Source organism: Onychostoma macrolepis, chromosome 04 (genome assembly GCF_012432095.1).
Source record: "Onychostoma macrolepis isolate SWU-2019 chromosome 04, ASM1243209v1, whole genome shotgun sequence".
NCBI lineage: Eukaryota > Metazoa > Chordata > Actinopteri > Cypriniformes > Cyprinidae > Onychostoma > Onychostoma macrolepis.
Window position 1 is genome coordinate 13,908,484 of NC_081158.1, and position 144,179 is coordinate 14,052,662.

The 144,179-nt window shown below is 37.3% G+C and overlaps 2 protein-coding genes, 2 long non-coding RNA genes and 1 other non-coding gene across 5 annotated transcripts in view; 3 read left to right on the forward strand and 2 right to left on the reverse strand.

Annotated features, from left to right (window-relative positions):
* Positions 1-44,175: 44,175 nt before the first annotated feature.
* LOC131538960 (deleted in malignant brain tumors 1 protein-like) lies at positions 44,176-98,711 on the forward strand. The gene is given in 14 exon segments (XM_058773176.1): positions 44,176-44,239; positions 44,356-44,382; positions 71,519-71,824; positions 73,706-73,936; positions 73,939-74,010; positions 79,656-79,961; positions 85,587-85,892; positions 86,243-86,275; positions 91,460-91,504; positions 91,618-91,922; positions 92,276-92,308; positions 97,535-97,579; positions 97,693-97,998; positions 98,350-98,711. Coding segments are annotated over 10 exon segments (1,521 nt in total). The 5' UTR covers positions 44,176-44,190; the 3' UTR covers positions 91,764-91,922; positions 92,276-92,308; positions 97,535-97,579; positions 97,693-97,998; positions 98,350-98,711.
* On the forward strand, positions 59,933-63,798 carry LOC131538992 (uncharacterized). Its single transcript, XR_009270759.1, has 5 exons — positions 59,933-61,151; positions 61,248-61,307; positions 61,401-61,468; positions 61,669-61,788; positions 62,243-63,798. It is a non-coding gene; the product is annotated as an uncharacterized LOC131538992 (long non-coding RNA).
* LOC131538504 (scavenger receptor cysteine-rich domain-containing group B protein-like) lies at positions 97,521-117,174 on the forward strand. The gene is made up of 14 exons (XM_058772378.1): positions 97,521-97,572; positions 97,693-97,998; positions 107,711-107,755; positions 107,870-108,175; positions 109,471-109,503; positions 112,001-112,045; positions 112,163-112,468; positions 113,018-113,137; positions 113,254-113,438; positions 113,714-113,874; positions 114,102-114,347; positions 114,629-114,791; positions 116,562-116,664; positions 116,779-117,174. Exons 1-13 carry the CDS (start codon positions 97,521-97,523, stop codon positions 116,661-116,663), a joined length of 2,070 nt encoding a protein of 689 aa, XP_058628361.1. The 3' UTR covers position 116,664; positions 116,779-117,174.
* Positions 117,175-123,325: 6,151 nt separating this feature from the next.
* On the reverse strand, positions 123,326-123,400 carry trnaa-agc (transfer RNA alanine (anticodon AGC)). The gene has a single exon. It is a non-coding gene; the product is annotated as a tRNA-Ala (tRNA).
* A 19,686-nt stretch (positions 123,401-143,086) lies between these two features.
* The window catches only part of LOC131538993 (uncharacterized), a 3,624-nt gene continuing 2,531 nt past the window's right edge, over positions 143,087-144,179 (reverse strand). The window contains exon 3 of the long non-coding RNA XR_009270760.1: positions 143,087-144,179. This exon is cut by the window's right edge and continues 62 nt beyond it. This is a non-coding gene — a long non-coding RNA (uncharacterized LOC131538993).

Sequence of the window (144,179 nt, forward strand, 5' to 3'; positions counted from 1 at the left end):
ATTCTGGAAATACAGAAAGAGATGCACCCAGATCAACAACTCTTAGAACTTGCGCGAAATGGTGACTTTATCAATGACTACATGCACTGCTGCACATCAAATAAAGCAACACGTTCTCATTTCCAACGCGTCACATATTGACGCTTGGTCAGAACCCCTTGGCGTCAATTTTGGCACTCAAGGTACCCTTTTAGTGTAATTTTTCAATTTGCAGGGTCCTTCATTGTTTTGAGTTGTTTGTCTTAATTTAATGGGGAAAATGAAGTCACATGAAATCAATCAAGCTTATGATAGCAACAGTCAAAAGTCTTCCAGTCTTTTGTGCAAATATGTGCAATAGTGCGAATCACTGAGGTACTCTAGTTGTAGAAAAAAAATCTAACATTCAAACAAGTGCTGCAGTGGTCTCTTTTGAGAGGTTTTTCTTTAAAAAAATCAACTGATCAACATGTTCAGGAGAGAGGACACTGCGTTCTGCATGGACAATATCACCTGCAGTGCTAAACACATGCTCGGATGGTACACTGGTACCAGGAATGCACATGTAAGTTTTGGCAAGGTTTGCCAGGAGGGGAAACTCAGTTTTATGACTTTTCCACCACTCCAACACCTTATCCCCCAAGTTCAAAGACGCAGTGTCTCTGTACTTAACAACTTCAGTATGGGCCAGCTCTTTAGGGGTCTTGACAGTCTGGCCAGGGTCCATAGTGCAGAAGGTGTCACCAAAGAGATCCTCTAATGGTTTTGACTTCTTGGAAGAAGGGACATAATCTAAAATGAAAAAGAATCCAAGGCTTAGTTATGTCAGAGAACAAAATATCATGCCTTTAACGGTTGTTACTAAGCACAAATCACTTTTGCAGCCAGTTACAAGAATGAAAGAAAAGGCAAATTTTAACTACTGTTTGTACACACCTGGGACACTGGCATCAACTCAGGGTCATCATCAGAAGTTTTGTCAGCAGATGAGTGAGCTGTTGCATTCTCAGCCTGTGACACTGTGTCATTCTGTAGAGCAAAACAGACATACATTCTAGCAAATGGAAGGGCAGTAAAATATATATACATGTATAAATGGCATTTTATTGAAATGGAATTGTAATTAATTAATAAAACATTGATAAAACTAAAAAATATGTTCTTACTTCCTGGATCATAAGTTCTGCATCTCTCTCCTCTTCACTTAAAAAAGTTCTCTATATAGAACTTGTCTCACATATCGATGTTCATGATCCTGCCATTGCCTGCTTCATCTCTGTAATCACACTGGCGTCTTTAGCTGTGACAGTGAAATGTTCCAACAGTTTGGCTTGAAGAGGTGCAATGACAGATACAGTTGGTTGCTCTTCTTCGCACATTATGGTGGTGGCGGTTTTCACTGGTGCGAGTAGTTTAACCATATCTTCAGCTACAGTAATGTCATTTTCATTGAGAGTATGCCGTCATTTGAGGGTTTCCTTAGTTTTTTTGTCCAGCAGTGAAGCACACACTGCAGCTTGTTGCTCCAAAAATCACTCCAGCATATCAGAGGAGCTGTTCCAGCGTGTGCAGGGCCACATTAACCATTGGGCTAGGCAGGGCTGAAGCCCCAGGGCCCGAGCAAGGAGGGGGCCCGTGATTGGCTGTGGAGTAGATTGACTGGTCATTGGTAGCGCCGATCGCCAAAGCCCCACCATGCCTCCCACTTATTAGCGCTATTATTTAGTGGAGCTTTTCCATAAATTTCAGTGCAGTACCATTAGAGATTGAAACTTCACGTTTGCATTTATTTTACCAATCAAATGCATTTATTTTATATATTGCTTTTGAACGACCTGTGTAGCCTATCTATCAGGTGACCGCTGCGTCCGCACTCATCTCTCTTCGCTTCGTTCTGGCGTAATCTGGAAATGGTCATGCAAAGAACAATCTTCGAAAAGAAAAAATGTCTACCATTCAAAAAATAAAAATAAAATGTGAGAGAGGGGCTATTCTAAAAAAAATAAAAATAAGGAGAGAGGGAAAAACATGACTTAGTCAGTAAAATTCCCAGCTATCATGTTATTTTACTAAAGCTGATGATGGAGTGGAAGTTGTGGAATAGCAAGTGGACCGGACACATGGAGTAGATAAGAACATAGCGTCATTGTCGCCACAGATTTTAGGTTAGTTTGATTATTAACTTGATGGATGTATATTGCTTGTTGTATTTGAACAACCTCTATAGGCCTATATTCGCTTTTGGGTTGAGAAATAATCCGGTAGAAATATGTCAATTGTTTAGCGCGTCATGATGTTAGCTTATCATTTAAACTCATTTTAAACATTGTGGTTTAAAAACAAATTTAACAGTTCAGGGACAATAAGAAGCGGGGCAGAATTTATTTTGGCAAATGCACGCGTTACAGCCTAAAAACGTGCGGCGCGTTAAGCACCTTCCTAAACTTGAGTTATTTTTCGCGCCTTGAGCTTAAACGTTCAAATATGGTTAGGCCTATGTGTCAAAATGCGAGTATCCTCGTAAACAGTCATTTGTGTCTTACATGAACATTATAGTTAAAGATAAAGCATGCATATGAAGTGTAGGCTATATATAAATGGATAGATCACCCAAAAATTAAAATACTGTCATCATTTACTCAGCCTCGATTTATTCTGAACCTGTATGAATTTCTTTGTTCACCTCAACATAAAAGAAAATATTTTGAAGAATGTTCATAACAAGAAGATTTCTGGGCCCCATTGACTCCAATAGTGTATTTTTATTTCTGTCTTTTTTTTTTTCATACTATGAAAGTCATGCAGCAGCTGTTTGGTTACCAGCATTGTTTCCAATATATTCTTTTGCGTTCAACAGCAGAAGGAAACTCATTCAGGTTAAGAAAAACAACAGAATTTAAATTTTTGGGTGAACTATTCCTCAAAAGCAGCCTGATATAGCTGCTGTTGCCATTTGTGTCAATAATGTGAATCAAACATCAGAAAGAAAATCACTCCATGTCCTTGACTGAATCACTTTTGTAAAATAAGTGATTAATCTACATTGAATTTATACAGTGAAGACTATTCAGTCTATTTGTACATTTACTTTATACAATATAATGTTTTTTATTCAGTGTTTTAAGTTAAATTTACCTACCAAGTAGGTTGATTTATGTATCTTTGTTCTCTTGTCATTCATGACTGTTTACTTGTCTTAAGTAAGCTTGGTTTTACTTAGGCTAGTATTATTTTTTGTGATATTGTAATTAGTAACAAGAATTATGAAATTTCAGTGCATCAAAAATGTTGATAGGATAAAAATCCTATTTAAAGCTATATATATAATTATTGTGATGGGGGGCCCTGCAGTAAGTCATAGCCCCGGGGCCCAGTGAGGTCTTAATGTGGCCCTGAGCGTGTGATCACGTCTTGTTTAAGCTTGTGTTCTGGAATTCCGAGCAACCTCTGCTTCTCTTTCAAAACAGCAGTACCAGTCGTGCTGCGGTGAAAAAATGACACGATTCGTCTCACTCTTCCCAAAAGACGTGTTGCACCAGCACATTTCAGTCCTTTCTGTGTCGCCAAGTTAATGGTATGCACAAAGCATTTAATGTGAGGTGACAGATTTGCCTCTTCTACAGATATTGCCATGTTGCTGGCATTATCGGTGACAAGTGCAGGTTTTTGTCAAGTATACACCACTATTCACATGCTTCTCTCAAGACTTTACCCAGATTTACCCCGGTGTGTGAGTCATTCAAAAGTGTGTCTGCAGAACATAATTCTTCGTTTGCCAGTCAGTGTCAATATGATGACAGGTCACAGTTACATAAGCTTCGGTTGTACAGGATGTCCATCCATCAGTTGTGATTGCAACTCGTTCTGCATCAGTTAGTGTATTCTGTATATTATCTTTAACTTGCCTGTACAGCTTTGGAATGCAACTTTCATTGAAGTGCTGCCTTGATGGCATGCTGTACTTCGGTTCCAGAGTATGTAGTAGGTGACAAAAGCCTTTGTTTTCAACTACACTGTAGGGTCTCATATCCTTGCATAAAAAAGAGATCGCGGAAGTAATACTCATTGCTCTTTTGAGTTTTGGACCAATTTCATGGCAAAAAAGTTCATCATGGAGGGTGAGGGTGACCATGAAAGAGGTGGTTTTTCGTCAGCCAAAATACTTTTTGTTGTATTGTATGAAGTTTGTTGTATTCCCACAGTGTTTCAGCTGGTACTGGCAAAGCTTGCAAACAACAAGGGTTTTCTTTGTCTGCCCATCTGTTTTCCCAAATACAAAATATTTCCAAACCCATGATTTGCATCCAGCAGCAGGCACAACGTTTCCTGCATCTGTCTTTTCGCTGCTAGAACCGCTTTGTTAAATCTCATTCTCATTCTTTCTGACACATGCAGACAGTGCGGGGAATAAACGAAAATGCGAGCTTTAGCGAAAATGTGTAGACGGACATTGCGTGGAATTAAGGATGTGGAGAGTGTAAAAATAAAGGTACTGCATATAGATATTTTACGTGTGACATCGATGCATCGTTTCGTTAGAAATTTAATCGATGATTCAATCTATATCGATGTATCGTTAAACCCCTAATCCCTACCATAAACCTACCCACGGTAACACATGTAACAGGTGTATAAAACATGTAACAGGAAAATATAAGTTCAGTCACAGGTATTTATTGCAAAAACTTACCATAAAAAAGCAGTACGAAAGCATTACAACAAGTCATGTTGCATTCCAAGTCTTCTGAAGCCATACGATATCTTTATGCGAAGATGAGAGTAAAACATAAGGTTTTAATCGTTGAAAATGATCCCACTCTGTTAATGTGCTCACATCTCATTCAAAAAGATACTCCCGTAGCATGACGCAATCGTCACAAGACACAAAAGAGCCAATAGCATTTCACAACCAAATCTGACTAAAGGCTTCTTCTGGTGGCATTTTTTGAATTTACACACAAACAGCAGCACACAGGATGGACGGAGACAGCGATCGCGTCTATTCCTCTCACAAATCAATCATTTTGCCTCAGAAGACTTGGAATAATAATACTTTTTGAATAAATCATGACTGTAGTTGTATCTGCCTGTTACATTGATACGAATTAAAATAAAAAATATAGACTTCCGTTTATGGAGTGGTACTGAGAAGACGCGAGTTAACGACCCTCCTATAATTTTGAATATAAATCCTTCAAGCTCACTTAAAATTTTTATACATCCTTTGTTATTTAATGCACAAAACTAACAACCGAAATGGCACCAAAAAAGAAGAACAGAACTCAAGAAAAAGTGAATAACGAGGCTCAAGAGATGACGCAGGATTCTGACTACGCAGATGTACTAAAGGAGGTAGAGGAAGATGATGACAGCGAATCTACTAAAGGAACCGAGTTGAACCCCAGCAATGCAGATGTGTTACAAGCCATTAAAGAAATGGACAAACGAGTTAAGAGTAAAATTGGCAATGTTATGTCAGCAGTCAAAGGTATGTCAGCAGGTAAAGGAACGCGTGAAGGAGGCCGAGGAACGCATTTCTGGAGCAGAAGATGAAATCGTTCAACTTAGTGCTCGTGCAAACTCCCAATTTTTGAAGTTAAAAAACTGACAGAAAAGGTTGATGACATGGTAAACAGAAACAGACGGAACAACCTGAGGCTGGTGGGTTTACCAGAAAAAGAAGAAGGAAGCGATGCGTGTGCGTTTTTAGAGGCCTGGATTCCAAAAATATTGAAAATGGATTCAATCGGTAGTTTTGGAACGCGCACATAGAGTGGGCCCACAACGAAATAAGGATGCTCGGAACACAAGACGGGATGCCAGTGCACCACCAAGAACACTAATAATGAAGTTCCTAAACTTCAAACAAAAAGAACAGGTGCTTAGAGTGGCCAGGTCCAAGGGGGTTATTTTATACAAGGAACACACTCTTCGCTTTCACCCAGATGTTTCGGCTGAAGTTCACAGGAAACAAAGAGCTTACGATGGAGTGAGACAGAAGCTGCGAGAGAGAGGAATCGGTAAACACAGGATCATATACCCCGCTCGTCTGCTTCTTACTCACCAGGAGAAATCAAGGGTGTTTGACACACCGGAGGTGGTCGAAAGCTTCATTGAAGGATTAGAGACAGAATAAAGGTGGGCTCAATCCAGCTGTACCATTAAAATCCTGAATGTAGGTTTAAAATAACCATAAACTATCCCTTTTGTTGTGGAAACTCGATAGTGAATCGAGACTAATTTGAAAATAAGTATGTTCAGATATTATTGTTCTCTGAAAATGTGAAAAAGTGTGTTTATAGTTTAATATAATATGTGTCAGTAATGTTACAAATAGGGTTGTGATGATAAATATAGACGCAGAAGTACCTGATAGGTCCTCACGGGTGTGTGGACCAATCAGCGCCATATACGTAGTGAAAGGGGTGGGGGATCAAACGCAGTAGTATGGACGCTACTGGGGAAATTGGGGCTGTTGTTGAATGTTCTTTAAGTGTGTTGTTCATGATTGTCTATAGTTTTATTTTTTGCTTCTCAGTATTTAAGATAGTTGAGTTTGTAAAAGGCAAAATACCTCTTAATAGGAAATGTAAAAGATCATGGGGGAAACAGGGAATGTGAAATTTGTAACCTGGAATTGCAGAGGATTGGGCAATATTAAAAAAATAAAGCAGGTAATGGATAGGATCAAACAATTACAAGCACAAGTAGTTTTTCTTCAGGAAACCCACATGGTAAAAAGTGAGACAATTAGGATTCGTCAGAGATGGCAAGGGCTAGTTTTTGCTGCTTGTCACACTTCAAATGCGAGAGGAGTAATGACTTTAATTCATAAATCAATCCCAATACAGGTTCAGAAAGTAACTAAGGATACACTAGGAAGATACATTGTCTTACAATGTACCTTTTTTTCAGAAAAGATAAATTTAATTAACATTTATGGTCCAAATGATGACAATCCCACATTTTTTAATGATTTATTTTTGTTAATTGCTAATTTGCCTGATCTTATGGCAGAGGATATGAATTGTGTGTTAGATCCTACTAAAGATCGTTCAACAGGGATTGATAAAACACATACTAAAGCCAGGAAGGTGATACAGGAATTTATGAAAGATCTTAATTTATTAGATGTTTGGAGGGATCTTAATCCTGCAGCGATATCATATTCCTGTTATTCTGGTATGCATCAAACATACTCGCGTATTGATTATTACCTAATTTCTGCACAATTGCTTAACAATATAACGGATAGTAGTTATCTGTAACAGGGCTGACAAGACGTGAGACGTGCGGATCCAAGTGCAAGCTTTTATTTACAGGCATGGTCATAAATACAGGCAGGGTCGAGCAATGGCAAACAGGTATGGCAGGGACAAGACAAAGAGTAATCCTAGGGCAAGCGAAGGTCGACGATGGGCGAACAGTTTCCAAAAGGGCAAGGCAGAGAGATAATCCAGGGAACACAGGCTATAATCCAGGCAAGGGAATAAACAGAGTCCGAACAGATAGACAGGGGTAAATACTGGGAACACAGACTAGAAAATAACAAACGTTCCGTAAAGCAGCTGACACTAGGGGAGTGAAAAACGCAGGACAATACAGGAACTGAACAGAAACACGGAATGGCATGGAAAGGGTTAATCCAGGAAACACGGGCTCTGTAGAGTTGCTACGGCTAGGGGAGCGGTAAACGCATACAATACTCGGCAACGAGGGAGAGAAAGTCCAGGGTTTAAATAGTGTGTGATTAGTGATGCTGTGTGATCAGTGCCTACAGCTGTGTGTGCAATCAGTGCCATGAATGATGGGAAATGGAGTCCATTGTGAAGTGTGGTGTGAAAGTCCATGTGGTGAGCGAGTGACCTCTGGTGGTGAATGAACGGAAGTGCACAGACTGGATTCATGACATTATCACAGTATAGTCATCTCTGACCATGCAGCGGTATCTTTATCATACAAAACTACAAAATTCATAAAAAATCCCCCTAAATGGCGTTTTCAGATAGGATGGCTTCATGACCCAGAGTTTGTAGAATATGTGGGCAAACAAATTGATTTGTTTTTTGAAATTAATAAATCTGAAACATCTGCTTGTATTAGATGGGAAGCATTCAAAGCTTTTATTCAAGGATATATAATTGGGTTTTGCAGTTCAAAAGCTAGGAAGTCTAAGCAAGAAATGAAACAATTAGAAGATCAAATAAAAAAAATAGAAAATAATATTTTCCAGAAAACTACAGATATAATGGAAGCAAAAGAGAAATTATTATTACTCAGGTCTCGATATAATGAATTGTCAGCAAGTAGAGCAGCTTCAAAAGTTTTAAGGTTGAAACAAAATTTTTATGAATATGGAGACAAAACAGGACGGTTGCTTGCTTGGCAAATTCGACAACAACAAACGGAGCGTACTATCACAATAATTGAGAGTTCAACTGGAAATATAGTTGACCCAGTAGAGATCAATGAAACATTTAGAACTTATTATGAAAAACTCTATAGCTCAGAGTGCTCACTAAATGTAGATATCCAGATGCAATTTTTAGATAGTCTAAATATACCTCAGATTTCAACTGAAGAAAAGAACAAATTAGATGAAGACCTAACATTACAAGAAATTGGAGAAGCCATTGACTCTAAGAAATCAGGAAAAGCTGCGGGCCCAGATGGGCTTCCTATAGAAATCTATAAAACATTTAAAGAAAAGCTGCAAACTCCTTTTATGGAAATGATAGTAGAGGCGTATCATCAAGATCTTTTACCTGCATCAATGAGAGGAGCTTTAATTACATTATTACCAAAACCAGGAAAAACTAACACAAAGTGTGAAAATATGCGGCCAATTAGCTTGTTAAATTCAGACACAAAAATATTAAGTAAAGTTATGGCTAAGAGGTTAGAAGGTACATGATCAAATTTAATAGGAGAGGATCAAAATGGTTTTATACAATGTAGGCAAGGATTTCACAATGTTCGAAGAGTCCTAAATATTCTTTATGAACAGAGGGGTGAACAAGATACTGCTCTACTATCATTGGACGCCGAAAAGGCCTTCGATCGGGTTGAATGGTCTTATTTGTTTGATTTATTGGTCAGATTTGGTTTTGGTGAAAAGTACTGTAGGTGGGTTAGATTACTTTATAATAGTTCTACAGCAGAAGTGTTGACAAGTATTATTGTTTCAAAACCATTTAGCGTATCAAGAGGGTGTAGGCAAGGTTCTCCCTTTTCTCCTCTTCTCTTTGCCATCTCCATCGAGCCTTTTGCAATAGCAGTAAAAAGACATGTGGAATTAACAGGCATTAAGATTGGACAGATAGAACATAAAATTGCGTTATTCGCTGATGATGTCATTCTTTTCCTAAAGCATCTTGATACATCAATGCCTGCTTTATTAGATCTTATCGGTACATTAACAATTGTAAAAGTTCTATTCTATATCTAAATTAGATTGACAGACAGCAACCAAGTAATTGTGTTGCAACCTTCAATATAGTTGACCATTTTACATACTTTTTTACAATATAGTTGACCATTTTACAAACTAGGAGATGTTATGCAAGTAAACTATGATCCACTTCTTGAGAATGTCAGTACCTCTATTGAAAGATGGATGTCCTTACCCATATCTTTAATTGGTAGAATAAATATTTTAAATATTTGCCAAACTTCTTATATTTATTCCAGAACATTCCTCTGCCTCCCCCTAAACATCTATTTCAACGACTTAAAAAAATGTTCACTAAATTCATTTGGAATAACAGATGTTCCAGACTCCGTCTAACACTTCTATATTTACCATATGATAGAGGAGGTCTACAGTGTCCTAATTTTCATTGGTATTATTGGGCTGTGCAACTTAGAACAATTATGTTTTATTTTTTATCTCAGGACTGCCCATCTTGGGTGGATATGGAATCGGCTGCCATTAATTCTAGCCTGCCTTTAAATTGGTGTTTATATTCCTCAGAATTGAAAGATCTTAAAAAAAAATGTTTCCAATCCTATAGTTATAAATATGATAGCTGTATGGTTTGATGTGAAAAAATATCTAGGTGCCTTCTACCCTTTATCTTGTTTTAGTCCCATTTGGGGCAATGAAAAATTTAAACCAGGCAGATTAGATGCAGGTTTCAAGATTTGGGCTGACAAGGGCATTCGAAAGATAGCAGATCTAGTTGTTAACAATACTCTTATGTCATTTGAGGAAATAGTTAAAACATTTCTTTAAGTATTTACAAATAAGAAATTTTATCCCGAAATCACAAAATAATTACCTCAATATGCCACCATTGTCTATTTTGGAAAAAGAAGTGACAAGAAATTGTTTTAGTAAAGGTTTAATTTCTTCATTATATAATATGCTGGTGTCAGGATCAAAGGATTCTTCAAACAGTAAATTGGAAGCTTGGAGATCGGATCTTAAGGATGATATTCAAATGGAGGACTGGATGGAAGCATGCAAGGAAGCTCAATCACTAACAATGAACACACGAATGAAACTGCTACAATATAAATGGCTGATGAGGATTTATATAACTCCAGTTGTATTGCATAAATATAATGAAAATATCCCAGATACTTGCTTAAGATGCAGCAATTTTAAAGGAACGCTATATCACTGTATATGGGAGTGTGAAGAAGTTAGAATTTTTGGAAAGAAGTGAAAGGAATGATAGAAAAGACCCTTGATGTTAGCATACCACTGTCACCTTTAATCTTTTTATTTCATTTATATCCTAAGGAGATCAAGTTAAAAAAGATGGAGTATATATTTATAAATATATGTATTCTTCAAGCGAAATGGCTTATTTCTTTAAACTGGAAAAGTATATATGCACCAAACATAGGACGATGGCTGAAAGAAATGGTATCAAATATGTTCATGGGAAAGATAACTTATATATTAAGAGATAAATACACAATTTTTGATGGAGTTTGGGGACCTTTCAAAATGTTTTTAAAATGTGGTGGAGTTGGAAAAAAAGAGGTGAAAAAAAGAGGTGATATTGTATATTAATGTAAAATACTGAGAAGGTTTTTTTTTGTGTATGTTTTCTCTGTTACATGGAAATTTATACGTACATGTGTACTGTTAAAATGCAATAAAAAAAATAAATAAAAAAATAAATAAAAAAAAATAAATAAAAAAATGGATAATAAATACACCTTTCGTATGGAATTAAATAGCAAGCACTATGAGTGTCTTGTTCATCACATTTATATTCATATAAAAGCAACAGGGACTGGCTCTTCATCAAGGAACGTGACTGGAGGATCCTGAAGCGGGTGACTTTAAAAGGGCGGCGCTACCAAAACATGGTGAGCTCACTTTGGCGTTTGCTGTTGTGGCGTGAAGAGCTCTGGATTCTGCCTCCATCAATAGATCACCAACGGCTTAGTGGTTATTGTTTGTGGCTGTTTCACTTCGTGATTTATTCTGTTTATACTAAGAAAATTCTCTGGAGCGTAGAAGAGGACTGCTATTTATTTTGAACTGATTTTGTGATGTGTTTTTGTTTAGGGAGTTAGGGAAGACTATTTGTATTTTCTTTTCTTTGTACTTAGGTTATTTACATTCTGTAATGAGTCCACTGAAGGCGAGCGTAGTGAAGAACCCAAGTGCAGTTTATTTACAAATGTGAAATCCAAGATACAAACAAAATCCAAACAAAGACAGACTTTACTTGAACAGACTTGAAACAGACTTGACCAGAGACAGACTTGGCTTGGCATGGCATGAACGGACTAGACTCACCAACAGCAGGTAACAACATTAATACACGACAAGGAACAAAGGCAATGACTTGGCTACTTATAACAAACAATGAGGGTCACATGACATGAACAAACAAATGAGAGACAAGACACATGACAAAAGCAACCAATGAAAACATGACACAATGTACAAGGGAACCAATAGCATCAAGACATGAGGGAAAGGGAAGCATGAAACAACCAGGAACCATGACTAAACTTCAAAATAAAAGACATGAAGACAAGAACATGAAACAGAACCCAAACCAGACCTAACATACCTTTATTTTATTTAGTTATTTTGTTTGTTATTTTGGCCTTGGGCCTCTCTGAAGCTAATGCTCCTTATATTCCTTACACTCTTCTTTAATAAATCATTTAAATTTATGTGTTGTTTTGGTGATCTGTTGGCTGTGGCTGGAATCCTGTTAACATCACTCGTTCGCGTCTCAATCTATTAAAATGGGCTGTAACACTTGTTTTGAAATTTTATGTCAACCAGCCCAGCTCAAGAACAGATATGCTGCATTGTTATGCCCACCGTAGCAAATCAGATCTTTCTTTTATTTTGTTTGTGGATTGAAGACTTGTGGATGGTTGATGGAGTGGTACTGTAGCTGTCCAGGGTACTGTATTGATATGATTTAACTGTATAGATGCACCAAAACATATAAATAAATAAGCCAAAATAAATGAATAAATAAAACAAATATGGATTCTTAAATCTCAGTATCTTTTTTGCTGAGCGGGTCTGCCCCGGAGGTACCACAAGCTCCGGACCAGATCCGTTCCAGACCCTACCGTATCCACTAATAAAGCTGTTCATCTGGCCCGGATCTGATCCGGACCCATTCATGAAGCAACTCATCCGGTGCTGGACACGTTCATTAGTGGATCATTCGGTCTGGATACCCTTCATTCAAAACTACTAATCTGGCCAAAACTAGCTACAGAAATATTTAAAATCTAACAGACCAAACATTAAATATACTAGATTGCTCTATAAAAGCTTGAATATTTAAAATGTCTGCCTTTATTAATATTAATAAAACATTACATCATGTAAAACTTGAAAATCTAAATTCATCCTTTTAGCCAGTTACAACAGAACTATAAAAATAGTTAATTACAGACTGTAAATATATTCACAGTAATTACCTATTTTCATAGTTTTATTATGTATACACTGAATAGGTATTACAGAAAAATAAAATGCAACGAAAAATTGTAGCAAGAACATTGATTTATTTAATAAAAACATTTTACTAAATGAAAAAGAATAAAAACAAAAACATAAATATTTAAAGATTCTTTGCTGAATAGAATGTTACAATTTTAAATGAACATCTTAAACAGGCTACTGTTGAGTCAAGATGCGGACAGTGGGACGGCTCCTTGAGCTTCCCCTATCTGCTGCCAGGCTCAACCACCGTATCACGTTTAACAATGTTGTCCTCAGTGGCGACACGGGAGACTTGGTTCTTTCTCTCAGCCCCTGTAATACACAAGCAGATTTTCATTTAAAAGTTTCATGAAATATCGTTGAAGCTACCATTTTTTTAAAGGACACACTTAACCACTACCTTTAAAACAAATGTGTACAATCTGACATTTATACAGGTAGGTACGCTATGTAACTTTTGGTACCCTAGCGGTTAATAAACAAAACTGCATGAATCTTGTGGAAGAACATTGTAGCCAGGGCTACTTCTCCCTTTTTATGTGTAAGACGACCATCTTTTCACCCCCGTCCGGAGTTGTGGAAACTGTGGGTGTGACCCCTGAGGGGGCACAACTCATATGGCACAACTCATATCTTTCAGTCTCTCAACTGAGGCTGTTGAGACCGTACTCCAGTCCAGAGCTCCCTCAACGAGGAAACTGTCCTTGAAATAGATTGTGTTCACTTCATGGTGCGGAAATAGTCAGTTGGTCCCAGTTAACTGCCCGGTTGGTTGAGATCTGGAGTTCCTGCAGGAACGATTCTCCACAGGTTGGACCCCCTCCACCTTTAGAGTGTTCGTGGCAGCCATAGCTGCTTACCATGTCCCTTTGGGTGGTCAGTCATTAGGGGTGATACCTTCACACGCCTTCAACACCTCCGTGAAGCTGTAGTTCTACAGTAAATTATTATCATTGATCCTATTCAAAACGGACAATAGACCGTTCCACCGAATATCCAGCAGTCTGCCATAATATCAAAGTAGGTGTGCACCATTGTTCTCGCTAAAATATTTTCTCATAACATGAGATCTGCATTTTAATTTAAAGATGAATTATTGTGCACATAGCAGTCCTCGCTGTCATTAAAACATAGCATGCCACAGGAAAAGGATTTCATGCAATGTAATTAAGCAAATCTACTATAAATAAAATACAGAGATCAACACTTTTCATTCATTTTACTTTACACATTTCACTTGACAGTCGATCTAGCTTACCAGTACTATTACTTAAATGACATCTAATGTATACCTGTGGAATCGTTGACAGACAGCACACACGGTGTTCAACTAATAAAAAACCTCATCGCAGGCCAAGAGTAGAATTTGCAGATTTGGCTTCAACTGACTGTAGATCTTTATGTTCTCCGTTCGTAAATTACCCGGTACAAATGAGAAACCACTTCAGATGATTCAGTACTTGCAGGGAACTGAACAAATCAATCAAAGTGATTTGCGAACCAATTCAGACTGTTTTGCAGGCTTGTTTGTTCAAGGCCTTTAACAAAATCGACTCAAAAGAGTGATTCATTCGCGAATGGGGCATCGTTCATGCCCCAGATAAAAGAGACAGCGCGCTTTGAATAAACTATGTGTTTCTTAACATATAGCATAAAAATCATAATTTAAAAATCCAATGCCACTCACTGTAGTGAAGTAAAAGTACATTTTTTTCATTAGAAATGTACTCGAATTATAGTAAAATTACCCATCTTTAAATCTACTCTTAAAAGTAAAATTTTTCCAAAAATTTACTCAAGAAAATGTAACAGAGTAAATGTATTCCATTACTACCCACCTCTGTTAACCAGGCAGTATTTATTACATTTACTTACACAGGAGAAACTTCCTGAACTCCACACTGTAAACAAATGCAACAGCACATTTTCCAGTTTATGAAACCTTTTGAGTCTCAAATACAAAAAAAAAGAAACTACATAAAAACCCTTGTCAGACCAACAAAATTACCCCGAATGTTGTCCCAACTAGTCAAACACAGTTGTCTGAACAAAGAATTTCATACTGTTGAAATTAAGGCTTTGTGAGTTCCCAGCATGCATTGCAGCATGAATAAATTATGCAGTTACTATTATAGGATTATTGTTTTGCTGTTTGCTGACTTAATTTAAACTTTTTTGTTGTTGTTATTGTCATTATTGTTAGTTATTTTTTGTACTGTGATGTAAAGAGCTCATCTTTTTCAACATTTGTTGGTTGTCACCGTTCTTGAGGTTAGTGTGTCTAGTTTTGAGGCCTATATCATGTTCAGCCTCTTATATCCATTTCCTGGATATCTTAGTCTTATAATTTGTTTTACAAGCAAAGACAACATTTTTTACATATAATTAAGGTTATCTATTAAGGTTTGTCATTTGTAAATAAATATAAAATCAGTAATGCGTTGACTTTTTAAACATTCTTTTTTTTTTTCATCCAGGAAATAGAAAAAAAAATATTACCTCAACGACATTAAACAAATTTACATTGGCTCAACAAAGTATCTTTACTGGGCAGAACTAAAAAACTATTGTTTCAAATATTTTTTATTTATTTTATTTTTGAAAATTTTATTTCAAATGAATTAAAAACAATAAAAGGTGTTCCACAGGGTTCGATTTTAGCCCCAGTTTTATTTTCTATTTATATTTATGACCTTGCTCCCTCAGCTAGGATTCATTTATATGCTGATGACAATTATATACACAGTAGCACATTCGGTGAATCAAGCCATTGAGCTCTTGCAAGAATCTTTTCAGTTATTGCAATTATCATTATCCAACTTGAAACTGGTTTTAAACTCAAAGAAAACAAAATACATGCTTTTCACTCGTTGTCGTACTGAAACAGATCATCCTAGTTTAACTTTACAAGGAGAATTTATTGAAAGAGTACATTGTTATAAATACTTGGGTATATGGTTGGATGACAAACTAGGATTTCAGATACATATCGAAAAACTTTAAAAAAAGCTTAGATTAAAGTTGGGTTTTTTTTTCATCTAAAGAAATGTTTTCCTTTTAAAGCAAGAAAGAGAATTATACAGAGTTGTTTCCTTTCAGTATTAGATTACGGCGATGTGATCTATATGCATGCAAGTTTATCTTCACTTAAAAAGTTGGACTATGTATACCATGCTGCTTTACGTGTGCCTCTTCATGCACCATCACTGTATATTGTATGAATTGGTGGGATGGTCCTCTTTGTTTCAAAGAAGGAAAGTGCACATGTTGCTGTTTATTGTTAAGGCATTGTTGGGAAAATTACCTACTTATATCTGCAGTCTTTTATCTTTTTACACTTGTAATTATCGTACTAGATCTTCTGCTAAACTTCTTTTACATGTTCCAAGAATACATTCTGAGTTAGGCAAAACTGCCTTCTCTTTTTTTGCTCCTTCGTTATGGAACGAGTTGCAGAGTATTATTATGCTGGAAACACTCCCTTCTGTAAATATTTTTAAAAACCTTTCATGGTCTACTTTGAAGGAAACATGTACTTGCTATGAGTAAATTACACATTGTAATCATCTGGATGTAGGGTAGGGTAAATGATTTTGTTTGTTTTGTTTTAACTGTTTTATTGTGTAACTTATTGTGCTGCCATTTTGGCCAGGACTCCCTGGAAGAAGAGATTTTGTATCTCAATGGGACTATCCTGGTAAAATAAAGGATAAATAAAATAAAAATAAATTGTTGAGAGAACTCAAAAGTCTTACTGCATCAAGTTGCCTTTTTTTTTTTTTTACAGTGCATCTCTTTGAAGGATTTTTTCCCCATTCATGCCCTTCCAGTTGATCTTCCTCCCAACATAATCATGGAAGATGCGGGAAAGGATGTTCCATGTGACACGTTTTGTGTCATGGCCCCCAATAGTTGCCTGGGATGAAATCTAAAATTTAACAAAAATATTGTCAATTTCTTATAATTAACAGAAGCAAATACATGTCCAGTGTTAATTACATTTTTTTCTTCTAATTTATGACCAAGTAACTATATATTTAATAGATCTTGACATTTTTAGGAAAACTACACTCAAAAATATATTTGGCAAGATTTGGTTACGCCGTACTACATAGAGCTACGACGTAACTTATGGCGTAGGTTCGACACAGAAGCATAAATTGGGCTTTAGTGACATCAGGACAACAGTTTTTCTTTGTCTCTTCAGTGGCGGGAATTTCAACGGCTGAGGTGAGAAAGACATCTTTGTAGAGTTGGCCTAGTTTTCTCCCATGGGATTACAAATATTGAAGTCCATGTATTATGCTGCAAAGGAACATGATTCTACTGTGGTTAAGTCATTACTAAAGAGACTTCCAGTTCAGTTACTGGAGTTCATGTAAGTGTAATTGTGTTGTTCATTTTGTTGACTACTCTGTGTATCACCACCAACGAGTGCTAATTTAAATGAGATAAATACAGTAGCCATATTAAAAGAACAACACAAAATTTGAAAAGCAAATGTTCAAGAAGACATGTCAACTGAGTTTATGTGAAATGCTTGTACAATGAATTGTACAAAGCAAGATCAGCTGACAGCAAAAATATCTCCTCAAAAAGATCATGCCCCAGACATGGTGGGAGGCTAGGCTGGCATACATGAAAGTCTCAAACAACTGAAAACAAAATCCTGTTCGGTCATGTTCTGAGTCTGAGTGGCGACGAAAGTGGGAAGAAAGGAGTTGTATCCATTTCACACTCTTAAACTCAAAGCACTGGTGAACGATGAACTCCTAAACACCAAGAAGGTCCTTGGTCTGGAACATGCAGCTAAAGGCTGGAAAACACTACATGATTTTTGCCCCTATTTTCCACCAATTTACTATCTGGAGAAGTTGACACTAGTTGCTGAAATTCAGAGCCAGTTTGTAGATTTGAGTTGACAGATTTCATAGAAAATTGTGTAGTGTATGATGGTCACAGTCTCTGATTTTTTAGCTTCAGACTCTTGATTCCATCCAGAAAGAGGATATTAAACATGATAATGTCATCCAGGTCATTTTCAACTCCTGACAACCCAGTCAGGATGATGTTCATCTTCTGAAATGCCACAGATAAGGATTATGACAAAAAACGGAACAGTCCATTGTGAGTTATAAAGGCAATGAACCCATGGCTGTCCTTAGTAGTAAGCATTAAGCCAGGTCAATAGAAGTGAAAACAGTAGAACCCTTTAGAGCAGATAGTAGTTCATCCATGTGTGGCAATGCATAAGAGTTCATGATAACTGCTTTATTTGGCTGTCTGGGGTCAACACACATCCTGATTTTACCTGACTTTTTCTGTGTAACAACAACTGGTGACACCCATGCAGAGGCGTCAAAGCATTCTGTTAACCCAGCTGCAGTCGTTTGAATAATTACTGTTGATGTAATTTACCTCCACTTAGGGCAAATTCAAAGAATTCTTCTTGTATGACAATAGCGCTAGTTCCTGTAATAAAAGGAGAGAAATGATGGGTAGAACAGAGGGTGCATTTAATGGGATGCCAGACAGCTTAGTCATTCAAGATGATGAATGACTAAGTTCATTCATTCTGTTAACTGTCAGTTCCACTTTTTGAGCATAGTCCTGAAAATGATATTTCCAACTTAAATTGTTTAAATGCTTTGGAGTACAGGTTGGTCTCTTTTTAAAGAAGACACTTGCCAGATTATTGAAGAAGTGAAAAAGTTATAAAAATATATATTATAAAAAAAAAGTAGTGGAAGTTTAAGTTTATGAAAGTAAAAAATTAAAAAATTTAAATATTCATATTTTATTTAAAATATTTAAAACTGCTAGAAAATCAAGATCTGGACAAGTTGTGTTCCAAATATGAGGGGTATATCTAAAAAAAAAAGAGCTTTCAGTTAGATTTTATGGTAACACTTTACAATAAGTTTCATTAGTTAACAACATTAGTAAACATGAACTAAGAATGAACAATACTTTTACAACATTTATTAATCTTAGTTAATGTTCATTTCAGCATTTTATTAATGCATTATTAAAATCACAAGTTGTGTTTGTTAACATTAGTTAATGCACTGTGAACTAACATGAATAAACAATGAGCAACTGTATTTTCATTAACAAAGATTAATAAATAGTGTAATAAATGCATTGGTCATTGTTTGTTCATGTTAGTTAATACATTAACTAATGTTAACAAATGACACCTTTGTCACGGTGTACACAGCAGGGAGGAACGAGGAACACGGAGACGAGGAGTAACTTCAAAATATTAGTCTTTAATGATAACATCAGGGCAAGACAGGGCAGGGCTGACACACACAGGAACACCGGGGAGTAAAGAGTAGACCAGACCCACACTAACTGAACAGACAGGACCTTATATACACAAGACAATCATAGATAATAACACACACCTGAACTGAATAAACGAATAATCACACAGAACAAGGACAGGAACAAGACCAAATATGGACACAAGAGGCAGGAACACATGACACACACGACAGAGGACTGACAACCTTATTGTAAAGTGTTACCGATTTTATTTAGGCAGAGTACTAAAGTTTTCCACTGGATGACCATCAAAACCCATTAGTAACCATATAAGGGCTCCATATATAGGGCTCCATTTCCATATATGGTTTGAGTGATCTAAAATATGTGTTTCCATACTTTTCACAATATTTATGAAGTAGACATCACATTCAGAAGTATTATGGGCAGTATGGTAGTATTTGATTTAAATTCAGTCTCTAACAAACACATAAAAGACATGCGATAAGAACCCTGGACGTGTTTTAGGTCATGCTGCATAAAAAAAAAAAAAATGGAGAATCGATTGCTTTTTCTTTATTTTCAAAACACTTTTAGACCTTTTTCTCAAAAACATACAATGGATGTTATCTTTTGAACACTTCACATGAAAATTAATGGAGGTTTTTATTAATTTTACATGTGCATCACTTTTAAATTAAACGTCAGAACTCACTCTCTGACTCTGAGTACTCTTATTGCAAATTGATAAATTACAGTTGCTCTGTAAAATACATCCAAAATCAGTCCCACAAAAGATTTGTTATATACTATCTGTTTTATACTATGTATGTAATATTTTTATTGCATGTTTTATTACCTTAGACACATATCAACAGGCCTATTATGAATAGCAGGGATTCAAAATGGTCAAAATATCAATTCTTTCAGTTTCACATGAAAGTAATAAGGCTGCTTTTCATTAAAAGTGAATAAACATAAACATTTATGATCACTCAAGTAACTAATGGGCTCAAAACAATCTTCCAGCTGGGAGCTCTGAGAGAGTACATCACTGTGGTCCTTCCTGAGGGAGGTTCAAGTTTGTTCTAGCCTAAGAACCAATGGATATGATCAGCTACTTACTGTCTTCGAACTGGATCACAGAGGAGTGTCTTTCAGTCTCTACCAATGGCATTTTGTCACGTTTTGGTGCTTTCACTGTGACTGACACAGTTTAAACTTGAAATAATACACATAAAACTAATAAGAAATTTTCCCTGCATTGGGATGGAGAATAAAATTTACATAATGTTTACTGTTAAAATGTACACTTTCCCTTCATTATATTTATATCTTTTGTACATAAGACAGGAAAGTGGAAGGAGATAGAGGGGAAATGGGAGTGGAACATAAGCTCTTTATGTAATAAGCAACATATTACTCTTCATGCCACAGCTCTGGCCAAAGGTTAATGATGAACTAATCATTTACAAAACAAGACTATGTGTTCATAAATTATTATTAAATAATATGCTAACGATTTACAAATCTGTTGTAAGTTGTCTTTAAAAAAATAGCATACCATGAAGTAATCTAACAGATCCTTAGTAAATGGTTAATAAATTACTACTTAATATATTATTAATCACTTATAAATCATTGAAATGTCAACATTGTACTATTTTCTCAATAAACATTTGTAGTAAATGATCGGTATATAACTTATATATGTTTCGTTAAAGTTGTAAGCTGGTCTGTTAAAAAGCACAAAAATGCAATTATGTTAAAACAATTTTTTTTTTTTAAAGAATAATAAATTATTTGCTGTCAAGTGAATAAACATGTAAATGACTTCCAGTCACAGTCAGGGGATTCCAATGGGTTGTGTTAAACCCTTTCTCTCACCAGCAAAGACTTGTGTTGTGTTCAGAGACATGGAGTGTTCTGTGTGGAGTGTGTGGGATCTAGTGATAATGTGAACCGGCTTTACCCTCCACTGAAGATCACATTAGGTGCACAGTGTTAAAATACTCCACGTGTGTCAGAGAAGACATCTGTCTACACCCTCACCAGTCAGCCCTTACATTGCAGTACACACTACAAAGTGTTCAAAACCTGTTGTGTAAACACATGAATAAATCATTTACAAAGCTTTCTGCATCCCCTAATCTAAAGTGTAAACTACTCATCAGTTGTAAATGTGTCACACATCATTTGTAGATCTTTCTTACCTGTTACAAATGATCTGTAGCTGTATACAAGGCATTTAAAACACTTTCTGCACCCCCTATTCTGAAGTGTAAACTACTCATCAGTTGTAAATGTTTTACAAACCTTATGGTTTCCGGTTGTGTGTACGCAAATATATACACACACACAAACAACCTGTAACCGGAAGGTTTGTAAAACATTTACAACTGATGAGTAGTTTACACTTTAGATTAGGGGATGCAGAAAGCTTTGTAAATGATTTATAATGTTTATTGAGATAATAGTACAATGTTGACATTTCAATGATTTATAAGTGATTAATAATATATTAACTAGTAACATAACTAGTAACTTTTAACCATTTATTAAGGATCTGTTATTTTTTAAAGATAACTTGTGACACATTTGTAAATCGTTAGCATATTACTTAATCATTTGTGAATGTATAGTCATGTCTTGTAAATGATTAGTTTATCATTAACTTACTTGTAAATAACTTGTAAATTAATTAACAAAACATACACAAATTGTTAGCATATAATGGTAACACTTTATTTTATGGTCTCTTAATTAGTTGCTTATTAGCATGCATATTACTAGAATATTAGCCATTTATTAGTATTAATTAAGCACATATTAATGCCTTATTCTACATCCCTAATCCTACACAATACCTAAACTTAACAACTACCTTACTAACTATTAATATTGAGGGAAAAATCCTGGTTAATAGTGAATTAGTGTTCCCTATTCTAAACTGTTACCCATATAACTTAATCCATGCTATTAATTACAAGGAAGGATTGTGTTTCTGTTTTTGTGTTTCTTTTTTCCTTCAAACCGTTGCCAAACTTGTTGTTGAGGAGGGTTAAACTCCACTAAATGCAATAATAAAAATGTGCCTAATACGCCTAATATGCTAAATACTCATACATTTGTTAATAAAACATGTACATCAATAGTATTATGCAAGAAAAAATACATAATTAAGTGGGAGATTTATGAATTTTGAAAGTCTTATTCTCAAGATGAATTGATTCCTTTAGCACCAGTACTTAATTCATGCAGCACAAAGAGAAGACAACACATTGATTCAGAACATATATAAGGTCATAAATATTTTTTCAGGATTTTTACATTTTAAGGGACTTTGCTTAAGGTTTAAAATAACCTTCTGGTTTTACACCACAACATACTTCCATCAAAACTCAACAACAGACTTTTTTAATTACAGGTATTACAGGTTGGTCTAGTTTTGCAGGAAGTCTTCTCTAATAAAGTGTATTACACAAAGCAAAAATTTCCAGAACTAGTAATTAATTTGCTAGGCTTAGTGAGTGGCTAGTGAATAGTTAATGCTTTCTGATTTACATGGAAAGCAAGGCTACTTGAACAAGGCTATAGACCCTTATCAGTGATTTCTTGTTCTTAAGCTATTCCCAAAATTTCTACAAGTGTGGTTCTTCAGAGTGCTCCAAATGTGTACTTCCCCGATATGCTTACCTGTCCTCCATTCCAGCACTGCCATTAATGAGGTGTGTGCTCCATTCCTACCATTCACTCCACCAGCACCTGTAAGAAGGACATTTCAGTTATCCCTGCATTCACTGTCTGGTTTTGTTTTAAATACTCATCTGTCTGGCTGTCTCAATCAAGATTGTTTGGATTCACTTACTTCTTTGGTCAGCATGTGTTTATCCTGACAGTTGGTGTAGTATTGCAGGAATGCTTCTCCAATGAAGTATTTATTGAGCTGCAAGCCAGCAGCTTCTAGTCACTGTAAGACCACTTCAAGTGCTTTGTCATGCATTGACATGTCGCATCCATGGATGATAATGTCGTCCAGGTAATTTTCAACCCAATCAGGATGATGGTCATCTTCTGAAATGCCACAACAGTAGAACCTTTTAAAGCAGAGAGTAGTTCATGATCACTGCTTTATTTGGCTCTCTGGGGTCAATACACATCCTAATTTTACCTGACTTTTTCTGTGTAACAACAACTAGTAACACCCATGCAAAGGCATCAATGCATTCTATTAACCCAGCTGCAGTCGTTTGAATGATAACTGTTGATGTAATTTACCTTCACTTAGGTTAGATTTAAAGAATGTTGCTCTTCTTGTATGACAATAGTGCTAGGTAAATTTTCCTCTTGTCAATGCTGAATACTCATATATTTGTGAATAAAAATCAATGGGGACCAACAACTGTTTGGTTCTACAAAATATCTTCTTTTGTGTTCAATATAAGAATACAGGTTTCAGACTACATGAGGGTGAGTAAATGACTATAACATTTTAATTTTTGGGTGAACTATTCCTTTAAGATGATTTGGTTTCACTTTATTTTGATGGTCCCTTTAACGCATTCTATTGACTATAAGTAATGTTGCACCTACATTTCTACTAACTCTCATTAGATTAGTTGACTGGTAGGGTTAGGGTTAGATTAAGTTGACACGTTCTTACAAAGTTACTTATAATCAGTAGAATATCTGTTGGGAGACCAACACAATAAGGAGTTAGTAGATATGAAGCAGACAGTCTACTAATACTCTTATGAGAGTTTGTTGAGATGTAGTTGCAACATTACTTAGTGTCAACAGAATGTTCAAAAGGGACCATCAAAATAAAGTGTTACCGATGATTTGATTCCTTTAGCACCAGTACTTAATTAGCATGATAAATAGCCAAGCCAAGGTTTAGCAAAGTTTGCAGCGGGAGAGAGCGGTCGGAGAGTCCAAAATGACATTCACCTGTGTCTCCTTGCAGTGATTGGAGTGGAGAGACTGTTAAAGGCCACTGGGAAACGGGAAGCAGCATAGAGGGAGACAGACTGGGGACTCGTCGCTGTTGTTACCGGGTTGCACGGTGTAAAGAATTACCAAAGTGCTGTGGATTTACGTTTACTTTAAAGGGGTCATCGGATGCTGCATGCACTTTTACAAGTTGTTTGAACTGAAATGTGTGTTAGCAGTGTGTGTACACAACCAACCTATAATGATAGAAATCTACCCAGTGTTTTCTTTTTCTTTTTTAATCTGGTTAAATCCTTTCCCCTTTCTCAAATCGAGCCGATCTCAGATGCCTGTCTGTGTGACGTCTCATACATACATACCCATTACCCATTTTCAGGCAATTACATGTAATTGGACAAATAAATATAATCATAAATAAAATGTTTATTTTTAATATTTTTTTGAGTATCCTTTGCAGGCAATGACTGCCTTAAGTCTGGAACTCATGAACATCACCAAAGCCTGGATTTTCTCCTTTGTGATGCTTTGCTACGTCTTTACTGCAGCTGACTTCAGTTGTTGTTTGTTTGTGGGTCTTTCTGCTTTTAGTTTTGTTTTCAGCAAGTGAAATGCCTGCTCAATTAGGTTGAGATCGGAAGATTGACTTGGCCATTGCAGAATAATCCACTTTTTTTTACCTTCAAAAACTCCTGGGTTGCTTTTGTTGTATGTTTTAGGTCATTGTCCATTTGTACTATGAAGTGCTGTCCAATCAATTTTGCTGTATTTGGCTGAATCTGGCCAGGCAGTATATCCCTATACACTTCAGAATTAATCTGGCTGCTTCTGTCCTCTGTCACATCATCACTTAACACCAATGACCCAGTGCCACTGAAAGCTCTGTATGCTCATGCCATCACACTGCTCTGCCATGTTTCACAGATGATGTTGTATGCTTTGGATCATGAGCTGTTCCAAGCCTTCTACATACTTTTTTCTTCCTGTCATTCTGGTACAGTTTGATCTTAAATAGGTTATTTAAATTAATTTTACCTGTGCAGCTCCTACTTGATTTCTAAAAGGTGTCATCAGCCATGAACGACAAGAATAGCCACCGTCCACCAAAAGTAAGCCCCTGTGTGTTCCATTCTCAAAACTGCAATAAATGTTACTTTCAGACAGCACATGTGCATCATTGGAACTGCCGGGCCACTCAGCAGTAACATTTGTTATTTTGCTGTCTGGGTCACATATGAGCTGGACATTTATGGCATGGAAGTTTTTGCATTTAACAAATTAATCTTCATATTGGTGAGGAGCTTGAATTCAAATGTGTGTTCCATCTATCACTCCGCAAATGAGAGGGAATCCACAACTGCAAAAAAAGAAAAAGAAAAAAAATGCTCCGCTAATATGTCCTGGAAGGAAATTTCACATATGTGTCAATTCAGTGACACAGGGCTAAGGCCACTCGATGGACAGCTCTGCAGACAGTGGATTTGTGTACTCTGAAGACGTTGCCAATGACAGACTGAAAAGTACCGCAAGCAAAAACCTCAAAGCAATCAAAATTGAAGCAGTGTTGGGAGTGTACAACCTTGTTGGGTTTGGTGCTCAAGGTCAGACTCGAGTGTCTCGTGAGATGAAGGATTGACTGACGGTCAAACCTATATTCCCTCAATAATTGCACATCATTCAGAGTCTCCAGTGGTTTATTTTGATCCTCCAGTGGTTTATTAAATGATCCTCTGCAATGATCATGAAATCAGCCATCATTCTTGAGTAGATGATGACTTAAGGGAGCTGTTTTGGTCCCTTAATTTTTTAAAGGTGAAACTATTACTAAGAATTTTGTAGCAATTGTGTTTGGACCAATCAGACACACAACTATTTGTTATATTTAACAAATAATCCCTAACATGCCCACACTCCGCCAACAAGGCAACTATGAGGGTCTGTGGACCCTTCCCCCTTCCCTCCACAAAAAGGTAGAACAGGCCTCTGGTTCCATGGCAACCAAACACAAATCATCTGATAACACTAGTTTTATTGCTCAAAAGAATGCGGGCAGAGCAACTCTCACTACATTTCCCCTTAGGAAAGACGTGTAATGCCCATAAAAATGGACTCTTCTATCATAGAAAAACCTTTCTGTGAATGAACACACATATCCTCGAGTCATTGTGTATACCATTACTGTTCTTGTATACCCTGATAGCAAGCAACCATTGAATCAATGTTAAAAATTGTTGATTTGTCAATGTTAAGTGCATTGAATCAACATCACTTTTGCACCTGCAATTAATGTTGAAAAAATGTTGAAATTTCGGTAACACTTTATTTTGATAGTCCACTTTAGACATTCTACTAGCAGTAAGTAACTTTGCAACTACATGTCAACTAGCAGTCATTAGAGTATTAGCAGACTGCTTAATATCTTCTAATGCTTTATTTTGATGGGTCCGCAACATACAACATTCTGACTATGAGAAACTTTGCAAGTATATATGAGGTGCCACGTAGGATTTAAATCAAACTTCGCTTATCAATACATACATAAAACACATGCATATACACCTATAAATTATTCACATATACATGTATACTATTGGATGTTCAAAATATATACAGTGAGGAAAATAAGTATTTGAACACCCTGCTATTTTGCAAGTTCTCCCACTTAGTAATCATGGAGGGGTCTGAAATTGTCATCGTAGGTGCATGTCCACTGTGAGAGACATAATCTAAAAAAAAAAAATCCAGAAATCACAATGTATGATTTTTTAACTATTTATTTGTATGCTACAGCTGCAAATAAGTATTTGAACACCTGAGAAAATCAATGTTAATATTTGGTACAGTAGCCTTTGTTTGCAATTACAGAGGTCAAACGTTTCCTGTAGTTTTTCACCAGGTTTGCACACACTGCAGGAGGGATTTTGGCCCACCTCCACACAGATCTTCTCTAGATCAGTCAGGTTTCTGGCCTGTCGCTGAGAAACACGGAGTTTGAGCTCCTCCAAAGATTCTCTATTGGGTTTAGGTCTGGAGACTGGCTAGGCCACGCCAGAACCTTGATATGCTTCTTACAGAGCCACTCCTTGGTTATCCTGGCTGTGTGCTTGGTCATTGTCATGTTGGAAGACCCAGCCTCGACCCATCTTCAATGCTCTAACTGAGGGAAGGAGGTTGTTCCCCAAAATCTCGCAATACATGGCCCCGGTCATCCTCTCCTTAATACAGTGCAGTCGCCCTGTCCCATGTGCAGAAAAACACCCCAAAGCATGATGCTACCACCCCATGCTTCACAGTAGGGATGGTGTTCTTGGGATGGTACTCATCATTCTTCTTCCTCCAAACACATTTAGTGGAATTATGACCAAAAGTTCTATTTTGGTCTCATCTGACCACATGACTTTCTCCCAGGACTCCCTGGATCATCCAAATGGTCATTGGCAAACTTAAGTCGGGCCTGGACATGTGCTGGTTTAAGCAGGGGAACCTTCCGTGCCATGCATGATTTCAAACCATGACGTCTTAGTGTATTACCAACAGTAACCTTGGAAACGGTGGTCCCAGCTCTTTTCAGGTCATTGACCAGCTCCTCCCGTGTAGTTCTGGGCTGATTTCTCACCTTTCTTAGGATCATTGAGACCCCACGGTGAGATCTTGCATGGAGCCCCAGTCCGAGGAGATTGACAGTCATGTTTAGCTTCTTCCATTTTCTAATGATTGCTCCAACAGTGGACCTTTTTCACCAAGCTGCTTGGCAATTTCCCGTAGCCCTTTCCAGCCTTGTGGAGGTGTACAATTTTGTCTCTAGTGTCTTTGGACAGCTCTTTGGTCTTGGCCATGTTAGTAGTTGGATTCTTACTGATTGTATGGGGTGGACAGGTGTATTTATGCAGCTAACGACCTCAAACAGGTGCATCTAATTTAGGATAATAAATGGAGTGGAGGTAGACATTTTAAAGGCAGACTAACAGGTCTTTGAGGGTCAGAATTCTAGCTGATAGACAGGTGTTCAAATACTTATTTGCAGCTGTATCATACAAATAAATAGTTAAAAAATCATACATTGTGATTTCTGGATTTTTTTTTTTAGATTATGTCTCTCACAGTGGACATGCACCTACGATGACAATTTCAGACCCCTCCATGATTTCTAAGTGGGAGAACTTGCAAAATAGCAGGGTGTTCAAATACTTATTTTCCTCACTGTATATGAAATACACGTGCACACTAATATGAAATCCATACCAATGCATATTATGTTAGTAATTAATGCATATACACTTGTGAATAACATGCGTATACTGTTGTGTTTCTATACTGGTTTAAAGGTCCAAAAACTCATAATTCACATCTTCATAATCCATAAGTACATTATAAATAGCGAATGCATAATTACCTCTTATCTGGATGGATGTTGTTAGAAGTTCTGGATGCTTTCCAGCCGGTGACCGTCCTGGCTCAGTCAAGTCCGGACCACTTGGGGCTCGATGAGGTTGTGTTCAGGTTCAGATAACTAGTTATTATTAATTAATCACTCAGAGACTTGTTTAAAAAGTTAACGAATCACCAAAGCATTGGTTTCGTTTTATTAAAAAAACAAATAACTCATAAGCAAATAACAAAAATAACAGCGAGTAGTCTTCACCACGAAATGTCGGCCCTGACAAATAGTCTAACAAGCATTTATATAGTTCTTGAATATCATTTGCATTAATCTCATTAAAACCTCCCATAACTATTCTATCTCTGTCACTGCTTGTGACTGCCTCCCCCCTTTCAGGCAGGAAGCATGACCTTTTGTCTCAGAGTCTGCACCAGTCAATGTCAAAAGTTCAAAAGGAAAAATTACAACATCTCTAGATAGCAAGCGTGTCTGGATATATTTTAAACTATAGGAAAAAATTGTGACACCTTTTTAAAACATAAGCAATACATAAGCCTATATGTCTAAACCACAATATAACACCTCTAGCAGGTGTTAAGAGCATCTTATGCCACGGTTAGCTAGAAGTTCCATTTTGCATAGGCTTGCAAAATGCATCCCCTTGCTTTTAACCGTTATGTTACAAAACAAGCAAAGCAACTATATAGCAGTTAGACCTACAAAGTTATCATTGTCTGCGATTTCAACATAGGATACATTTTTACACAGCTTTCAACACTCATATTTTTATAACAGGAGTCTGGAGTTTCACTGTCTCTAAATCATTTGTTAATTTTTGTAATTCAGCTGAAAAATCACATAATTCAATCATCTCTCTTATCAATTTCATTATCCTCTTATTCGTCGATTCTTACTTTCTCATCAACCTCAAGCCTTTTCCTCCCATAATACGATTAACCTGGCTTAATGCCTTAAGACAGTGTTTTTAAAATGCCAAACTCAGTAAACACATTATTAATAAAATCAAACTATGTACAGTATAGTATGATTTATTAATAATGTGTGTATTGAGTTTGGCGGTTTTGGAAAAAAATAATAATATCATGAAAAAATATTTATTTTATTTGCCAATACATCCCTTCATAGATGTACAGTACACAATCATTTAAATAATAAATGTAAGTCCAATTTTTCATGTAAAATTATTGTGTACTGTACGTACAGTAAGGGAAATATTGGAAGTATTGTCTAAGGTGAGATATTGGCAAAATATATTCAAATATATTCAAATATATACTCCAGATGCCGGGACATTTTAAAACTCGTAAAGTGGCTTAATGCATTAAAACAGTGTTTTTAAAATACCAAACGCAATAACATAGTACATAGTTTGATTTTATTAATAATGTGTTTATGGGCGTTGGAACCATTGTATGTGGGTGGTCTTCAAAACCCACTTTTGAAGACCGATATTGGTCCCACCCACTTTTACCGTCTCTAATTCAGCGAATATGTCTGTGCACTTTTCAGAGGCCGTCAGTCAAATCCATTCCACGTGACATGACAAATGCCCTAATAAATTAAACTTAATTTAGCTACAGCCTTGAACACTGCTGCTTCCTCAAATCTATTGCACTTGGCTCATTCAGAGTCCATATAAATGAAACTCCATTCCGTGTTTTCACTGGTTACTCGCGCCTGCCCGATACTTTATTTAAACTTTTAGATTATTTCCTTCATTTTTATTTTTATTGAAAACCAATGGTATAAGAGATGTGAAAAGGGAGAAGAACGATTTTGGTAAAAGGCGGACGCGAACTCGGGTTTCTCGCGTCAGTGTGGTACATGCTTTACCACTTACTGGAATTGCATAGAAATAGCTGTCTTTTGTAATATTGTTACGATAGTGAGCAGAGGTAAATAACCCCTGCCGACAAGGCGGTCTATTTGCACTTTGTGTAAACAGACACTCCGTTATTTAAAAGGCACCAGACTACAGAAAATGGCATATACTGCAGTAATTTTTTTTTCTGGGGGAGGACCCACCCACATTTATTTTGCTTCCGAGGCCCATAAATTGACGCCTTAAACCAGGTTAAGTGTATAATGGGAGGAAAAGGCTTTACGTGTAATTAAACGCATTACGTTCTTATTCTGGACTCATCTGCTTGTCATCGTATGATTTATTAATAACGTGTTTATTGAGTTTGGTCTTTTAAAAACACTGTTTTAACGCATTAAGCCACGCTAAGCATTTTCAAATGTCCGGAAGTGCCGCTGCTTCCTTTTACACTGAAATGCCTTCCGTTTGCACTGAAAAGTTCACGCACATCCACATATGAAATCACTTGCATATACGTATATACACAAGTAAAGCATACGTCTTTCTTATCGGAATTGTGTACGTTTATGAATTTTATTTTGTATGTTTGCGCGAGTGTTTTATGGGTGTGTGTGCACGCATCGAGTTTATATGTATGTGCGAGTGTTTATAGGTGTATATGCATGGATCAAGTATGTATATGCGAGTATGTATAGGTGTGTGTGCATGCAGCGAGTTTATATGTATGTGCATGTGTCGTTGTGGGTGTATATGCATGGATCGAGTTTATATGTATATGCAAGTATGTATAGGCTAGGTGTGTCTGCATGCAGCGAGTTTATATGTATGTGCATGTTGTGTTGTAGGTGTATATGCATGGATCGAGTTTATATGTATAAGCGAGTGTCTATAGGTGTATGCATGCGTCAAGTTTATATGTATATGCAAGTTATTCACAAGTGTATATGCATTCATTACTAACATAATATGTATTGGTATGGATTTCATATTAGTGTGCACGTGTATTTCATATATATATTTTGAACATCCAATAGTATACATGTATATGTGAGTAATTTATAGGTGTATATGCATGTGCTTCATGTATGTATTGATAAGCGAAGTTTGATTTAAATCCTACGTGGCGCCTCATAAGTATATGTCAACTTATTCTACCCTAAACCTACCCTAACAGTCTACTTTGAGAGTTAGTAGACATGTAGTTGCAAAATAATGAGAATTAGCTAATTTAACTAATTTAACATGTAGTTGAAAAGTTACTTATAGTTAGTAGAATTTCTAAAGTGGACTATCAAAATTAAGTGTAACCAAAATTTCAACAAACCACCATTATTGTGATCAGCGTTTGCTTTAGTTGGGCTCTTGACTCTTTGTACTTTAATGTTAGGTTTTCATTGTCATTTGTAACAATGTGTTAAAATACATTTGTTGAGGCAATGAAAAGTAAGATCCATTGGGATCAGATGATGGTGACTGTAATCACTGTGAGGTTATTTAAATTATTGCTGTGTTTTTTATTTGAGAATAATGTGTGATACTACAGTGTGAGATTAAAGCAGTGGTATGGCTATCATACTCCTATGAATTAACAGAAAAAAAAAAAAAAAAAAAACTAAAATAGCTCGTAAATTGCTGAATCAATTAGGCATCAAGAATCAGCATATGAAATTCAACAATGGTGACAATCAACAAAAGAAAATTGTATGCTGAAATGCATGCTGGGTATCAACATAGCAAAAAACTCATTCATGACTCCCAGCATGCATTGCAGTTGATCTGTTTATCTGAATTCGTTTGATGATTGTCACCATTGTTTAAGTTTGTATGAGTGTTGATGTCTAAATCTTTCTGTATGTTTTGCCACAGTTTTTTTGTATTTGTGAAGCAGAGCATTTACATCAGTAATGAAAGATCAACTCTTTTTAATATTAGTTCTCAACTTTATTACAGCTTGACACCCATCACAAAAAATAGTTTACTCCAACTTAACTTTAAAACATCTCTTTCTTTATACAGTAGGTAGTCAACCAGAATGCCTATTACCGCTGTAATGCCACAAATCACTTAGATGTGAAAATCGTTCGCGAAATCACCACCAGGTGGTGCAAAGGGACGGTTGACACGCTTGCTCAATAAAGTGGAAATGCGAAGTAGAAGTCTACGCGGGACTGTTTTTTTGTCTCTCACCCACCCGCTCCCGCTATTCACTCTTTGTTCACCTGCTGTCCGCTTAATTAAAATAATTTTCTTCCCGACCCAACCATTCTTGCTAAATTTAGATCTCGTTTCCAGAATCTCACATTTAAATTTCCGCTACTGAAAGAGAGCTAGGCTAACAAATAAAAGTGTAGTCTGCACAAAATTGTATTTGTTATTTTATTCATCTTGTCAAGTCTTGAATTTGTTGACTTTGACTTGACTTTGAGGGAAAACAGTGTCACAGAGAAAGTAAAAATGTTGTACAAAAAATTTATTTATTTTTATTCATCTTGTCATTTGTTTAACATTTACAACACAATAGGAAAAAGTGTCGCAGAGAGAGAAAAAAGTAAGTTGTACAAAAATAGCCTTTTAGCTATTTTTATTCCTCTTGTCAAAATACTAAATTTGTTTGACATTTTTCTGTTAACACAGTAGGAAAAGTGTTGCAGAGAAAAGTAAATAAATAGGACATCTGTCATTTAAAATTATATGCTAAGCAAAATATAAACAAAACCGAGTAGATCGTCCTTCAAGGACAGCGCATCATCCGCACTTTGCTCCACACTTACTCCCCATATCTCCTCATTGGACGCGCCTTTAGAGAGAAATGCATCTTTATGGACTACATAGGCTAATGAAAGAGTTTTTAATTTTTGATTTGTATTATTTCGTTGTAAAGTAGTATTTTATAGCATTCTATAAATATATTTATTATGTCAGTGAGGCAAGTATTTGCTGAGTTTCGGTTCAGTTTTTGTGAAGTGTTCCTGCTCAAGATCAAGACCCTGTTTATTTTCTTTATTTTAAAAAGCAAAACATTTTGTTGATATTGTGAGTGCACACAAATAAAACTATTTGCGGCTTTGAATGATGTATACTCTTACCTTTATGAGGAAAAATTACGGCGTATTTTAATTTTCCACTCTTAAGAAAAAAAATGCAAGTGATCTCGCTAGCGCCTCCATGTTCTTCAAAGCGCGCTTCAGCTTCCACTTTTAATACAAATGATTTTATATTTATCACACATTTATCTTACATTTTTAAATGTATATTGTGAAATGCATGAAGTTTTTTTTTTTATGTCCCATATCGTGGTTTATTTGAGAAGGCTAAACTGATCAAACATATGCTCAACTCACTGTCTGGCGCTGGCCACTTGGTATTTAAAAAAATAATGAATGCAACTTGAAATGAACAAACATAAAATGTTCCAATCATGTTTCTAAATTAACTTAATGAAGAAACTAAACGAAATATAATCACTTTGCCATTAAAAACCAAAACTGAACTTTTTTAATGGCTGCAACAGCAGCTGTGTAAAGGGGAAGAGAGAGAGAGAAAGTTTAGGCTTGTTTGAGATGCGCCTCGCTTCACCTGAAATGTAGGCAAGAGTAGGCGGCTGCAGTGAGGGGAGGAGTGAAATAAGCGCAGTCAAGACGGACAGTTCTGCCCTCTCGAAGTGGAACAGATACCAACGAGATCAAAGGCAGATATCGCATTATTCTCACTCATATGCTGTGCTGCTGATAAACATGATATAATTTCAGTTCTGTTGCTTTTATATGAATATAAAAAATGATGAACAAGACACTCAAAGTGCTTGCTATTTAATTCCATACGAAAGGTGTATTTCCATTTTTATTTTCAAACAATTCAAACATGTATTTTAGATTTTTATAGAAACTATGACAACAATCACATATCTCACACAGAGATCGCACTGTCATAGTGTTTGGGAATATTCATGCACAATTTAGATACATAATAGCATGGAATTACATTAAAAAAATAAAACATTTTAGAAGAGAACGCAGCATCACGGTTGTCTGAACCAATGAGCATTAAGCTGTGTCGTCAGTCAGTCGTTTCCCATCATGCTTTTGATCAGCGCAGTCGGTGGAGAGCAACTGCGCGCGACTGCTCAATCCGACACAGCCGCCTCGCCGTCGCAAGAGTTTTTTGGCACACGTCAGCATGACATCAGAGCAAGGCGGACGTAACTCGGACACTTTTCTAACCGGCATGCACCTCGCGGTGATCACCAGTGATCAGTTCTGCGTTGATTTTGCTCATCTCAAACAAGCTTTTTGTCTCGGGTAGCACTCGGCATTTTATAGACCTGCTCCAACACACCGGTCTGTAATTATCAAGCACTGAACACCTTGGATTAGCTGGTTCAGGTGTTTGATCGGGGCTGAAAAATGTTATTTGTGCATTTCAACTTTTGTTTTATCAGTCTACAGCGCTTCGCTATTTCCAGAGCTGCAAACATATCCAAGTCACTGTATTTTCCCCATCCTTGGAAACGAAAATATATTATAAATTAAATGTTACTTTTACTTTTATATTTTTATTTCCGAAATGCTTCTTACAAGTACAAAAATGTGTACAATATTGAAAACTGTATAATTCAATTTGTATTATGTTGTCCATGGGTGTTTTCACTTACAATATTAGTTCACCTTTTGATTATTAATGTTGCCTCTAGTAATTCTGTGTCTGTTTTTAAATTACCAACCTACAGTATTTTTGGTTCATTTTAAGCCAGCAATAGTCATTTTCAATCAATATTTGAGTTAATTTATTATTAGTATAAAATGCTGTTTTTATTTATTTATTTATATTTTTTTAACCCAAGCTGGGTTCAGCCTGCTGGGTCATTTAATTGCGTTTTTTACTCATGCTGGGTATAGTTTTTTGTTAACTACCCAGCAAACACATTAATTTGGGGCCCACATGGGTTTCACATGGGCTACAGGGGTACAGAGTGGGCATGAGCTCAAAATAGGCATCTTATCTGGGGCCCACATGGGTGAACCCATGAACAACTTTCTCGCGAGATCCCATCCCCCACAACATTAATCTACCACGAGATGCAGCCCTGCCTCGAGCTGCACGCAGGGTGGATCCCGCGAGATTTCATTCAGCATTTCCCATCCCCCACGCACTGCATCGCACTGACGCCATTACTACTCACTGACTTGTCACATTTCATTTAATCTATTCGTAAACAATGACATGTGCAAACAGAGTGTGCTCAGTGCGCTGACGTCCAGGTGCGGGTTAAACATAAATTACACGTTGATTTAATGTTATACACAGTAATTGTTATGGTTACATATATGCATAAACTAAATTTTTTGAGGTGCATCATGCCTTCATGCCTTTATTATTATGAAGTGAAATTAATGACTAACCATTCTCTTGCTTTGCGGACACAAAGACCAAAGTTAATTCGTAGTCCAGTTGTGGTCAGCAGGATCACTGGCACGGAAAAACTTGAAATATTAGATCTTTATCAGAAATGTGTGTGTATTCTGCAGCTGAAAACACACTGCTTAATGTTACACATTATAATTATTTTTGTTTTAAATAGAACATGTCTATATTACGTTAAGCAAAAAATAAAAATAAAAAATAGCCTCCAGCAGTGTGACTGAATTTTCATTGGGGTTTGGGAAAGTTGAGCTCCAAAGTAGGGGTCTGCATTCCCGTGGGAACTACGGGACCCGACCGGATTTCTTGCACCGCGGGAATAATGCGGTAGCGGTCGGTAACATAACATGTATTTTGTTTGCAGGATCTTTGCGCAGCGATGCTCAGAGCAGGCTGTACTGATGGTGATATACGGCCCTCAGACAGAACAGGCAGGTTGTCGATCAGTGACAGAGCAGAATAAGGGTGGAGCAAAGTGTGGATGATGTGCTGTCCTTGAAGGACGATCAACTCAGTTTTGTTTATATTTTGCTTAACCTATATTTTTAAATGACAGATGCCCTATTTATTTAGGTTAGGGTTTTCTCTGCAACACTTTTCCTACTGTGTTAACAGAAAAATGTCACATGAATTTAGTATTTTGACAAGATGAATAAAAATAGCTAATAGGCTTTTTTATACAACTTTTTTTCTCTCTCTGCGACACTTTTTCCTATTGTGTTGTAAATGTTAAACGACGAATGTAACCTGACGAATAAAAATTAATACAATTTAGTACCCCTTTATTAGTTTTTATATTACAAATACTATTTCGTTATATAATGTATTTGTTGAATAATGAAAGAACTTGTGAGTTTAAACTTACAGACGTTTTTTTAACTCTCTGGGGTCGACGGTATCGCCAGCGACACCAGATCGTTTTTTTTAAGATCAGTGCAAAAGACACTAAAAGTACTCTGTTGATTTTGGTCACACAAATAAGTGTTATACATCAATCAAAACTGTTAAGTATCTACTTTTATTTGTGTACACTCAAAATAACAACACAACTTTGTGCTTTTGGAAAAATAAGAAAACAAACAGGGTGCGCTCTCTGTCTTCTCAGTCTCCGCGAACTGCTTTTATAAACGTGTCACTAACATAAACTGTAACTCAGCAAATTCTCAGCACAGAGACATGGGAGTCATATCTATAGAAAGCTTGAAGTGTCTACTTTTAAATGAAGAAAACAATCATTCTGTGATGAAGTAATCCGTATGAAACCAACACGATGTTCAGTCTTTCCCGTCTGACTCATTATCTCTAATGCGATCCCGCCCCTGCGTGGCTCGCGCCGTTCATATGTAAATAGCCACGTGGGACGTGTGCACGTGCAAACGCCCAACACAAACAAAGAGCGAGGAGATCCTCATCCTCATACTGTTCGTTTCTGGAAGACGCGCTGAGTAAAGGCAGGATTTCCCTCTAAAGAAAAACACGATTTCATCCAGTAGAGGAGATCAATCTGATGAGTAAGTAATGTTTCTTTTTTGCATTATTTAACGTTTTATTGTGACATAAACTTGAACATATTTACTAGTTGGGTTGTTCCCAATCGACAATATGATGAATGCTACGCATCTAAGAATGTTTAGATCATGTTTATTATTAATACTCTGTTCACAAATAGATTTTAATGGCATGCTAAACAATAATAATTAGTTTCTCAGATATAAAATATACTTTTTTATAGTACAAAGTACATCCTTTTATTGTACAAAGCATGCTTGAGTCTGTGGCTACAGAATCATATCATAGGCTACTATAAAATCATACATACTAGACTATATGACTACAAAATCATAGTTGGGTTTTTTCCCAAACTATAATTCCTGACTACAATGTTTGAAATCGTGTAAAACATTTTGAATATGATTCATTGTATTTAAATTTCTTATGGCATGATGATGTTTTCATGCTGTATATAAAACAATAAAAGTAATATGAGTGTACACTGTAACATGATGAATGCTACGAGTCTAAGTATGTTTAGTACATGTTTATTATTAATGGCTTACTCTGTTCATAAATAGATTTTAATAACGTGCTAAACAATAATAATTAGTTTCTCAGATATAAGATTTCTTTTTTTTTATGATAGTACAAAGCATAGATAGTGTGAGTCTATGGCTACGAAACCTATATATATATATATATATATATATATATATATATATATATATATATATATACAGATGTTCCTGATATTAACATGCTCACAAATGGTTTTTTTTTTTTTGGTTGTTTGTATTTTATTGAATCAGATATGGTGCACCACAGATGAATCCTGATGTCTCTTCAAACTGTTTTCCTCTGAGAGCGCTGTACCAACATCAGATGTTCAACTACACTGATATTCTATGTTAAAACAATCTCCTTTTCTACTGATTATGTTTTTTTCTTCTTGAATCCATGGAAAGAAGTAGAAACACTTAAATAACACACGTAAATATCAGGTATGATTTACTTGTTTCACTTGTTGGACAGAATCTATTGCAGGAATGACTCAAAGTCTGTTCACATCTCTGTGGTTAGATCAGTGTGCACAATAATGTGTCTTTGACCTTCATTATGTATGTTTTGATTATACTGTGTTGTAAATAAAATTAAAATAATTAAAAAAAACTTTTTTTAATCTCCTCACATTCTCTCTTACCTGCCTCAAAGTCACAGTCACACTGATGGGCCATTAGAGGCCATTAGGGGAGGGCCCTTTGTCTCTCAGGTGAGACTCACTTGATATTCAAGGCCATTGCCACTCCCTCGCATATAGTCTTTCGATCACAAAACATGTATTGAAAAATTTAAATCAATATATTGTTTTCTATGAATGAGTAAGCAGAATGATTTTCACATAATTTTGAAGTAAATATTCTAGCCTACAAGACTGATTACTCAAAAGTCTTATTCAGAACTATTTAGTGTGGGTTTTAAGTGTGGGCCTTATTTCAGCTACATTTTTTCCCCAAAACTTACTAACCACGCATAATATATAATAATTTTTCTAAAAAATGCAAACATGTACATCCATCTTGGTCACATATTATTGTAGCACAGTTTGTACTGAATACAAAAAAAATTACATATTGGTCAATAGTATGTTTTAAGTAGCTGAAATAAGCACAAATATCAGGGCATGTCAAAACATCTCAAGGGCCCCAAAATGACCTCAGACCCCAGAGGGTTAATTATTTTGGCTAAATTGTGACCAGGTTTTTATTTTTATTTCGTTTCTTGTTTAATAATGGGAATTAAATAATACAATGTGCTCACATGTTCACTAAAATTAATGAAGGAATTAATAAAAAAAATATAAAATTCAACGATTTCTTAATTGGGCATGTCATGTGCAGGAGTTGTCTGATGTAGTTCCTGTTAAATAAGGACAGATAACAAAGTACGTCCCTGACATTTAGAAATTGTAACGTTTATTGTAGGAATTATTAAATGTAAATTTCAAACATTTGTATTTGTGACAAATATTAAGTAATGTGACACTGCCTTTAGCATATCCACACTGAATATGCTTCCACTTTTAATGCTCCAATACAAAGTAAACTACCTTTTGTTTATTTTATGGTAATGTAACATATCATTCAGTAATATAAATAATACTGCACACCTGTTAAATTTGTAAATTTAAAATACAGTGTAGTGTGTAACGCAGTAAAATGTAAGCACAGGCTCACTGTCATTTACTATGCTGCTTGAGTTCATTCTGAATAACAAACACACTAAAGTACTAAATTTGCTTCTGTGAATATGAATTATTTAAACTAGTTTATCTTAGATTATAGACCAACTGCAACCAATTACGGCAATGCAAAATGCGAGGGAATGTGCTCCAACGCGTTCATATTCTTACTTTTCAAAGTCTGTGGTTAAAGCACCACTTAGTGGTAAAAGGCAGCAAATACACTTTTTTAATGTTGCCGCCACGGCAACGGCGGCGGTAGAAGTATTATTCTGGATGAGTACCATCTGTAAATGCACAAGTGTTTATATTGAAACACTATTGTAAGCTTTCCTGTAGCTCAAATAGTAGAGCATGGCGCTAGCAACGCTAAGATCATGGGTTCGATTCCCAGGGAAAGCAAGAGCTGATAAAATGTAAAAACTGTAACTTGAATGCAATGTAAGTCGCTTTGGATAAAAGCGTCTGCTAAATGCATAAATGTAAATGTAAATGTAACTAAAGCAAACACTGATCACAATAATGGTGGTTTATTGAAATTTCAACATTTTTTCAACATTAATTGCGGTTGCAAAAGTTATATTAATTCAGCGTCATTAACATTGACAAATCAACTATTTCTAACATTGATTCAATGGCTTTCACCTGCTCTCTTGCTATCTGGGTATTGTATACTACTTGTTGCATGTTTATGATAGAACCACTCGTTCACATAACCTTACCTATACCATGTTTAGTCTCTATGAATTCATCTTCAGATGATCTAATTGAGAGTTTATATTATATGTTTATACCTATGCAACATATTAGTGTTCTAAGAATCTTTAGTAGTCTTTGCATCAGCATCCAATCCAGTTACATATGAACGTGATCGCAAGTCCAAACCTTGAAACCATCAAGACTTTCATCCGAGACTGCATCCGGACACTCAACAATCAAGGCAATGCAAGTATCACACATAGTTATGTGTGTTAGTGCTTAGCTAATAAACTTTTGTGCACAGATTACACAAGTTTCTGATTCTGTCACTGCATGTGAATAATGTCCCTTTACGATTGTGATCTTGCTACATGCTCTAATGCGTTAATACTGTAGGAAAGATATTTTCTGTGGTCATGAAAGTATCCTTTCTTAGAGTTGATATGAACTTACTCTGAATGTTCGCTGGACGAACAGATTAGTTAATGGCAATTTAACACTAGAACCGCCACGGGGTAAATTTTACCCGTAGCTGTTTTTCAAATGTACATAACAGATTTTCAACAAAACATAAGTCTCCCAGTCAATGACTTTTACTAAAATTATGTAATTTACAACCCAATATTGTTAAAAATTATTTAGATAAAACCAGATCAAAAAACGGAGCATTTATACCTACAGTATAAGCGCAGCGCGGGTCAAATTTATCTAAAAATCCGATCTATGATGTAATGAATATATATATATATTTTTTTTGATTACCCGAAGTTTATTGTTGTTGTTCTCTTATTCAAATTATAAATCATATAACTAAACATATTAATAATTGGGCCTAGGTGAAGATGTGTTAAAAAGTCTTAAACATAAAACAACAGGGTAAAAATATAGTTGACGACTAGACATAATCATTTCATGACTCTAGGCACTTCTTTGTGAAGAGAGTGGCATAATACAGTTAAATAATATGTTCTTTAGCCATATAAAAACAGTTGCCATGTGTGCGGGTAAAATTTACCCACTGGCGCTTTTAGGTATACAGCAACCTCTGGCGGTTATAGTGTTAATTCTGCTACAGTTACTACTGGCAGTGATATAAATAATTGTAATTAATCATAATTAATTGTAATTAATTATATTGTAAGGATGAAAGAACCTCAGATACTTTGATCTCCTGAGAAACAGATTGTACAAACATGCACGGGCATCTTCGAGACACCCCACAGAGTGGAGGTGCAGGAAACTTCCATTTGTTTCTTCTTAAATCCCTTCACCCATCCTTCCTTCTACTCAGTCTGCTCAAAATGATCAATAGTAGATTGTAATGTTCTACATGAATGCAAGTGATATTTACAGTCATGTTTGGTATCATTTGAATTGTCTCAGGGCGACTGGTACAATGGTCTCATTCTTATAAGTAAACTAAAAGGTAATACAGAGTTTAGAGATATTTTTCACACTGTAGAAGTGTAGTCAGTTCCCAGTGTCTTTCATGCAAATTACCTTCTGTCCCAAAAGGTGTTAACTCGTCAATGCAAATTCCAATTGTTAGTTCCTGTCTCCATCTCGGGGGATGTTGGTCTTGGTCTGAGGTACTTAAGGAAATGTTGCAAAAGGATCAGGGCTTTCTGTAGCCGAAATGAGCCCATAGGAAGAAGTGTTATGTATTTTTCTCAAGTCAGGTATGCTTTGCTTACTCTTAGATTCATCTTTGAGATTTTGATGTTTTGCATTGAATTGATACTTTTGAATTGGCTGTATAATTGGTATAATACACATTTACCTGACTGATAATAAATTGTTACATTTGAATTTATTCTGACTTACTCTGAAATTATTTTCTCAAGTTGATTAAGTGAAGGCGTATATTCCCGCCAATCTGCATCCAGGGTTAGTACATACTGAATCTCAGGTTAGATGGAGCATGGGGCACATCAGGTGAGATTGTAGATTTCTGACTAACTGCTTGACTTTAGTTACGTTGTTATACAGTTGCATCTACTATGGGGGGCTAGGTAAAATACTATCGAAATTCTAGCATGGTTCAGGCATATTTCATAGTACTAGCCATAACCTCTGGTTATTGTCTAAGCTCTATTCAAGTTGTTATATAGTTAGACTAACTATTGGGGGCTAGATAAAACATTATTGAATTATCATAGTGCTAGCCATAACCTCTGAGTATTGTTTGAGCTTTAACTAAGTTGTTACATGGATGACTGTAGGGGGCTAAACAGAACCACTATTTAAATAATGGTAAGCATGGGCGACCTATTAAATAGTTAGTCATAACCTCTGACTAATGATCAGACTGGAGAGTTTGTGATCATGGGGTACATGTAACTTAATAACTTTGCGCGCTGAAAAGAACGAACACGCAGGAAACTTTCATCCACGATTGGATACCGTCCTTGGACCAAATTCGTGGACCTTACAATATACATTTCCCTTTTGAGCTACTTTGCTAAACAATGCATAACAGGGAACACTTAAGCCAGGGGTCGGCAAGTAACTTTAGCATCGGGCCAAAAAAAAATTTCGCCACTAGATGGCGGGCCAGAACATAGTCAAAGGATAATTTAAGAAATTAATTGATGAAAATGAAAAATGCAACTAGAATTGCCTGTGACAGACTGTTACAGTGTCTTTTGTAACTGGTAGTGAGCTGTTACTCTGTGATAAATCCTGTAGGAGGACGGTCATTAACAAAAAGCCACATTTGTGTGGCGGTGTCCGGCAGAGTATGTGAGCGGAGTGGAGCGTCAACAATTTCCCCTCCGCACTCTGAGCATTTAATAATCACTCCGCTTCAGCTCTGCTCCAGGTTCACCATTTCCCGCTCCCGCTCCACTCCTCGCTCGCTGATATCAGAAACAACACTCTGCCTTCGCTCTTTTATTTATTTTTTTTACCAGTGGACTGGTAAATGAGCCCATGCTGAAATGCGATTATTTTTATAATACTGAAGAACTGTAAAACAACTGATCGTTTACAATGAGGAATATGAGAATCGGATCATACAATGACAATAAGTGTGTAAGTGAGAACAGTATTCAGTTTATTCAGTATTAAATCCATCTTCATGCACGTCTGTTCAAGAATAAAGTGAAAGCACTTCTGCCTAAATGGCAGCAATACAACAAAACACTGAATGAATGATACCAATCTATAATCTGACTTGTGATGCAGCCTGGAATCATAACAACGCCATGTTGGTTCATTTGGCCAGAGGAAAACTCAGCTGATTTATAACTGATTTGAACTCATTTCATATTTGGTGATCTTTACAGTTATTGAAAGAAACTAATCACTGAACTGACCTCTGCTGAACAATGATAGTATTTTCTTTTTAGAACTGCTTTACATCTCTGATTGCATAATTGAATCATTATTTTCCTGTTTATTCCTGTAAAGCTGCTTTGAAACAACCTCTTTTGTATAACATGCTATATAAATAAAGGAGACTAATGGGGACACGGATTAAATGACAAACACAATAGTTGTGGAATGTAAAACTGGTTTTAAGGTATTGTTAAGTGATATCTTTAGTTTTAGTCATGGTCTGCCCACATTTATAAATAAAGGCACTGATCATATTCTGACACCTCCAGTTCAACAGCAGCGTATTCTGGTAAAGCTGCTGAAGAGAGAATCTCCTTGAGTTTGTTCTTCTCTGCATTTGTCTCTGGTAAAATAACTTTCTTTATTTCATCCCTTCTGCTTATATTAGATTTTTAAAAATAGTAATTCTCTTTGTGAAAATACATAAATACTTTTCCCGAAGATTGTATTTTCACAAAAATGTGTGTGTGTACATTGTGTGTACATCATGTTTTACGTTTTTAATAATGTTTATTTTATACTATGTTTGCTTCTTAATTGACTTTATTTTTAATTTTTAAACGCATTTAAAATGTGTATGTTTGTCTGTTTGCATTCATATAAATGTTCAGGTGCAGGAGGTCCAGTTTCTCATAATGAGGTTTTTAATCTCATTGTGTGTGTCTCTACTGCTGCTGATTAATGGTGAGGGGTTTACAGCTCTGGCAATACAGAAGTGCGACCAAGAATCTAATGTTATTATATTTAAATAAGTAAACTAACTATGCTTTCCAATAATGGATTTATTTTGTATTTCACAGGAGGAATAATCAATGGACAGCTACCAGGTAATTTGTCCATTCTATCTATTACTATCTTCCTCCCATGTCTGGAACTACATATCTCCAGCAATTCCTAAAAAAAATAATCTTATTGCTCCCAGAGTGTGTTCAGTCAATTAAAACTTCAGCATTACCACCGGAATTGTTCAGGAGGAATGATCCCTTTTTATAAGAATGTTCAAGATTCAGTACAAATTAAGTTCAGTTGACAGCATTGTGGTATGAATCAAATTAAATGACTTTGTCATTTCCATCAACATTGAAACATTCAATAAACATATATATAACAGTCATATATATTTACATTTGCATATACAGCAGGTAAAATAAGTACTGAACACATCACCATTTTTCCTGGTAAATATATTTTAAATGTGCTGCTGACATGAAATTTTCTGTATATTTACTGAGAAAAATGGTGACGTGTTCAATACTTATTTTACCTGCTGTATATAATTTTCTTTTTCTTTTACATGTTTACAATTACATGGCAAAGTTTTTTTTTTTTTTTACAATTATATATACATTTACATTTAATCATTTAGCAACAGAAACAATCAAAACCAACAAAAGAGCAATAATTTGTAAGTGATATGACAAGTTTTGGTTAGTCTAACATAGTACACGTAGCAAGTTTTTTTTTTATAATAAATAAAAATAAAACAAGTAGTGTAGGGTATCAGAGCGAATCAGACAATTTAAAGGGGTTATCGGATGCAAAATTTACTTTTCAAGTTGTTTGAACATAAATGTTTGTTGGAAGTGTGTGTACACATCCATCCTATAATAGTAAAAATCCACCAAGCGTTTTTTTTTAAGATCCCTATTTTAAAATCCCCTTTCTCAAATCAGGCTGTTCTGAGATCCCTGTCAGAATGACGTAGTTCTGTACAGGCCCTTCCCACGATAGTTGATTGACAAGACCATCTTACCTTAGACCCGCCCTGAGTGAGCTGAGTGAACTGAGTGAGCTGTAAACAGTCCAACCACCATTGTGTTGACTCCAGTGCAGGGGAAGACAAGATGTCTCAGATTAAGTGATCGAGGTGTGTTGTTGTTGGATGTAATAATGAATAAAGCAGTCGTCATTTACTCCTGACATCTGAACCGCTGAAGACGCAGAGGATTAACCTTACTTTCGCTTTGAAGAGAATGCGCTATGCCTAAATGCGTCTATGTTCGCGCGAATCATTCATGATCCAACTTCATCTACAGAAGAAGTGAGTATAACGGTTTTTATGAATCTTTGCAAATCGCCTTTCCTAATAACGTGCTAGTTAACCAGTTTTGCGGCTAAAGTAAGCAGCATATATATGCATGTCTATGGTAAATAGTACTGCTAGTCACTAGGGGTGTCAAAATTAATCGTTGCATCGATGCATCTTCTGCATTGATGCAGTAAGTAAGGAATAATTGACTTTGGTCCGTTGGATTATTAGAAAAATAATGCACACCCGAGGTGTAACGGCCACTCCGCTTCGCGTCGTGACCGCATCACCACCTCGGGTGTGCATTATTTTTCTAATAATTCAACGGACCAAAGTCAATTATTCCGCTTATACTACGGTTGCCACACCTCAAGACATCGATCAGATGATGTATTTCAAGGCATTCGTCCAGTATTTCTACTTAAATCGCTATTGTGAGTAGGATTATTTCTTCCGCATTTCATCCAACGTCTCCTTTGCTAATTCCGAAACGTCATTTTAAACCTAGTAACGGAGGTTTGAGCCGTTGATAACAGATTAATGCAGTTAATACAGTTAATAACTAAGTTATGAGAGAGAGGGAGAGTAAAAAAAATAATAAATTACCTCTGTGCATCTCTCAATAGTGTTCGGCAGCAATGTCTCTAGTTATAGTGAAACTTAGTTACTTTTGTTCACGAACAGCGCCGTTGTTGTTACCTCGCTTGTGAGAAATCATGTAGTTTTCAAGCTGTTTACTGATAAAATCGTCAGAGTAGCGCTAACAACATTAGCGCGATGTATGCTAGTGTGTGTGCAAACTGTAACTGTTATGTGTGTGCGGTATGAGGGAGAGAGAGCGGGAGAGATAGAGTATGTACTTTCCGTACATAATAAAGCGAAATTTTGTGGCAAAAACATGGACATGATCTGCCATTTTTATCATATTGTTTACTATATTTATTTATTTGGCCAGTGTCGTTGTGGGTCTTGGTTATTTTGCTGTTGTAAGACCTTTGAAATAACAGAAATCATTTGGCGAAGTGATATGGTCATGTAATGTGGTCAAGAGCTGCCTGGAACTACGTTCGCCGTGCGGTTCCCTGAAAATAATTGCACACCTTAGAACGTTCATCAGCCAATCAGATTCAAGCATTCAACGGCCCCGTAGTATAATGGACCATAATCGATTATAACTTATGACGTCATTCGCATATGGGCTTGTCAGGCGAGTATTAAAAATGCACTCTATTTAAAAATCTGAGCTTGGCTTGTTCCCGCAAATGGCATGTGTGTTCTAGAGACAATCGCGGCAGGCTTCATTGCACAGAAAATGCGCTATGAGATTGCTTGTGCTTCCAACTTCCTGTTATTTTAGTCTTTTACTTTAGATATGCTTTCATTTCTGCCATTTGGAATGCAGTACGTATTAGAAACTCGCGTACTACTGACAGACTTCCTCGTGGTCTTTGTGTTTGTTTGTCAATCGCGGCTGCATTTAAATGCACTGCATTACTATTATGATATGAAATTGATGTAAACAATCAGTTTTCAGAACAGGACAAAACATCTGATATGTGGAAATAGATTTGTGCATTAGTGTGAATGCAGTCTATTAAAGCTGCCAGTGTCTATGATCTCATCAGTAATAATCAAATGGCAATAATGCTGAGGAATCTGTAAACTTTCGATACTTAAAGTCCCAGATAGGCTACTGAAAGTGTTTTTTGTTCATCACTTGTAATCGTCTTTTCCCCCTTTATTACTTTATATTTGCTTGTATGTTTTGAAGCTATATTTACTTTTAATTCTTAACAATAATTAATTAATTAATTAATTATATATATTAATTAATTAAAGTAGCCTGCTTATATAATTTAATAAAAATGCACAAAATAAATTTTATATAATCGTGATGCATTGTGATATCGAATTGAATCGAATCGTTGACATGATAATCGTAATCGAATTGAATCGTGAAACCAGTGCCGATTCACACCCCTACTAGTCACCCCACGGAAGAGAGGGGAGAGGTCAGCAGAGTCATTAGCATTTAAAGCAGCATGGACCAAAAACAGCTTGCTGAAAACAGAGCTGATTTTGACAGGGTAAAAAAGGTGTTTTTTACACTACCATTGAGAAATTTTAACCAAAGTATGTTATAGGCTTTTAATTAAGACCCTAAAGAATCATGTCAACTTGTGCAAAATGGGCATCCGATGACCCCTTTAAGATTCAATCAGAGCATTGAAACACAAGGAGCCGAATTCCACAAAGAAGCCCAAGACAACAGGATGTTCGTAAATCAGATCCTAGCGCCAGCCAGTCTGAAGCAAGCCTAACCAACCGACTCTTTCACAAAACAGCTTGCAACATTAACACAAAAGAACACTTATTGATAATCCCAACTCAGGAAGGAGTTTGTCAAATTTGGGGCAAGTAACCAAGATTGATGGTCAAAGAGATGCACAGCATGACCATAACATGTAAATCCATGATAGTAATCACTATCACAAGCTCTTTGGATTGACTTCCCCCCACCTAGAGGACAAGAACCAGACTGAGATTCCTTATGAGACCTTTTAACCTCTTTGGTCTTCACAGAACACATTCACTTCACAGAATGGCACAGAAACTGCCTTTCTATGTAGATGCATCTAAAATCATCTTAAAATGACTTATAAACGAATATCAGTCCATTGCTTAACTTCCTATTATGTATGTAACCCACAAATTTGACTATCATGTCCTAATCACACATTATGCATGTCTTTTGAATTCAATTCAAATTTATTTGTATAGCGCTTTTCACTATACAAATCGTTGCAAAGCAGCTTTACAGGAAATTAAGTTTCTACAATATATTTAGTAATAGCTTATCAGTGGTGACTATGCCAAATTGATGTAAATATGGCAAAAATGTACGGTAAAAATCAGTTAATGATGTAATAAAACATGAACACTATTAATAGCAATGATTATATGTTGCGATCAAACTTATAGCAAAATTTGGTAGTTCTGTGTTGTTTCAGGGTTAGCATCATCTGAGGTCCTCTGAGGGGTTGGCATCATCTCTTCTCAGGTGTGCGATCCAGACTGAAGCTTCCTAGTTACATCCCGTGGCAGAAACAGAGAAACAAATAGAGACATAATTAGTGTAGCTGCTATTCCAACCAAGCAAAAATTATTTGTTCAACCCAAGCTAAAGAATTGTAAGGTGCATTTGATCAGATTTAACTGCAGTGCAAGATTATGAGATTAATTATATGAATGCTTGGCTAAAGAGATGTCTTTAATCTAGATTTAAACAGAGAGAGTGTGTCTGAACCCCGAACGTTATCAGGAAGGCTATTCCAGAGTTTGGGAGCCAAATGCGAAAAAGCTCTACCTCCTTTAGTGGACTTTGCTATCCTACACTGATTAAAAAAAAAAATTGATGGTGAAGTAAATACTACAGAAAAACAAATGTTATTTCTACATTAAATAACTTAGTTCAGGCAAGAATTTAAATAAAAGAGTAAATTCAATATTAGTACTCAATTTAAGCTTGTAGAATTTAAAGTTTGAACTTATAAGTATATTTTACTTGGAATTGTTTATTTTTACAAATATTGTTTAAGTAAATATCAACATCATGATCCCGTTGTTCCCATCATGCACTTGGGCATGAATAATTAATAAGGTAATTTTTTTGTTGTTTCTGTTTTCCAGATGTATTTACACTGTTTTGTGGTTGCTTTTGTTGTTAGGTTAAGTAACTTGCTGTTTTGTGACATCTGGAGTTAATTTTTTACTCAAAATGACCCATTCATACTCAAACACTATTCACTGATTGTCACCGTCATTGTGTATCATGTGCCAAGTATTCAGGTCATTCAGTTAATAACTATATTGAGTCAACATATTACCTTAAAATGAATAACGAGCAGTTTACTTGCTTACATACGTGCTTGTAACTTAACCACATGCTTTATAGGCATTTTTTTTCAGTGCTATGTTGTTTGAGTAAAGTTTACAAACTGTGACTGAGTGAAATGTACTTGAGTATTGTAGGGTAAACTTAAAATAATTAAGTAGAAATTACTCATTAAACTCTACCTGGCCACGTTAAATTTTACTAATTTCCTTTACTAATTTTAGATAACTTAGTTAAGCAGATTTTACTTATTTCCGTATTTAAATTTTACTTTAAAAATATGCGTGCAAAAACTTGCAAAATAAAAATGAAGTAAACTTAACTTCTTATTTTTTTCAGTGTAGGTACTACCAAAAGTCCAGAGTTTTGCGACCTTAGGGAGCGTGATAGATTGTAGCAAGCTAGAAGACTAGTTAGGTACGCAAATTGAAATATGACCAAAAAACACATACTGGACATTTGTGACCCTGGGGGCGTATTACAGAAAGATCCTAACTTTAAAATCTTATCTTATCTGTTTGGTAACCATGGTAATTTCAGTTAGGACCACATTTAGGACAAAAGCTATTACAGAACAGCATTTCCTAAGTGCATTATCCTATCTTAACTACAGATAGGAAGGGGGTATTACAAAAACTTGACAAAAAATCCTAAAAACTGTCTTAACCTTAGGACAACCCCACAGCTGTCCTAACTTCAAAATTATCTGAAAGATAACGGGAAAAACCGCTATCCAACAATGCTATTACATTTATTAATAATTGAAAATGAAGAACGAAGATGTTTAATGGTAGAAAAGCTTAAGGATGTCAAGGATGACAAAACACTTATAAGTACAGACTGCCGCGCAACATATTACAGTTAGCACAGGAACTGCAACCAGAGCAGCGTCACAGAGCACCCAGCACGATAACTGTAAAGATATAGTTCTAAAAATCGTTTTCAATATTAAAGAACAGCAGAGTCCACACCACAGCTATAACGATAAAGGCACAGAGAAACGATATCGTTGGAATCACTTTCAGAACGATTTTTTTCCAGCTGATGAACGATGCAAACACTGACGCCCAATCAGAATCAATTCTGCTATAAGGAGCTCCAGAATTTAAAGCGGCAGATGAGCATGTGCTTAAAATAAACAGATGATATTTGCTGGTGTGGACGCTAATATCGTTACCTTTACAGTTATCATCCTTTGTGAGAACGGGCCTTAATGCCTTACGTTTTTTTTTGTGTTTTTTTTGCAAAAGGCGATTTTCAAACAGTGAAGTATCCTCTATTATTTTGTTTACCTCATCAGCAGCTGCACAGTGTTGGTTGCTTGGTAACAGACCTGAGAGTGGATTGTTGAACTTGATGGTGCAATTTAAAATTTCCTAACTAGAAATAAGATACGATTTTCTAAGATAGGATAAGAATCCCAAATCAAGTTAAGATTTGCTTCTGTAATACGAATTTGCAAAAAATCCTAATTCAACACATCATATCTTAAGTTAAGACCTAAGATAAGAAACTTTCTGTAATATGCCCCCAGGACCACAAAACCAGTCTTAAGTCGCTGGGGTATATTTGTAGCAATAGCCAAAAATATATTGTATGGGTCAAAATTATCGATTTTTCTTTTATGCCAAAAATCATTAGGATATTAAGTAAAGATCATGTTCCATGAAGATATTTAGTAAATTTCTTACCGTAATTGTATCAAAACTTAACTTAATTTTTGATTAGTAATATGCATTGCGAATAACTTCATTTGGACAACTTTAAAGGTTATTTTTCTCAATATTTAGATTTTTTTGCACCCTCCAGAGTCCAGATTTTCAAATAGTTGTATCTCAGGCAAATATTGTCCGATCCTAACAAACCATACATCAATGGAAAGCTTATTTATTCAGCCTTCAGGTGATGTATAAATCTCAATTTCGAAAAATTGACACTTAAGACTGGTTTTGTCGTCCAGGGTCACATTTGTTCACTAGACTCTTGACTACTACATGTGGTAGACTATAGTTTTTGCTACAGAATGGTGTGAAAATCACCTTGCAGACTCATTCACAGAAAACAATATATTGATTTAACTTTTTCAAGACACGTTTTGTGTTAGCAAGGCTGTATACAAGGTTGATTGAAGTGTTGATTGTCATGAATATTGATATGATTCACACCTGAGAGACAAAGACCCTCTACCAATGGGCCCATCAATGTAGAAAGAACCTAAGGAGATTAGGTGAATGGATTTTTGTTTGTTTTAGTTTATTTGCAACATAATGCACAATATATACAAAACATAATTAATTACGGTCAAAGGCATTTTTGAGCATACTATTTGAACACAGTTTGAGTTTTAAATAGTCATGCACCTTTGTGCCACTCCTGGAAACTGTTCCTGTTCACCTGTAGACACAAGTGAACCAAACCATTTCTAAGGTGGTTGCAGCTTTTTTTTTTGAAGAACAAACTGCCCTGCCATCAGTAGTCAGTGATGGATCTCACCTTCACCATGTTCATGTATATTATCAGTCCAGTGTAGTTGTGCAGCTTGCTGATCATGACATCTGTCCATTTGTATTTGTGACCCTTCGCAAAAACCCACCCTCCATAGTTACTGTTGCTATGCTCAACAAGCCATGCCACTCTCACAGTACACATCTTGTTCTCACGCAGTGAAATATACATTGCGGAGCCGACAAACAAGGCAGAGCAGTTACTTCTGGAATGAAACAAAGTCTCGGCTTTCAAATTTTGTCATTTTGTAAGAAAAAAAATCTTTAATGTGTTTTGCCTCTGTGAACTGATTGTCTTTTCATATTTACTTAAAGCATGAAATAAACATGAATGAACAATAAAATGTATTTAATTTTAACTGAACAAAGATGTGAATACACTATTTTTTTTTTGTTTAAGTCCACCGAAGTTAACCTATACCTGGCTGTCTGATGTTCTCCGTGAACATCGCTTTAGACTCAAGGCTGCAGAGAGGAAATGGCACAAATTTCCTCTCTACCAACCTTAGTGTGTGTCTGTCACTCCTCTCTTCCTTCTCTGCAAATGTCTCCACTGCTAAAATGACATACTACCACAACAAAATTAACAAGTATTCTTACTCTTGCGCACTTTTTCTCTTCTCTGTCCTCCTCCCCCTCCTTCTTCATCAACTCTTACAGCTGGTGACTTTGCAATATTCTTCATTAATAAAACAAGAAACATCAGCGACCAATTCCCCACGCCACAAACCGATGATAACTTAATAATAACAAATACACACTCTCTCTCCTCCTTCTCTCCACTCTCGGAGATGGACGTTTCCAAACTTATCCTTTCTAATAATCCTACTACCTGTTCACTTGATCCTATCCCCACTCACCTCCTTCAGGCCATTTCTTCTTCAGTCATCCCTGTGCTTACTCACATTATCAAAACCTCTCTTCACACTGATACATTTCCCACAGCAATTAAGCAGGCTCGGATAACCCCACTGCTTAAGAAACCCTTTTCAAATCCAGCACTTATAGAAAACTACAGACCTACTATCCCTTCTTCCATTCATTTGCAAAGACACTTGAGTTGTGTTCAACCAACTCTCTATGTTCCATGCACAGAACAACCTCCTGGAAAACAACCAATCTGGCTTCAAAAGCAGCCACTCAACTGAGACTGCCCTGCTCTCGGTTACTGAAGCCCTGAGACTGGCAAGAGCAGCTTCCCAATCCTCAGTACTCATCTTGCCTGATCTGTCTGCTGCTTTTGACACCGTTAACCACCAGATCCTCCTGTACACCCTTATGTAGTAACTTTAAGCTTTTTTCAGCTTTTGAGGAATCGATTGTTAAAGATTCGATAAATTTGATTAAATTGATCTTAATTCAAAACTTATAATTTATACATTATTAACGGTTCGTCCAGTGAACGTTAAAATCAGTATATCTTAAAAATTTTGATACTTAATATTATGCCCTTGGCCAAAGGTCACAATAACTGTTAATAATAGCTTCTTAGGCTGAGCTGTAACGCAAGATCTTGGCAAATGTTTAGACTTGAAAATTACACAACACAAGGATTCTTTATCGATGAAACAGAGTTTATTTGCTATCTACGATACAGTAAACTAAACTAAAACACACACACACACACATTCAGGAAATGACTTATTCGGTCGGAAGAAAGTTTTAAGTCCAGCACTCTTTGCAAGTTCGTAAATTCACCTGAGGAAGATCACAAGCAGGGATTTGGCTATCTTTGACTGTATACAGATCAATTCACCAGTTTCCAGCAAAATGGAGATTTGTTTGTTTACTTGCATTCAAGTAGAGTTGACAGCTGGCTCGTTCCCTAGATGGCTGCTTGAGGGAACCCCCAGGCTGCTGATTGGCTGCTGATATGTCATTGACAACGAGAATTAGAAGGAAGTAATTACATATTTGGGTGGTGTAATATTATAATTAATCATATATATACTACTAAAATAGCCTATAGACAATAATGAACATTAATAATTCACCACACTGCATAGGATGTATGATGCGATGATAAATTCAAGCGCACAGCTTCACCTAATTAATTATTAATTTGTTTAGTTAGATGATTTATAATTTGAATAAGATAACAACACTAGTAAACTTCAGGTAATCAAAAATTGGTTTCATTCAGTACATCGTAGATCGGATTTTTTTTTTTTTCAGGAAACGGGTAGACTAGAATAAATAGCAACACAATAGTGAACAATAAACAATTGAAATGGCAAAAAACATTAAATAATTAATAAATAATTAGATAAGTAATCAAAAGTTTGAACATTTATGAGTAGGCTAAAACATCTTCATTTGAACATGTGCTGTGAGACTATTTCCAGTAGGTCTACACGTTGCTCAAACACAGTTTGGGCAAACATTCATCACTCTGACTGTGCATTTCCCACAGACAACATTCCAACACTTCAGGCACTTGGTAAACATTTTATTCTGTTTGCATTGTGCCTGCACGTCATTCTCCTCAGCTGATCTGTACTGTCCAGGGGAATGATCACGTTCGGTGCCACTTTGGATGCCATCCACTCAGCACACAACTCCTGGGCCAGCTGAAGCATGAAGTCCCTTCTGGGGGAGCCTGTCCTCCAACAAAAAACGACCCTATTGGTCGTTTGTGCAAGCCCTTATTACGACCTATATTTACGTTTTAAAGTTAAGTGCCCTCTAGCGCACATAAAAATAATGACAGTCTCGTGTTGCATCTGTCGTCATGAAATGACGTATGACTGTCATTACCAATCAAAATGCGTGTTTATTTAAATGCAATGTGTGGACTTTTTACACCGATCTCACAGTGTTCGTACATATTTTACTAGGTGGCTAATTCGTACGTGTCACGAATCTGGTCTGCACTCCCGTTCATTCACCACTAGAGGTCACACCACACATCACATGGACTGCATTTCCCATCACTCACACGCACACCTGATCACACAGCATCACACACACTATTTCAACCCTGGACATTATCGCTGCCCTACAGAGCTCCGTTAGTTTCCCTAGTCTTGTCTTGTCTTGCCTCGCCTCGCCTCGCCTAGCCCTGCCTTTGTTGGATTGTGTTTTCCCCTGCCAGGACTATCGCTGACGTTTTGACTACCTCTCCTGTCTCGCCCCTTTGGATACTGTTCGCCGATCATCGACCCACGCTTGTCTTTGTCTACTCTTTGTCTCGTCCATGTTATACCTGTTTGCCATTGTTTGACCCTGCCTGTACGACCACGTCTCTGCCTAATAAAAGCCTGCGAATGGATCCGCACGCCTCTCGTCTCGTCAGCCCCGTAACAGTACGAATGACCACATCTAACCCTACCCCTAAACCTACCCCTTACAGGGGGTAGTGCAAAATCATGATTTTTAGTGCACATTTTATGAGCGCGTGCGTTCTCTGGGATCAAACCCATGATCGCATGATCACGTAATTATATATCATCTCATAACGCAATGCTCTACCAACCGAGCTACACGAAATCCGAACTATAACGCAAATAAAAGAGTACAAAACATTAATACGAAAATGTCCTGTTGCCGATAGGGGCGCAATTGTAGTATACGCTCTGATGGGTCGTATTTCAGGGATTTGGACAAACGACCTATACGGGCGTATTGGTTGGAGGACAGGTTGAAAATACAGCAACGGGCCACCTACGGGTGCCACCTTGAGACAGACACAGAGAGCGACAGAGAGGAAGAGTGAACATTATGGCATTATTTAGTCCATTATAATACTACTATGACAATGTAATAGTAATAATAATAATAACAATAATTTTAATAATAATAGTACTAATAATAACCTTTCACTGAGTATTGGCGAGCCATCTGGTCGAGCACATTAACCCTAACTTTGGCTCCTGTTGTAGTAGGTCACCCTCTCAGGCTTTCTCTTATTGTCTGTGGAGATGGCTACATGCTGGTGTTGAGTGCTCAGGATGGTGACATTTCTTCAGGGCTTGCACAGATAAACAGTCAGTGTGATTTTATCACTTTTCAGCACCTTGGTGCTGAACAGCTCCCCTCTCCCCTGCACAGAAGGTGGGAGCCCCCGCTTATTCTTGTTGATGGTCCTCACCATGCTTGTATTTTTGTGGAGAAGCGTGTTGGCAAGCGGGATGGAGGTGAAGAAATTATCGGTGGTGACATTCCTTCCCTTACCAACAAATGGCTCCACCAGCTTCAACACCACACTCTCACCAAGGCATTGTGTGACTGGTCTGCTGTCATCTTTGCCCAGGTATGGAAAGCCGTTCAACATGTATTTGGAATCAACATCTGCTGCCAGCCAAAATTTGATTCCAAATTTATCTGGCTTGTTGGGCATGTATTGCGCGAATCTGCATCTTGCCTTTGTGGGGAACAGTTGCTCATCAACAGTAATATCTGGCCCTGGTCGGTAGCATGCAATGCAGTTCTGTGTGAATTTCTGCCACATCTCAGTCATGAGTGCAAACCTGTCGGTGGTCAAACGGCAGCACCGGGTTTCCTTCCGATCAAAGCCCAGGTAGCGCATGATTTCCCTAAACCGGTTCCTTGACATAGTGTTGCCCCATTCCTCAGACCAGAAACTTTCAATGTTAATGTTTTTCCCACAGTATGCACCCCTGACATAAAGTAGTGCAATGAATGCCTTCAGCTCAGCAAGGGACATTTCCCAGGCTGTGACCTCAGTGGCTCTGTGCACTCTTCAGCCACTGTGCACTCTCGGATGTGCTGCAACATCATTCAATCACACAAGCACAAAAAAGCTGTCATCTTATCTTGAATGTTGCACCTTGCGTGTGGTGTGGGGCCAGCGGAATCAGTGAGAATATTTCGGGTTTGCTGCCTCCCAGTGCCTTCACCAGATTTGAGATCAGTCTATACTGTGCCATCTTTCCCGATTTCTTGGACTGGTGCTGGTGGCTCCGTGACACACACTAAAATTAGACAGGGGTTCAACGATCATTTATAATATTAGCCCACAGGCTATTTTAGCTGCTAGGAAAATATGTCTTTATAGTTAAGGGTGAAACTATAGACCACCTATGGCAGTCAGAAAAGTTACAAGCCAAAAGGCATAATAATAAGGCAGTGACTATAGTGAAAATAGGAGTATTTTTAGCAAAATGCTATTTACACTAAGTGAAAATATCCATATATAATATTTACATATAAAAAAAATACTTTATTTGCAGTAGTTAGATGCTATTTATACCTAGTGGAAATAGTGTCAGACACTTGCACCTCAGTATTGTAGTAGGAAAAATTATTTTAAAAGTATGCAATAATAATACTAATCGCAAAAGAGTGTATTTTCAAATTTATCAAATTGATGCTACTTTGTTGGGAAAATTTGAATTGTGTTTTACTGAAAATAAACACCTTTCCAATCTGCGATGTGATGAGAAAAAAAGAGAATAACAAACTAGGTAAAAGGTTGATTCGCACTCCAGTCATTTGCGTCAAAAATCCTCCTGCTATGCGTCTTATACCACTGTACCACTGAGTTTATGTTATTTATTTATTTAATTTTTTTGGGTGGCATTAGTGTAAATAGCCTCTGCCAATAGGGCACTCTCTACAACAATAATAATAACTGTGGGAGATGACTGACTAAAGAATATTATTTTACATCCAAAGTTTATTGATGCTCTGTAACTATAGTAGCAATCCTGTCCTGAAGAACAGACTCAGTCAGTCAAATTTTTCTCGGAGGCTCTGGACCGCTGTCAGATGCTGAGCTGACCCAGGACGCATCACTGATCTCACCACCATCAGACTCTCCATCACTCATGGTATTTAGGGTTTCTAATACCTCTTCGGCATCCATAAATCACCTTCTTTTACTCATTGTGACTTTATTTATGAAACCGATAACCGCTAATTCAGTGAAAGGTGTTGCCTAGCAATGTACAATGTTTAAATATTAGAGGTGCGAAAATGACAGCGCGAAAATACATGCATTTTATAGCGGGTAAATTTGAGCCGTGCAACGCTTATAGGTATAAATGCCCCGTTTTTTTAATCTGTTTTTTTCTAAACAATTTTTAACAGCAGGGGATTGTAAATTACACAATTTTAGTAAAAGTCAATGACTGGAAGACTTGAGTGTTTTATTGAAAACCTGTTGTACATTTGAAAAACAGCAATGTAGGTTCTAGTGTTAAATGATTTTAAATTATTGTCCTTTTGAAATCATTTATTCGAAACTTGTTCTGTTTGTTGTTGAAGACCGAGCTGAACACGTAGGAGTCATGCGACAGTCATGTTACAGATCCCGTGTTTGCAGGCCTGAGGGCAGTCAGTTAATTTAATCACCGTTTCCTGTTGGATAGATACAGCAATTCATGATCCATACATCGCGATCACGAGTCTTATCGGGTTGCAAAAGGATGCTTTCAGTCCAGGAAAAACAAAAGATCTTTGTTTTTCCTGATTGAGTTAGTCATTATCACCATTCTGAGTAGAGAAAATAAGGCGCTGACAGGAAACCACTCAGAATATTGACGTCAGTGCCAGTAGATGATTAACGTGGACCTTGTGATTAGTTTAGTTTAGTTCTTCAGAAATATGTTCAATATCTCACGTGGTGGCCTGCTCGAATCACAGAGATCCGGAACCGCACTCCTGTGGTTTAAGTCTTACCTCTCAGGTAGGTCTTTCAGGGTGTCTTGGAGGGGTGAGGTCTTTAAGTCACAACTTCTTGCTTCTGGGGTTCCTTAAGGCTCAATGCTTGGACCTCTTCTCCATCTACATGTCATCATTAGGATCTGTCATTCAGAAGCATGGCTTTTCTTATCACTGCTATGCTGATTACACTCAACTCTACTTCTCATTCCAACCAGATGATCTGACGGTAGCTGTTCACATTGCAGCCTGTCTGAGAGACATTTCTAGCTGGATGAAGGACCATCACCTTCAACTCAACCTTGCTAAGACAGAACTGCTTGTGGTCTCACTCAACCAAGCACTTTATCACAGCTGGGTTTATCAACCATAACTCCTTCCAGGACAGCCAGGAACCTTGGAGTTGTGATTGATGATCAGTTAAGCTTCAAAGACCATATTGCTACTGTTCCTGTTCACCTGTAGACACAAGTGAACCAAACCAGTTTTGCTTTATACAACATTAGGGCCCAGTTTCACAGACAGGGCTTAGACTAAGCCAGGATTAGGTCATAGTTCAATTAGAACTTTTAAGTAATTTTCATAAATATGCTTAGAAAAAAACATTACTGGTGTGCATCTTGAGACAAAACAAAGACACTGATAAATTTTAAGATCAGTCAGTGCAAGTTTATTTAAACTGAAACAGCTAAGATTTACATTTTAATCTAGGACTAGGTTTAAACCTGGTCTGTGAAACTGGGGGTAGGAAGATTAGACCCTTCCTATCAGAGCAAGCTGCAGAACTCCTTGTCCAAGCTCTTGTTCTCTCCAGACTGGACTATTGTAATGCTCTTTTGGCAGGCCTTCCCGCATGTACTATCAAGCCTCTGCAACTTATCCAGAATGCAACAGCGAGAGTAGTCTTTAAGGAGCCAAAAAAAGCTCACGTTACACCTCTCTTCATCAGTTTACACTGGCTACCAGTAGCTGCTTGCATCAAATTCTCAAGGTACTGATGTTTGGCTACAAGAAAACAACTGGCGATGCACCAATATACCTAAACTCGTTAGTTCAAACTTATGCGCCATCCAGAAGCTTGCATTCTGCAAGTGAACGACGCCTTGTAGTGCCATTCCAAAGAGGCACAAAATCACTCCTATCTCAGTTTGAAGAGTTAAATCTTTGGCCATTTTCAAAAACTGCCAAAAGACAAATTTTTTTCGCCAGCACCAGGCGAACTAATACTAGCACTTACTCATTCTATTCTATTATGTTCTGTTCCATTCTATTAAAAAAAAAAACTTAGCTACAGTGAGGAAAATAAGTATTTCAACACCCTGCTATTTTGCAAGTTCTCCCACTTAGAAATCATGGAGGGGTCTGAAATTGTCATCGTAGGTGCATGTCCACTGTGAGAGACATAATCTAAAAAAAAAAAATCCAGAAATCACAATGTATGATTTTTTAACTATTTATTTGTATGATACAGCTGCAAATAAGTATTTGAACACCTGAGAAAATCAATGTTAATATTTGGTACAGTAGCATTTGTTTGCAATTACAGAGGTCAAACGTTTCCTGTAGTTTTTCACCAGGTTTGCACACACTGCAGGAGGGATTTTGGCCCACTCCTCCACACAGATCTTCTCTAGATCAGTCAGGTTTCTGGCCTGTCGCTGAGAAACACGGAGTTTGAGCTCCCTCCAAAGATTCTCTATTGGATTTAGGTCTGGAGACTGGCTAGGCCACGCCAGAACCTTGATATGCTTCTTACAGAGCCACTCCTTGGTTATCCTGGCTGTGTGCTTCTGGTCATTGTCATGTTGGAAGACCCAGCCTCGACCCATCTTCAATGCTCTAACTGAGGGAAGGAGGTTGTTCCCCAAAATCTCGCAATACATGGCCCCAGTCATCCTCTCCTTAATACAGTGCAGTCGCCCTGTCCCATGTGCAGAAAAACACCCCCAAAGCATGATGCTACACAGCAAAATCTCCAGTGTTGAAATCCTAGTGTTAAGGACTTTTAGAGTAAAGTGTTAAAGTTGTGGTGTTGAACTTTAGGGGGTTAACACTAGCTAGTGTAAACAGCGCTCTCTGGCCGGTGTCAATACGCAGAGAAACTCTTATAACACTCTGTTGAGTGTTATTAGTCACATCCGGGACATTTGCTCGTGTGCGCGCTTGACCCATGTTCTTAGACTCGCGATGCGGAGCTTATGAGGACGCAAAACAGCGAAATTAAGTGTTTAATCTTACTCACAATATGTGTTTTGTAATATCATATCGTTTTATAGCGATATTTATAAGGTGTGTGCGCCTAAACGTTTTTTAAAGACATTTCTTCCACTCGCGAGGCGGACCAGACGAGGATGTTTCTTTTTAAAAGGGAAACGCCGAAAGTTAAGTGTTTTATCTCATTTATATGTATTTCACAACATCATATTGATTTATAGCGATATTTGTGTGATGTGCACTCCTAAACTTTTTCTCAGAGCGATATTTTCCTTCACTCATGATGCGGAGAAGACGGGGAAATTGGTTTTATCAAGGAAAACACCAAATGTAAGTGTTTAACCTCATTTACATTTTGTATTTTATAAAATAATATTACTTTATGACGATATTTTTATGCTGTGCGCGCCTAAACGTTTCTCACAGATGCATTTGAATGGCTAGGCATTGACGCGGAAGTCACTTTTAACAGGGGAAACATAAGAAGTAAGTGTTACCTCATCTAAAATTTGCGTTTTATTACATCACATATTGATTAATAGTGATACTTATGTGTTGTGCGCTCTAAACCTTTATCAGAGAGACATTTTCTTTCACTGGAGATGCGGGGCAGACGGGGGAGTTGGTCTTCTCAAGGAAAACACTGAGTGAGTTAAATTGTTCGTTATTCAAAGTGATTTTGTGCCCTCACAAGTCTTGGAATATGGTATATGAGTCGCATAAACTACTTTAGACACTTTATTATCTTTTTTTTTAAAGCATGAACGTGTTTTGTGTTGAGCAAATGTGAATCGTATAGGTTTGGAATTACAATTTTATGTTAACTGTTCCTTTAATATTGTTAAAGATGGTTCATGCTGGCTTAACAGAAAAATCGAAAGGAGATGATGTGCTTTAAGAGCATGAAGCCACCAATACATTAAGTGGGATGAGAAGAGCTTTGTTAGGACACATACCAGAGACATGGGTAAGCCACAATTGCATATTTTAAGATTATTGATTGTCATGCTTTATTATTAAACAATAATAATAATGAGTCTGATCTCCTTCTAAAAATGTTTCTTAAAAAATGCATCAAATGTAAGTTTTTGGTATGCTTGCATTATTTATTTTATGTGCTGTCGCATTTAGGTGCATTCATTTTGGTAGGAGGAGTCCAACCATAAGTGAACAGTAAATGTTTACTTATACTCATGCCTTTCCACAGATGCCATGTATGACAGTTTCTTCTGTTGATTATTCAAAATATCTATTTTTTGTGTTCCTCAGAAGGTGTGGAACCACATGAGTATAAATGAATGACAGAATTTTCAGTTTTGGGTTAACTATTCTTATATTGTAAGTGATACTTGTCCCTGACATTTCACCTGATAAATGGATGTGAAATAATCCTTTTTGTTTTTTCTTCTATTTTACCAGAGCACTTTTGTGATGCTGCAAGTGGGAGTTGGGTATCTTGCCTGGCTGAAAACTGCAGAGAAACATATCTCGTCTTGCTGAAAACTAAAACTAAAAATTGGTCTGCTTATTCACGTCTGGTGTATGAGATTCGAGGCTAAACATAATTTTTTTTAAACAATCGATTAAAAATTTAAAAAACCTTACAAAAATATTGGTTAAAATGCATCAATCGCACATGGCTTTGCATGTTAAATGATTTACAAGGTGGTGCAAACATTTTTCAGTGTTTGCACTGCAGGACCTATTTTATTATCGACCATTTGATAAGCAGTATTCTTACAATTCTGATGACCGAAATGGATGTATTGTGCCTTCTTGTCACTTATTCTAAAAGTGAACTGTCATGTTGTGAAGTGTTGACATGTTAATAAAAAACTGCTTTGAGAGCTGCAGTGTAATTGTGATTATTTTTTTTTTTTTAAGTAAAATCTGCTTACCTGTGACCAAATGTGCTTTTAAAATAATTAATTTTAAAAGGTTTAACTTTTTTTTTTTTTTTACTTTCAACACAGAGGAGAGTTTTGTAATGTTAACTCAATACACTGGAGTTAAAATATCAAGAGTTAAAATCTATCTTAAAGGTGTTAAATTGTAACTCTTTACACTGGTGTTAAGGAAAAATCAACACTCTGTGGTGTGAACCAGAGTTGTTTTTTAACTCTATACCGTGTAAATATGACTCATTCATAGAGTTAAACAAGTAACTCTATGAAGAGTGTTAATGTAACTCTGAAAAGATTGGGACAATATGTACACTTTTTTGGAGTTGATTTTAACTCTGTTAGAGTTGAATTAACACTCATAATTTTGCTGTGTACCACCCCCATGCTTCACAGTAGGGATGGTGTTCTTGGGATGGTACTCATCATTCTTCTTCCTCCAAACACGTTTAGTGGAATTATGACCAAAAAGTTCTATTTTGGTCTCATCTGACCACATGTCTTTCTCCCATGACTCCTCTGGATCATCCAAATGGTCATTGGCAAACTTAAGTCGGGCCTGGACATGTGCTGGTTTAAGCAGGGGAACCTTCCGTGCCATGCATGATTTCAAACCATGACGTCTTGGTATTACCAACAGTAACCTTGGAAACGGTGGTCCCAGCTCTTTTCAGGTCATTGATCAGCTCCTCCCGTGTAGTTCTGGGCTGATTTCTCACCTTTCTTAGGATCATTGAGACCCCACGAGGTGAGATCTTGCATGGAGCCCCAGTCCGAGGGAGATTGACAGTCATGTTTAGCTTCTTCCATTTTCTAATGATTGCTCCAACAGTGGACCTTTTTCACCAAGCTGCTTGGCAATTTCCCCGTAGCCCTTTCCAGCCTTGTGGAGGTGTACAATTTTGTCTCTAGTGCCTCTGGACAGCTCTTTGGTCTTGGCCATGTTAGTAGTTGGATTCTTACTGATTGTATGGGGTGGACAGGTGTCTTTATGCAGCTAACGACCTCAAACAGGTGCATCTAATTTAGGATAATAAATGGAGTGGAGCTGGACATTTTAAAGGCAGACTAACAGGTCTTTGAGGGTCAGAATTCTAGCTGATAGACAGGTGTTCAAATACTTATTTGCAGCTGTATCATACAAATAAATAGTTAAAAAATCATACATTGTGATTTCTGGATTTTTTTTTTTAGATTATGTCTCTCACAGTGGACATGCACCTACGATGACAATTTCAGACCCCTCCATGATTTCTAAGTGGGAGAACTTGCAAAATAGCAGGGTGTTCAAATACTTATTTTCCTCACTGTATGTGTACTGTGCTAGACTAACTGAGACTTGTCACAGCACTCGTATACTGTTGCTCTCTCGTTGGTCTGATTGCTTCTGTTGTTCTCCTCATTTGTAAGTTGCTTTGGATAAAAGCTTCTGTTAAATGATTAAATGTAAATGTAACGTAAATGTATACTCTCCTGTCTGATTTGTTTGTTGGAGCCCCAATCATCTCTGATTTTAAGAGAAAACGCCAATGAAATTTGGCTAATGGATTTTGCTTGCTGAGCCACTCCCCGTGCATACAGGTATAAAGAGGCGACAGGTGCATCCACTCATTCAGGTTTTACGCTGAGGAGCCGAGAACATGTCCCTGGCAATCAGCGATGGTTCGAGTTTATGGCATGGGGACATAACGTCTCCATTCCCTCCATCAGGGAATGAGGGTTACCGAGATGTTCCATATCTGTCCGTCACTACGAGTTATGTCATGACGACATTAGGGGTCCATGGAAAGCGCCACAATCTGATCACGTGGAGACTGCAGAATCTCATGAATGTGTTTGGTGTCGCCCAGTCCGCAGCTCTACAGATGTCTGCCAGAGAGGTGCTGTGTGCCAATGCATAGGAGGAGGCAACACTCCATGTGGAGTGAGCCCTCACCCCCAGGGGGAATGGCTCGCCTTGGGATCAATGTTCCCTTTCATTTTTTTTCTTGCTGAGCAAAACTTTTCTCTATTGGGCGGACATTTCGGGCACCTGAGCAAAAACATTCTTTATACAGCGCGTGTGTAACTTTTAACTTGAATGTGCTGAATGTGAATATTTGATTTGACCCTTGACGTAACTAAATGATGCACATTTTAGGTTATCTGAGAAAATATTTTTACAGTACAATACATGCCGTTCAAAAGTTTGGGATCAGTACATTTTTTATTAAAGAAGTTTCTTAGGCTCATCAAGGCTGTATCTATTTGATAAAAAATACTGAATATTATTTCACAAAATAATATTGTGAAATATTATTGCAATTTAAAATAAAAGTTTTTTATTTTAATATACTGTAAAATATAATTTATTCCTGTGAAGCAAAGCTGAATTTTCAGTGTCACATGATCCTTCAGAAATCATTCTAATATGCTAATTTATAATCAATGTTTGAAAAGGTTGTGCTGCTTAATATTTTATGGGACCTGTGATATTTTTCAGGATTCTTTGAGAAATTAAAATTTAAAAAGAACAGTGTTTATTCAAAATATAAATTTTGTGTTACAATATACACTATACTATTCAAAAGTTTGGGGTCAGTAAATTTTTTTTCTTTCTTATTTTTATTTTTTATTTTTATTAATACTTTTATTCAGCAAGGATGTGTTAAATGGATACAAAGTGATAGTAACATTGTTAGAAAATATTTATATTTTTAGTTAATGCTGTTTTTTAACGTTTTATTGGCCTAATCAAAGAAAAAAAGTTCCAAAAAATATTAAGCAGCACAACAGTTTCAACACTGATAATAAATCAGAATATTAGAATGATTTCTGAAGGATCATGTGACACTGAAGAGTGGAGTAATGATGCTGAAAATTCAGCTTTGCTTTACAGGAATACACCTATATTTTAAAATATATTAAAATAGAAAACCAATATTAGAAATTGCAATAGCCTAAGAGTTCACAATATTACTGGGAATTTTTTTCTGTATTTTGATCAAATAAATACAGCCTTGATGAGCATAAGTGACTCAAGGTCAATTATTTATTAGGTTTTATAATATAGCCCTAACATAATATAATATAATATCAAAACAACTTAAGCATTTAAACTGATTGAAGAAGATAGAAAACAAACTGTAGCATTTAAACTGAGATCTGTAAGTTAAATACTAAAAACAAAAAACGTAAACGTGAATTCTTCTATAGCTATCTAAACATCCCTAAAGTACAGTCTGCACAATACACCTGTGTGTGACTTTAAAGGTCTCAGAGTTTTGTTACCGTTCTGTGCCCATCATCCGCTATTTCCACCACTTAATCAAGCCACTCTTCTTTAATACATGAGAACATTTTATTTCACATGTCATTGCGTTGGCTCTCGATTTGAGCTACTTCGTCCGCAACCATTGAAGTATTCGGTTTCTACAGTGACTCATGTGGCGCTCATCGAACTCTTTCTATGAAACCTGTAAACCGCATTCACCGGTTCTAACTCTATAGCGGCAGCAGCTCTATAGTGGTTTACCCGAGCATGGCAATTCTTTTTACTAGAATACAATCAAATGGCTTTCCCAACTCATTTTTGCGTGAGCGCGGCACATTATTTCTCTGCGCGGCCACGGTGGAAGAAGTGCGCGCGCAGCTTAGAGGGAACATTGCTTGGGATTGGTACGTCAAGGCGATGGCATCCACTATCCAGTGGGCCAACCTCTGCTTGGAGACAGCCCTCCCTTTCTGCTGACCTCTATAGACAAAGAGCTGCTCAGAGCTTCTGAAGCTCCGGGTGTGGTCCACGTATATGCACAATGCTCTTACAAGACACAGCAATGCCAAGGCTGGGTCTGCCTGCTCTGAGGGCAGTGCTTGGAGGTTCACCACCTGATTGCGAAATGGCGTGGTGGGAACTTTGGGCAGTCAGTGCGGTCAGGAGCACTGTCTTAGCAGACAGGAATTTAAGCTCAACTGATTCCAACGGCTCAAATGGATCCCTCTGAAAGTCAGCCAAGATGGTAGACAGATCCCAGGAGGGCACCAGGGGTGACCTAAGAGGATTTAACCTTCTGGCACCCCTCAGGAATCTGACGATGAGATTATGCTTACCAGCAACACCTGTTACTCATCCTCCCTGACCTTGCACAGTGTCTGTACGAGAAGGATCACTGGGGGAACGGATACCTGTGTAGATCCCGGGCCAGCTGTGTGCCAATGCATCCATGCCGAGGGGGGCCTGGGTCAGGGAATAGTATAGAAGGCAGTGGGAGGACTTGTGAGAAGCAAACAGGTCCACCTGAGCTTCCCCGAATCAACTCCAAATGAGCTGGACCGCTTGGGTATGGAGCCGCCATTGTCCAGGGAAAGTAAAGAGCCACAAAATGGAATTTATTGTTTGAATTTCTTTAAAATGTGTCACGAATCCGGTCTGTGGCCTTCCGCCCAATAGCCACCAGAGGTCGCCCTTCCATCAAATTGACTCTTGCACTACACTACTGTTGCACATCACCCACGGACTACAATACCCATCATCCATTGCACTGACAACACACACACACACGGCTGATTGCACTGATCACACAGCTTACTTAAGCCATGGATTTCCTTAGTCAGATTGCCGAGTATTGTATAGTATTTATCACTCTCCTAGCGATAGCTACTCTATGGAGCTCACTTAGTTGTCATAGTCTTGCCTTGCCTGTTTTCTCGTGTTTTGATTCCTGCCATGTTTCCTGGATTAACCCTTTGCCCTGCCGTTTCGGACTTTGTTTGCACCTCGCTTGGACTATTGCTCTTGTACCTGGATTATCTCTCTGCCTTACCCTGTTGGATATTGTTCGCCGATCGTCGACCCACACTTGTCCTAGGATGTGTCTTGCCCATGCCATACCTCTTTGCTAATGTTTGACCCTGCCTGTGTTTGACTGTTTCTAAATAAAAGCTTACACATGGATCCATACTCCTCACGTCTTCTCGGCTCCGTTACAGAATACTTGGCCTTACAAGGATCCAGCAGCTTTTCAGATGGACATTTGTCAGGTATGGACACAACAAGACTATTGTTTGCCCTTAAACAAGGCCCACGATCACTGGAGAACCATATTAAAGAGTTTTTAGCCATCGCTCATTATTCTGATTTACCAGACATTATCTTGATTGAGATTTTCTGCAATGGGTTAAATAAGCCTTTACAGTCTGAACTTAGACGCGAGGGTCCGCACTCTTTACTATGCTTTGTTATGTGTTGGCTCTCCATTCACTGTGGGTGTCGTGGAGGAGGAACGTGATGCCGCAGCTGTGACTGAAATGGTGGCTGCACCAGAGCGCACTCACAAAATGGCGACAACAACAACACCCCGTCATGTCATTGCTGCCATTCATGAATCAGGCCAAGTCCCAGTTGATCTTCATGAGTCAAGTCACGCCACGCCTGCTGCCTCAGAGCCTGCTCACATCATGCCAGCCATTCAAGGGCTCCTTCACAACATGGCCACTATTCAAGAGCTTCAGTGCAAGATGGCTACTACTCAAGAGTCTCTTCGTAAAATGGCCACCGTTCTAGAGTCTCACCACCTCTCAGTTGATTTTCCACAGCCTCCTCACGACATGGCTGCCATTCCCGAATCAGCTCAGAACAAGCCTGCCACGCCTTAGCCTCATCTCAAGATGGCCGCCACGCCTGAGCCTCGCCATGCCAAGGCCGGGATCAGGATTTCGTCCCGTCATGGCTACTGTTCCAGAGTCCAGTCAAGTCACAGCTGATCTGCCAGAGTCATGTCACATCACAGCTGATCTGCCAGAGTCTCGTCACGTCACAGCTGATCTGCCAGAGTCTCGTCACGTCACAGCTGTTCATCCAGAGTCTCGTCACGTCACAGCTGTTCATCCAGAGTCTCGTCACGTCACAGCTGTGTCAGTTCTTCGATTTCTCAGTCTGGTATCCAGTGTGAGGGATGCACCGCTGGTGTCTGCACGCACGGCTGGTATCCCCAAATCCACTCACTCCAACCCTTCTGTTTCTGAACTAATTTCCCTGTCTGAAGCACTTCCCACAATGGGGATCGCTTTATGTTGCGTTTGGGCTGCATACACCACCACAGAACTGCTCGAGGTGGCAAAGTCCACTGTGATGTCTCCAGAAGTGGCGGCGCATGCTGCAGAACCTCCTGAAGCGGCGGTGCTCGCTTCAGCTCCTTGCGTGGTGGTGGCGCCCAGCAATTCATGTCTAGCCCGTCATATCATGGTCAAAGGAACCGTAGTTGAGCACTGTACCTGTCCTGTTAATGAACTCTACCTGTTCCTTGATGTTACCACTGTAGAACCTCCAGAGGTGGCGGCATCTGCTGCAGAACCTTCAGAGGTGTCAGTGGTAACCATCTATGAATCCTCGTCCTGTCCTGTCACGGCTATGGAGGCCATCAATGAATCCTTCTCCTATCCTGTCACGGCTATGGAGGCCATATATGAATCCTCGTCCAGTCCTGTCACGGCTATGGAGGCCGTCAATGAATACTTGTCCTGTCCTGTCATGGCTATGGAGGCCGTATATGAATCCTCGACCAGTCCTGTTACGGCTATGGATGCTGTCTGTGAACTTCCTGACTGTTCTGTTGTGGTTACAGTGGCCGTCCTGGAACTCCCATTCCTGCCTGTCATGTCCATGAAAGCCTAAAAAGAACTTTCTGTATGCTCTATTAACCCTGACATTGCCAAGGAGGTCACTAATGAACAGCCTATTCAACCTGTGTCAGTCAATGAATCTGATTATGAACTTTCTGTCTGCCCCATTTCTGCCAGTCCAGTGTCAATCAATGCATCCAATTGCGAACTGTCTATTGGTTTAAATTTTGCAGTCAAATCTGAGTATGAATTGTCTGTCTCTCCAGATTCAGTCACTGAAATGGCTACCAGTCCAGCTTCAGTTAAGACAACTAATAATGAACTGTCTACTACAGCCTCTGTCAATGCCCTTGATTGTGAACTATCTGCCAATCCCATTCCCACCAATGCATTTTATTGTGAACTGTCTGTCTGTTCTGTCCGTCACGAATCCGGTCTGTGGCCTTCCGCCCAATAGCCACCAGAGGTCGCCCTTCCATATACATATGTAATAAGACCAAGCTATTCAATGGTGTGAAAATCCTTGTCCATTGGCCTAAAATGGTGTGAAAATCCCTGTCTGTTGGCCCACTGCTCTGGGTGTGTGTTCACGGTGTGTGTGTGTGTGTGTGTGTGTTTACTGCTGTGTGTGTGCACTTTGGATGGGTTAAATGCAGAGCACAAATTCCGAGTATGGGTCCCCATACTTGGCCACATGTCACGTCATTTTCACTTTCACTTTCACTTAAAAGAAGCCCTGACAAAGCCCAATCAATCCCCGGAAGTGACAGTGGAAATGTGACTGGCATGCTCGCTTTTGGCCCCACAGTGGAAATGCGGCTAATAGGCTAATAATCCTTAGAACAAGAACAATAGGGCCCTGTGCTCTCTAGGGCTTGGACCCTAAAAACCTAACTACCTGCTTATTTGTTAAGATGTTTGGGAATTATAAACTTTCTGTATCCAATGCAGAATATATGTGACTGCAATGTCACGCATCAAATGTACAAAAGTGACTTGGATTCGGAGGTGAAATAATAATTTCTGTTTCCTGTACAAAGTCAGTAAAGGTAAAAATGAAGATAAAATGCAGATAGGTTGACAGAACAGCAGAGAGACAACATAATCAATGACACATAAACAGGGAAGTAACACTGAGGATAAAGAAACTCCACTATTATTACTCATACTTTGTTTCAAGGTTGGTCTCTTGACATTGCATCATGCACTACAGGGAAACACCCTTTTTTTTTTAAATGATGAAGCCTGACTGAATAACGCTATTGTGCATGCAATAACCAATAGTGTTCAAGCACAGGAAAGCCAATTCTCATAAACGGGCCGCACTGAATGCTATATCCTTTTGAATCTTTTTCCTTTACTCAAGCCTGTGTTTTTGCCATGAACTATCGTGACAAGCAGATAACAACCAAAAAGAAGACATTCTCCTCCTGCTAGACAGTGAGAATAATGACATTAAGAGGATGGCAGGCCCATCAATCTGGTGAATTCTCACAAGGTGTGTGTGTTGTGCTTGGGCCACACCCATGCCTCCTGTTAAAGAGATCATTGCAGTGCACCTTTGTCCAGCACGTGGAAGTGCAATGCTAAAGAACCAAGCGTCATTTTGGCTTGCTGCTAGGCAGACCAAGACCTAATGTGGCAGTTAACACCATTTACGCTTCTTGTTGAGAAATGTTGTGCTTCACTACCGTGTAGCTCTTCTTCGATTTAGGATCATATACATTTCCCTTAGTGTCAAGTATGATGCAATGTCAAGAGACTGACACTAAAACGGAAATGTCTTGTGTCACTCACATTACCATGATTCCCTGCAAAGAGGGAACGAGACATTGCGAAAGCAGCTGTGTAAAAACTTTCTGGCTATTTCTGTTGCTGTCGTTCAGTCGAAAGATCCAAAAGGATACAGCGCTCAGCACGGGCCATATATAGGAGCTGGCCTTCATGCACATGTGTCATTGGTTATTGGCTATAGAGTTACTCAATCAGGCTTCATCATTTCAGAGAAAATGGCATTTTCCTGTAGTTTCAAGTATGATGCAATATGTTGTTCCCTCCTCTGAGGGAACCATGGTTACGTGAGTAACCTGAGATGTTACAAACAATACAATACAAACAAATAAGCAAATCCAAACAAATAAGCAAAAATACCTAATGACCTGTTCTTCTATATTTGTGTTGTTTGTGATTTAATAGCTGTCCAGTTGGTGAATGGACCCAACCTCTGTTCAGGAAGAGTGGAGATTCTCCACAATGGAATCTGGGGAACAGTTTGTGATGATTCATGGGATTCTATAGACGCGGCAGTGGTGTGCAGAGAACTGGGTTGTGGGAGTGTTATAGAGGCAAAGAGCACTGCTTATTTTGGACAAGGTTCTGGACAAATATGGTTGGATGATGTCCAGTGCCGTGGGAATGAATCTACACTGAAAAACTGTTCATCAAGTGGATGGGGATCACATAACTGTGGACACCATGAAGATGCTGGAGTCATCTGCCAAAGTGAGTCAAACACATTTATATAACTGACGTATAGCTGTGCTGTGTGAATGAATATTTCATTCTTTTTTACGTCTCCAATGGAACAACAAAGTCTTCCAATTATTTACCATTTATGGCTCAATAACGATGTCAAGATCACCAGTGGTGCCCTTTGGAAAAGTCAATCAAAAGGTTATGAGTACTTTGTGGTTGGTTTTCTTAGCATGGTAAAGACAAATGCTTTAGAGAATTTAAAATAAATCTTGCTTACTATCCATTTAATTATCACTTTCACTGTGGGAAAGACCATGCCAATCAGGAAACCCATTCTGGAACTGTAATAGACTTGAATCATCTCTCTTTTTCTGTTCTAGGCCAGGCACAAACAAGTACAGCACCATGGACAGGTAATTATGCCCATTTAATTGATATTAGATCCACTTTTCTCACAACTTGTGAAATAGGTAATATGCCCCATGTCTAGGGAATAGTTGCACGATAAGGGCATAATAAGGATAAGGATGTGCTGGTGGAATCCCAATAAGAATCACTCCGGTCGAGGATGAAACAAGCACACAGATTAAACAAAGAAAAGTATTACATTTATTAGAGATTGTGAGATAACGTGAAGAGCATGTCTTCAGGGGAACAAACAAAAGGCCAAACCAAAAGAAACTAGAAAATAAAATAAAAAACTAATTAAGTAACCTAATCGAATAATACTGAAAATACAACAAACTTACCTAACTCCCAAATGAAAAACAAAGTCCAAATAAATTTACAAAATAAAAAGGCAGGACACCCCTATGCTCTCTTTAACAGTGTGTGTTTACACATCAATAAGTATGAAACAAATATAAAATATACATATAAAAAACTTAAGAAAACCTAAATAAGAAACATTTGCTTGAGTCCAGTTTGATCGTCGGCCACAACTCATTCACATTCACGGCAACAATGAGCTGCACGACTGCTGCTGGCTAAATTCATAAACAGAGCCCACCTTAATACAGCGACCAATTATGCACCAACACCACATCTTCATGCAACCTATGCAGGCAGACAATGCAGTAAAAAAGAAAAAGAGAGAAACAGAACAACACAATACAGCAAAGAAAGTACAAGGAATGGTCATAACACAGGCTAAAACATTCATTTGACCTGAACAAACTTGAAGCACTGCAATCGATCTGACATGTCAATACAATCATCGAAACATAACAATTTTGTGTATTTGAGTGTTCATGTTTTTCCGCAGCAACAGCGATATTGAACATGACTACCTCACAGCCAGGAGTCAGTGGTAATGATGCTGTGGAGGATGAAACTCCGTTACTATTACTACTGTGTTTATCTCATCAAAAATGCAAACAAACAAGCAAAAAACCTGTTCTTCTATCTTTATATCGTTTATGATTAAATAATTATACACTTTCGAATTAGAACCAGATCTGCTGTTCTCACAACCTGTAACAGCCTAAAATATTGGTTTGAACTGAACAATCTTGAGGCACTGCAGTCGATCTGACATGTCAATACCATCATCGAAACATAACAATGAAGTGTATTTGTGTGTTCATGTCGTTACGGCCCATTTTAATAGGGTGTTACCTATAACCTACTGGCGTACGTCCGGTGCTTTGTTTCCAGTCCGCTTATAATTCGACCAATCTATCTGACATGTCAATACCATCATCGAAACATAACAATGTTGTGTATTTGAGTGTTCATGTTTTTCTGCAGCAACGGCGACATTGAACACAACTACCTCACAGCCAGGAGTCGGAGGTAATGGTGCTGAGGAGGATGAAACTCCACTTTTGTTACTAATTTATTAACAAAGAATCGAACAAAAAAGCTAATGACCTGTTCTTCTATCTTTATATCGTTTGTGATTAATAGCTGTGAGGCTGGTGGATGGATCCAGCCTCTGTTCTGGAAGAGTGGAGGTTCTCCACAATGGAATCTGGGGAACAGTGTGTGATGATTACTGGGATTCTACAGACGCGGCAGTGGTGTGTAGAGAACTGGGCTGTGGGAGCGTTGTAGAGGCAAAGAGTTCCGCTTATTTTGGACAGGGTTCTGGGCAAATATGGTTGGATGATGTCCAGTGCCGTGGGAATGAATCTACAATGAAAACTGTTCATCAAGTGGATGGGGATCACATAACTGTGGGCACCATGAAGATGCTGGAGTCATCTGCCAAAGTGAGTCAAACACATTCATATAACTGACGTATAGCTGTGGTGTGTGAATGAATATTTCATTCTTTTTTACGTTTCCAATGGAACAACAAAGTTTTCCAATTATATACCATTTATGGCTCAATAACGATGTCAAGATCACCAGTGGTGCCCTTTGGAAAAGTCAATCAAAAGGTTATGAGTACTTTGTGGTTGGTTTTCTTAGCATGGTAAAGACAAATGCTTTAGAGAATTTAAAATAAATCTTGCTTACTATCCATTTAATTATCACTTTCACTGTGGGAAAGACCATGCAAATCAGGAAACCCATTCTGGAACTGTAATAGACTTGAATCATCTCTTTTTCTGTTCTAGGCCAGGCACAAACAAGTACAGCACCATGGACAGGTAATTATGCCCATTTAATTGATATTAGATCCACTTTTCTCACAACTTGTGAAATAGGTAATATGCCCCATGTCTAGGGAATAGTTGCACGATAAGGGCATAATAAGGATAAGGATGTGCTGGTGGAATCCCAATAAGAATCACTCCGGTCGAGGATGAAACAAGCACACAGATTAAACAAAGAAAAGTATTACATTTTTTAGAGATTGTGAGATAACGTGAAGAGCATGTCTTCAGGAGAACAAACAAAAGGCCAAACCAAAAGAAACTAGAAAATAAAATAAAAAACAAATTAAGTAACCTAATCGAATAATACTGAAAATACAACAAACTTACCTAACTCCCAAATTACATGTGTAGTTTTTACATATAAAAAACTTAAGAAAACCTAAATAAGAAACATTTGCTTGAGTCCAGTTTGATCGTCGGCCACAACTCATTCACATTCACGCCAACAATGAGCTGCACGACTGCTGCTGGCTAAATTCATAAACAGAGCCCACCTTAATACAGCGACCAATTATGCACCAACACCACATCTTCATGCAACCTATGCAGGCAGACAATGCAGTAAAAAAGAAAAAGAGAGAAACAGAACAACACAATACAGCAAAGAAAGTACAAGGAATGGTCATGACACAGGCTAAAACATTCATTTGAACTGAACAAACTTGAAGCACTGCAATCGATCTGACATGTCAATACCATCATCAAAACATTACACAATGTTGTGTATTTGTGTGTTCATGTCGTTACGGCCCATTTTAATAGGGTGAGACGCAAACGAATGATGTTAACGGGATTCTAGCCACAGCCAACAGATCACCAAAACAACACATAAGTTTAAATGATTTATTAAAGAAAAGTGTAAGGAACATCAGGAGCATTAGCTTCGGAGATATAAAATAACAAACAAAAGAACTAAATAAAATAAAAATATATAAATGACCTAATTACAAAGAAAAGAAAATACAAATGAACTTCCCTAACTCCCTAAACAAAAAACACATCGCAAAATCGGATCAAAATAAATAGCAGACCTCTCCTACGCTCCGGAGAATTTTCTTAGTATAAACAGAATAAATCACGAATTGAAACAACCACAAACAATAACCACAAAGCCACTGGTGATCTGTTGACAGAGGCGGAATCCGGAGCTCTTCACTTGCCCGAAAAAGGTGTAGGCTGAAGCCTTGCTTATTATGCCTACCCTTTATACATAGTTAACTGAATGGGCGACACTTTTCACTAAGTTAAATAATACAAAGTAAACAATATTACAAAAACATTTCCCAAAATGTACAAACATAATTCACAACAACCATAACATAAATACACACTCCAACTATTACTTCGATTCTTTAACAATACAACCACAATTTATTAATACTGAATCTTATAATTATTTATCACCGTATTTTTATACATTTTCTTAAATTGACAGAGTGACTTACATATTTTTAATTCCTTATCATATTTATTCCATAAATTTACCCCCATAACTGATACGCACCTATTTTTTACATTAGTTCTAGCCCTTACTTTCTTAAACATATACAATCCTCTTAAATTATACTGACTTTCTCTTATTTTGAACAGCCGCTGAATACAATTTGGAAGTAAATTATTATAAACTTTATACATTAAGTGTAAAGTATATAATTCAACTAAATCTACAAATTTTAATGCATGTAAATTAATAAACAATTTATTTGTTGGTTCGTAATAATCAACCCTTTTAACAATTCTAATAGCTTTCTTTTGCAACATATAAATCCAATTTAAACTCAATATATAAGTGTGACCCCACACCTCCACACAGTAAGTAATGTATGGAACTATGAGCGCACAATACAATATATATAAAGTTTTTCCATTCAAAATATGTTTTGTTCTATTTAATATTGCAATGGATTTGGACATCTTTGTTTGTACATGATTAATGTGTGATTTCCGACATAATTTATGATTGATTATAACACCCCAAAAAATTATTTCGTACACTCTTTCTATTTCCTCGTTGTTAATCATTAGTTTCACTTTATTGTTACTATGTCGATTACTGAATATTATAAACTTTGTTTTACTTAAGTTCAGTGAGAGTCTGTTATCATCAAACCATTTTTTGAAGACCCTCAGTTCGATTTCCACTGTATTCAGTAGCTGTTCCAAACTTTTCCCAGAACAATATAAATTAGTATCATCAGCAAACAAAACCATTTTTAATACTTTAGACACTTTACAAATATAATTTATGTACAGTATAAACAACTTAGGGCCTAGCACCGAACCTTGCGCAACACCACAAGTAACTTTCAATAAATCTGATTTAACATTATTAATTTATACAAATTGATATCTGTCATTGAGGTAACTTTTTATCCAAGCAAAAGCTTTTCCTCTTATACCATATCTCCAATTTCATGATTAATAATCCATAATCAATTGTGTCAAAAGCTTTTTAAATCTAGGAACACCCCCACAGTATATTCATTATTATCCATTGAAGAGGAAATCTCTTCTACCAGTTCCATCACAGCCATGGAGGTCGACCTGTTTCTTCTAAACCCATAGTGTTGATCGCTCAATAATTTGTGTTTATCTATAAAATCATCTAGCCTGCACACAAAAATGTTCTCTAAAATTTTCGAGAACTGGGAAAGAAGAGAAATTGGTCTGGAGTTGGAAAAACAATGACGATCTCCATTTTTAAAAATAGGAATAACTTTAGTTGTTTTCATATTACTTGGAAATATTCCTGTTAAAAAGGACTGATTACAAATGTGTGTAAATGGTTTTACTATATGTTCTATAATATTTTTTATTAACGACATGTCAAAATCATTACAATCAGTGGAATATTTATTCTTACAATTGTTAACAATGTCTAGTATTTCCTTTTCATCAACTCCCCTTATAAACATTGAATAATCATTACTGGAGATATTCATTTCATCTATCCTATCCCCAGTTCTTTGCTCCGCGATCACTTTTGCTAAATTGCTCCCAATATTTACAAAATACTCGTTAAATTCATTGACAATGTCATTCATTTTATTTATACTTAATTTATCATCATTAACAAAGTAATTTGGGTAATCTACTTTTCCAGTATTCTTTTTAATTATACTATTAAGTACTTTCCATGTTGTTTGTATATTATTCTTATGCTTGTCCAATAACTTATTATAATAGTCCTTTTTACTAAATCTTATAATACTTCATTTATTTTTTATATATCTTGTATTTATTTTCCGCTTGTATAGTTCGAGTTGCTATAAATTTCCCGTATAATGCATTTTTCTTTTGCATGCTTTCTCTATTCCTTAGTAATCCATGGTTTATCCTCATTTTTTGCTTCTTTACAGTCTTAAACACACAATATTTTCGTATTTTTCAATTAACGTGGACAAAAAGCACCATAAGCACTATCTGGATCTTTACTTGCATAAACCTCGCTCCAATTTTGATTCTTTAAGTCCTCACTGAGAGCAGCAATAATTTTTGGTGTTCTATATCGAATTAATTTAAAACTGTTTGTCCTACTACCTACTGTTTTATCAAATAATCTTTGAAAGATTGCAAAAACTGGGAAATGATCAGTCATATCATTTATAAATAATCCTCCTACTATTTTTCCTCCAATTTCATTTGTGTATATATTATCTATTAATGTAGCAGTATTTTTAGTTATTCTACTAGGTTTTGTAATCACAGGAAATAGACCTTTACTATATAGTGTGTCGGTAAAATCTGTAATTCTCTTATTTCCATTTGGATTCAACAAATCAATATTGAAATCTCCACATATAATTTGTACCTTGTTCTCATTCCATTTATCAAGCATACCAAATATTGTATTCATAAAGGTATCCGTACAAGTTCCTGGTGATCTATACACACAACTGATAATTATATTTTTAGATCTTTCGTATCGATTTCTATAGTTACACATTCCAAAAGATTTTCTATAGTCACTGACATACTTTTAATCACATTACATCTTAACGCTGTGTCAACATACAAAGCAACTCCTCCTCCTTTCTTATTAACTCTGTTTACCGTGAACAAATTATACCCTTCCAATTCAACTTCATGTATTTTCTCATTATCAAGCCAAGTCTCTGACACAGCAATCACATGAAATTTATTAAACTGACGCAAATAATCCTTAATGTGTATTAAATTTTTATAAAGACTTCTACTATTTAAATGTATTATTGATAATGCCCCCTCCATATTCACATTTCTATTGAATTTATCTTCTGTACAATACTCACAACTGTTGTTATTTACATCATTAAAAAAGTGATTTTCCGGGTCAATATTATTTTCAATCTCATACATTTTATGATCCACGTGATTGAAGGATTTAAAATTCAAGTTATCGTACTTACAGTGACATTGTAAGAGGTCAGACACACAGTCCATTTGAATATTGACCAACTCCCCATCATCAACATCACTAAATGGGAACAAAAAGTCCTTATCCATGTCCATCATATCGTTAATCCTTTTATGAATATTCCTTCACACAGTCATCACTTAATCCATACTGGTCAAGTTCTTTGAGTTCTCTTATTGCGTATACTTTGGCTTCTTCAGGAGTTCCATTTAGCCGTATCATCACTTTACAATTTCTTGTCCATGTAGCTTGTATCTTGTCCTGTTTCCTCAAAATGCGTGCACGTCTAGCTATGTCAGCATTCATTTTAGTAAGATGTTCAATCAGGTACACTCCCGTACCCTTCAACTTCTTCGCCTGCCTCAGTAACTCGGCTTTATGTTTCCGATTCACAAACCGAACAACTATTGCAGGTTTTGCTGCGCCATCCCTTCGTGGAAGGGTATGACAAGCCACAACATTATCGCTCTGAATGATCATATTCTGGCTTTCAAAGAACTTGATTACTTGCTTTTTCCAGCGTTTGTAGTTCCTCTGGCAGAGCGCCTTCACCATCTCTGTCTCTGGACACTGTACTGGCGTACGTCCGGTGTTTTGTTTCCAGTCCGCTTATAATTCGACCAATCTATCTGACATGTCAATACCATCATCGAAACATAACAATGTTGTGTATTTGAGTGTTCATGTTTTTCTGCAGCAACGGCGACATTGAACACAACTACCTCACAGCCAGGAGTCGGAGGTAATGGTGCTGAGGAGGATGAAACTCCACTTTTGTTACTAATTTATTAACAAAGAATTGAACAAAAAAGCTACTGACCTGTTCTTCTATCTTTATATCGTTTGTGATTAATAGCTGTGAGGCTGGTGGATGGATCCAGCCTCTGTTCTGGAAGAGTGGAGGTTCTCCACAATGGAATCTGGGGAACAGTGTGTGATGATTACTGGGATTCTACAGACGCGGCAGTGGTGTGTAGAGAACTGGGCTGTGGGAGTGTTGTAGAGGCAAAGAGTTCCGCTTATTTTGGACAGGGTTCTGGGCAAATATGGTTGGATGATGTCCAGTGCCGTGGGAATGAATCTACAATGAAAAACTGTTCATCAAGTGGATGGGGATCACATAACTGTGGGCACCATGAAGATGCTGGAGTCATCTGCCAAAGTGAGTCAAACACATTCATATAACTGACGATAGCTGTGGTGTGTGAATGAATATTTCATTCTTTTACGTTTCCAATGGAACAACAAAGTTTTCCAATTATATACCATTTATGGCTCAATAACGATGTCAAGATCACCAGTGGTGCCCTTTGGAAAAGTCAATCAAAAGGTTATGAGTACTTTGTGGTTGGTTTTCTTAGCATGGTAAAGACAAATGCTTTAGAGAATTTAAAATAAATCTTGCTTACTATCCATTTAATTATCACTTTCACTGTGGGAAAGACCATGCAAATCAGGAAACCCATTCTGGAACTGTAATAGACTTGAATCATCTCTTTTTCTGTTCTAGGCCAGGCACAAACAAGTACAGCACCATGGACAGGTAATTATGCCCATTTAATTGATATTAGATCCACTTTTCTCACAACTTGTGAAATAGGTAATATGCCCCATGTCTAGGGAATAGTTGCACGATAAGGGCATAATAAGGATAAGGATGTGCTGGTGGAATCCCAATAAGAATCACTCCGGTCGAGGATGAAACAAGCACACAGATTAAACAAAGAAAAGTATTACATTTTTTAGAGATTGTGAGATAACGTGAAGAGCATGTCTTCAGGAGAACAAACAAAAGGCCAAACCAAAAGAAACTAGAAAATAAAATAAAAAACAAATTAAGTAACCTAATCGAATAATACTGAAAATACAACAAACTTACCTAACTCCCAAATTACATGTGTAGTTTTTACATATAAAAAACTTAAGAAAACCTAAATAAGAAACATTTGCTTGAGTCCAGTTTGATCGTCGGCCACAACTCATTCACATTCACGCCAACAATGAGCTGCACGACTGCTGCTGGCTAAATTCATAAACAGAGCCCACCTTAATACAGCGACCAATTATGCACCAACACCACATCTTCATGCAACCTATGCAGGCAGACAATGCAGTAAAAAGGAAAAAGAGAGAAACAGAACAACACAATACAGCAAAGAAAGTACAAGGAATGGTCATAACACAGGCTAAAACATTCATTTGAACTGAACAAACTTGAAGCACTGCAATCGATCTGACATGTCAATACCATCATCAAAACATTACACAATGTTGTGTATTTGTGTGTTCATGTCGTTACGGCCCATTTTAATAGGGTGAGACGCAAACGAATGATGTTAACGGATTCTAGCCACAGCCAACAGATCACCAAAACAACACATAAGTTTAAATGATTTATTAAAGAAAAGTGTAAGGAACATCAGGAGCATTAGCTTCGGAGATATAAAATAACAAACAAAAGAACTAAATAAAATAAAAATATATAAATGACCTAATTACAAAGAAAAGAAAATACAAATGAACTTCCCTAACTCCTAAACAAAAACACATCGCAAAATCGGATCAAAATAAATAGCAGACCTCTCCTACGCTCCGGAGAATTTTCTTAGTATAAACAGAATAAATCACGAATTGAAACAACCACAAACAATAACCACAAAGCCACTGGTGATCTGTTGACAGAGGCGGAATCCGGAGCTCTTCACTTGCCCGAAAAGGTGTAGGCTGAAGCCTTGCTTATTATGCCTACCCTTTATACATAGTTAACTGAATGGGCGACACTTTTCACTAAGTTAAATAATACAAAGTAAACAATATTACAAAACATTTCCCAAAATGTACAAACATAATTCACAACAACCATAACATAAATACACACTCCAACTATTACTTGATTCTTTAACAATACAACCACAATTTATTAATACTGAATCTTATAATTATTTATCACCGTATTTTTATACATTTTCTTAAATTGACAGAGTGACTTACATATTTTTAATTCCTTATCATATTTATTCCATAAATTTACCCCCATAACTGATACGCACCTATTTTTTACATTAGTTCTAGCCCTTACTTTCTTAAACATATACAATCCTCTTAAATTATACTGACTTTCTCTTATTTTGAACAGCCGCTGAATACAATTTGAAGTAAATTATTATAAACTTTATACATTAAGTGTAAAGTATATAATTCAACTAAATCTACAAATTTTAATGCATGTAAATTAATAAACAATTTATTTGTTGGTTCGTAATAATCAACCCTTTTAACAATTCTAATAGCTTTCTTTTGCAACATATAAATCCAATTTAAACTCAATATATAAGTGTGACCCCACACCTCCACACAGTAAGTAATGTATGGAACTATGAGCGCACAATACAATATATATAAAGTTTTTCCATTCAAAATATGTTTTGTTCTATTTAATATTGCAATGGATTTGGACATCTTTGTTTGTACATGATTAATGTGTGATTTCCGACATAATTTATGATTGATTATAACACCCCAAAAAATTATTTCGTACACTCTTTCTATTTCCTCGTTGTTAATCATTAGTTTCACTTTATTGTTACTATGTCGATTACTGAATATTATAAACTTTGTTTTACTTAAGTTCAGTGAGAGTCTGTTATCATCAAACCATTTTTTGAAGACCCTCAGTTCGATTTCCACTGTATTCAGTAGCTGTTCCAAACTTTTCCCAGAACAATATAAATTAGTATCATCAGCAAACAAAACCATTTTTAATACTTTAGACACTTTACAAATATAATTTATGTACAGTATAAACAACTTAGGGCCTAGCACCGAACCTTGCGAACACCACAAGTAACTTTCAATAAATCTGATTTAACATTATTAATTTATACAAATTGATATCTGTCATTGAGGTAACTTTTTATCCAAGCAAAAGCTTTTCCTCTTATACCATATCTCTCCAATTTCATGATTAATAATCCATAATCAATTGTGTCAAAAGCTTTTTTAAATCTAGGAACACCCCCACAGTATATTCATTATTATCCATTGAAGAGGAAATCTCTTCTACCAGTTCCATCACAGCCATGGAGGTCGACCTGTTTCTTCTAAACCCATAGTGTTGATCGCTCAATAATTTGTGTTTATCTATAAAATCATCTAGCCTGCACACAAAAATGTTCTCTAAAATTTTCGAGAACTGGGAAAGAAGAGAAATTGGTCTGGAGTTGGAAAAACAATGACGATCTCCATTTTTAAAAATAGGAATAACTTTAGTTGTTTTCATATTACTTGGAAATATTCCTGTTAAAAAGGACTGATTACAAATGTGTGTAAATGGTTTTACTATATGTTCTATAATATTTTTATTAACGACATGTCAAAATCATTACAATCAGTGGAATATTTATTCTTACAATTGTTAACAATGTCTAGTATTTCCTTTTCATCAACTCCTTATAAACATTGAATAATCATTACTGGAGATATTCATTTCATCTATCCTATCCCCAGTTCTTTGCTCATGATCACTTTTGCTAAATTGCTCCCAATATTTACAAAATACTCGTTAAATTCATTGACAATGTCATTCATTTTATTTATACTTAATTTATCATCATTAACAAAGTAATTTGGGTAATCTACTTTTCCAGTATTCTTTTAATTATACTATTAAGTACTTTCCATGTTGTTTGTATATTATTCTTATGCTTGTCCAATAACTTATTATAATAGTCCTTTTACTAAATCTTATAATACTTCATTTATTTTTATATATCTTGTATTTATTTTCCGCTTGTATAGTTCGAGTTGCTATAAATTTCCCGTATAATGCATTTTTCTTTTGCATGCTTTCTCTATTCCCTTAGTAATCCATGGTTTATCCTCATTTTTTGCTTCTTTACAGTCTTAAACACACAATATTTTCGTATTTTTCAATTAACGTGGACAAAAAGCACCATAAGCACTATCTGGATCTTTACTTGCATAAACCTCGCTCCAATTTTGATTCTTTAAGTCCTCACTGAGAGCAGCAATAATTTTTGGTGTTCTATATCGAATTAATTTAAAACTGTTTGTCCTACTACCTACTGTTTTATCAAATAATCTTTGAAAGATTGCAAAAACTGGGAAATGATCAGTCATATCATTTATAAATAATCCTCCTACTATTTTTCCTCCAATTTCATTTGTGTATATATTATCTATTAATGTAGCAGTATTTTTAGTTATTCTACTAGGTTTTGTAATCACAGGAAATAGACCTTTACTATATAGTGTGTCTGTAAAATCTGTAATTCTCTTATTTCCATTTGGATTCAACAAATCAATATTGAAATCTCCACATATAATTTGTACCTTGTTCTCATTCCATTTATCAAGCATACCAAATAATGTATTCATAAAGGTATCCGTACAAGTTCCTGGTGATCTATACACACAACTGATAATTATATTTTTAGATCTTTCGGTATCGATTTCTATAGTTACACATTCCAAAAGATTTTCTATAGTCACTGACATACTTCTAATCACATTACATCTTAACGCTGTGTCAACATACAAAGCAACTCCTCCTCCTTTCTTATTAACTCTGTTTACCGTGAACAAATTATACCCTTCCAATTCAACTTCATGTATTTTCTCATTATCAAGCCAAGTCTCTGACACAGCAATCACATGAAATTTATTAAACTGACGCAAATAATCCTTAATGTGTATTAAATTTTTATAAAGACTTCTACTATTTAAATGTATTATTGATAATGCCCTCCATATTCACATTTCTATTGAATTTATCTTCTGTACAATACTCACAACTGTTGTTATTTACATCATTAAAAAGTGATTTTCCGGTCAATATTATTTTCAATCTCATACATTTTATGATCCACGTGATTGAAGGATTTAAAATTCAAGTTATCGTACTTACAGTGACATTGTAAGAGGTCAGACACACAGTCCATTTGAATATTGACCAACTCCCCATCATCAACATCACTAAATGGGAACAAAAGTCCTTATCCATGTCCATCATATCGTTAATCCTTTTATGAATATTCCTTCACACAGTCATCACTTAATCCATACTGGTCAAGTTCTTTGAGTTCTCTTATTGCGTATACTTTGGCTTCTTCAGGAGTTCCATTTAGCCGTATCATCACTTTACAATTTCTTGTCCATGTAGCTTGTATCTTGTCCTGTTTCCTCAAAATGCGTGCACGTCTAGCTATGTCAGCATTCATTTTAGTAAGATGTTCATTCAGGTACACTCCCGTACCCTTCAACTTCTTCGCCTGCCTCAGTAACTCGGCTTTATGTTTCCGATTCACAAACCGAACAACTATTGCAGGTTTTGCTGCGCCATCCCTTCGTGGAAGGGTATGACAAGCCACAACATTATCGCTCTGAATGATCATATTCTGGCTTTCAAAGAACTTGATTACTTGCTTTTTCCAGCGTTTGTAGTTCCTCTGGCAGAGCGCCTTCACCATCTCTGTCTCTGGACACTGTACTGGCGTCGTCCGGTGTTTTGTTTCCAGTCCGCTTATAATTCGACCAATCTATCTGACATGTCAATACCATCATCGAAACATAACAATGTTGTGTATTTGAGTGTTCATGTTTTTCTGCAGCAACGGCGACATTGAACACAACTACCTCACAGCCAGGAGTCGGAGGTAATGGTGCTGAGGAGGATGAAACTCCACTTTTGTTACTAATTTATTAACAAAGAATTGAACAAAAAGCTACTGACCCGTTCTTCTATCTTTATATCGTTTATGATTAATAGCTGTGAGGCTGGTGGATGGATCCAACCCCTGTTCTGGAAGAGTGGAGGTTCTCCACAATGGAATCTGGGGAACAGTGTGTGATGATTACTGGGATTCTACAGACGCGGCAGTGGTGTGTAGAGAACTGGGCTGTGGGAGCGTTGTAGAGGCAAAGAGTTCCGCTTATTTTGGACAGGGTTCTGGGCAAATATGGTTGGATGATGTCCAGTGCCGTGGGAATGAATCTACAATGAAAAACTGTTCATCAAGTGGATGGGGATCACATAACTGTGGGCACCATGAAGATGCTGGAGTCATCTGCCAAAGTGAGTCAAACACATTCATATAACTGACGTATAGCTGTGGTGTGTGAATGAATATTTCATTCTTTTTACGTGTCCAATGGAACAACAAAGTTTTCCAATTATATACCATTTATGGCTCAATAACGGTGTCAAGATCACCAGTGGTGCCCTTTGGAAAAGTCAATCAAAAGGTTATGAGTACTTTGTGGTTGGTTTTCTTAGCATGGTAAAGACAAATGCTTTAGAGAATTTAAAATAAATCTTGCTTACTATCCATTTAATTATCACTTTCACTGTGGGAAAGACCATGCAAATCAGGAAACCCATTCTGGAACTGTAATAGACTTGAATCATCTCTTTTTCTGTTCTAGGCCAGGCACAAACAAGTACAGCACCATGGACAGGTAATTATGCCCATTTAATTGATATTAGATCCACTTTTCTCACAACTTGTGAAATAGGTAATATGCCCCATGTCTAGGGAATAGTTGCACGATAAGGGCATAATAAGGATAAGGATGTGCTGGTGGAATCCCAATAAGAATCACTCCGGTCGAGGATGAAACAAGCACACAGATTAAACAAAGAAAAGTATTACATTTTTTAGAGATTGTGAGATAACGTGAAGAGCATGTCTTCAGGAGAACAAACAAAAGGCCAAACCAAAAGAAACTAGAAAATAAAATAAAAAACAAATTAAGTAACCTAATCGAATAATACTGAAAATACAACAAACTTACCTAACTCCCAAATTACATGTGTAGTTTTTACATATAAAAAACTTAAGAAAACCTAAATAAGAAACATTTGCTTGAGTCCAGTTTGATCGTCGGCCACAACTCATTCACATTCACGCCAACAATGAGCTGCACGACTGCTGCTGGCTAAATTCATAAACAGAGCCCACCTTAATACAGCGACCAATTATGCACCAACACCACATCTTCATGCAACCTATGCAGGCAGACAATGCAGTAAAAAGGAAAAAGAGAGAAACAGAACAACACAATACAGCAAAGAAAGTACAAGGAATGGTCATAACACAGGCTAAAACATTCATTTGAACTGAACAAACTTGAAGCACTGCAATCGATCTGACATGTCAATACCATCATCAAAACATTACACAATGTTGTGTATTTGTGTGTTCATGTCGTTACGGCCCATTTTAATAGGGTGAGACGCAAACGAATGATGTTAACGGATTCTAGCCACAGCCAACAGATCACCAAAACAACACATAAGTTTAAATGATTTATTAAAGAAAAGTGTAAGGAACATCAGGAGCATTAGCTTCGGAGATATAAAATAACAAACAAAAGAACTAAATAAAATAAAAATATATAAATGACCTAATTACAAAGAAAAGAAAATACAAATGAACTTCCCTAACTCCCTAAACAAAAACACATCGCAAAATCGGATCAAAATAAATAGCAGACCTCTCCTACGCCCGGAGAATTTTCTTAGTATAAACAGAATAAATCACGAATTGAAACAACCACAAACAATAACCACAAAGCCACTGGTGATCTGTTGACAGAGGCGGAATCCGGAGCTCTTCACTTGCCCGAAAAAGGTGTAGGCTGAAGCCTTGCTTATTATGCCTACCCTTTATACATAGTTAACTGAATGGGCGACACTTTTCACTAAGTTAAATAATACAAAGTAAACAATATTACAAAACATTTCCCAAAATGTACAAACATAATTCACAACAACCATAACATAAATACACACTCCAACTATTACTTCGATTCTTTAACAATACAACCACAATTTATTAATACTGAATCTTATAATTATTTATCACCGTATTTTTATACATTTTCTTAAATTGACAGAGTGACTTACATATTTTTAATTCCTTATCATATTTATTCCATAAATTTACCCCCATAACTGATACGCACCTATTTTTTACATTAGTTCTAGCCCTTACTTTCTTAAACATATACAATCCTCTTAAATTATACTGACTTTCTCTTATTTTGAACAGCCGCTGAATACAATTTGAAGTAAATTATTATAAACTTTATACATTAAGTGTAAAGTATATAATTCAACTAAATCTACAAATTTTAATGCATGTAAATTAATAAACAATTTATTTGTTGGTTCGTAATAATCAACCCTTTTAACAATTCTAATAGCTTTCTTTTGCAACATATAAATCCAATTTAAACTCAATATATAAGTGTGACCCCACACCTCCACACAGTAAGTAATGTATGGAACTATGAGCGCACAATACAATATATATAAAGTTTTTCCATTCAAAATATGTTTTGTTCTATTTAATATTGCAATGGATTTGGACATCTTTGTTTGTACATGATTAATGTGTGATTTCCGACATAATTTATGATTGATTATAACACCCCAAAAAATTATTTCGTACACTCTTTCTATTTCCTCGTTGTTAATCATTAGTTTCACTTTATTGTTACTATGTCGATTACTGAATATTATAAACTTTGTTTTACTTAAGTTCAGTGAGAGTCTGTTATCATCAAACCATTTTTTGAAGACCCTCAGTTCGATTTCCACTGTATTCAGTAGCTGTTCCAAACTTTTCCCAGAACAATATAAATTAGTATCATCAGCAAACAAAACCATTTTTAATACTTTAGACACTTTACAAATATAATTTATGTACAGTATAAACAACTTAGGGCCTAGCACCGAACTCATGGAACACCACAAGTAACTTTCAATAAATCTGATTTAACATTATTAATTTGTACAAATTGATATCTGTCATTGAGGTAACTTTTTATCCAAGCAAAAGCTTTTCCTCTTATACCATATCTCTCCAATTTCATGATTAATAATCCATAATCAATTGTGTCAAAAGCTTTTTTTTAAATCTAGGAACACCCCACAGTATATTCATTATTATCCATTGAAGAGGAAATCTCTTCTACCAGTTCCATCACTGCCATGGAGGTCGACCTGTTTCTTCTAAACCCATAGTGTTGATCGCTCAATAATTTGTGTTTATCTATAAAATCATCTAGCCTGCACACAAAAATTTTCTCTTAATTTCATAAACATATACAATCCTCTTAAATTATACTGACTTTCTTATTTTGAACAGCCGCTGAATACAATTTGAAGTAAATTATTATAGCCTGCACACAAAAATTTTCTCTAAAATTTTCGAGAACTGGGAAAGAAGAGAAATTGGTCTGGAGTTGGAAAAACAATGACGATCTCCATTTTTAAAAATAGGAATAACTTTAGTTGTTTTCATATTACTTGGAAATATTCCTGTTAAAAAGGACTGATTACAAATGTGTGTAAATGGTTTTACTATATGTTCTATAATATTTTTTATTAACGACATGTCAAAATCATTACAATCAGTGGAATATTTATTCTTACAATTGTTAACAATGTCTAGTATTTCCTTTTCATCAACTCCCCTTATAAACATTGAATAATCATTACTGGAGATATTCATTTCATCTATCCTATCCCCAGTTCTTTGCTCATGATCACTTTTGCTAAATTGCTCCCAATATTTACAAAATACTCGTTAAATTCATTGACAATGTCATTCATTTTATTTATACTTAATTTATCATCATTAACAAAGTAATTTGGGTAATCTACTTTTCCAGTATTCTTTTTAATTATACTATTAAGTACTTTCCATGTTGTTTGTATATTATTCTTATGCTTGTCCAATAACTTATTATAATAGTCCTTTTTACTAAATCTTATAATACTTCATTTATTTTTTATATATCTTGTATTTATTTTCCGCTTGTATAGTTCGAGTTGCTATAAATTTCCGTATAATGCATTTTTCTTTTGCATGCTTTCTCTATTCCTTAGTAATCCATGGTTTATCCTCATTTTTTTGCTTCTTTACAGTCTTAAACACACAATATTTTTCGTATTTTTCAATTAACGTGGACAAAAAAGCACCATAAGCACTATCTGGATCTTTACTTGCATAAACCTCGCTCCAATTTTGATTCTTTAAGTCCTCACTGAGAGCAGCAATAATTTTTGGTGTTCTATATCGAATTAATTTAAAACTGTTTGTCCTACTACCTACTGTTTTATCAAATAATCTTTGAAAGATTGCAAAAACTGGGAAATGATCAGTCATATCATTTATAAATAATCCTCCTACTATTTTTCCTCCAATTTCATTTGTGTATATATTATCTATTAATGTAGCAGTATTTTTAGTTATTCTACTAGGTTTTGTAATCACAGGAAATAGACCTTTACTATATAGTGTGTCGGTAAAATCTGTAATTCTCTTATTTCCATTTGGATTCAACAAATCAATATTGAAATCTCCACATATAATTTGTACCTTGTTCTCATTCCATTTATCAAGCATACCAAATATTGTGTATTATTTTAGAGACTGATAATTATATTTTTAGATCTTTCGGTATCGATTTCTATAGTTACACATTCCAAAAGATTTTCTATAGTCACTGACATACTTCTAATCACATTACATCTTAACGCTGTGTCAACATACAAAGCAACTCCTCCTCCTTTCTTATTAACTCTGTTTACCGTGAACAAATTATACCCTTCCAATTCAACTTCATGTATTTTCTCATTATCAAGCCAAGTCTCTGACACAGCAATCACATGAAATTTATTAAACTGACGCAAATAATCCTTAATGTGTATTAAATTTTTATAAAGACTTCTACTATTTAAATGTATTATTGATAATGCCCCCTCCATATTCACATTTCTATTGAATTTATCTTCTGTACAATACTCACAACTGTTGTTATTTACATCATTAAAAAAGTGATTTTCCGGGTCAATATTATTTTCAATCTCATACATTTTATGATCCACGTGATTGAAGGATTTAAAATTCAAGTTATCGTACTTACAGTGACATTGTAAGAGGTCAGACACACAGTCCATTTGAATATTGACCAACTCCCCATCATCAACATCACTAAATGGGAACAAAAAGTCCTTATCCATGTCCATCATATCGTTAATCCTTTTATGAATATTCCTTCACACAGTCATCACTTAATCCATACTGGTCAAGTTCTTTGAGTTCTCTTATTGCGTATACTTTGGCTTCTTCAGGAGTTCCATTTAGCCGTATCATCACTTTACAATTTCTTGTCCATGTAGCTTGTATCTTGTCCTGTTTCCTCAAAATGCGTGCACGTCTAGCTATGTCAGCATTCATTTTAGTAAGATGTTCATTCAGGTACACTCCCGTACCCTTCAACTTCTTCGCCTGCCTCAGTAACTCGGCTTTATGTTTCCGATTCACAAACCGAACAACTATTGCAGGTTTTGCTGCGCCATCCCTTCGTGGAAGGGTATGACAAGCCACAACATTATCGCTCTGAATGATCATATTCTGGCTTTCAAAGAACTTGATTACTTGCTTTTTCCAGCGTTTGTAGTTCCTCTGGCAGAGCACCTTCACCATCTTTGTCTCTGGACACTGTACTGGCGTACGTCCGGTGTTTTGTTTCCAGTCCGCTTATAATTCGACCAATCTATCTGACATGTCAATACCATCATCGAAACATAACAATGTTGTGTATTTGAGTGTTCATGTTTTTCTGCAGCAACGGCGACATTGAACACAACTACCTCACAGCCAGGAGTCGGAGGTAATGGTGCTGAGGAGGATGAAACTCCACTTTTGTTACTAATTTATTAACAAAGAATTGAACAAAAAGCTACTGACCTGTTCTTCTATCTTTATATCGTTTATGATTAATAGCTGTGAGGCTGGTGGATGGATCCAACCCCTGTTCTGGAAGAGTGGAGGTTCTCCACAATGGAATCTGGGGAACAGTGTGTGATGATTACTGGGATTCTACAGACGCGCAGTGGTGTGTAGAGAACTGGGCTGTGGGAGCGTTGTAGAGGCAAAGAGTTCCGCTTATTTTGGACAGGGTTCTGGGCAAATATGGTTGGATGATGTCCAGTGCCGTGGGAATGAATCTACAATGAAAAACTGTTCATCAAGTGGATGGGGATCACATAACTGTGGGCACCATGAAGATGCTGGAGTCATCTGCCAAAGTGAGTCAAACACATTCATATAACTGACGTATAGCTGTGGTGTGTGAATGAATATTTCATTCTTTTTTACGTTTCCAATGGAACAACAAAGTTTTCCAATTATATACCATTTATGGCTCAATAACGGTGTCAAGATCACCAGTGGTGCCCTTTGGAAAAGTCAATCAAAAGGTTATGAGTACTTTGTGGTTGGTTTTCTTAGCATGGTAAAGACAAATGCTTTAGAGAATTTAAAATAAATCTTGCTTACTATCCATTTAATTATCACTTTCACTGTGGGAAAGACCATGCAAATCAGGAAACCCATTCTGGAACTGTAATAGACTTGAATCATCTCTCTTTTTCTGTTCTAGGCCAGGCACAAACAAGTACAGCACCATGGACAGGTAATTATGCCCATTTAATTGATATTAGATCCACTTTTCTCACAACTTGTGAAATAGGTAATATGCCCCATGTCTAGGGAATAGTTGCACGATAAGGGCATAATAAGGATAAGGATGTGCTGGTGGAATCCCAATAAGAATCACTCCGGTCGAGGATGAAACAAGCACACAGATTAAACAAAGAAAAGTATTACATTTTTTAGAGATTGTGAGATAACGTGAAGAGCATGTCTTCAGGAGAACAAACAAAAGGCCAAACCAAAAGAAACTAGAAAATAAAATAAAAAACAAATTAAGTAACCTAATCGAATAATACTGAAAATACAACAAACTTACCTAACTCCCAAATTACATGTGTAGTTTTTACATATAAAAAACTTAAGAAAACCTAAATAAGAAACATTTGCTTGAGTCCAGTTTGATCGTCGGCCACAACTCATTCACATTCACGCCAACAATGAGCTGCACGACTGCTGCTGGCTAAATTCATAAACAGAGCCCACCTTAATACAGCGACCAATTATGCACCAACACCACATCTTCATGCAACCTATGCAGGCAGACAATGCAGTAAAAAGGAAAAAGAGAGAAACAGAACAACACAATACAGCAAAGAAAGTACAAGGAATGGTCATAACACAGGCTAAAACATTCATTTGAACTGAACAAACTTGAAGCACTGCAATCGATCTGACATGTCAATACCATCATCAAAACATTACACAATGTTGTGTATTTGTGTGTTCATGTCGTTACGCCCATTTTAATAGGGTGAGACGCAAAGCGAATGATGTTAACGGGATTCTAGCCACAGCCAACAGATCACCAAAACAACACATAAGTTTAAATGATTTATTAAAGAAAAGTGTAAGGAACATCAGGAGCATTAGCTTCGGAGATATAAAATAACAAACAAAAGAACTAAATAAAATAAAAATATATAAATGACCTAATTACAAAGAAAAGAAAATACAAATGAACTTCCCTAACTCCCTAAACAAAAAACACATCGCAAAATCGGATCAAAATAAATAGCAGACCTCTCCTACGCTCCGGAGAATTTTCTTAGTATAAACAGAATAAATCACGAATTGAAACAACCACAAACAATAACCACAAAGCCACTGGTGATCTGTTGACAGAGGCGGAATCCGGAGCTCTTCACTTGCCCGAAAAGGTGTAGGCTGAAGCCTTGCTTATTATGCCTACCCTTTATACATAGTTAACTGAATGGGCGACACTTTTCACTAAGTTAAATAATACAAAGTAAACAATATTACAAAAACATTTCCCAAAATGTACAAACATAATTCACAACAACCATAACATAAATACACACTCCAACTATTACTTGATTCTTTAACAATACAACCACAATTTATTAATACTGAATCTTATAATTATTTATCACCGTATTTTTATACATTTTCTTAAATTGACAGAGTGACTTACATATTTTTAATTCCTTATCATATTTATTCCATAAATTTACCCCCATAACTGATACGCACCTATTTTTTACATTAGTTCTAGCCCTTACTTTCTTAAACATATACAATCCTCTTAAATTATACTGACTTTCTCTTATTTTGAACAGCCGCTGAATACAATTTGAAGTAAATTATTATAAACTTTATACATTAAGTGTAAAGTATATAATTCAACTAAATCTACAAATTTTAATGCATGTAAATTAATAAACAATTTATTTGTTGGTTCGTAATAATCAACCCTTTTAACAATTCTAATAGCTTTCTTTTGCAACATATAAATCCAATTTAAACTCAATATATAAGTGTGACCCCACACCTCCACACAGTAAGTAATGTATGGAACTATGAGCGCACAATACAATATATATAAAGTTTTTCCATTCAAAATATGTTTTGTTCTATTTAATATTGCAATGGATTTGGACATCTTTGTTTGTACATGATTAATGTGTGATTTCCGACATAATTTATGATTGATTATAACACCCCAAAAAATTATTTCGTACACTCTTTCTATTTCCTCGTTGTTAATCATTAGTTTCACTTTATTGTTACTATGTCGATTACTGAATATTATAAACTTTGTTTTACTTAAGTTCAGTGAGAGTCTGTTATCATCAAACCATTTTTTGAAGACCCTCAGTTCGATTTCCACTGTATTCAGTAGCTGTTCCAAACTTTTCCCAGAACAATATAAATTAGTATCATAAGCAAACAAAACCATTTTTAATACTTTAGACACTTTACAAATATAATTTATGTACAGTATAAACAACTTAGGGCCTAGCACCGAACCTTGCGGAACACCACAAGTAACTTTCAATAAATCTGATTTAACATTATTAATTTGTACAAATTGATATCTGTCATTGAGGTAACTTTTTATCCAAGCAAAAGCTTTTCCTCTTATACCATATCTCTCCAATTTCATGATTAATAATCCATAATCAATTGTGTCAAAAGCTTTTTTTTAAATCTAGGAACACCCCCACAGTATATTCATTATTATCCATTGAAGAGGAAATCTCTTCTACCAGTTCCATCACTGCCATGGAGGTCGACCTGTTTCTTCTAAACCCATAGTGTTGATCGCTCAATAATTTGTGTTTATCTATAAAATCATCTAGCCTGCACACAAAAATTTTCTCTTAATTTCATAAACATATACAATCCTCTTAAATTATACTGACTTTCTCTTATTTTGAACAGCCGCTGAATACAATTTGGAAGTAAATTATTATAGCCTGCACACAAAAATTTTCTCTAAAATTTTCGAGAACTGGGAAAGAAGAGAAATTGGTCTGGAGTTGGAAAAACAATGACGATCTCCATTTTTAAAAATAGGAATAACTTTAGTTGTTTTCATATTACTTGGAAATATTCCTGTTAAAAAGGACTGATTACAAATGTGTGTAAATGGTTTTACTATATGTTCTATAATATCTTTTATTAACGACATGTCAAAATCATTACAATCAGTGGAATATTTATTCTTACAATTGTTAACAATGTCTAGTATTTCCTTTTCATCAACTCCCCTTATAAACATTGAATAATCATTACTGGAGATATTCATTTCATCTATCCTATCCCCAGTTCTTTGCTCATGATCACTTTTGCTAAATTGCTCCCAATATTTACAAAATACTCGTTAAATTCATTGACAATGTCATTCATTTTATTTATACTTAATTTATCATCATTAACAAAGTAATTTGGGTAATCTACTTTTCCAGTATTCTTTTTAATTATACTATTAAGTACTTTCCATGTTGTTTGTATATTATTCTTATGCTTGTCCAATAACTTATTATAATAGTCCTTTTTACTAAATCTTATAATACTTCATTTATTTTTTATATATCTTGTATTTATTTTCCGCTTGTATAGTTCGAGTTGCTATAAATTTCCCGTATAATGCATTTTTCTTTTTGCATGCTTTCTCTATTCCCTTAGTAATCCATGGTTTATCCTCATTTTTTTTGCTTCTTTACAGTCTTAAACACACAATATTTTCCGTATTTTTCAATTAACGTGGACAAAAAAGCACCATAAGCACTATCTGGATCTTTACTTGCATAAACCTCGCTCCAATTTTGATTCTTTAAGTCCTCACTGAGAGCAGCAATAATTTTTGGTGTTCTATATCGAATTAATTTAAAACTGTTTGTCCTACTACCTACTGTTTTATCAAATAATCTTTGAAAGATTGCAAAAACTGGGAAATGATCAGTCATATCATTTATAAATAATCCTCCTACTATTTTTCCTCCAATTTCATTTGTGTATATATTATCTATTAATGTAGCAGTATTTTTAGTTATTCTACTAGGTTTTGTAATCACAGGAAATAGACCTTTACTATATAGTGTGTCTGTAAAATCTGTAATTCTCTTATTTCCATTTGGATTCAACAAATCAATATTGAAATCTCCACATATAATTTGTACCTTGTTCTCATTCCATTTATCAAGCATACCAAATAATGTATTCATAAAGGTATCCGTACAAGTTCCTGGTGATCTATACACACAACTGATAATTATATTTTTAGATCTTTCGGTATCGATTTCTATAGTTACACATTCCAAAAGATTTTCTATAGTCACTGACATACTTTTAATCACATTACATCTTAACGCTGTGTCAACATACAAAGCAACTCCTCCTCCTTTCTTATTAACTCTGTTTACCGTGAACAAATTATACCCTTCCAATTCAACTTCATGTATTTTCTCATTATCAAGCCAAGTCTCTGACACAGCAATCACATGAAATTTATTAAACTGACGCAAATAATCCTTAATGTGTATTACATTTTTATAAAGACTTCTACTATTTAAATGTATTATTGATAATGCCCCCTCCATATTCACATTTCTATTGAATTTATCTTCTGTACAATACTCACAACTGTTGTTATTTACATCATTAAAAAAGTGATTTTCCGGGTCAATATTATTTTCAATCTCATACATTTTATGATCCACGTGATTGAAGGATTTAAAATTCAAGTTATCGTACTTACAGTGACATTGTAAGAGGTCAGACACACAGTCCATTTGAATATTGACCAACTCCCCATCATCAACATCACTAAATGGGAACAAAAAGTCCTTATCCATGTCCATCATATCGTTAATCCTTTTATGAATATTCCTTCACACAGTCATCACTTAATCCATACTGGTCAAGTTCTTTGAGTTCTCTTATTGCGTATACTTTGGCTTCTTCAGGAGTTCCATTTAGCCGTATCATCACTTTACAATTTCTTGTCCATGTAGCTTGTATCTTGTCCTGTTTCCTCAAAATGCGTGCACGTCTAGCTATGTCAGCATTCATTTTAGTAAGATGTTCATTCAGGTACACTCCCGCATTCTTCAACTTCTTCGCCTGCCTCAGTAACTCGGCTTTATGTTTCCGATTCACAAACCGAACAACTATTGCAGGTTTTGCTGCGCCATCCCTTCGTGGAAGGGTATGACAAGCCACAACATTATCGCTCTGAATGATCATATTCTGGCTTTCAAAGAACTTGATTACTTGCTTTTTCCAGCGTTTGTAGTTCCTCTGGCAGAGCGCCTTCACCATCTCTGTCTCTGGACACTGTACTGGCGTACGTCCGGTGTTTTGTTTCCAGTCCGCTTATAATTCGACCAATCTATCTGACATGTCAATACCATCATCGAAACATAACAATGTTGTGTATTTGAGTGTTCATGTTTTTCTGCAGCAACGGCGACATTGAACACAACTACCTCACAGCCAGGAGTCGGAGGTAATGGTGCTGAGGAGGATGAAACTCCACTTTTGTTACTAATTTATTAACAAAGAATTGAACAAAAAGCTACTGACCTGTTCTTCTATCTTTATATCGTTTATGATTAATAGCTGTGAGGCTGGTGGATGGATCCAACCCCTGTTCTGGAAGAGTGGAGGTTCTCCACAATGGAATCTGGGGAACAGTGTGTGATGATTACTGGGATTCTACAGACGCGGCAGTGGTGTGTAGAGAACTGGGCTGTGGGAGTGTTGTAGAGGCAAAGAGTTCCGCTTATTTTGGACAGGGTTCTGGGCAAATATGGTTGGATGATGTCCAGTGCCGTGGGAATGAATCTACAATGAAAAACTGTTCATCAAGTGGATGGGGATCACATAACTGTGGGCACCATGAAGATGCTGGAGTCATCTGCCAAAGTGAGTCAAACACATTCATATAACTGACGTATAGCTGTGGTGTGTGAATGAATATTTCATTCTTTTTTACGTTTCCAATGGAACAACAAAGTTTTCCAATTATATACCATTTATGGCTCAATAACGGTGTCAAGATCACCAGTGGTGCCCTTTGGAAAAGTCAATCAAAAGGTTATGAGTACTTTGTGGTTGGTTTTCTTAGCATGGTAAAGACAAATGCTTTAGAGAATTTAAAATAAATCTTGCTTACTATCCATTTAATTATCACTTTCACTGTGGGAAAGACCATGCAAATCAGGAAACCCATTCTGGAACTGTAATAGACTTGAATCATCTCTTTTTCTGTTCTAGGCCAGGCACAAACAAGTACAGCACCATGGACAGGTAATTATGCCCATTTAATTGATATTAGATCCACTTTTCTCACAACTTGTGAAATAGGTAATATGCCCCATGTCTAGGGAATAGTTGCACGATAAGGGCATAATAAGGATAAGGATGTGCTGGTGGAATCCCAATAAGAATCACTCCGGTCGAGGATGAAACAAGCACACAGATTAAACAAAGAAAAGTATTACATTTTTTAGAGATTGTGAGATAACGTGAAGAGCATGTCTTCAGGAGAACAAACAAAAGGCCAAACCAAAAGAAACTAGAAAATAAAATAAAAAACAAATTAAGTAACCTAATCGAATAATACTGAAAATACAACAAACTTACCTAACTCCCAAATTACATGTGTAGTTTTACATATAAAAACTTAAGAAAACCTAAATAAGAAACATTTGCTTGAGTCCAGTTTGATCGTCGGCCACAACTCATTCACATTCACGCCAACAATGAGCTGCACGACTGCTGCTGGCTAAATTCATAAACAGAGCCCACCTTAATACAGCGACCAATTATGCACCAACACCACATCTTCATGCAACCTATGCAGGCAGACAATGCAGTAAAAAAGAAAAAGAGAGAAACAGAACAACACAATACAGCAAAGAAAGTACAAGGAATGGTCATAACACAGGCTAAAACATTCATTTGAACTGAACAAACTTGAAGCACTGCAATCGATCTGACATGTCAATACCATCATCAAAACATTACACAATGTTGTGTATTTGTGTGTTCATGTCGTTACGGCCCATTTTAATAGGGTGAGACGCAAAGCGAATGATGTTAACGGGATTCTAGCCACAGCCAACAGATCACCAAAACAACACATAAGTTTAAATGATTTATTAAAGAAAAGTGTAAGGAACATCAGGAGCATTAGCTTCGGAGATATAAAATAACAAACAAAAGAACTAAATAAAATAAAAATATATAAATGACCTAATTACAAAGAAAAGAAAATACAAATGAACTTCCTAACTCCTAAACAAAAACACATCGCAAAATCGGATCAAAATAAATAGCAGACCTCTCCTACGCTCCGGAGAATTTTCTTAGTATAAACAGAATAAATCACGAATTGAAACAACCACAAACAATAACCACAAAGCCACTGGTGATCTGTTGACAGAGGCGGAATCCGGAGCTCTTCACTTGCCCGAAAAGGTGTAGGCTGAAGCCTTGCTTATTATGCCTACCCTTTATACATAGTTAACTGAATGGGCGACACTTTTCACTAAGTTAAATAATACAAAGTAAACAATATTACAAAAACATTTCCCAAAATGTACAAACATAATTCACAACAACCATAACATAAATACACACTCCAACTATTACTTCGATTCTTTAACAATACAACCACAATTTATTAATACTGAATCTTATAATTATTTATCACCGTATTTTTATACATTTTCTTAAATTGACAGAGTGACTTACATATTTTTAATTCCTTATCATATTTATTCCATAAATGTACCCCCATAACTGATACGCACCTATTTTTTACATTAGTTCTAGCCCTTACTTTCTTAAACATATACAATCCTCTTAAATTATACTGACTTTCTCTTATTTTGAACAGCCGCTGAATACAATTTGGAAGTAAATTATTATAAACTTTATACATTAAGTGTAAAGTATATAATTCAACTAAATCTACAAATTTTAATGCATGTAAATTAATAAACAATTTATTTGTTGGTTCGTAATAATCAACCCTTTTAACAATTCTAATAGCTTTCTTTTGCAACATATAAATCCAATTTAAACTCAATATATAAGTGTGACCCCACACCTCCACACAGTAAGTAATGTATGGAACTATGAGCGCACAATACAATATATATAAAGTCTTTCCATTCAAAATATGTTTTGTTCTATTTAATATTGCAATGGATTTGGACATCTTTGTTTGTACATGATTAATGTGTGATTTCCGACATAATTTATGATTGATTATAACACCCCAAAAAATTATTTCGTACACTCTTTCTATTTCCTCGTTGTTAATCATTAGTTTCACTTTATTGCTACTATGTCGATTACTGAATATTATAAACTTTGTTTTACTTAAGTTCAGTGAGAGTCTGTTATCATCAAACCATTTTTTGAAGACCCTCAGTTCGATTTCCACTGTATTCAGTAGCTGTTCCAAACTTTTCCCAGAACAATATAAATTAGTATCATCAGCAAACAAAACCATTTTTAATACTTTAGACACTTTACAAATATAATTTATGTACAGTATAAACAACTTAGGGCCTAGCACCGAACCTTGCGGAACACCACAAGTAACTTTCAATAAATCTGATTTAACATTATTAATTTGTACAAATTGATATCTGTCATTGAGGTAACTTTTTATCCAAGCAAAAGCTTTTCCTCTTATACCATATCTCTCCAATTTCATGATTAATAATCCATAATCAATTGTGTCAAAAGCTTTTTTTTTTATCTAGGAACACCCCCACAGTATATTCATTATTATCCATTGAAGAGGAAATCTCTTCTACCAGTTCCATCACAGCCATGGAGGTCGACCTGTTTCTTCTAAACCCATAGTGTTGATCGCTCAATAATTTGTGTTTATCTATAAAATCATCTAGCCTGCACACAAAAATTTTCTCTAAAATTTTCGAGAACTGGGAAAGAAGAGAAATTGGTCTGGAGTTGGAAAAACAATGACGATCTCCATTTTAAAAATAGGAATAACTTTAGTTGTTTTCATATTACTTGGAAATATTCCTGTTAAAAGGACTGATTACAAATGTGTGTAAATGGTTTTACTATATGTTCTATAATATTTTTTATTAACGACATGTCAAAATCATTACAATCAGTGGAATATTTATTCTTACAATTGTTAACAATGTCTAGTATTTCCTTTTCATCAACTCCCTTATAAACATTGAATAATCATTACTGGAGATATTCATTTCATCTATCCTATCCCCAGTTCTTTGCTCATGATCACTTTTGCTAAATTGCTCCCAATATTTACAAAATACTCGTTAAATTCATTGACAATGTCATTCATTTTATTTATACTTAATTTATCATCATTAACAAAGTAATTTGGGTAATCTACTTTTCCAGTATTCTTTTAATTATACTATTAAGTACTTTCCATGTTGTTTGTATTGTTGTGAACTTTTATCTTCTACGAAGCAGAGACCAGGAGACGTTGGGATATCTTTCATCCAGAAGTTACTCTTTATTGAGAACTCGCTGCGTCGCTGTAGTCATCAAGTCTAAACTAAAGCAGTGATACATTGTAGTTTTAAATACATTTAGGGGGCAGTGCTTAGGAATGGAGACCAAGCACCTGGGTGACGACTTTAAACAAAGCATGCAAATGAGAAAGACAGACCCAATCAACAACACTCGATTGCATTGATAATCCAATCAGTCTAACGATTCATGTCTGGGCCAGGGGGCTCCGAAAGCCATTTGCAGAACAAAAGATTCGAGTCTGGCTCATTTGGCTCATTTCACTTACAATAGGAGAACAGGAACTGGCAGGGACCTCTTTGCATCTGATGTAGTGATCTGACTCATGTCACCATTTTTCACCTTAAATGCTAAATACAAGGTATATAACTTCTTCAGTTTGTACACTATTACATTGGAATCTAAATTAAACATTTAAATAAATTTGTAATCCCACAATTCCCCCTTTGAGAGTTCTAATAACTCTCACAAAATACAAATTTAGACACTTAAAAGTTTATTCTTGTAACTTGTGATCGTTACAGGCACATAGCACTTGTTCTGTGTTGATTGTCTGTAATTGCATGCTGACACAGAAACAAAACATGCAATTATGGTCCGTGAAGTTCTTAATAGTCTTTTCTGGTTGGAACTGTCATTTCTCGTGATGGGCGTGAGTCATTTGTTGCATGAAACACTTGATACTAACAGGTTTCCGAACCATGAAGAATTATCTTCAGCTATCTGGTGTAATTTTGCTGAAAGATCAAGAATGTCTTGATCATGTTGCTGGATCACTGAAGTTCTCGTATGTGATTCTCTGCGTTGTGTATTTTTTTTCTTTGTTCTGTCTTCCGTGACAGTTGGCTCGGTAGTGAGTCTTGTTGTTGGCTTCATGCGCAGGTGAGGGGTTTGGCGCGTATGGGTCTCAGGACAGTCATCAAGTGGTATCTGCACAGAGGAAGAAAGAAAACAAAAGACAGCAGTATTTGTTCTAAAGACTACAAACATTAGGGTTGTATCCTCTGTTCAATCTCGTCTGCTATTGTTGTTCCTTCTTTCCTATTTCTTAATTCCTGTGACACCTAAAGAACAGTGAGGTGAGGGTGGACTAGTGGATGGGGAAGGCCTATGAGGGTGTGTTCACCACAGGGTTGGCCCCCGAAGCCTGTTGCATCCGGTTCTTCCCTGGGGCTCCTCACTGGTCCATGTGTCCTGTCCTATCCCTGTAGGTGGTGTGCAAACTTTAGTGTGTGACATCTCCATCCTCTAATGGAACATCAGTCATAACAAACATCATAACCCAGAGAGGATAGGTGAGTGACTGGGTGTGCTGTAGTATAGCTTTGAAGGCTGTGAGTGTACTTAACTAGCATTCTCTCAATGGAAGGAAGTGACAGTAACCTTCCTGTAGTTTTATTTACAAAGAATCTTTCAGCTTTGTTGTACATTACTGGGGAATTAAGCACTCACAGCCCTAACAGTTAACACCTGAGCAAACTGCTCCAACAGTTCGGTGAAGCGGGGAGGGGCTGCTTCAGAGTACCAAGTAGACTGAGTAGGAGTTGAGTAAAGCTGTTAATTTCTCCTAATGTCTTTTTGCTTTTCCTACACTCTTTCATCCAGTGTCCAGGTTTACCACAGTAATGACAACTGCTCTCCTTCTTAGGACATTTACGTTTCTGTCGGTTCTCTGTGTTAACCTTAAAGGACGCTGCTGCAATCTTTACTCTGGCTTTAACATCAGAGTCTCTTTCCCAAGTAGCTAACCTGTCCAAGCTGTTTTGCAAGCTTCCAGTGGACCATGTTAGATCTAAGAACGGCAAAGCTGATCTGTATTCTAATAAAAGGCCATCAAACCATGTTCGAACTAGTGGTCCTTTGTCATCAAGCACACTTTCAGAAGCATCCACTATTCCACTGTAAGTTACAGCTGACTGACAAAACCTTTCAGTGTATTCACTCACAGTTTCTTCTTTCCTTTGCACACAGTTAGTGATTCTGGACCAGTCTATTTTGGGTCCCATGATATTCTTTAGAATTTTCAAAACACCTTCTCTCAAATCACCTTTACTGGCATGTTGTAGTTCAGAAGTAACAGCAGACTCAAAACTGTTGAATTCAGATTCAGTTAGAATTTGTGACATCAGCTGTGTGACTTCTGCTAACGACATGTCGTGAGACGCATTTTGTTGATCAATGCTCTTCTAAATTCAGAAAAATCTGTGCGTGCTGAGGGTAAGCTCTGGGATAGCCTCTCTATATCTTTAGGTCCTAGCGCTTTGGCCACAGTTTGTATTTGGACAACAGAAGAGTTGGGAGCAACACTTTCAATTCCCTCAATTCCCTGAGATCTAACGCCACATACCTTCACTGAATCTACAGGCACATCAATTACTGATTGAGAGCTACATCTCTTTCAAAGAAAGCTTGTAAATCAGGATAATTGTTATCTGGTTGACTAACTTCTTCCACATCAGTTTTTCTGAAGCTTTGTTGCGGTTCAATTTCTTAGTCAAAGAGGATACTCTAGCTTGAAGCTCATTGTTCTGTTTCTCTAGCTCTGAGTTACGCTGAGATTGTTGTGTAGCTAGCGCTAAACCAAATTCTCTGTGGCAGCAGATAATGCCTTTAACATTGTTCTTGCGAATACATGCTCCTAACACCTTTTACACTCATCTACAGACCAAGTCTTGTCTGGATGGATCTCATATTTCTCGTTAGTTCTTGTCTAACTTTCTCAGTGATTATTAGGTTCATTTGTTCCCCTAACAGTGTTTTGAATTCACTATCTGACCACAATGGAGTCGCAAGACCATCCTTTTCTGTTGTTTGAATCAGCCTAGCATTCCTTCTAACCATTTTGTGAGTTTCTTTGTTACCACACAATCAAAAAACATTAAAACTTCTCTGATCAACAGAGGGTACACTTGTTAACACAGCTTAACTATTGTTAACTTTGTTACCACACAATCAAAAACACTAAAACTTCTCTGATCAACAGAGGGTACACTTGTTAACACAGCTTAACTATTGTTAACTTTGTTACCACACAATCAAAAACACTAAAAAACTTCTCTGATCAACAGAGGGTACATTTGTTAACACAGCTTAACTATTGTTAACTTTCCAAATTACCAACACTTCACACTTAACTTCCCTGCCTACAAGAACAGAGGATAAACCAAATTTTAGCATGTATGCTAACCTTCTCTGCCTAAACAGAGGATAACCAATTCTTCCCTGCCTAAAACAGAGGGTAACACAATATTAGCACGTTATGCTAATCTTCCCTGCCTGGACAGAGGATAATCTTCATCTCTAAAAGTACATTTTTAGAGGATAATTTAGTTAACCAAACCCTACAGCTGTCTGTTAACTCTTCTCTGACGGCGCAGAGGATAAGCAAATTTGTACTGGTCTTAAAGGTTCTTTTGGATTAGAGACAGCACTCACCACAACCTTGGTTGAGAGAAAATTTCAGTCTGGAAATCTTTGTTCAGCTAGAAGTTTTCGCTGGATTCCAAAAGATGCAGTCTGGAAGCAGATCTTTGTTTGAGCTTGAAGTTTTCAATCTGGATTCAGGTGAGGAAGCTGGAACTCTATCCGGTCACGGCACCATCTGTTGTGAACTTTTATCTTCTCTGAAGCAGAGACCAGGAGACGTTGGGATATCTTTCATCCAGAAGTTACTCTTTATTGAGAACTCGCTGCGTCGCTGTAGTCATCCAAGTCTAAACTAAAGCAGTGATACATTGTAGTTTTAAATACATTTAGGGGGCAGTGCTTAGGAATGGAGACCAAGCACCTGGGTGACGACTTTAAACAAAGCATGCAAATGAGAAAGACAGACCCAATCAACAACACTCGATTGCATTGATAATCCAATCAGTCTAACGATTCATGTCTGGGCCAGGGGGCTCCGAAAGCCATTTGCAGAACAAAAGATTCGAGTCTGGCTCATTTGGCTCATTTCACTTACAATAGGAGAACAGGAACTGGCAGGGACCTCTTTGTATCTGATGTAGTGATCTGACTCATGTCACCATTTTTCACCTTAAATGCTAAATACAAGGTATATAACTTCTTCAGTTTGTACACTATTACATTGGAATCTAAATTAAACATTTAAATAAATTTGTAATCCCACAGTATATTATCCTTATGCTTGTCCAATAACTTATTATAATAGTCCTTTTTACTAAATCTTATAATACTTCATTTATTTTTTATATATCTTGTATTTATTTTCCGCTTGTATAGTTCGAGTTGCTATAAATTTCCCGTATAATGCATTTTTCTTTTTGCATGCTTTCTCTATTCCCTTAGTAATCCATGGTTTATCCTCATTTTTTTTGCTTCTTTACAGTCTTAAACACACAATATTTTTCGTATTTTTCAATTAACGTGGACAAAAAAGCATCATAAGCACTATCTGGATCTTTACTTGCATAAACCTCGCTCCAATTTTGATTCTTTAAGTCCTCACTGAGAGCAGCAATAATTTTTGGTGTTCTATATCGAATTAATTTAAAACTGTTTGTCCTACTACCTACTGTTTTATCAAATAATCTTTGAAAGATTGCAAAAACTGGGAAATGATCAGTCATATCATTTATAAATAATCCTCCTACTATTTTTCCTCCAATTTCATTTGTGTATATATTATCTATTAATGTAGCAGTATTTTTAGTTATTCTACTAGGTTTTGTAATCACAGGAAATAGACCTTTACTATATAGTGTGTCGGTAAAATCTGTAATTCTCTTATTTCCATTTGGATTCAACAAATCAATATTGAAATCTCCACATATAATTTGTACCTTGTTCTCATTCCATTTATCAAGCATACCAAATAATGTATTCATAAAGGTATCCGTACAAGTTCCTGGTGATCTATACACACAACTGATAATTATATTTTTAGATCTTTCGGTATCGATTTCTATAGTTACACATTCCAAAAGATTTTCTATAGTCACTGACATACTTTTAATCACATTACATCTTAACGCTGTGTCAACATACAAAGCAACTCCTCCTCCTTTCTTATTAACTCTGTTTACCGTGAACAAATTATACCCTTCAATTCAACTTCATGTATTTTCTCATTATCAAGCCAAGTCTCTGACACAGCAATCACATGAAATTTATTAAACTGACGCAAATAATCCTTAATGTGTATTAAATTTTTATAAAGACTTCTACTATTTAAATGTATTATTGATAATGCCCCCTCCATATTCACATTTCTATTGAATTTATCTTCTGTACAATACTCACAACTGTTGTTATTTACATCATTAAAAAAGTGATTTTCCGGGTCAATATTATTTTCAATCTCATACATTTTATGATCCACGTGATTGAAGGATTTAAAATTCAAGTTATCGTACTTACAGTGACATTGTAAGAGGTCAGACACACAGTCCATTTGAATATTGACCAACTCCCCATCATCAACATCACTAAATGGGAACAAAAAGTCCTTATCCATGTCCATCATATCGTTAATCCTTTTATGAATATTCCTTCACACAGTCATCACTTAATCCATACTGGTCAAGTTCTTTGAGTTCTCTTATTGCGTATACTTTGGCTTCTTCAGGAGTTCCATTTAGCCGTATCATCACTTTACAATTTCTTGTCCATGTAGCTTGTATCTTGTCCTGTTTCCTCAAAATGCGTGCACGTCTAGCTATGTCAGCATTCATTTTAGTAAGATGTTCATTCAGGTACACTCCCGTACCCTTCAACTTCTTCGCCTGCCTCAGTAACTCGGCTTTATGTTTCCGATTCACAAACCGAACAACTATTGCAGGTTTTGCTGCGCCATCCCTTCGTGGAAGGGTATGACAAGCCACAACATTATCGCTCTGAATGATCATATTCTGGCTTTCAAAGAACTTGATTACTTGCTTTTTCCAGCGTTTGTAGTTCCTCTGGCAGAGCACCTTCACCATCTTTGTCTCTGGACACTGTACTGGCGTCACGTCCGGTGTTTTGTTTCCAGTCCGCTTATAATTCGACCAATCGATCTGACGTGTCAATACCGTCATCAAAACTTAACAATGTTGTGTATTTGTGTGTTCATTTTTTTCTGCAGCAACAGCGACACTGAACACGACTACCTCACAGCCAGGAGTCGGAGGTAATGGTGCTGAGGAGGATGAAACTCCACTTTTGTTACTAATTTATTAACAAAGAATCGAACAAAAAAGCTAATGACCTGTTCTTCTATCTTTATATCGTTTGTGATTAATAGCTGTGAGGCTGGTGGATGGATCCAGCCTCTGTTCTGGAAGAGTGGAGGTTCTCCACAATGGAATCTGGGGAACAGTGTGTGATGATTACTGGGATTCTACAGACGCAGCAGTGGTGTGTAGAGAACTGGGCTGTGGGAGTGTTGTAGAGGCAAAGAGTGCTGCTTATTTTGGACAAGGTTCTGGACAAATATGGTTGGATGATGTCCAGTGCAGTGGGAATGAATCTACACTGAAAAACTGTTCATCAAGTGGATGGGGATCACATAACTGTGTGCACCAAGAAGATGCCGGAGTCATCTGCCAAGGTGAGTCAAACACATTTATACAACTGACGTATAGCTGCGGTGTTGTACACTATATTTCAGCAATGCAGTGACAGTGTTTCTAAATAACATGATCTACTTGAAAGGACCAATGTATAATTCGATTTTTATTTTAAGTTTACAAAGGCAAAACAAAGTTTTCCATTTCTAGACCATTTATGCCTAGAACCAAAACACATTTATACAACTGATGTATAGATGAGGGGTTGTACAATATATTAGGTCCCACTTCATATTAGGTGGCCTTAACTACGATGTACTTACATTTTAATTAATCATTTGGTTCAATGCACTTATTGTGTACATACATGGTTTTCATTGTAATTATATTTTTTAAAATACCTGCATGTAATTACATCTTCAATTAATATCTGTAATTACATTGATAGTTACACTGTTGATCCATACCTTACACTTTTAAACCTAAACATACCACCAAACCTGTCCCTAACCTTACCCGTATCCACCTCAATAGCAGCAAAAGTGTTTTGCAATATAATATGAACACAGTAAGTACACTGTACTTTTTGATGTAACTACATAGCAGTTAAGGCCACCTTATATAAAGTGGGACCATATATTTTAACGATGCAACAGTGTTTTGTGTTCTAAATAACGTGATCTACTTGAAAGGACCAATGTATCATTTGATTGTTTTTCATTGTTTCAAGTTCCCAAAGGCAAAAGAAAGTTTCCCATTTATATACCGTTTATGCCTCAATTACGGTCAAGCTTCATCAATGGCATGCACGTAGCACTGTTGAGTAGATTTGTTTTGGTTAAAGTTCTGGAAGTGTAATAGATGTCAATCATCTCTCTTTTTCCGTAATAGTCCAGGCACAAACTAGTGCAGCACCATGGAAAATGTATTATACACCTTCGAATTAGAACCAGACCTGCTGTTCTAACAACCTGTAACGGATTAAAACATTTGTTTGAACTGAACAAACTTGAAGCACTGTGTAATGATGAGTCAACGGAGTGAGGACCCATTTGCAGCTTTTAATAAAAGGAAACACAGTTGTACAGGCATGGTCGATCAACAGTAAACCGGCTTATCAGAGTCGAGACAAAGGCAGAGTAATAAGACAGGCGAATGATCGGGGCAGGCAGCAAACAGAGTAAACAACAGTCCAGTCTCTGTAGAGAATAAGAAAATCCATTTCTTGTTGACCGACCATTTGAATATCACTTTCACTATGGGAAAGATCATGCAAATTAGGAAATCCATTCTTGAACTGTAATAGACTTCAATTATCTCTCTTTTTCTGTGATAGGCCAGGCACAAACTAGTGCAGCACCACGGACAGGTAATTATACACCTTTGAATCAGAACCTGGGGTCGGTTGCACCAGCTGGATGTACACACGGTTGTAAGACTAGGCTGGACATAAAATACCCATCTCGGCGTGGTGCAACGTCTGATACAAAGGGCCCTATTTTAATGATCTAAGTGCATAGTCTAAAGTGCACGGCACAAGTGCACTTAGGGCATGTCCGAATCCACTTTTGCTAGTTTAACGACGGGAAAATGGTCGGTGTGCCTGGGCGCATGGTCTAAACGGGTTGTCCCTATTCTCTTAATAAGTAATGGGTGTTTTTTGGGTGCAGTGTGCAATAAACCAATCAGAGTTTCATCTCACATTCCCTTTAAGAGCGAGTTGCGCTCGCGCCATGGTGGATTTGCTATTTAAACGGCGGAATTTAAAGGCAAACAAACTGAACGCGTCTCCAGAGAGCAAATGGATCTGCTCATGTGCAAGCAAATAGATAGGCTAATTCTGATAAACGCAATGACTATCCATTATGACATGTATGACATTTTTATATTTATGTAGCCTACACAATAATATTCTTTTACACTGTAATCCTTTAATTTTTAATATTTGGCATGTTTGTGTGCTGCTGCGCATCCCTGTGTGTAATAAGCAAAGTGAACGTTCATTGTGGACCCGCCCAGAGGCGCATTTTCTACTAATGCGCTCTTTAAATAACAAAATAAATATTGCGCCATTGACTTTAGACTTTAGACTTTAGATCAGGTTTGAGTTGGTCTATGGCGCAGTCTATTTTCAGTTCCTCAAAATAGCTACGTGCCAACAATGCGCCTGAACACACCTCTTTTTTAGACCAGCATGATCATGGGCGCACAAATAGATGCAAATGCATTTGCTATTTAAACAACAAGGCGCAGGACGGGAAAATGAGAACTGCGTCAAGCTGAAACTAGCAAAAACACTTGCACCGGGTGTTTGATAGGGCCCTAAATCTTACGCCTAGTCAGAGGTAGGTGTAAAGTGAAAAGTCATGATTTGCTCGGACAATATTCGTTTTTAGGATTTATGTCTGTTAGTTAATTATTACTGCAGACATGAACTGTAATGTTTATGGTCTTTTCGGGCAGGGAAAGCAATATCAATCGCAAAGCTCGGTGTTGACTATACCACACTGCTGACAGTAATTGACCTAATAAAAAAATGTTTCTGTAGGCTACAGCTTGTAATTATGCAGTAAAATATTACATATGATCTGGGATTATTAAAAAGAAACTGTATACTACCATTCGACATCTTGCTTGGTGTCAGGGACCAGTCACCATCACAATAGTCACCACCCAGCATAATCACCCGATCACAGTCACCTGACTTCTGATTGCACGCACCTGCTGACACCAATCAACATCACTATAAACACACTCACTGCCATACCCCACATTGTCCGGTCTACCGTTCACTAGATGGACAGCTCTGGACTCACTCTACGATCTGACTTCCCTCTATGCTTACCCATAGGATCCCTTGCCGATTCTCCCTCGAAGCCTTTGACCCTCGATCCGAACCTGCAAACAAAGACACGACATCAACCACAGCTAAGAAATCTGAACTCCGCATTAACTTCCTCACTCACCTGCTTTTGGTCACTCCCGATCCTGAATCCCCGAATCCCTTCAATAAACCTGTTTGTTATCAATCACCAGTTGTGTGTTACCGTGCTTTGTGACACTTGGAAGGACAGTATAAATGCTTGGAAATATTTAATGTCTTTAATTCCATTTATTATTTGTAATGTGCCTGACATCCAATAATCGCAGTAAGTTTTGTGCTTTGTTACTTTTATATCAGAAATAAAGTATCAGCTTTCAAAGCTGCGGTTTTTCAGCCACAGAAAGATGTCAGTAAAACACAAAATGTCACGTAAAGTCACATTTAGGCTACCTCAGGAAAGATATTCATTGTACATAAAAAATAACTAGAGAGAAGCATTGTATTACGTTCATTATATTTTACGTAACCTGCCACCTTCATTTTTAATGTTTCTTTGAAGAAATCTGTCATGGGAACGTGTAGGGAGACTTCAGATATAAAAACGCGGACTTGTTAGAAAATGTTTACTCAATGAAATCATGGCGTGGTGGCTTCACTTCTTATGATGTCTTGAGCAATTCAGTTCTATATTAGTAGTTGTAGCCATTGCAGTGTGAATGTCGTCTCAGCTATCACTGCGGGAGCATGTGTCAGCGTGGATACGCCGGGCATAGCTGCGCCTGATCATAGTCTTAGTTGGTGCAACAGGTGTAAATATTTATCGTAAAGCTGGATGTTGCAAAGCCCAGCGTAGGGCTTACACCCAGATTTTTTACGTCTAGCTGGTGCAACCGGCCCCATATATGCTTTTTTCACAACCTGTAAAACAGCCTAAACGTTAATTTTAACTGAGCAAACTTGATTAACTGCAATCATTCTGAAATTCAAACACCATAATCAAAACATAAAACTGTTGTGTATTTGTGTGTGGGTTTTTTTGAAGCAACAGTGACATTGAACACAACTGCCTTACAGCCAGGAGTCAGCGGTAATGATGCTGGGCAAGATGAAATTCCACTATATTTACCAATTTATCTCATATAAAATACAAACAAACAAGCAAAAAATCTATGACCTGTTCTTCTATATGTATATTGTTTAATAGCTATCAGGTTGGTGAATGGATCCAGCCTCTGTTCTGGAAGAGTGGAGGTTCTCTACAATGGAATCTGGGGAACAGTGTGTGATGATTACTGGGATTCTACAGACGCGGCAGTGGTGTGTAGAGAACTGGGCTGTGGGAGTGTTGTAGAGGCAAAGAGTTCTGCTTATTTTGGACAGGGTTCTGGACAAATATGGTTGGATGATGTTGAGTGCCGTGGAAATGAATCCACACTGAAAAACTGTTCATCAAGTGGATGGGGATCACATAACTGTGTGCACGAAGAAGATGCCGGAGTCATCTGCAATGGTGAGTGTATAGCTGTGATGTTGTACACATTAGCAATGCAACAGTGTTTCGTGTTCTATATAAAGTGAGCTACTTGAAAGAACCAATGTTTTTTTTGCGCATTATTTCCAATGGCTCAACAAAGTTTTCCAATTTTATAGCATTTATACCTCAGTTATGGTGTCAAGATCACCAATGGCATGCACATACTGTAGATTTGTTTAGTCATAGCACCCCTAGTGGTGATCATAGGAAAAGTCTCTCAAAGGATATGAGTACATTTAGCTTCATGTATAACTCAAAGTAAACTTAAACATACCTGGCTTCATTACTTAAAAGAGAGATTACAAACAGAATTAGTAAAATAGATTTAAATAAATTGAAATATTAATTTATCATTAATTTGCTATAATTAACAAAAATGTCTAATGAAAAAAAAAATAACGACGTTGATAATCAATTAGAGGGCTAAAACGTCCTACATATGACCCTGGTAATGTAATTCAATTAGTTTGTATAAGCATATGAAATGTTCTAGCTGCTTCATTCATTCTTTGGTTCTCCTCTTAGCTTTGAGTGACCCTTGTTCTGAGGTCAGCTGCACTGAGGATGAATGGTGTGGAGAGAAAAATGGTGTTTATGGCTGTTTCTGTAACGAGAGCCATCGAAGACCTGACCCAGAGTCTTTTGGTTGGACTTATTGCACAACAACAATTCAAATCTAAGTTTTAAGTAATCAATCAGATTTTTATTAAAGCTACTTATGTGTTCTTACTCTTTTTTTTTTTTTTTTTTTTTTCTGTCAGATTTCTCTGAGGTTTGTGAAAGCAGCTCTGGTTCCATGTCTCTGTCTCGCTGTCAGCTCTTTGAGGCTGGTTTTCCTACTGACAGCTTACACCTCAATGACCCCAGCTGCAAAGGAACAGTCGGGAATGGCAGAGTGGAGTTCTATTTTGACAACAATGACCACATCTGTGGTACAGGTCTTATGGTATGAAATATTATGTATAGTATATGCTACTTAAACACACTCAGCTCTCACATCTCAATTTGCCACTGACTGAATAATGTTGAAGTACAACTAACTAAGAGTACCAAGCTTTTTTTAATCAAACTTTTTGTTCCCTTTTTTTCAGTTGACTGATGAGTTTTGCTCTTAATACAGTAGCTTTTAATGCAATCTGGTCTTAAAAAATGTCTTTACAATTCTTGTAGATAAAATCTTGAATTAAATTCAAACTAAAATGTTATGTCTTTGGTCCACAGGCCAATGGCACCCATTTCATTTATGAGAACTTCATTTTCGGAACACCAGGCTCGACTGAAGGTCCCATCAGCAGGGAGAGAATTCTGAAGCTGAATTTCAGCTGTATATACCCCCAAACCCAAACACTTTCTATGAATATGGAAATCAATCCACTAGAGAGGTGGGGCAGTGTTCTGTCTCTATGCCAATTTATTTAACAGAGAGAAAGAAAAAAAAAAACGTTTTATATATGGTAATTTTCTGTAAACAGAGAGGACATATGCTACTGTATATCCCTAAAAAAAGATTCATTAAATTGATACAGAATGTAGCATTTTATTATTATTTTAAATAATAATAATAATAATAACAATAATACATTTTGAAATAATATTAATATTTCAACAGTATTGTCCACAAGCAGCTTCCTGCTGGTCAAGGGAGATATCAGGTCAGGATGGTTCCATATCAGGATGCTGAGTTCTCCCAGCCCTTCAATGGTAGTGTGAATGTGGAGGTGAACCAGCAGATGTTTGTGGAAATTCGTGTTGAGGGGGTTGACAGCCGTCAGTTTGCCACAGTGATTGACAAATGTTGGGCGACACCTGAGAATGATCCTCATCACTCTGTCCGCTGGGACCTTATCAGTGGAGAGTAAGACTTTTATTGTGTTTTAATTAGTGCAAGATCTTAAAAGCTAGAAGAGCAAAACTTGTTGTTTATTGTGATGCTTTACAGGACATAATTATCATTTTTGGGCGTACAGATTTTCTGAAAGCACTACTTTTACACCACTATAAATTGGAAAAAAATATTTTTTCTGTGTTTTTGCTAACATCATTCTTTTATACAATGTTCCAAGTTCCTTTATTCTCCACACATTATTATTAAAGATTAAGAAACTGACTTGTTGATGTCACTACTGATATTCTCAGGTGTCCCAGTCAAAATGATGTCACAGTGGAGCTACTACAGAATGGAGTCAACATATCCAGCCATTTCTCCTTCAGGATGTTTGTCTTCAATGCAAACTCCACTAAGGTTTACCTGCACTGTACTGTTTACCTTTGCCTTTTGACAGGAGATCACTGCTCAACTGTGAGTTTACAAACCCTCTCAAACAAATGTTTCTGATATTTTTTCAACATAGTTACAGTAGTTGTTTTTTGTGAATTTATTGTATAATTCCATTTTAAGAAAAAACATATGAATATACACCAAGGTTGAAAGACATTCCAAGGTGTTGATGAATCTTCAACAACTATGAACTATTTCCTAGTTTGACTGCATTACAGTTCCATATCACTTTGCAGATAATTACACAAGCTCTTGCTTTCTCTTTCACCACACACACACACGCGCACACACACACGTCTGGTTTGCTATCCTTGTGGGGACTCTCCATAGGCGTAATGGTTTTTATACTGTACAAACTGTATGTGCTATTGCCCTACACCAACCCTACACCTAAACCTACCCCTTACAGGAAACTCCATTTAGTATGTTTTTTAAGCCTTTTGAATTACGGGGACATAGGCAGTGTCCTCATAAACCACCTTCAAATTGTAATACCTCTGTCATACCCATGTCATTATACAAATTTTGTCCCCGTAAACCACAAAAACCAGTACACACACACAGACACACACCTTGGTGAACCTTGGCTTTGTCCTTACTTCAATGACTATATAGAAGCCATTTCATGTGTTTGATCTGCTGTTTTCCATGGCAAACCTCACAATCAATAGAAATGTGCAGTTTAATTTAAATAAATAAATATTGTCTAGACAAATACAGAAATAAATGCAATTTAATGAATAAATAAACCGTTTCCACTTGTTAACATACTTTTTCTTTTTAAATATTTGGTTGTGAGATATTCACACAAGTTGTCTCTTTCGCCCTTGTCCTTCTGTGACTGCTTTAGGACAGCCCAAGCCAACATTGCTAGTTTAAAGTGTAATGGGTATGCATTCATCTTCAATGCCCTTCGTCAATTATTACTTATATATTACTTTTAGTCTAATTACATTATGTGTCAATAAATTAATCTAATTAATTGCAAATTACATTTGGCTATGAAAATACCCCCCAAAAGATTATTTAAAGCTATTTTTGTATTCAATGAGAAAGTATTAAATTAACATTACAAATAGTAGTAATTTTATTTCATTCAACGTGAAATTTATTACACATAAACATTTAGGCTACAATGGCCTAACAAACTGTGGAATATAAAAGAAGTGTGTGTTTTTTGTTCATGCAATGGTAACCAAAACAGCTTTCTTACCAACAGTCTTCAAAATAACTTATTTTATGTTAAACAAAATAAAGTAAGACATTTAGGTTTGAGTAAATGATAACGTGAACTATCCCTTTAAAAATGTTTCCCCTTTTTTCTCCCTTTTTAATGAAATAATACTCTAAATAAAAAACTGAAATATGATATGCTACTGTACTTGCTACAAAAGGTGGAAATACCAAATATTAAAGTTTATTAAAGTGTATTAAAAAAACTTAAAATACATATTAAATTGGATAAAAACAGCACGACTCACTTCATCTGATATTTGTTGTGCTCAGAACAACCATCTGCATGTTTCATGAACATTATGAAATGAAATCATGTTTTGGAGGCAAAAAAGGTCAATATTTTCAGATCTGTCACGTGTTCTAACAATTTTGGCCGCCACTGTATGCATATTAATTTAATGATTAAACATTTCATATTGTAGTACTGTATAATATAAAGTTTTATTGCAATATATAGTTTGTTTCAACTGCCCTCTGTTTTAAGTACAGAATCATCTGATTGCATAAATTAGTACATAGCCTAATTATCATGTTTTTTTTTTTTTTGTCTTTTAGCACTGTGACTCTGGATACCACAGGAGAGAGGGCAGGTCTGCAGAATTCCACGACAGTGCTTCCATTTCCATGGGTCCCCTGATGTTGTCTGAAAGGAACTAAGGTATTTTTCTCATCTAATTCAGTTGTGATGGATTGTTTATGCATATTTAAAAAATATGCTATATGTCTGTTTTGAATTAATTACTTATCACTTTATTATATTCATTGTTCACAGATATTTAGGCCCCATACAACAGAACATATCCATGGATTCATGTCTATGTGGTTCTTTGATTATATTTTTTTGTTTCTCTGCTAAGTGTTCTGAGTGAAATATTTGTGCAAAGAATATTCATTGTTTTATATACTTATCTCTTTCTAATGAACGTGATACTGATTCTACACTGCTACAAACTGGGCTTCTCAATATATTGCAAATCATGCTCTTAAGATAATAATTATTGTTGCTTGTTTGTTTTTTTTATGTTGGAGTAACATCTGTTTCCCAAACTAGCATGTAGATTGTTCATTGTTAAGTAGAGCTTAAGTGCATCGTTATGGGAGCCATTTGATACCATTAAGGGCACCCAGAGGTTAAATTTTCTTTTGGCATTAAAGTGTGGGGCGGAATCATTCTATGTAGATATAATGTTCTTTGTCTATGCTGTCTATGCTATAATATAAATAAACAGTGTGTATTGTCTCTGTGATTATGGTTTATGCTTTAGTTCCCATGCTCTGGGCTAATGTTGCCCTACCAGAATTTTTTTCCTATGATAGGTCGCAACAACATTTATAATATGATGAAGAACAAAAAGAAATATAGTTGAATAGTTGAAGAACAAGAAACCTGGTCTAATGCGGTAAACATGGGGGGGGTTCATATAAATGACAAATCTGGGGAAAATCCCGTAGATTTACATTGACATGTAATATTTCTAAGCTGTTTAAACTCATTTAAGCTTCCATTCTACCTAATATTTCTAATCTATTTATATGTCTCCACTGCTAAAAGACATATTACCACAACAAAATTCGAACTCTCGCATGATCTTTAAAAGATTTTCCTCCCTCCTTTGTCCTCCTCCTCCTCCATCAACTCTAACAGCTGAAAACTTTACGACATTCTTAATTAATAAAATTACAACCATCAGTGGACAGTTCTCCACACCACAAACTGTCAAACACTTACCAGCAAACATCCACTGTCAGAGGTCTCCAAACTTATCCTTTCCAATTATCCTTCTACTTGTCTACTTGATATTATTCTATCTTATCTCCTTCAAGGCGTTTGTCCTTCAGTTGTACATGCATTCACTTACATCATTAACACATCCTTTCACACTGGTGTCTTCCCCTTAGCATTTAAACAGGCTCAAATAATCCCACTAATAAGAAACCCACTCTTAACCCAGCACACTACAGACCCTTCCTCCTTTCATTGCAAAAACACTTGAACGAGTTGTGTTCAACCAAGTCTCGGCTTTTCTCACGCTGAACAACCTGCTCGACAGCAACCGGTCTGGCTTTAGAAGTGGACATTCATCCAAGACTGTCCAGTTTTCGGTTTTTGAAGCCTTAAGACTGACAAGAGTTACTTCCAAATCTTCAATACTTGTCCTGCTGTATCTGTCCACTTCTTTTGACATGGATAACCATCAGATCCTCCTGTCAACCCTCATGGTGAAACTTTAAAACTGTTTCAAACTTCAAGCTTTTACAATAATTCAAATTTTCATGCTAGGCTTTCTAAAGCCAATGTAAAGTTTGTCTTGACAAACGTTATTGACAAACTCTTAAAGTACCCTTGTAGTCAAACTATTTTCCCCTTAAAACTCATCTTTGATCATCAAAATGACATATTTAAATGTTTTTTTCTTGTGAAAGTAATTTTCATGCCTTAAAATAGCTTGAATTTAACTCTAGACTCTTGCCTCATTTACGTGGATCTATGAATATACAAATTAGCCCTGCCTCCTCTCAGTCGCACCAGCCAGGGCCTCCTGATCCACGGATAATGACTGATAAAACTGTGTTTTTACTAGCGAACAACTACAGTGGATACTGTAACATCTGTTAAAGTTACTTACTTGATAATGTTGTCTTCAAAATGCCTTGAAGTCTCGATAAAACACAAAAGACTGATAAAACACAAGACAAAGAAACTTACTGGTTGATTTGCAAGTTGGTTCTACAAGGCATCAACCCCTTGACGTGATTGGTAATTTAATTTTGTGACATAGAAAAAAAAAGGGTTGTTTCAAACCACATTTCTGGGACAGCCTTTTGGAAACTACAGTTTTAAGGAGAAAATGCTCAGCAATGGTGTTGATAAATGGATTGGCACATGGTGTGTCTAAAAGCACATTAAAAACACCACATAGACAAATAAACAACATACACTTGATTTTCACTACAGGGGGACTTTAAGGCTGGAATACACTACATAACTTAAAAATGGAACAGATTTTAAAATGCTATGCATCATACACTTACCGACAGTGTAAATAGTCACAGAGGAAAAACTGGCCATCATACACTAAACGACTGAGGATCACACACTACCAGATTTTCAGGTCATTCCAAACACACAAACTTTTTAAGAATAAAAAAGCTGGGGACAACATTAAGACAAACACACACTCATCTACACACGTAGCAGATATTTAGGTAATGTAAAGGAGATGAAGGGTAAAAAATTGTCTGATTAGGCCATCTTTTATCTTTCCAAGTCGATGATAGATGAAGTTACATCTTAGTAACATTTCCAGACAGAAGCTCAGACATAGTCCCAAAAAATTGGCTGTTTGAAGAAAAATTTTATTGGCTAAATAACAAAATTAAAGGTAGTAGTTATCAGTAGTTCTTCTGGTGTTCAGGACTAATATCTAGCTTACATAGGCGTAGCTTGATGTAAACGATGTGAGAAGTGGCGGCTCCAAGATTTTTTTGTTGGGGGTGCTAAGGAGGGGCTTAACAGTTCAGAGGGGGTGCTAAAAAACTAATTAAATTGAGAGAAAGTAATGAACGCCTAAACTTTAGCTATCAGTTTTTTATATACAGCAGCTTCAAAATAGGCATATTTAACTTTTTTCTGTGGCATTAAACTTCTCATATGCCACTGTTATTAGTAATATACTAATGCCAACTGCCAAATATGACTCTTACAAAGTAAGATAATTTATGAACGAATATAGAAAAGAGAGAAAGTTGGCATTTTTTCTTTTTCAGTTCAATAAAAATTCATAAAACTATTTCCACACGGGCACACATTGCGGGTGATAACCTCCGTGCTGATTTGCATGGTATCATGTGTCGATGATAGCCAGAGATAAGCATAAAACATTTGCAATATTAAGAGGATTTAGCATTTCCAATTAATGTAGGCCTGTTACATTCTTCTTACTATTAGGCCTATTATTATTAGATTTACTTTTATTATTAAATTACATGAAATTATTGCCCCGCAATAATTTCCTAGCGCATCACCGTGTGATGCACTGTGAGGATAATAAAATAGGCTATTAGCTTAATCTTCATTGAAAATGTTTTTAAAAAGATTTTTTAAAATGGGTCTATAAATATATACAATGAATTATAGGCCTATAATTAAAATTATTAACACTGCAGTCATCAATGAAAATTCAGAGCAGCTTTATTTCAGGCACTGATTTTCAAAAACAACCTGTTTAACGCGAATTGAGCATCGCGTTAGTTCAGGCAGGCCACGTCAGTCAAGCTCGCATCAGCTGACGATCAGCTGTTCCTGACGTGTACCAATCCAGTTTCGACACATATACAGTGGTCTATTTAAATCCTATTCATTCAGCCTCTCTTCTATTGCTTGGCTGCAGGCCACTTCTAACTCCCTCCTCCATCCCCAACTCCTCCTAGCCGGGATTTATTTAATTAAATCTGATATCTGTTGAGGTGTTTGAGTACATAGCAATCATCCTCTATGTATCTGGAGGTTTTCTACAACTCATGTTAAATTGTGAATAATTTTATGGATTCATGATTACTGGTTCTGCTCTGTTACCCCAGGGGGGTTTAATTTGCTGCTCTCCCCGCTATGTCCAGTCATGGCTGCATGGACGGGCGCGTGGAGTTTGCCTAGAACAAAACCATACCGCCAACATTAACTGTATGCTTTTATGTAATAAATATAATTTGATGAAAGTGGTCCTGATTGAAAATAAGTTTCTTCTCATGTTTTTCACTATACGAGCCACAAAAGAAATATTAAAGGAATAATTTAAGACAGTTATATACCGTTATCAGCATATGTTAGAGTAGATTCATCTCTCGTTGTCTCAGAGAGAATATGCGCCGTTAATGCAGAGTTAGCCGTCATTTTTTTTAACTTTCACTTTCTCTATAGTGAATTGACGTGGGAATTGGCGCAAATGGGGTGGGGGGCTGTGCCGGGGCTAAGCAAGTTTCTGATGGGTTATAGCCCCATCAAGCCCTGCCCTAGCGCCGCCACTGGATGTGAGGCGTAGTTTCTGTAAACGCTGTCTATTTTTGCTGCGCTAGCAATAAACACATTGAATAGAATGCACTATTTTGTCAACAGAATCGCAAAATAGATTTCAAGCAAATCAATGAGTGAATTACCCACTGCTTTGTTGGATATGATTCAAGTTACAGTAAATGCACAAAAGCAGGCACACAAACATATTTAGTAATGTTAAATTTTATTGAAAATGGCAGATTAAGCAATTTATAATCTGAAATCTATATCTAGGTTTTCTAGGTATTGTTCTGTGTGCATTAAATCACATTTGGATGTAAATGGTCTTTTTCCTGACATAAATGTAAAACACTGAGCTCCTACAATGGAGCGTCCTGCGGATCACCTTTATGAGATCGTCCGGGTCTGGAGACACCAAGCATCGGCATCTTCATCTGACTTTATTTTTCCAGATTCCTCTGCAGTTGTTGTATGTTGTAAAAATGCTAAATATCCATTTACGCCATGCAACAGGCAAGCAGTATATATTATCCACCAAAATGCAGATTCGTCACATGACAACTTCTTATGCAAATGAGACTGGGGATGCCATTAGTAAGTTTGATTTTATTTATTAATTTATTTACAAAATAACAAATTAAAATGTATTAAAATAACTACATTATGTGCATATTTACTTTTGAGTTGAAAAAGTTATTAATTAAAAAATATATAGTAAAATCTTTCAATCGTTAGGGAGGGCCAGGCCCATCCGCAAGTTGGGGAACTCAGAAGGACATTTTGCAGGTTATTTTCAATCATTGGTCCTTGTGCACTAGGGAGGAAGTTTTGATTCCTGAAAGTCACAGAATGTTTTCATGGTGCTACAAATTCAAATCAAATTTTTTGAATCTCAGTGGTTCCCAACCACATTCCTGCAGCCCCAGCACTGCAGATTTTGCATGTCTGCTTTGTCTCTACTAATGAGTTGATGACCTGAATCACGTGTGTTTGATTAAATGCCCAAAAAACACTGCACGATTTTAGTAATCCTATAAGATCACTCCATGTCACACTGTGCGACATGGATCTAATAAACTTGGCTACGACGTGTATAGACTGTACGATGATGACAACTATTGACTTGTACGCTACGTTACTATAGAAGAATAAAACGTCATCAGCATGCGCTAGTGGTAAACAAAAAAAGCATGATAAGCGGCGAAAGAGGAAGGGATAAGTAAGCAGTTTTATGTTTTAGCACGATGTCGTGTTGATTTCATGTCGCATTTTTATTGGCTGGTCAGTAAACATGGATTGTAACAGCAAACACACTGTGTTGATCATTCATCATCATTGATCATTCTGCATCATTGTTGTATATTTCACATTAACGAACTCCAGGACCTCAAGTAGCAAACTTACAACTCTCTCATCTTTTTTGCATTTTCTTCTTCATGACATATTTGTGCCGTCTCTACCACTGGCATATTAGCGACACCTACTGTTCATGCATGTATCTCAATACACCACATACAGTTGTGTTCAAAATAATAGCAGTCCAACATCACTAACCAGATCAATCACTGTTTTTGGTAGAAATTATATTTCTACATGGCAAATATTTTACTAGTAGGTGTGGTAGAGTAATAGGAAACCAACAGACCCAATAGTCATGACATGCAATGCTGTTGATTCTGTGTAATTGAATCATTAATTGAAAAGGGCGTGTTCAAAATAATAGCAGTGTGGAGTTTAATTAGAGAGGTAAATCATTCAGTGAAAAAACTGGTGTCAAACAAGTGGCCCTTATTTAAGGACAAAGGCAGTAAATGCTGTACTGTGCATTTATCTCTGAAAATCGGAGTAAAATGGGTCATTCCAGACATTGTTCAAAAGAATAGCGTACTTTGATTAAAAAGTTGATTAGAGGGGAAAACATATAAAGAAGTGCAGAAAACAATAGGTTGCTCAGCTAAAATGATATCAAATGCTTTAACATGGCAAACAAAACCAGAAAGATGTGGAAGAAAACGGAAAACTACCATTCGAATGGATCGAAGAATAGCCAAAATGGCAAAGACTCAGCCAATGATTAGCTCCAGGGTGATGAAAGAAAGTCTAAAGATACCTGTGAGTACTGTAACAATTAGAAGATGCCTATGTGTAGCCAAGCTATCAGCAAGAAGCCCCGCAAAGTCCCATTGTTGAAAAAATGAAGAGGTTTGCCAAAGAACACAATGACATTTACATTTACATTTATCAGACGCTTTTATCCAAAGCGACTTACATTGCATTCAAGTTACAGTTTTTACATTTTATCAGCTCTTGCTTTCCCTGGGAATCGAACCCATGATCTTGGCGTTGCTAGCGCCATGCTCTACTATTTGAGCTACAGGAAAGCCCAATGACTGGCCTAAAGAGAAATGACACAATATTTTGTGGACTGATGAAACAAGATTGTTCTTTTTGGGTCTAGGGGCTGCAGACAGTTTGTCAGTCGACCCCCAAACACTGAATTCAAGCCACAGTATACTGTGAAGACGTATGGTGGTGCAAGCATCATGATATGGGGATGTTTCTCATACTACGTGTTGGGCCTATTTATCACATTCCAGGTGATCATGGATCAGTTTGAGTACATTAAAATACTTAAAGAGGTTATGTTGCCTTATGCCAAAGAGGAAATGCCCTTGAAATGGGTGTTTCAACAAGACAACAACCCCAAACACACCAGTAAGCGAGCAGCATCTTGGTTCCAGACTAACAAGATTAACGTTATGTAGTGGCCAGCCCAATCTCCAGACCTTAATCCAACAGAAAACATGTGGGGTGACATCAAAAATGCTGTTTCTGAGGCATAACCAAGAAATGCAGAGGAACTGTGGTATGTAGTGCAATCGTCCTGGGCTGGAATACCTGTTCACAGGTGCCAGACTCTATGCAACACAGATGTGAAGCAGTTCTCGGAAACCGTGGCTATACAACTAAATGTTAGTTCAGTCATTCACAAGAAAGCTAAATCTTCAAGCATTTTTCTGTTTATACAGTAAATGTTTGACTTTGTAAAGAAAAATGCAGACACTGCTATTTCTTTGAACAGCCTAATATTCCTTTTTCTTCACTGACTACGTTTACATGGACATCAATACTCCGATTTTAATCCGATTAAGACAATACTCTGATTAAGAGTCTACCATGTAAACAGAGATTTTTGATTACCTTAATCCGTCTAAAGTCATAATTGAAGTAAACACAAATCAAATTAAGACGTGGAGTATTCCTATTTTAGTCGCATTACTGAAGTGCAGTACAGACATGTAAACACCTTAATCAAACTATTATCGTCGTGTAGGACTTTTCTCCGCATTTTGCGACAGGATACACACACGGCAGTGTTCAACCGTTTGACGGCAAATAAAAGAGCTTCAACGCTGCTGTCGTCTGTGTGCACATACAAATAATTAACTGCACTTGAAGCTTTCATAAAATTCATAAAACATCAACAAGAAGACGAACTATATGTTTGTACGTGAAATTCTGGAGGGGACGTCGGATGGCGTCGCGTGGTGACGTAATGACGCATTCCATTAATCGATCTATGTACTATAACATGTAAAACGGGAACATGAAAGGATTGTTCTAAAAGCAACTCATGTAAACACCTTAACCCTCTGGGGTCGACAAATGCGGATACGTGTTTTGTGGCAGATTTTCCTGATCAGGCCGAAATGAGCTTGAATTACTCTGCCATTTCTGATCGTACAGATTAGAGCAATACACCATTAGAATCTGTAAGGGGTCTACTTTTATTTGTATACACTCATAATAACAACTAAACTTTGTGCTTTTGAAGAATAAAGAAAACAAACAGGGTGTGCTCTCTGTCTTCTGCGTCTCCGCGAACTGCTTTTAGAAATGCGTCACTAAAATGATCTGTAACTCAGCAAATACTCAGGACACAGACATGGGAGTTATATCTATAGAAAGCTTGAAGTGTCTACTTTTAAATGAAGTAAGTCTTATCGAAAACAAATATTTTGTGATTAAGTAATACGTATGAAACCAACACGATGTTCAGTCTTTCCCGTCTAACTCATTATCTCTACAGCGATCCCGCCCCCTCGCAGCTCGCGTCGTTCATATGTAAATATCCACGTGGGACGTGTGCACGTGCAAAAGCCCAAAACAAACAAAGAGCGAGGAGATCCTTCATCGCGGCTACTGTTCGTTTCTAGAAGAAGACGCGCTGAGTAAAGGCAGGATTTCCCTCGAAAGAAAAACAAGATTTCATCCAGTAGAGGAGATCAATCTGATGAGTATGTAATGCTTCCTTTTGCATTAGTTAACGTGTTATTGTGACATAAACTTGAACACATTTACTAACAGTTAATTGGGTTTTTCCCAAACTACAACATGAAGAATGTTTAGACCATGTTTATTATTAATACTCTGTTCACAAATATATTTTAATAGTGTGATAAACAATAACAATTAGTTTCTCAGATATAAAATATCCTTTTTCATAGTACAAAGTAGGCTAATTCCTTTTATAGTACAAAGCATGCGTGAGTCTATGGCTGCAGAATCATATCATAGGCTACTATAAAGTCATACAGTACATACTAGGCTATCATAGTTGGGTTTTCCCAAACTATAATTCCTGACTACAATGTTTGAAATGGAGTAAAACATTTTGAATATGAAAGGCAATTCATTGTATTTAAATTTCTTATGGCGCGATGATGTTTTCATGCTCTATATAAAACAATAAAAGTAATATGAGTGTACACTGTAACATGATGAATGCTACGAATCTAAGTATATTTAAAACATGTTTATTGTTAATAGTCTAGCCTACTCTGTTCAAAAATAGATTATATATATATTTATATATATACAGATGCTCCTGATATTAACATGCTCACAATTTTTAATTTTTTTTTGGTTGTTTGTATTTTATTGAATCAGATACCTGCACCACAGATGAATCCTGATGCCTTTCTTCAAACTGTTTTCCTCTGAGAGCACTGTACCAACATCAAATGTTCAACTACACTGATATTCTATGGTAAAACAAGCTCCTTGACTACTGATTATGTTTTCTTCTTCTTGAATCCATGGAAGGAAGCAGAAACACTTAAATAAAACATGTAAATATCAGGTATGATTTACTTGTTTCACTTGTTGGACACAATCTGTTGCAGGAATTCATGACGATCAACCGTGACTTGACTTAGCTCATGAAGATCAACTGTGACTTGGCTTGACTCATGAAGATCAGCAGTGACTTGACTTGACTCATGATGATTAACTGTGACTTGACTTAGCTCATGAAGATCAACTGTGACTTGACTTAGCTCATGACGATCAACTGCCGCCACAAATAGTGCAAGTCTGTGGGACTATGGTATAAATATGTTCAACTGTATAACAGTTTCACTGCAATTCATGTTATAATGTTAGAATTAAGAATAAACATAATACATATTACCGTTGCACTTATCTGTACATAGTACAGCTGTTGTTGACATCCTATCTAAAATGTGATTTAGCCACAAAAAAAAAAACAACAACAATAACGTTACCACTTTAATATGTCTTGCAATATCCGTGCGTGCAAAGTTTCTGTGCGATCCTCTTGTTTCAGTACTGCCCCGCCCCTTGCCAAAACAGCAAGTTCGTCAATATTGCAATATTGACGAACTTGCTGTTTTGGCAAGGGGCGGGGCAGTACTGAAACACCATCTAAGCTGTTCGCCAATCACAACGCACTGGGACAGCTAACCAATTGCAACACATTTTGTTTTTTGGAAGGCAGGCCTTCATCAAACCCGGAACTAATCGAGCCGTTTGTGCCAGGCTGGGGAGAGAAGTGTTGTAATATTGTAAATTATGTGAAAAATATTGCGATTTTCGAACCACCAAGCATGAGAGCATGTTCTAGTACACCCCCAAAACAAAATCAAGACTTTTTAAAAGAGCATAATAGGACCCCTTTAAGCACATTGCTATTATTTTGAACATAACTGTATTTGTTACGGAGCCGACAAGATGAGAGGCGTGCAGATCCATTTGCAAGGCTTTTATTCAGGGACGTGGTCACAAAACAAGCAAGGTTCATGCAATGGCAAACAGGTACAACACAGGTAAGACATAGAGTAATCCTAGGGCAAGCGAGCCTCCAAGGAGCGGCTTCCCGGAGCTTCTATAGCCAAACAATCCAGGAGGGCTGTGGAGCAGAGGCGGAACAGGGGGAGGGACGGAGGGTCAGGTACACGTGGAAGAGGAGAGGTCGGGGACCAAGGCAGAGCAGGGCACCAAGGCGGAGCAGGAAGCCAGGGCGGAGCCGGAGACCAGGATGGAGCCGACAGAGCAGAAACCCACCAGGGCGGAGCCGACGGAACAGGAGTCCATCAGGATGGACAATAGTTCATAATTGGCCTCCATGGCTGGTTCAGAGTAAGGGAACTCAGGTGGTTCGTGGGAATTTTTCAATTCAAAAAAGTTGCCATTTGACACATAGTTGGTGCGAGGGCTCGCGCTCACTTTGTGGACGACACGAGCCACTTATTCTAATGGTGACGTGGACATTTTACGAAAAAGCGGTTAAGGCCACAAAATCGGCGTACGGACGCCTCTGGGGGGTGCCCTCGCACTGCGTGGCCACTTATTCTTCATCGTAGTCTTCCTCAGTGCCACGGAATGCCTATTTTGACCACTAACCACCTAAATGACCAAGAAGTGCCTATTGTGACCCCTTACCACCTATACTTCACCGTAGTCTTCCTCAGTGCCACGGAACGCCTATTTTGACACCTAACCACCTAAACTTGACCATAGTCTTCCTCAGTGCCACGGAACGCCTATTTTGACCCCTAACCACCTAAACTTCACCATAGTCTTCCTCAGTGCCATGGAACGCCTATTTTGACCACTAACCACCTAAACTTCACCATAGTCTTCCTCAGTGCCACGGAACGCCTATTTTGACCCCTAACCACCTAAATGAACGCGAAGTGCCTATTTTGACCACTAAACACCTAAACTTCACCATAGGCTTCCTCAGTGCCACGGAACGCCTATTTTGACCCCTAACCACCTAAATGAACGCGAAGTGCCTATTTTGACCACTAACCACCTACACTTCACCATAGTCTTCCTCAGTGCCACGGAACGCCTATTTTGACCCCTAACCACCTAAATGACCGCTGAGTGCCTATTTTGACCACTATCCACCCAAACTTCACCATAGTCTTCCTCAGTGCCACGGAGCTCCTATTTTGACCCCTAACCACCTAAATGCCCGCGGAGTGCCTATTTTGATGACTAACCACCTAGACTTCATCATTGTCTTCCTCATGCCCACGAAGTGCCTATCTTGCCCCCTTAACACCTGTTTTTTGTCAAAGCAGGATGTATCTATAACTTGGCTTCAAAAGGTCACGGGACCTCGAGATTCTATACGAGAGTAGCCGAGGGGGCCCCGATGTGATATCCAAAGTTTCGAGTTTCTACGTTGTTCCTAAAAATGCAACAGTGGCCAATCACCCCGAAATTGATATATACATCACGTCGCGGTCCCCCGGGACAGGTTCCGGAGTTCCGTGTCCGTATCTACTTAATTGGCCGAAAAAGACCCCCTTGACCGAGAATCACCTGTGAAGTTTCCATTGAAATAAGTCGCGAGTGGGACGTGGGAAACGCAGGGGTCAAAAGGTCGCATGGCCCCGAAATTTGGTACGGTGGTAGCCTAGGGGCCCCCGACTCGGGCGCCAGAGTTTCGGAAATATAGATCACTTCTAAACATTCTTTTCTGCAGTTTACAAAACTTTTCACACCAGGGCACTTGAGTTAAATCAAAAGGGTTTTAGGCGATATGTGAGGAAGGGGCCTGTGTGAGAGATTTTTGCCAAAGGTGCAAAAACTACTTTGCATTTGGGGTAGACGCTTGTCCGCTCAATATGATATTTGGGGGCCATTTGGTTACCACCACGTAAAGTTTGGGGCCGAACGGGAGCCGTTGACGCGTGTAACTTATCCCATTCATTTTCAGGTGTTTTGCGGACAGAGAGACAGAAAGGTCCGATCTCCCTGAAATTGACATATACATCACGTCACGGTCCCCCGGGACAGTGTCCGGAGTTCCGTGTCCATATCTACTTAATTGGCCGAAAAAGACCCCCTTGACCGAGAACCACCTGTGAAGTTTCCATTGAAATAAGTTGCGAGTGGGACGTGGGAAACGCAGGGGTCAAAAGGTCGCATGTCCCCGAAATTCGGTACCGTGGTAGCCTAGGGGCCCCCGACTCGGGCGCCAGAGTTTTGGAAATATAGATCACTTCTAAACATGCCTTTCTGCAGTTTACAAAAATTTTCACACCAGGGCACTTGAGTTAAATCAAAAGGGTTTTAGGCAATATGTGAGGAAGGGGCCTGCGTGAGAGATTTTTGCCAAAGGTGCAAAAACTAGAGTAGACGCTTGTCCGCTCAATATGATATTCGGGGGCCCTTTGGTTACCACCATGTGAAGTTTGGGGCCCCTAGGGGCCGAACGGGAGCCGTTGATGCGTGTAACTTATCCCATTCATTTTCAGGTGTTTTGCGGACAGAGAGACAGAAAGGTCAGATCGCCCTGAAATTGACATATACATCACGTCACGGTCCCCCGGGACAGTGTCCAGAGTTCCGTGTCCGTATCTGCCTCGATCGGCCGAAAAAAGACCCCCTTGACCGCGAACCATCTCTGATAAGTTGCAAGTGGGACGTCGGAAACGCAAGGTAGAGGTCTGCATTGAAACACCGCGGGACCCGACCAGATTTCTTGCAACGCGGGATTAAATTCCCGAATAAAACGCGGTTGCGGTCGGTAACTCCGACGTCTTTTCAGAACAACATATCTGCGCTTTATTCAAGCACCGGTACAGCCTGCACGGGACTGTTATGCACGCGCAGCACGCATGAAACAGTGCTTCGTTTTATTTGCGAGGTCTGTGCGCAGCATGTGTATAACGATGCTCAGAGCAGGCTGTAGCCTACCAGTGAATATACGGCCCACAGACAGAACAGGCAGGTTGTCGATGAGTGAAAGAGCAGAATAAAGATGGAGCAAAGTGTGGATGCGCTCTCCTTGAAGAACGCTCAACTCGGTTTTGTTTATATTTTGCTTAGCCTATAATTTTAAATGACACATGTCCAATTTATTTATTTATTTATATTTCTTCCGCGACACTTTTCCTAGGCTACTGTGTTTACAGCAAGATGTTAAACTAATTTAGTATTTTGACAAGACGAATAAAATTATAATAGGCCATTTTTGTACAACCTACATTTTTTTTTAATCTGCCACACTTGTTCCTGTTGTAAAGGTTAAACGAACTGTATCCTGACAAGACCAATAAAAATAAGGAATACAATTTTTGTACATTTTTATTTTCTCTGTGTAGGTTTTCTTCCTACTGTGTTGGCAGCAAAATGTTAAACGAATTTCGTGTCTTAAGACACAAAATTCGTTTAACATTTTGCTGTCAATAAAAGACTCTTGACGACGAATAAAATAACAAATACAATTTTGTGCAGACTACACTTTTATTTGGTAGCCTATTTGTCTTTCTTTCAGTAGAGGAAATTTAAATGTGTGATTCTGGAAACGAGATCTAAATTTAGCGGGAACGGTCGGGTCGGGAAGAAAATTATTCAAAGCGGACAGCGGGTGAACAAAGAGTAAATATATCGCGGGAGCGGGCGGGTGCGGGATATAACCTCGCGGGAGCGGGACTTATAAAACAGTCCCGCGCAGACCTCTAACGCAAGGTCACGAAGGTCACAAGGCCCCGAGATGAATCACAGGGCACCATTAGGGCCCCCTGAATCAGGTTCCTGAGTTTCGTGGCCCTAGATGCTTCCTGAACCAATTAGGTACTGAGAAAGAAACTGCTCCACAGGCCCATCCCCCACAAAGATCTATATAAGACATAGAGTTGTATGAAGAGCAAATAAATATATTTTTTGTCATCTCCCAACCTAGTCCTCTCTGTATGTCTTCCTGTGAAATTTGAGGCCCCTCGGGCACTCTCGGGCCGTACGGGGGCCGCTGACACGTGCAACTTATCCCATTATGAGCACTGTACTGCAGGTATTACTCAATAAAATCATTGCATTTATGAATATGACATGCCTTGTCCATGGAAAACCTGTAGAGGCCCCGTCAAATAAGTGTGATTTTCTGCTAACATTTTCGAATCCTTAGCAGTTTTTAGCACAGCTGTAACTTATTTGACGGGACCTACACAGGCTTTCTGGGGACAATAAATTAATAATACATATTTTATTGATTATAATGGTTTTACTGAATAAAACATACAGTGCAGTGCGTTATACCAGGTTAATGTATATTACAAATTGTCAGATTTCCAAAAAAGCCCCGTCAAAGTTACAGGTGTTACATTTTCAGGTAAGTATACATGACTTACTTTAGATTGCACTCCATTTTCAGGTAAGCGTAGAGTAAATTACCTTACTGTTAGATTTTAGCAGAAACACTCTGTGCCCTTTTTCTCAGAAGATGCGCTGATGTGTGCTGTGCTTGCATTTGTCCTAAACTTTGTCCTGATTGCTAAACAGACACAGTTCCATATTTAGATGATTTAGATGTCTGTGTCTGATATGATCTTGTGATCATCCAATGGTGCAACTTCTTGTTTTCGTATATATACTCCCTGATGGCTTAATAAATGCTGGTTAAACGGGACACTTGAGTCTTGTCTTTAATCACTGCCTCCCGGGTACCCGAAAGGTTTCTCTTCTTTGTGCATCCGAACAAACCTGACTGCCGATCTTGGTATTTGTTAAGAGTTAGATTCTAACACTTACTTACTTAAATTTTGACATGCCCTTACATTTGTGCTTTTTTCAGTTGCTTATAAACATATAAATTGCTAAAGTCTTATATCACTGTAAACAGCACAAACTGGGCTACAATAATATGTTAGCAGCATTTATGTACATGATTTTGTTTTTGAGAAAGAAACGTTTATGCGTGGCTAGTGAAAAACTAAAATTTTGAAGTCACTGAAATAAGGCCATAAAACACATACAGAACATTTGTTCACAAGACTTTTGAGAACTGAAAACTCACAGAAAACAATATATTGATTTAAAGATTCTATGTCACTTTTTGAGTGGAAAGGCTCTATGCGAGAGGGCGTGACTCACACCTGAGAAGACAAAGGCCCACATAATGAGCTCCATAATGAGCCGTTGAGTCAGGTGTGTGACTGAGAGAGAAGAGTTACAAGACAGAATGTGAGGAAAAAAGAAATGTGTATACGTATAACTATCACATAAAATAACTTGAGATTCACTTGCGAGTGCAGTTAAACAGTTTATTAGGAACAAACAAACAAATAAACAACAGAAGAGTCAAGACATCATGGGTGCAATATCCAAAATATCCAAAACAGTGGCAGGAAACTGGAACCCAGGAAAACAGGAGACAGCAGAAACTGCATGAGAAAACACAAAACAGACGTGAGCAACACAATGAACGGACAAAGACAAAGCAAACATGGTGACAATACATACACTACAAGTCAAATTATTTAAACAGTAAGATTTGTGTAGAACAGTAACAGTAAGAAGTGTCTTCAGCTCACCAAGCCTGCATTTATTTGATCCAAAGTACAGCAAAAACAGTACATTATATTTATTATAATATATAGGCCTACATATTTGTACTATTCAAAATAAATAAAGCATAGAACATATAACTATCCTCATGTCGTGCAACATTTAAATGCAATGAAAGGTTGCCTATCATATTTCAAAATGTTGCACTCGATTTTACACATTTTATTCTGGAGTTATAGTTTGGGACAAGTTCACCAGTAAATGCGTTCAACTTTGTCACAACAACACATTATCGAATGCCAATAAGAAACATTATTTACTCTGTATAGAAGATCTCCTCCTCCGCCGGCTCCAGCCGCGCTCGCGTTCGGTTTGTGAGGTAAACAAAAGCTTTTTCCTCTCAGCGTGTCTTCTGGGGGTAAATACAAGGCTTTTTCCTCTCAGCGCGTCTTCTGGGGGTAAATACAAGGCTTTTTCCTCACAGCGTGTTCTTCCAAAACTGAAAAGTATCCGAGATGAATGCGTTGCTGCTTTGTTTATGGTGGTGTGGGCGTTTACATGCCGCGTGGCTCTCGTGGAGGTTTGTAATAACAATAGCGCGAGCAGCACGTGGGCGTGACCTAATTAGAGATAATGAGACCAGACACAAAAACTGAACATGTCCTTGGTTTCATACGGATTACTTTATCACAGAATATTTGTTTTTGGTAAGACTTACTTCATTTAACAGTAGACATGTCAAGCTTTCTATAGATATATTTCTCATGTCTCTGTGTGAAGTATTTGCTGAGTTACAGTTCATTTTAGTGACGTGTTTCAAAAAGCAGTTCGCGGAGACAGAGAAGACGGAGAGCGCACCCTGTTTGTTTTCTTTATTCTTCAAAAGCACAAAGTTTAGTTTTTATTATGAGTGTATACAAATAAAAGTAGACCCTTTACAGATTCGAATGGTGTATTGCTCTTATCTGTACGATCAAAAATGGCAGAGTAATTCAAGCTCATTTCGGCCTTATCAGGAAAATCTGCCTCAAAACGCATATATGCGTTTGTCGACCCCAGAGGGTTAAAATTCACTCCATTTTCAGGTAAGTGTAGGGTGAATTACTTTAAAATTCACTCCATTTTCAGGTAAGCGTAGAGTAAATTACCTTAAAATTCACTCCATTTTCAGGTAAGCGCAGAGTAAATTACTTTAAAATTCACTCCATTTTCAGGTAAGTGTAGAGCAATTTACTTTAAAATGCTCTCCATTTTCAAGTAAGTGTACAGTGACTTATTTGAAATTGAACCAAGTCTTTCCAAAGCCTGTGTGAGGGACCCAGTCATTCAACACCAGTTCACGAACCTCTAAACATCTCCTTGCCTGTGCTCTTTAGTGCTAATTTGGATTGCCAAGATGTCTGTGGAGACATGTCCGCTGTGCATGCAAATGTATGCCCGTCTCAGCCAGCACCTTGTTATCACCCACAAGGTCGAAAACAAGGAGGAGAGGAAACTGCTGCTGGCCATCGAGTCGGGCCGCATCAACGCCCGGGCGGGCAACTGCCCGATTCCAGGATGTGGCAAGTACTCTAACCGACTCGACCGCCATATTCGCACCCACAGCGAAATCTCAGCAGTGACGCAGGACGACGCAATCCTCAAATGCAAAAGGAGAGTGGTCATCCAAAAGCTGACCGCCCTGAGGGCCTCCAACCCAGCCATCCCAATGGTTTCCACCTTGGACCTGGAGGAGTACCAGCAGCTAGAGGAGCCCTACCTGCCACCTGACCAAGAGGAGCTAGAGGAAGAGGAGTGCAGCAACACAGGCTGTAAGCGGCAAAAAGAATTCCTCAGATCCCAGGTGGGGGACCTCAACAAGCAGGTAGACATTCTTACTGAGAGTTTGAAGAACGTCACCAGGCGCTACCGTATCCTCAAGAGGAGGTCGGTCCCTTTGGGCGCTGTCCGCGTGGGTCAGGTGGCACAAAAGCTCCTCTCGTCTCTCGGGCCAGAAGAAGAGGAGGATTCTCCCAAGGAAGAGGTCTTAGAGGCTTGTCCAGCCCTTCACGCCCGGTGAGCCCTCGGCTAGTGAGCAGCCCACAGCCGGAGGCGAGGAGCCCTCCACCACTCTGGAGCCACGGGAAAAAACCCCCACAGTATCCGGATCACGTGTCGATTCTGAGTGAGTCTGACACTTCTCTTGCCGTTATTTTTTTCTTTTGCAAAATTCTGTGTTAACTGTGCCTTTGCTCTTCCTCTTTTGTCTTTTGTGTGCAGACGAGATCCTGGAGGAATACAGGCGGCACCAGCTAGGCCCGGATCCCAACCCCAAACTGAGGGAAAACGTCGGAGGTCATATTTACAGGATAAAGAAGTTTATTGCCTTCATGGCCGAGGGCAAGGGCAAGCTGTCGGACTTCTGTTTTCTAAACGACACCGCCAAAATACACGCGTGAGTTGTGTTACCTGTTTTTGGTTCGGTGTCATTAAAGTTTATTGTTCCTTTAACCAGGAACCATTTGTCTTCTTGCAGTTGGGTCAGCTCCCTCCGAAAGGCAAACATGACGGCGACGACCATTCAGCACTATGCGGTGAATGTCGGCTGCTTCATTAGATACATTTCTGAAACCCCTCCGCCGTCATGCTGCCTGTCAAAAAACGCCCTGATCGGTCTTCGGCGCGAAATGCTGAGTGTGCGCAAGTCGCTGAAGAGAGGCGTGGCCATGCACCGGACTTCGGTGAGAGCCGAAAAGGAGGTTCGGGTCATCTCCAAGGCCACCTTTTTAAAGTGCCGGACCCAGGCGGCGCAGGCCATCCCGGAGTTATTGAGTAAGTAGTCTTACCTTCACTTTGACTCAGTGTACTTATCTGCTGTAGAACGGAACCTTTACGTTGCGCTCTCTCCTGTCCGTAGCCCTCCTGGAGAATGACCCAACACAGAAGGTACTGTGGCAGTTTTACGGGCACTTTGCGGCACTGCTTTCTTCCATCTACGGCCACAGAGGGGGTGTATTTCAGAACGTCACCATCCAGGAGGTGCTGACGGCATATCTAATTAATGTGAGCATCTGACTTGCTTTTCATACCTCTGCTTGATTTGTTTGTCGCCTCTTCTGAGTGGCTTGTGTGTTTTCTGGTGTGTCCACAGGTGTGACCAGCCACAAGACCAATCAGGCATTCGGTCCAGCCCAAATTGCCCTGACGGACGAGGAGTACGGCTGGGCACAGAGATTCTTACGGTTAAAAGACAAGCTGTCAGGAGGGATCAATGCGAAGTATTTGTTTTTCACCTCCACGCCGAACCCCTGCAAAAACTTAAATAATTATTTCCAGGACGCGTGGAAGTCTATGGGCCTGCCCGGCTGCCCCACCTTCACTGACGTTCGGACCTCCATCGCCAGCCACGTAAGTAACCAATAATAAAATCATTACAATCACAAATTATGACCTATTAATGCATTGTCCACGGAAAGCCTGTGTAGTCTTGTTTTACTCTTTCTCTGTCTTTCCAGGCCAAGTTCACACACTCCAGTGAAGACCGCATGAAAATCTCTAAATTCATGTGCCACGATGTGAGGACAGCAGACAAGTTTTACGTCACAAACTTGTCTGCACAGCAGGCCATGGAACACCGCAGGCTCTTTGAGTCCGCCTTGGAGGGTCCCGAGAGGAGCCCACCAAAGCAGTCAACACCTAAAAAACGGAAGCGGCCTGCAGGAAAGTCCAAAGCGTCCAAAAAGCGTACACCAAAATCCCCAGAAGTCACATCGGGCAGCACCAGTCCGTCTGGGACGTCCAGTTCCGGGTCCATCAAGGTAAATTGACATCCTGTAACCAGATTGAGCCTACGATGTTAGACAGATTTGCGTGATCATGATAAATTTCTCACCATGTCATTTTTTCTCCTTTGACAGCGTGAAGAAGAGAACCCAGAGGAGACTTGTCAAAGCGAGGTGGAAGGAGGGCCGGAAGGAGCGGCAGAAGGAGGAGCAGAAGGAGGGGAGGAAGCAGAAGGAGAAGCAGAGCGAGGAGCAGGAGATGGAGCCCAGTTAACCTCTGAGACATCATTCACCCCCCGTAAAAAGTACCCAACAAGAAGGGGCAAGCTAACGGTGGTGTTGACACCAATTAAGTCTGCTCTTTCTAGCAGCGTGACCCACAAAAACGTCTCCCCTCTGAAGTTGAAGAAAGCACTTTTTTCAGCGAGATCAACCACTTTAATGGGGATGAGCCGTCAAAAAAAGGCCTCAGAATTGGTCAAAAAAGCCATGGAGAAGCGCCGCAAAGACCAATAGACTTTCTGATCCTGATTATCCTGATTTTCTTTTATGATTGTGTGATTTTTTGTGTGTGTGCAAGGGGAGGGGTGTTGAAGAACTTTTAACTTTTTATTACCCATTTTTGCTAACCTTTTTTTTCCTTTTCATCAATATTTAACAGTCAATGTTCGTGTGTACTTGTTTCATATTTTGCAAAAAGTTCAGTAAATTTATTTGTGTTTTTCAACATATAAGCTTCTTGTCTGTCATTTTTTTCCACACATTTTAGTGACAATTAACATTTTATTTAAAATTTGTTTAAGTTTGAATTATTTTCATGATGAGGATATCCTCAAAATACATGTTATTAATATGTAACTATTAATAAAATCATTGCAATCACAAATTATAACTTATTAAGGCATTGTCAACATAAATCAGTGACACAGAGACAAATAAATAATTTACAAACTGTAATGAATGAGCACTACAGTAAAAATGTAAACAAACGTGCAATGTTCAAGATGTGCATGATCCTATAAATTAGAAGTTTAATGACATTTGTAAGTATTTTAATTTACATGAAATGTTAATTATTTAAGTAATTTTTGATACATTTATTAATAAATAATAACAAGAACATTATTTCACGTTTCTAAATATGTGAATATAAATGAACTACTGATTAATTTATAATATAATAGTATTTAAAACATGTTTAAACGATTATTAAACAATCAAACCATATAAATGAATATTGATGAGCTGTAATGTACAAAAACTTGTGAGACGGTGTTTCCTGAGTGTAGCACGGTATGTTTTGGATAATAAAATGATTATAAACTTAAATTATGACTTATTAATTCATTGTCCACAGAATGCCTGTGGAGGCCCCGTAAAATAAGTTGCGGGTGGTCATGCACCATATGTGGTGAAATTCACCAAAATCCAACATCAGCAAGTGACACCTGTAACTTATTTGACGCGGCCTACAAAGGCTTTCCTTGGACAGACCTTTTTCAGGGTAAATATGAATATTGATGAGTTGTAATGTACATGAACCTGTCAGAGGGTTTTCCTGAGTGTAGCATTGTACTTTTTGCATAATAAAACGATTAAAAACTTAACCCTTTAAAACCTAAGGGTAAAATAGGTCATTTTCACACATTTTGTTTATTTGACTGTAAAATTCTAACAGAATGTGCTATTATCAAGTGCAAGGTGTCATTTTTTTCCGAAAAAAAAATGGCTTTCCAAAAAGTACAGTTTTTGACCATTAATCTTGTGTTTTGAGTTTGTAAACAGAATTTAAATAGACAAAAATAAAAAAAAACGGAATATTTTTTAAAAAATTTTTTTAGAAAAAAAAGAGAAAAATCATGATCGAAATAATCCAACACTTCTTACTTCAAAATTCAACTATAATACATATATACAAGTATTTTAGGGACACTGGGTTGCACAGTTTTCATTCAGGAGGCTTTTTTGTTCATACACGCACACATTTACACATGCATGTACATGCGTGCACCCATTCATTTACATGCGCGGACTCATTATAGCGACGCACACACCACATGTGAAAAAGTCTCACTCAGCCTGCTCCCAAAGTCTCATCAAAAATCATCCTAATCGACTCTTATGCTGTTTACTCCTCCTTGACCATGTTTTTGTTCATTTTGTTTATTATTTTATGCAATAACAAACTCCGCACTCCCTATCTATCCATTCAAATTCTCCCTTCCCGCTCTCCCGGAAATCTGCCGTCATTTGTTGACGGAGCGCAAGAAATTACCGTAATAAGCCATATATTGCCGAAAAGCGCATGTTGTCTGCTATCAGGAGCAATTTGAATTATTTTGATAGTCCAAACGGTAGAAGAGTTATTGTAACATGAATACAGCTTGGTCTGATGTGTCGGCGCCGACACAGCCGGTTTTAAAGGGTTAAATTATGACCTATTAATGCATTGTCCGCGGAAAGCCTGTGGAGGCCCCGTCAAATACGTTACGGGTGGTGAAATTCACCAATATCCAACTCCAAAATCCAACATCAGCAAGTGACACCTGTAACTTATTTGAAAAGGCTTTTCGTGGTCACATAGGTTTTCAGGGGGACAAATAGGCTGTTTGTGGTCATATAGGTGGTCAGGAGGATGAATAGGCAGTTTGTGGTCATATAGGTGGTCAGGGGGACAAATAGGCTGTTCGTGGTCATATAGGTGGTCAGGGGGATGAATAGGCTTTTCGTGGTCACATAGGTGGTCAGGGGGATGAATAGGCTGTTCGTGGTCATATAGGTGGTCAGGGGGATGAATAGGCTGTTCGTGGTCATGTCATATAGGTGGTAAGGGGGATGAATAGGCTTTTCGTGGTCACATAGGTGGTCAGGGGGATGAATAGGCTGTTCGTGGTCATATAGGTGGTCAGGGGGATGAATATGCTGTTCGTGGTCACATAGGTGGTCAGGGGGACGAATAGGCTGTTCGTGGTCACATAGGTGGTCAGGGGGATGAATAGGCTGTTCGTGGTCACATAGGTGGTAAGGGCAATGAATAGGCTTTTCGTGGTCACATAGGTGGTCAGGGCAATGAATAGGCTATTCGTGGTCGTCACATAGGTGGTCAGGGGGACGAATAGGCTGTTCGTGGTCACATAGGTGGTCAGGGGGACGAATAGGCTGTTCGTGGTCACATAGGTGGTCAGGGGGACGAATAGGCTGTTCGGGGTCCGGAGATTCTTAGTTCTAGATCGTTCTACCAAACCTTTCACATCAGGGCACTTCTTTTCATTCAAGAGGGTCTTAGGGGCTATATGACGAAGAGGCCTGTGAGAGAGATTTCTGCCAAATGTGTGCACAGAACTTTGCGTCCGGGGTAGACGCTTGTCTGCGCGATATGTCGTTCGGGGGCCCCTACGCTAACGCCACGTGAAGTTTGGGGACCCTAGGACCCCCAGGGGCCGAACGGGAGCCGTTGCCACGTGCAACTTATCCCATTCGTTTCCATAGGTGTTTCTTGGACAGCGGACAGAAAGGTCCGATCGCCCCGAAATTGATATATACGTCACATCACGGTCTCCGTGTTTCGTGTGCGCATCTGCCTGTTTGGCCGAAAAAGACCCCCTTGACCGCGAACCACCTGTGAAGTTTCCATTGAAATAAGTTGCGAGTGGGACGTTGGTCGGAGGGCAGGGCCCCGAGATTCATCACAGGGTACCGTCAGGGCCCCACGACACGGGTCACAGAGTTTCGTGGCCCTAGATGCTTCCTGAGCCAATCAGGCACTGAGAAAGTAGCTGCTGCACAGGCCCTTCCCACACAGAGGTCTATGGAAGACAGAGAGATGTATGAAGAGCAAAGAAATATATTTTTTGGCATCTCCCGACCTAGCCCTCTCGGTATGGACAGTGCATTTTTATGAAAATTAAGTCATTTTACGAGCTCTGATGTACATGAAACTGCTGGAGGGTGATTCCTGAGCACTGTACTGCAGGTATTACTGAATAAAATCATTGTATTTATGAATTATGACTTATTAATGCATTGTACACGGAAAGCCTGTGGAGGCCCCGTCAAATAAGTTATGGGTGGTCATGCACCATATGTGGTGAAATTCACCAAAATCCAACTCCAAAATCCAACATCAGCAAGTGACAGCTGTAACTTATTTGACGAGGCCTCCACAGGATTTCCGTGGACAGTGCATTTTTATGCAAATTAAGCCACTTTATGAGCTCCGATGTACATGAAACTGCTGGACGGTGGTTCCTGAGCACTTTACTGCAGGTATTACTGAATAAAATCATTGTATTTATGAATTATGACTTATAAGTGAAATGTATGCATATGACTTAACGTTAGAATCCGCCTTAAACGGCTTGTATGTAAACCAGAGACAAAGGACAGTCGAGAAGCCTTTCTGAAGAGAGAGCTTCGGTTTTATTCCGGCCGAATAAAATCTAATTTTTCTGGCATCAAAACTCCAAGTCTTCATTTCATTCTTCGAACTGCGGGTCACGACACTTCATTTGGCACCCCAGATGGGACTTGGAAAAGAGCCACAAAGTGTACCACCGCTTGGAGCAGATTTCGAACAACACATAAAGGTGGCCACCTTTTTTAATCAGATAAGCATTTTTGCTTATATAATATTGTGTTGTTTGCAAAATCTGTTCTTGGTGGTAAGGTCACTTAAATTTTGCTCTTCCAAAATACTAAATTTAAAGATGAGAACATAAAAAAAGAGGAGTTTTTATTCCAGAAGAAATAACTGCATGCATTATCTGGTTTATTGTTTGAGGCCTTGATGAGTAACTTAAACTGAACTGAGATAGTGCAGGCAAAAATACATTGCTAGTATTGGTCTGTGTTTATTTGGACTGGGCCTGAAGGGACAGAAATAGACGGGAAGCAGATATAGTATAGAGAGTGCGCAAGACCTACGATACCGCCCTGATTAAATTAAAAAAGACAAAAAAAATTGTAAGGTCACAGGGGTCAGCTTGGGTAGGTAAAAATTCCTGGCAGGATCTTATTCTTTTACTGCGAAGAGAGAATACAGTAACAGAACCAGCGTCTTGGAGCAGGTGACTCGAGAGAAAAGCTTTGTTTTGTTGTTTTGTTTTGAAGAATGTTTGAAACTGTGTCCGTGTCCGAATGCAGGGGGGTGTGAAAGGGTGTGAAAAAGTATGAATGATGGTGTTGTATGGAGTGAAAGAAGGTGTCTGACGAGACACTGAGGCAAATCAATTATTTTGCCAAACAGCTGTATGCAGATTTTAATACAGTATGTGGGCCCACAGGGCAAAAAAACGCCCAGTAAAATAAAGACCATGGATGAATTCGGTTAAGTTTCCTGGTCAGTACCTAGGTTATTGTTGTGGCAGAAAGAAAAACAGTGCAAGCAAGCTTGCTCTGTCCACCCCACATCTAACTTTCTTTTCAGCATGTCATGATGGAGCTGATTATGTCTCAAAAGGATAAAATATTGCCTTTCTGACTGTTAACATAAAGTGGGTTGAGTGTTTTCCAGGTCAAAAGGCCAACACTACTGAGCTTGATAAGCCTAGGAAATTATCTAGTGATATAGTGGAACTCAGTTTATAACACAAAGAGATAACTGAATTAGTAAATTGTTAAGAATAAATTTGAAATGAATTGAATAATTGTAAGGATGCAGATAACTGAGTAAAACTAAACTCTTTATTATATTATAGAAAATAGTATACTCATTTTATTAACAGCAATGGAGTTGTGAGAGCTCAAAAATGAGCCCACATGAGACATCCACAGGTCACACCAAGAAGGATAACTATCCGGATGAGCAAATGAGCATGCTTGATATCACTAACAAAAACTCTGAAAGTTTCCATTTACAGGTGACAGCAGTTACATCAAGGCCCAGGAATGGTTTGCTCCACCATTAAGAACCAGTGAGTGTGCAGTTATGGCCTCAAGGAAGAATCTTGCATTGATCAGCAAAATAGTTGCAAAGTGACACCTGGGTCCACATCTCCCACCTTGAAATACACCAACCAACTTCAACAACCCCACACAGCATGAAGTGAGGGATGAAGGGCGTGCTAGTAACGACCCTCCCTTCACAACGAGGGAAAGACCATTGCAACGATTCGCAAAGAGTCACCCTGGTGAAGATGGAATGAGTGATGGGACAGCTAACGAGATGATCAGAATACTTAGGAGCCAACAAATGGAAAAGAGGAAGACAGAAAGGAAGGAAAACAGACAGGCAGATAATGCGGCAGAGAGTGACAAGGAGAAACCTGAAACACAGGATGAAGTGCAAACAAACTTGCACAGAAAAGGTTTCACAAGGAGCTCCAGTCGTCCTGTCTGCAGAACAGGAAAGGAAAGAGAACGAATCTGACAATGGGTCTGAAGATCCTCTTATGCTTAATGTATCTAGTAATGCATGTAAAAATTTGTAAGGTTTTATCCTTCATTTATAAATTTTAGCTTTAGGGAACCAAATCGTAGAAATTCGGTTTTGATCTGATTAATTGATATTAATCAAAATTGTATAATTTATACCTTATTAACGACTCGTCCAGCGAGTATTAATACAGTATAATTCAGCAATGCTTCTTATTGTTGATAAGAATACAGAATTGATTGGGAAATTTTACTTGAGCAACAGGTAACACGATCTATGGCAAATAATTTAAGATTTGAAAATCAAGGCACCAGACTATTCATTAAAAATGAATCGAGCGTTTATTTACTATTCTAGGGTACAATACAAATAACCAAAACACATACACACACATACATTATGGCAAGATCAAAGCAGTTTGAAGGAAGTTAACTATTCTCTTTTCTTCAGAATAAGGACGACCTTGGGGACGTCACAAACAGAAGACTCAGTTATTGTTATCTTTTAACGATTCATTCAATTCAGCTTCAGCGAATAAGAGATTTGTTTGTTTTACTTGCTGTGAGTTGAAGTTGAGTTGAAGGCTGTTCTTAGGGGTTGCTGGAGGGAAGCCCTGGACTTTTCCTGCTGACGTGTTGTTGTCGCGTGACATCACTCGGGATTCCTCCTTTTGGATTTGATGGCTTTCTGGTAGCGCGCGAATAGCGAGTTTGAAGTTCTTACGCAGCAGCTTTGCAAGTTTTCTTTGGTCAGACGTGGCCAGGGTGTTGAAGTCTTTTAGATGATCAGCCAGATGTTTCGCAGCACGATCGGGGGGGCAACGCCCAGACTTTCAGCCAAGTTTCTTGCAGTTTCACCAGTTGTTCCAACCCGTTCTTTTTTCAAAGTTGGGGTGTCTGTTTTTATCGGACAGAATTAAGTCCATCCTATTCACTGTCTGACCCAATCACATTGTCTCTGTAGGGCGGAGCTTCAAAACCGACTTCTTTTTCGTGCATACATTATCTGCTCATAAATGTCACCTGAAGTAAATATCCTAGCAGATTTCTATAAAGTGTTATAATCATACCTTATGATGCTAAAAGTCAACATTCATCTTTTTCAATGTATTGGAATCAGCATAAAGTGTAATTTAATACCAAACATGAGATAGTTGTCACATCGAATATCTATAATTTTACCTACTAAACGGGTTAAGTCATAGATTAAAATATCCTAAATTCTGATAACTACAGTAAGATTAAATGAAACATAAAATACCACATTCGTATATATTTTGTCTCTTGAGTATATTGCTTTTAATAGCAGCAGTCTTTTCTGGATTGTCCTTTTGAAGATCCTTTGTCCATAACAGTTTGGGTGTTCTTTTCCTTTTGGAGAAGAAGAGGAAAAAGGCGCATTCCTTTTGGAATGCAGTGAAG

Excerpts from the sequence above, each read along its gene's own strand:
- LOC131538504 (XM_058772378.1), top strand. The coding sequence starts at position 97,521 with ATGTTTTTCTGCAGCAACGGCGACATTGAACACAACTACCTCACAGCC. Across the intron at positions 97,573-97,692 it reads CAACTACCTCACAGCCAGGA|CTGTGAGGCTGGTGGATGGA; the intron begins GTCGGAGGTAAT and ends TATGATTAATAG. Across the intron at positions 108,176-109,470 it reads TGCCGGAGTCATCTGCCAAG|GCCAGGCACAAACTAGTGCA; the intron begins GTGAGTCAAACA and ends TTTCTGTGATAG.